Source organism: Humulus lupulus, chromosome 1 (genome assembly GCF_963169125.1).
Source record: "Humulus lupulus chromosome 1, drHumLupu1.1, whole genome shotgun sequence".
Taxonomy (NCBI): Eukaryota; Viridiplantae; Streptophyta; class Magnoliopsida; order Rosales; family Cannabaceae; genus Humulus; species Humulus lupulus.
In genome coordinates, this window is record NC_084793.1 from 96104225 (window position 1) to 96248403 (window position 144179).

The window sequence follows — 144179 nt, forward strand, 5'->3', positions numbered from 1 at the left end:
CCTAAACTTAGAAGTTGATTCAAATTGATTAATCGATGTTTTTCTTAAAAAGCACGAGATATCAATAAAGAATTAACGCGAACTAAGTTTTTCAAAATCAATATCCTGGAAATAACTAGGTCCTAAACTTAGAAGTTGATTTAAATTGATTAGTCGATGTCTTTCTTAAAAAGAACGAGATATTAATAAAAAAAATAATGCGAACTAAGTTTTTCAAAATCAATGTCCTGGATGAAACCAGGTCCGAAACTTAGAAGTTGATTCAAATTGATTAATTGATGTTTTTCTTAAAAAGCACGAGATATCAATAAAGAATTAACGCGAACTAAGTTTCTCAAAATCAATGTCCTGGATGCAACCAGGTCCTAAACTTAGAAGTTGATTCAAATTGATTAATCGATGTTTTTCTTAAAATGCACGAGATATCAATAAAGAATTAACGCGAACTAAGTTTCTCAAAATCAATGTCCTGGATGCAACCAGGTCCTATACTTAGAAGTCGATTCAAATTGATTAATCGATGTTTTTCTTAAAAAGCACGAGATATCAATAAAGAATTAACGCGAACTAAGTTTTTCAAAATCAATATACTGGGAATAACCAGGTCCTAAACTTAGAAGTTGATTCAAATTGATTAATCGATGTTTTTCTTAAAAAACACGAGATATCAATAAAGAATTAACGTGAACTAAGTTTTTCAAAATCAATATCTTGGAAATAACCAGGTCCTAAACTTAGATGTTGATTCAAATTAATTAATCGATGTTTTTCTTAAAAAGCACGAGATATCAATAAAGAATTAACGCGAACTAAGTTTTTCAAAATCAATGTCCTGGATGCAACCAAGTCTTAAACTTAGATGTTGATTCAAATTGATTAATTGATGTTTTTCTTAAAAAGCACGAGATATCAATAAAGAATTAACGTGAACTAAGCTTTTCAAAATCAATATCCTGGAAATTACCAGGTCCTAAACTTAGAAGTTGATTCAAATTAATTAATCGATGTTTTTCTTAAAAAGCACGAGATATCAATAAAGAATTAACGCGAACTAAGTTTCTCAAAATCAATGTCCTGGATGCAACCAGGTCCTAAACTTAGAAGTTGATTCAAATTGATTAATCGATGTTTTTCTTAAAAAGCACGAGATATCAATAAAGAATTAACGCGAACTAAGTTTCTCAAAATCAATGTCCTGGATGCAACCAGGTCCTATACTTAGAAGTTGATTCAAATTGATTAATCGATGTTTTTCTTAAAAAGCACGAGATATCAATAAAGAATTAACGCGAACTAAGTTTCTCAAAATCAGTGTCCTTGATGCATCCAGGTCCTAAACATAGAAGTTGATTCATATTGAGTAATCGATGTTTTTCTTAAAACGCACGAGATATCAATAAAGAATTAACGCGAACTAAGTTTCTCAAAATCAGTGTCCTGGATGCAACCAGGTCCTAAACTTAGAAGTTGATTCAAATTGATTAATCGATGTTTTTCTTAAAAAGCACGAGATATCAATAAAGAATTAACGCGAACTAAGTTTCTCAAAATCAATGTCCTGGATGCAACCAGGTCCTATACTTAGAAGTTGATTCAAATAGATTAATCGATGTTTTTCTTAAAAAGCACGAGATATCAATAAAGAATTAACGCGAACTAAGTTTCTCAAAATCAATGTCCTGGATGCAACCAGGTCCTAAACTTAGAAGTTGATTCTAATTGATTAATTGATGTTTTTCTTAAAAAGCACGAGATATCAATAAAGAATTAACGCGAACTAAGTTTCTCAAAATCAATGTCCTGGATGCAACCAGGTCCTAAACTTAGAAGTTGATTCAAATTGATTAATCGATGTTTTTCTTAAAAAGCACGAGATATCAATAAAGAATTAACGCGAACTAAGTTTCTCAAAATCAATGTCCTGGATGCAACCAGGTCCTATACTTAGAAGTTGATTCAAATTGATTAATCGATGTTTTTCTTAAAAAGCACGAGATATCAATAAAAAATTAACGCGAACTAAGTTTCTCAAAATCAGTGTCCTTGATGCATCCAGGTCCTAAACTTAGAAGTTGATTCAAATTGATTAATCGATGTTTTTCTTAAAACGCACGAGATATCAATAAAGAATTAACGCGAACTAAGTTTCTCAAAATCAGTGTCCTGGATGCAACCAGGTCCTAAAATTAGAAGTTGATTCAAATTGATTAATCGATGTTTTTCTTAAAAAGCACGAGATATCAATAAAGAATTAACGCGAACTAAGTTTTTCAAAATCAATATCCTGGAAATAACCAGGTCCTAAACTTAGAAGTTGATTCAAATTGATTAATCGATGTTTTTCTTAAAAAGCACGAGATATCAATAAAGAATTAACGCGAACTAAGTATTTCGAAATCAAAATCCTGGAAATAACCAGGTCCTAAACTTAGAAGTTGATTCAAATTGATTAATCGATGTTTTTCTTAAAAAGCACGAGATATCAATAAAGAATTAACGCGAACTAAGTTTTTCAAAATCAATATCCTGGAAATAACTAGGTCCTAAACTTAGAAGTTGATTTAAATTGATTAGTCGATGTCTTTCTTAAAAAGAACGAGATATTAATAAAAAAAATAATGCGAACTAAGTTTTTCAAAATCAATGTCCTGGATGAAACCAGGTCCGAAACTTAGAAGTTGATTCAAATTGATTAATTGATGTTTTTCTTAAAAAGCACGAGATATCAATAAAGAATTAACGCGAACTAAGTTTCTCAAAATCAATGTCCTGGATGCAACCAGGTCCTAAACTTAGAAGTTGATTCAAATTGATTAATCGATGTTTTTCTTAAAATGCACGAGATATCAATAAAGAATTAACGCGAACTAAGTTTCTCAAAATCAATGTCCTGGATGCAACCAGGTCCTATACTTAGAAGTCGATTCAAATTGATTAATCGATGTTTTTCTTAAAAAGCACGAGATATCAATAAAGAATTAACGCGAACTAAGTTTTTCAAAATCAATATACTGGGAATAACCAGGTCCTAAACTTAGAAGTTGATTCAAATTGATTAATCGATGTTTTTCTTAAAAAACACGAGATATCAATAAAGAATTAACGTGAACTAAGTTTTTCAAAATCAATATCTTGGAAATAACCAGGTCCTAAACTTAGATGTTGATTCAAATTAATTAATCGATGTTTTTCTTAAAAAGCACGAGATATCAATAAAGAATTAACGCGAACTAAGTTTTTCAAAATCAATGTCCTGGATGCAACCAAGTCTTAAACTTAGATGTTGATTCAAATTGATTAATTGATGTTTTTCTTAAAAAGCACGAGATATCAATAAAGAATTAACGTGAACTAAGCTTTTCAAAATCAATATCCTGGAAATTACCAGGTCCTAAACTTAGAAGTTGATTCAAATTAATTAATCGATGTTTTTCTTAAAAAGCACGAGATATCAATAAAGAATTAACGCGAACTAAGTTTCTCAAAATCAATGTCCTGGATGCAACCAGGTCCTATACTTAGAAGTTGATTCAAATTGATTAATCGATGTTTTTCTTAAAAAGCACGAGATATCAATAAAGAATTAACGCGAACTAAGTTTTTCAAAATCAATATCCTGGAAATAACCAGGTCCTAAACTTAGAAGTTGATTCAAATTGATTAATCGATGTTTTTCTTAAAAAGCACGAGATATCAATAAAGAATTAACGCGAACTAAGTTTTTCAAAATCAATGTCCTGGATGCAACCAGGTCTTAAACTTAGATGTTGATTTAAATTGATCAGTCGATGTCTTTCTTAAAAAACACGAGATATCAATAAAGAATTAACGTGAACTAAGTTTTTCAAAATCAATATCTTGGAAATAACCAGGTCCTAAACTTAGATGTTGATTCAAATTAATTAATCGATGTTTTTCTTAAAAAGCACGAGATATCAATAAAGAATTAACGCGAACTAAGTTTCTCAAAATCAATGTCCTGGATGCAACCAGGTCCTAAACTTAGAAGTTGATTCAAATTGATTAATCGATGTTTTTCTTAAAAAGCACGAGATATCAATAAAGAATTAACGCGAACTAAGTTTTTCAAAATCAATGTCCTGGATGCAACCAGGTCCTAAACTTAGAAGTTGATTCAAATAGATTAATCGATGTTTTTCTTAAAAAGCACGAGATATCAATAAAGAATTAACGCGAACTAAGTTTCTCAAAATCAATGTCCTGGATGCAACCAGGTCCTAAACTTAGAAGTTGATTCAAATTGATTAATTGATGTTTTTCTTAAAAAGCACGAGATATCAATAAAGAATTAACGCGAACTAAGTTTCTCAAAATCAATGTCCTGGATGCAACCAGGTCCTAAACTTAGAAGTTGATTCAAATTGATTAATCGATGTTTTTCTTAAAAAGCACGAGATATCAATAAAGAATTAACGCGAACTAAGTTTCTCAAAATCAATGTCCTGGATGCATCCAGGTCCTAAACTTAGAAGTTGATTCAAATTGATTAATCGATGTTTTTCTTAAAACGCACGAGATATCAATAAAGAATTAACGCGAACTAAGTTTCTCAAAATCAGTGTCCTGGATGCAACCAGGTCCTAAACTTAGAAGTTGATTCAAATTGATTAATCGATGTTTTTCTTAAAAAGCACGAGATATCAATAAAGAATTAACGCGAACTAAGTTTTTCAAAATCAATATCCTGGAAATAACCAGGTCCTAAACTTAGAAGTTGATTCAAATTGATTAATCGATGTTTTTCTTAAAAAGCACGAGATATCAATAAAGAATTAACGTGAACTAAGTTTTTCAAAATCAATATCCTGGAAATAACCAGGTCCTAAACTTAGAAGTTGATTCAAATTGATTAATCGATGTTTTTCTTAAAAAGCACGAGATATCAATAAAGAATTAACGCGAACTAAGTTTCTCAAAATCAATGTCCTGGATGCAACCAGGTCCTAAACTTAGAAGTTGATTCAAATTGATTAATTGATGTTTTTCTTAAAAAGCACGAGATATCAATAAAGAATTAACGCGAACTAAGTTTCTCAAAATCAATGTCCTGGATGCAACCAGGTCCTAAACTTAGAAGTTGATTCAAATTGATTAATCGATGTTTTTCTTAAAAAGCACGAGATATCAATAAAGAATTAACGCGAACTAAGTTTCTCAAAATCAATGTCCTGGATGCAACCAGGTCCTATACTTAGAAGTTGATTCAAATTGATTAATCGATGTTTTTCTTAAAAAGCACGAGATATCAATAAAGAATTAACGCGAACTAAGTTTCTCAAAATCAGTGTCCTTGATGCATCCAGGTCCTAAACATAGAAGTTGATTCAAATTGATTAATCGATGTTTTTCTTAAAACGCACGAGATATCAATAAAGAATTAACGCGAACTAAGTTTCTCAAAATCAGTGTCCTGGATGCAACCAGGTCCTAAACTTAGAAGTTGATTCAAATTGATTAATCGATGTTTTTCTTAAAAAGCACGAGATATCAATAAAGAATTAACGCGAACTAAGTATTTCGAAATCAAAATCCTGGAAATAACCAGGTCCTAAACTTAGAAGTTGATTCTAATTGATTAATCGATGTTTTTCTTAAAAAGCACGAGATATCAATAAAGAATTAACGCGAACTAAGTTTTTCAAAATCAATATCCTGGAAATAACTAGGTCCTAAACTTAGAAGTTGATTTAAATTGATTAGTCGATGTCTTTCTTAAAAAGAACGAGATATTAATAAAAAAAATAATGCGAACTAAGTTTTTCAAAATCAATGTCCTGGATGAAACCAGGTCCGAAACTTAGAAGTTGATTCAAATTGATTAATTGATGTTTTTCTTAAAAAGCACGAGATATCAATAAAGAATTAACGCGAACTAAGTTTCTCAAAATCAATGTCCTGGATGCAACCAGGTCCTAAACTTAGAAGTTGATTCAAATTGATTAATCGATGTTTTTCTTAAAATGCACGAGATATCAATAAAGAATTAACGCGAACTAAGTTTCTCAAAATCAATGTCCTGGATGCAACCAGGTCCTATACTTAGAAGTTGATTCAAATTGATTAATCGATGTTTTTCTTAAAAAGCACGAGATATCAATAAAGAATTAACGCGAACTAAGTTTTTCAAAATCAATATACTGGGAATAACCAGGTCCTAAACTTAGAAGTTGATTCAAATTGATTAATCGATGTTTTTCTTAAAAAACACGAGATATCAATAAAGAATTAACGTGAACTAAGTTTTTCAAAATCAATATCTTGGAAATAACCAGGTCCTAAACTTAGATGTTGATTCAAATTAATTAATCGATGTTTTTCTTAAAAAGCACGAGATATCAATAAAGAATTAACGCGAACTAAGTTTCTCAAAATCAATGTCCTGGATGCAACCAGGTCCTATACTTAGAAGTTGATTCAAATTGATTAATCGATGTTTTTCTTAAAAAGCACGAGATATCAATAAAGAATTAACGCGAACTAAGTTTCTCAAAATCAGTGTCCTTGATGCATCCAGGTCCTAAACATAGAAGTTGATTCATATTGATTAATCGATGTTTTTCTTAAAATGCACGAGATATCAATAAAGAATTAACGCGAACTAAGTTTCTCAAAATCAGTGTCCTGGATGCAACCAGGTCCTAAACTTAGAAGTTGATTCAAATTGATTAATCGATGTTTTTCTTAAAAAGCACGAGATATCAATAAAGAATTAACGCGAACTAAGTTTCTCAAAATCAATGTCCTGGATGCAACCAGGTCCTATACTTAGAAGTTGATTCAAATAGATTAATCGATGTTTTTCTTAAAAAGCACGAGATATCAATAAAGAATTAACGCGAACTAAGTTTCTCAAAATCAATGTCCTGGATGCAACCAGGTCCTAAACTTAGAAGTTGATTCTAATTGATTAATTGATGTTTTTCTTAAAAAGCACGAGATATCAATAAAGAATTAACGCGAACTAAGTTTCTCAAAATCAATGTCCTGGATGCAACCAGGTCCTAAACTTAGAAGTTGATTCAAATTGATTAATCGATGTTTTTCTTAAAAAGCACGAGATATCAATAAAGAATTAACGCGAACTAAGTTTCTCAAAATCAATGTCCTGGATGCAACCAGGTCCTATACTTAGAAGTTGATTCAAATTGATTAATCGATGTTTTTCTTAAAAAGCACGAGATATCAATAAAGAATTAACGCGAACTAAGTTTCTCAAAATCAGTGTCCTTGATGCATCCAGGTCCTAAACATAGAAGTTGATTCATATTGAGTAATCGATGTTTTTCTTAAAACGCACGAGATTTCAATAAAGAATTAACGCGAACTAAGTTTCTCAAAATCAGTGTCCTGGATGCAACCAGGTCCTAAACTTAGAAGTTGATTCAAATTGATTAATCGATGTTTTTCTTAAAAAGCACGAGATATCAATAAAGAATTAACGCGAACTAAGTTTTTCAAAATCAATATCCTGGAAATAACCAGGTCCTAAACTTAGAAGTTGATTCAAATTGATTAATCGATGTTTTTCTTAAAAAGCACGAGATATCAATAAAGAATTAACGTGAACTAAGTTTTTCAAAATCAATATCCTGGAAATAACCAGGTCCTAAACTTAGAAGTTGATTCAAATTGATTAATCGATGTTTTTCTTAAAAAGCACGAGATATCAATAAAGAATTAACGCGAACTAAGTTTCTCAAAATCAATGTCCTGGATGCAACCAGGTCCTAAACTTAGAAGTTGATTCAAATTGATTAATTGATGTTTTTCTTAAAAAGCACGAGATATCAATAAAGAATTAACGTGAACTAAGCTTTTCAAAATCAATATCCTGGAAATTACCAGGTCCTAAACTTAGAAGTTGATTCAAATTAATTAATCGATGTTTTTCTTAAAAAGCACGAGATATCAATAAAGAATTAACGCGAACTAAGTTTCTCAAAATCAATGTCCTGGATGCAACCAGGTCCTATACTTAGAAGTTGATTCAAATTGATTAATCGATGTTTTTCTTAAAAAGCACGAGATATCAATAAAGAATTAACGCGAACTAAGTTTTTCAAAATCAATATCCTGGAAATAACCAGGTCCTAAACTTAGAAGTTGATTCAAATTGATTAATCGATGTTTTTCTTAAAAAGCACGAGATATCAATAAAGAATTAATGCGAACTAAGTTTTTCAAAATCAATGTCCTGGATGCAACCAGGTCTTAAACTTAGATGTTGATTTAAATTGATCAGTCGATGTCTTTCTTAAAAAACACGAGATATCAATAAAGAATTAACGTGAACTAAGTTTTTCAAAATCAATATCTTGGAAATAACCAGGTCCTAAACTTAGATGTTGATTCAAATTAATTAATCGATGTTTTTCTTAAAAAGCACGAGATATCAATAAAGAATTAACGCGAACTAAGTTTCTCAAAATCAATGTCCTGGATGCAACCAGGTCCTAAACTTAGAAGTTGATTCAAATTGATTAATCGATGTTTTTCTTAAAAAGCACGAGATATCAATAAAGAATTAACGCGAACTAAGTTTTTCAAAATCAATGTCCTGGATGCAACCAGGTCCTAAACTTAGAAGTTGATTCAAATAGATTAATCGATGTTTTTCTTAAAAAGCACGAGATATCAATAAAGAATTAACGCGAACTAAGTTTCTCAAAATCAATGTCCTGGATGCAACCAGGTCCTAAACTTAGGAGTTGATTCAAATTGATTAATTGATGTTTTTCTTAAAAAGCACGAGATATCAATAAAGAATTAACGCGAACTAAGTTTCTCAAAATCAATGTCCTGGATGCAACCAGGTCCTAAACTTAGAAGTTGATTCAAATTGATTAATCGATGTTTTTCTTAAAAAGCACGAGATATCAATAAAGAATTAACGCGAACTAAGTTTCTCAAAATCAATGTCCTGGATGCATCCAGGTCCTAAACTTAGAAGTTGATTCAAATTGATTAATCGATGTTTTTCTTAAAACGCACGAGATATCAATAAAGAATTAACGCGAACTAAGTTTCTCAAAATCAGTGTCCTGGATGCAACCAGGTCCTAAACTTAGAAGTTGATTCAAATTGATTAATCGATGTTTTTCTTAAAAAGCACGAGATATCAATAAAGAATTAACGCGAAATAAGTTTTTCAAAATCAATATCCTGGAAATAACCAGGTCCTAAACTTAGAAGTTGATTCAAATTGATTAATCGATGTTTTTCTTAAAAAGCACGAGATATCAATAAAGAATTAACGTGAACTAAGTTTTTCAAAATCAATATCCTGGAAATAACCAGGTCCTAAACTTAGAAGTTGATTCAAATTGATTAATCGATGTTTTTCTTAAAAAGCACGAGATATCAATAAAGAATTAACGCGAACTAAGTTTCTCAAAATCAATGTCCTGGATGCAACCAGGTCCTAAACTTAGAAGTTGATTCAAATTGATTAATTGATGTTTTTCTTAAAAAGCACGAGATATCAATAAAGAATTAACGCGAACTAAGTTTCTCAAAATCAATGTCCTGGATGCAACCAGGTCCTAAACTTAGAAGTTGATTCAAATTGATTAATCGATGTTTTTCTTAAAAAGCACGAGATATCAATAAAGAATTAACGCGAACTAAGTTTCTCAAAATCAATGTCCTGGATGCAACCAGGTCCTATACTTAGAAGTTGATTCAAATTGATTAATCGATGTTTTTCTTAAAAAGCACGAGATATCAATAAAGAATTAACGCGAACTAAGTTTCTCAAAATCAGTGTCCTTGATGCATCCAGGTCCTAAACATAGAAGTTGATTCAAATTGATTAATCGATGTTTTTCTTAAAACGCACGAGATATCAATAAAGAATTAACGCGAACTACGTTTCTCAAAATCAGTGTCCTGGATGCAACCAGGTCCTAAACTTAGAAGTTGATTCAAATTGATTAATCGATGTTTTTCTTAAAAAGCACGAGATATCAATAAAGAATTAACGCGAACTAAGTTTCTCAAAATCAATGTCCTGGATGCAACCAGGTCCTATACTTAGAAGTTGATTCAAATAGATTAATCGATGTTTTTCTTAAAAAGCACGAGATATCAATAAAGAATTAACGCGAACTAAGTTTCTCAAAATCAATGTCCTGGATGCAACCAGGTCCTAAACTTAGAAGTTGATTCTAATTGATTAATTGATGTTTTTCTTAAAAAGCACGAGATATCAATAAAGAATTAACGCGAACTAAGTTTCTCAAAATCAATGTCCTGGATGCAACCAGGTCCTAAACTTAGAAGTTGATTCAAATTGATTAATCGATGTTTTTCTTAAAAAGCACGAGATATCAATAAAGAATTAACGCGAACTAAGTTTCTCAAAATCAATGTCCTGGATGCAACCAGGTCCTATACTTAGAAGTTGATTCAAATTGATTAATCGATGTTTTTCTTAAAAAGCACGAGATATCAATAAAGAATTAACGCGAACTAAGTTTCTCAAAATCAGTGTCCTTGATGCATCCAGGTCCTAAACTTAGAAGTTGATTCAAATTGATTAATCGATGTTTTTCTTAAAACGCACGAGATATCAATAAAGAATTAACGCGAACTAAGTTTCTCAAAATCAGTGTCCTGGATGCAACCAGGTCCTAAACTTAGAAGTTGATTCAAATTAATTAATCGATGTTTTTCTTAAAAAGCACGAGATATCAATAAAGAATTAACGCGAACTAAGTTTCTCAAAATCAATGTCCTGGATGCAACCAGGTCCTAAACTTAGAAGTTGATTCAAATTGATTAATTGATGTTTTTCTTAAAAAGCACGAGATATCAATAAAGAATTAACGCGAACTAAGTTTCTCAAAATCAATGTCCTGGATGCAACCAGGTCCTAAACTTAGAAGTTGATTCAAATTGATTAATCGATGTTTTTCTTAAAAAGCACGAGATATCAATAAAGAATTAACGCGAACTAAGTTTCTCAAAATCAATGTCCTGGATGCAACCAGGTCCTATACTTAGAAGTTGATTCAAATTGATTAATCGATGTTTTTCTTAAAAAGCACGAGATATCAATAAAGAATTAACGCGAACTAAGTTTCTCAAAATCAGTGTCCTTGATGCATCCAGGTCCTAAACATAGAAGTTGATTCAAATTGATTAATCGATGTTTTTCTTAAAACGCACGAGATATCAATAAAGAATTAACGCGAACTAAGTTTCTCAAAATCAGTGTCCTGGATGCAACCAGGTCCTAAACTTAGAAGTTGATTCAAATTGATTAATCGATGTTTTTCTTAAAAAGCACGAGATATCAATAAAGAATTAACGCGAACTAAGTTTTTCAAAATCAATATACTGGGAATAACCAGGTCCTAAACTTAGAAGTTGATTCAAATTGATTAATCGATGTTTTTCTTAAAAAACACGAGATATCAATAAAGAATTAACGTGAACTAAGTTTTTCAAAATCAATATCTTGGAAATAACCAGGTCCTAAACTTAGATGTTGATTCAAATTAATTAATCGATGTTTTTCTTAAAAAGCACGAGATATCAATAAAGAATTAACGCGAACTAAGTTTTTCAAAATCAATGTCCTGGATGCAACCAGGTCTTAAACTTAGATGTTGATTTAAATTGATCAGTCGATGTCTTTCTTAAAAAACACGAGATATCAATAAAGAATTAACGTGAACTAAGTTTTTCAAAATCAATATCTTGGAAATAACCAGGTCCTAAACTTAGATGTTGATTCAAATTAATTAATCGATGTTTTTCTTAAAAAGCACGAGATATCAATAAAGAATTAACGCGAACTAAGTTTCTCAAAATCAATGTCCTGGATGCAACCAGGTCCTAAACTTAGAAGTTGATTCAAATTGATTAATCGATGTTTTTCTTAAAAAGCACGAGATATCAATAAAGAATTAACGCGAACTAAGTTTTTCAAAATCAATGTCCTGGATGCAACCAGGTCCTAAACTTAGAAGTTGATTCAAATAGATTAATCGATGTTTTTCTTAAAAAGCACGAGATATCAATAAAGAATTAACGCGAACTAAGTTTCTCAAAATCAATGTCCTGGATGCAACCAGGTCCTAAACTTAGAAGTTGATTCAAATTGATTAATTGATGTTTTTCTTAAAAAGCACGAGATATCAATAAAGAATTAACGCGAACTAAGTTTCTCAAAATCAATGTCCTGGATGCAACCAGGTCCTAAACTTAGAAGTTGATTCAAATTGATTAATCGATGTTTTTCTTAAAAAGCACGAGATATCAATAAAGAATTAACGCGAACTAAGTTTCTCAAAATCAATGTCCTGGATGCATCCAGGTCCTAAACTTAGAAGTTGATTCAAATTGATTAATCGATGTTTTTCTTAAAACGCACGAGATATCAATAAAGAATTAACGCGAACTAAGTTTCTCAAAATCAGTGTCCTGGATGCAACAAGGTCCTAAACTTAGAAGTTGATTCAAATTGATTAATCGATGTTTTTCTTAAAAAGCACGAGATATCAATAAAGAATTAACGCGAACTAAGTTTTTCAAAATCAATATCCTGGAAATAACCAGGTCCTAAACTTAGAAGTTGATTCAAATTGATTAATCGATGTTTTTCTTAAAAAGCACGAGATATCAATAAAGAATTAACGTGAACTAAGTTTTTCAAAATCAATATCCTGGAAATAACCAGGTCCTAAACTTAGAAGTTGATTCAAATTGATTAATCGATGTTTTTCTTAAAAAGCACGAGATATCAATAAAGAATTAACGCGAACTAAGTTTTTCAAAATCAATGTCCTGGATGCAACCAGGTCTTATACTTAGATGTTGATTTAAATTGATCAGTCGATGTCTTTCTTAAAAAACACGAGATATCAATAAAGAATTAATGTGAACTAAGTTTTTCAAAATCAATATCTTGGAAATAACCAGGTCCTAAACTTAGATGTTGATTCAAATTAATTAATCGATGTTTTTCTTAAAAAGCACGAGATATCAATAAAGAATTAACGCGAACTAAGTTTCTCAAAATCAATGTCCTGGATGCAACCAGGTCCTAAACTTAGAAGTTGATTCAAATTGATTAATTGATGTTTTTCTTAAAAAGCACGAGATATCAATAAAGAATTAACGCGAACTAAGTTTCTCAAAATCAATGTCCTGGATGCAACCAGGTCCTAAACTTAGAAGTTGATTCAAATTGATTAATCGATGTTTTTCTTAAAAAGCACGAGATATCAATAAAGAATTAACGCGAACTAAGTTTCTCAAAATCAATGTCCTGGATGCAACCAGGTCCTGTACTTAGAAGTTGATTCAAATTGATTAATCGATGTTTTTCTTAAAAAGCACGAGATATCAATAAAGAATTAACGCGAACTAAGTTTCTCAAAATCAGTGTCCTTGATGCATCCAGGTCCTAAACATAGAAGTTGATTCAAATTGATTAATCGATGTTTTTCTTAAAACGCACGAGATATCAATAAAGAATTAACGCGAACTAAGTTTCTCAAAATCAGTGTCCTGGATGCAACCAGGTCCTAAACTTAGAAGTTGATTCAAATTGATTAATCGATGTTTTTCTTAAAAAGCACGAGATATCAATAAAGAATTAACGCGAACTAAGTTTCTCAAAATCAATGTCCTGGATGCAACCAGGTCCTATACTTAGAAGTTGATTCAAATAGATTAATCGATGTTTTTCTTAAAAAGCACGAGATATCAATAAAGAATTAACGCGAACTAAGTTTCTCAAAATCAATGTCCTGGATGCAACCAGGTCCTAAACTTAGAAGTTGATTCTAATTGATTAATTGATGTTTTTCTTAAAAAGCACGAGATATCAATAAAGAATTAACGCGAACTAAGTTTCTCAAAATCAATGTCCTGGATGCAACCAGGTCCTAAACTTAGAAGTTGATTCAAATTGATTAATCGATGTTTTTCTTAAAAAGCACGAGATATCAATAAAGAATTAACGCGAACTAAGTTTCTCAAAATCAATGTCCTGGATGCAACCAGGTCCTATACTTAGAAGTTGATTCAAATTGATTAATCGATGTTTTTCTTAAAAAGCACGAGATATCAATAAAGAATTAACGCGAACTAAGTTTCTCAAAATCAGTGTCCTTGATGCATCCAGGTCCTAAACTTAGAAGTTGATTCAAATTGATTAATCGATGTTTTTCTTAAAACGCACGAGATATCAATAAAGAATTAACGCGAACTAAGTTTCTCAAAATCAGTGTCCTGGATGCAACCAGGTCCTAAACTTAGAAGTTGATTCAAATTAATTAATCGATGTTTTTCTTAAAAAGCACGAGATATCAATAAAGAATTAACGCGAACTAAGTTTCTCAAAATCAATGTCCTGGATGCAACCAGGTCCTAAACTTAGAAGTTGATTCAAATTGATTAATTGATGTTTTTCTTAAAAAGCACGAGATATCAATAAAGAATTAACGCGAACTAAGTTTCTCAAAATCAATGTCCTGGATGCAACCAGGTCCTAAACTTAGAAGTTGATTCAAATTGATTAATCGATGTTTTTCTTAAAAAGCACGAGATATCAATAAAGAATTAACGCGAACTAAGTTTCTCAAAATCAATGTCCTGGATGCAACCAGGTCCTATACTTAGAAGTTGATTCAAATTGATTAATCGATGTTTTTCTTAAAAAGCACGAGATATCAATAAAGAATTAACGCGAACTAAGTTTCTCAAAATCAGTGTCCTTGATGCATCCAGGTCCTAAACATAGAAGTTGAATCAAATTGATTAATCGATGTTTTTCTTAAAACGCACGAGATATCAATAAAGAATTAACGCGAACTAAGTTTCTCAAAATCAGTGTCCTGGATGCAACCAGGTCCTAAACTTAGAAGTTGATTCAAATTGATTAATCGATGTTTTTCTTAAAAAGCACGAGATATCAATAAAGAATTAACGCGAACTAAGTTTCTCAAAATCAATGTCCTTGATGCAACCAGGTCCTATACTTAGAAGTTGATTCAAATAGATTAATCGATGTTTTTCTTAAAAAGCACGAGATATCAATAAAGAATTAACGCGAACTAAGTTTCTCAAAATCAATGTCCTGGATGCAACCAGGTCCTAAACTTAGAAGTTGATTCTAATTGATTAATTGATGTTTTTCTTAAAAAGCACGAGATATCAATAAAGAATTAACGCGAACTAAGTTTCTCAAAATCAATGTCCTGGATGCAACCAGGTCCTAAACTTAGAAGTTGATTCAAATTGATTAATCGATGTTTTTCTTAAAAAGCACGAGATATCAATAAAGAATTAACGCGAACTAAGTTTCTCAAAATCAATGTCCTGGATGCAACCAGGTCCTATACTTAGAAGTTGATTCAAATTGATTAATCGATGTTTTTCTTAAAAAGCACGAGATATCAATAAAGAATTAACGCGAACTAAGTTTCTCAAAATCAGTGTCCTTGATGCATCCAGGTCCTAAACTTAGAAGTTGATTCAAATTGATTAATCGATGTTTTTCTTAAAACGCACGAGATATCAATAAAGAATTAACGCGAACTAAGTTTCTCAAAATCAGTGTCCTGGATGCAACCAGGTCCTAAACTTAGAAGTTGATTCAAATTGATTAATCGATGTTTTTCTTAAAAAGCACGAGATATCAATAAAGAATTAACGCGAACTAAGTTTTTCAAAATCAATATCCTGGAAATAACCAGGTCCTAAACTTAGAAGTTGATTCAAATTGATTAATCGATGTTTTTCTTAAAAAGCACGAGATATCGATAAAGAATTAACGCGAACTAAGTATTTCGAAATCAAAATCCTGGAAATAACCAGGTCCTAAACTTAGAAGTTGATTCAAATTGATTAATCGATGTTTTTCTTAAAAAGTACGAGATATCAATAAAGAATTAACGCGAACTAAGTTTTTCAAAATCAATATCCTGGAAATAACTAGGTCCTAAACTTAGAAGTTGATTTAAATTGATTAGTCGATGTCTTTCTTAAAAAGAACGAGATATTAATAAAAAAAATAATGCGAACTAAGTTTTTCAAAATCAATGTCCTGGATGAAACCAGGTCCGAAACTTAGAAGTTGATTCAAATTGATTAATTGATGTTTTTCTTAAAAAGCACGAGATATCAATAAAGAATTAACGCGAACTAAGTTTCTCAAAATCAATGTCCTGGATGCAACCAGGTCCTAAACTTAGAAGTTGATTCAAATTGATTAATCGATGTTTTTCTTAAAAAGCACGAGATATCAATAAAGAATTAACGCGAACTAAGTTTCTCAAAATCAATGTCCTGGATGCAACCAGGTCCTATACTTAGAAGTTGATTCAAATTGATTAATCGATGTTTTTCTTAAAAAGCACGAGATATCAATAAAGAATTAACGCGAACTAAGTTTGTCAAAATCAATATACTGGGAATAACCAGGTCCTAAACTTAGAAGTTGATTCAAATTGATTAATCGATGTTTTTCTTAAAAAACACGAGATATCAATAAAGAATTAACGTGAACTAAGTTTTTCAAAATCAATATCTTGGAAATAACCAGGTCCTAAACTTAGATGTTGATTCAAATTAATTAATCGATGTTTTTCTTAAAAAGCACGAGATATCAATAAAGAATTAACGCGAACTAAGTTTTTCAAAATCAATGTCCTGGATGCAACCAAGTCTTAAACTTAGATGTTGATTCAAATTGATTAATTGATGTTTTTCTTAAAAAGCACGAGATATCAATAAAGAATTAACGTGAACTAAGCTTTTCAAAATCAATATCCTGGAAATTACCAGGTCCTAAACTTAGAAGTTGATTCAAATTAATTAATCGATGTTTTTCTTAAAAAGCACGAGATATCAATAAAGAATTAACGCGAACTAAGTTTCTCAAAATCAATGTCCTGGATGCAACCAGGTCCTATACTTAGAAGTTGATTCAAATTGATTAATCGATGTTTTTCTTAAAAAGCACGAGATATCAATAAAGAATTAACGCAAACTAAGTTTTTCAAAATCAATATCCTGGAAATAACCAGGTCCTAAACTTAGAAGTTGATTCAAATTGATTAATCGATGTTTTTCTTAAAAAGCACGAGATATCAATAAAGAATTAACGCGAACTAAGTTTTTCAAAATCAATGTCCTGGATGCAACCAGGTCTTAAACTTAGATGTTGATTTAAATTGATCAGTCGATGTCTTTCTTAAAAAACACGAGATATCAATAAAGAATTAACGTGAACTAAGTTTTTCAAAATCAATATCTTGGAAATAACCAGGTCCTAAACTTAGATGTTGATTCAAATTAATTAATCGATGTTTTTCTTAAAAAGCACGAGATATCAATAAAGAATTAACGCGAACTAAGTTTCTCAAAATCAATGTCCTGGATGCAACCAGGTCCTAAACTTAGAAGTTGATTCAAATTGATTAATCGATGTTTTTCTTAAAAAGCACGAGATATCAATAAAGAATTAACGCGAACTAAGTTTTTCAAAATCAATGTCCTGGATGCATCCAGGTCCTAAACTTAGAAGTTGATTCAAATTGATTAATCGATGTTTTTCTTAAAACGCACGAGATATCAATAAAGAATTAACGCGAACTAAGTTTCTCAAAATCAGTGTCCTGGATGCAACCAGGTCCTAAACTTAGAAGTTGATTCAAATTGATTAATCGATGTTTTTCTTAAAAAGCACGAGATATCAATAAAGAATTAACGCGAACTAAGTTTTTCAAAATCAATATCCTGGAAATAACCAGGTCCTAAACTTAGAAGTTGATTCAAATTGATTAATCGATGTTTTTCTTAAAAAGCACGAGATATCAATAAAGAATTAACGCGAACTAAGTTTTTCAAAATCAAAATCCTCGAAATAACCAGGTCCTAAACTTAGAAGTTGATTCAAATTGATTAATCGATGTTTTTCTTAAAAAGCACGAGATATCAATAAAGAATTAACGCGAACTAAGTTTTTCAAAATCAATATCCTGGAAATAACTAGGTCCTAAACTTAGAAGTTGATTTAAATTGATTAGTCGATGTCTTTCTTAAAAAGAACGAGATATTAATAAAAAAAATAATGCGAACTAAGTTTTTCAACATCAATGTCCTGGATGAAACCACGTCCGAAACTTAGAAGTTGATTCAAATTGATTAATTGATGTTTTTCTTAAAAAGCACGAGATATCAATAAAGAATTAACGCGAACTAAGTTTCTCAAAATCAATGTCCTGGATGCAACCAGGTCCTAAACTTAGAAGTTGATTCAAATTGATTAATCGATGTTTTTCTTAAAAAGCACGAGATATCAATAAAGAATTAACGCGAACTAAGTTTCTCAAAATCAATGTCCTGGATGCAACCAGGTCCTATACTTAGAAGTTGATTCAAATTGATTAATCGATGTTTTTCTTAAAAAGCACGAGATATCAATAAAGAATTAACGCGAACTAAGTTTCTCAAAATCAGTGTCCTTGATGCATCCAGGTCCTAAACTTAGAAGTTGATTCAAATTGATTAATCGATGTTTTTCTTAAAACGCACGAGATATCAATAAAGAATTAACGCGAACTAAGTTTTTCAAAATCAATATCCTGGGAATAACCAGGTCCTAAACTTAGAAGTTGATTCAAATTGATTAATCGATGTTTTTCTTAAAAAACACGAGATATCAATAAAGAATTAACGTGAACTAAGTATTTCAAAATCAATATCTTGGAAATAACCAGGTCCTAAACTTAGATGTTGATTCAAATTAATTAATCGATGTTTTTCTTAAAAAGCACGAGATATCAATAAAGAATTCACGCGAACTAAGTTTTTCAAAATCAATGTCCTGGATGCAACCAAGTCTTAAACTTAGATGTTGATTCAAATTGATTAATTGATGTTTTTCTTAAAAAGCACGAGATATCAATAAAGAATTAACGTGAACTAAGCTTTTCAAAATCAATATCCTGGAAATTACCAGGTCCTAAACTTAGAAGTTGATTCAAATTAATTAATCGATGTTTTTCTTAAAAAGCACGAGATATCAATAAAGAATTAACGCGAACTAAGTTTCTCAAAATCAATGTCCTGGATGCAACCAGGTCCTATACTTAGAAGTTGATTCAAATTGATTAATCGATGTTTTTCTTAAAAAGCACGAGATATCAATAAAGAATTAACGCGAACTAAGTTTTTCAAAATCAATATCCTGGAAATAACCAGGTCCTAAACTTAGAAGTTGATTCAAATTGATTAATCGATGTTTTTCTTAAAAAGCACGAGATATCAATAAAGAATTAACGCGAACTAAGTTTTTCAAAATCAATATCCTGGAAATAACCAGGTCCTAAACTTAGAAGTTGATTCAAATTGATTAATGGATGTTTTTCTTAAAAAGCACGAGATATCGATAAAGAATTAACGCGAACTAAGTATTTCGAAATCAAAATCCTGGAAATAACCAGGTCCTAAACTTAGAAGTTGATTCAAATTGATTAATCGATGTTTTTCTTAAAAAGTACGAGATATCAATAAAGAATTAACGCGAACTAAGTTTTTCAAAATCAATATCCTGGAAATAACTAGGTCCTAAACTTAGAAGTTGATTTAAATTGATTAGTCGATGTCTTTCTTAAAAAGAACGAGATATTAATAAAAAAAATAATGCGAACTAAGTTTTTCAAAATCAATGTCCTGGATGAAACCAGGTCCGAAACTTAGAAGTTGATTCAAATTGATTAATTGATGTTTTTCTTAAAAAGCACGAGATATCAATAAAGAATTAACGCGAACTAAGTTTCTCAAAATCAATGTCCTGGATGCAACCAGGTCCTAAACTTAGAAGTTGATTCAAATTGATTAATCGATGTTTTTCTTAAAAAGCACGAGATATCAATAAAGAATTAACGCGAACTAAGTTTCTCAAAATCAATGTCCTGGATGCAACCAGGTCCTATACTTAGAAGTTGATTGAAATTGATTAATCGATGTTTTTCTTAAAAAGCACGAGATATCAATAAAGAATTAACGCGAACTACGTTTGTCAAAATCAATATACTGGGAATAACCAGGTCCTAAACTTAGAAGTTGATTCAAATTGATTAATCGATGTTTTTCTTAAAAAACACGAGATATCAATAAAGAATTAACGTGAACTAAGTTTTTCAAAATCAATATCTTGGAAATAACCAGGTCCTAAACTTAGATGTTGATTCAAATTAATTAATCGATGTTTTTCTTAAAAAGCACGAGATATCAATAAAGAATTAACGCGAACTAAGTTTTTCAAAATCAATGTCCTGGATGCAACCAAGTCTTAAACTTAGATGTTGATTCAAATTGATTAATTGATGTTTTTCTTAAAAAGCACGAGATATCAATAAAGAATTAACGTGAACTAAGCTTTTCAAAATCAATATCCTGGAAATTACCAGGTCCTAAACTTAGAAGTTGATTCAAATTAATTAATCGATGTTTTTCTTAAAAAGCACGAGATATCAATAAAGAATTAACGCGAACTAAGTTTCTCAAAATCAATGTCCTGGATGCAACCAGGTCCTATACTTAGAAGTTGATTCAAATTGATTAATCGATGTTTTTCTTAAAAAGCACGAGATATCAATAAAGAATTAACGCGAACTAAGTTTTTCAAAATCAATATCCTGGAAATAACCAGGTCCTAAACTTAGAAGTTGATTCAAATTGATTAATCGATGTTTTTCTTAAAAAGCACGAGATATCAATAAAGAATTAACGCGAACTAAGTTTTTCAAAATCAATGTCCTGGATGCAACCAGGTCTTAAACTTAGATGTTGATTTAAATTGATCAGTCGATGTCTTTCTTAAAAAACACGAGATATCAATAAAGAATTAACGTGAACTAAGTTTTTCAAAATCAATATCTTGGAAATAACCAGGTCCTAAACTTAGATGTTGATTCAAATTAATTAATCGATGTTTTTCTTAAAAAGCACGAGATATCAATAAAGAATTAACGCGAACTAAGTTTCTCAAAATCAATGTCCTGGATGCAACCAGGTCCTAAACTTAGAAGTTGATTCAAATTGATTAATCGATGTTTTTCTTAAAAAGCACGAGATATCAATAAAGAATTAACGCGAACTAAGTTTTTCAAAATCAATGTCCTGGATGCATCCAGGTCCTAAACTTAGAAGTTGATTCAAATTGATTAATCGATGTTTTTCTTAAAACGCACGAGATATCAATAAAGAATTAACGCGAACTAAGTTTCTCAAAATCAGTGTCCTGGATGCAACCAGGTCCTAAACTTAGAAGTTGATTCAAATTGATTAATCGATGTTTTTCTTAAAAAGCACGAGATATCAATAAAGAATTAACGCGAACTAAGTTTTTCAAAATCAATATCCTGGAAATAACCAGGTCCTAAAGTTAGAAGTTGATTCAAATTGATTAATCGATGTTTTTCTTAAAAAGCACGAGATATCAATAAAGAATTAACGCGAACTAAGTTTTTCAAAATCAATATCCTGGAAATAACTAGGTCCTAAACTTAGAAGTTGATTTAAATTGATTAGTCGATGTCTTTCTTAAAAAGAACGAGATATTAATAAAAAAAATAATGCGAACTAAGTTTTTCAACATCAATGTCCTGGATGAAACCACGTCCGAAACTTAGAAGTTGATTCAAATTGATTAATTGATGTTTTTCTTAAAAAGCACGAGATATCAATAAAGAATTAACGCGAACTAAGTTTCTCAAAATCAATGTCCTGGATGCAACCAGGTCCTAAACTTAGAAGTTGATTCAAATTGATTAATCGATGTTTTTCTTAAAAAGCACGAGATATCAATAAAGAATTAACGCGAACTAAGTTTCTCAAAATCAATGTCCTGGATGCAACCAGGTCCTATACTTAGAAGTTGATTCAAATTGATTAATCGATGTTTTTCTTAAAAAGCACGAGATATCAATAAAGAATTAACGCGAACTAAGTTTTTCAAAATCAAAATCCTCGAAATAACCAGGTCCTAAACTTAGAAGTTGATTCAAATTGATTAATCGATGTTTTTCTTAAAAAGCACGAGATATCAATAAAGAATTAACGCGAACTAAGTTTCTCAAAATCAATGTCCTGGATGCAACCAGGTCCTATACTTAGAAGTTGATTGAAATTGATTAATCGATGTTTTTCTTAAAAAGCACGAGATATCAATAAAGAATTAACGCGAACTACGTTTGTCAAAATCAATATACTGGGAATAACCAGGTCCTAAACTTAGAAGTTGATTCAAATTGATTAATCGATGTTTTTCTTAAAAAACACGAGATATCAATAAAGAATTAACGTGAACTAAGTTTTTCAAAATCAATATCTTGGAAATAACCAGGTCCTAAACTTAGATGTTGATTCAAATTAATTAATCGATGTTTTTCTTAAAAAGCACGAGATATCAATAAAGAATTAACGCGAACTAAGTTTTTCAAAATCAATGTCCTGGATGCAACCAAGTCTTAAACTTAGATGTTGATTCAAATTGATTAATTGATGTTTTTCTTAAAAAGCACGAGATATCAATAAAGAATTAACGTGAACTAAGCTTTTCAAAATCAATATCCTGGAAATTACCAGGTCCTAAACTTAGAAGTTGATTCAAATTAATTAATCGATGTTTTTCTTAAAAAGCACGAGATATCAATAAAGAATTAACGCGAACTAAGTTTCTCAAAATCAATGTCCTGGATGCAACCAGGTCCTATACTTAGAAGTTGATTCAAATTGATTAATCGATGTTTTTCTTAAAAAGCACGAGATATCAATAAAGAATTAACGCGAACTAAGTTTTTCAAAATCAATATCCTGGAAATAACCAGGTCCTAAACTTAGAAGTTGATTCAAATTGATTAATCGATGTTTTTCTTAAAAAGCACGAGATATCAATAAAGAATTAACGCGAACTAAGTTTTTCAAAATCAATGTCCTGGATGCAACCAGGTCTTAAACTTAGATGTTGATTTAAATTGATCAGTCGATGTCTTTCTTAAAAAACACGAGATATCAATAAAGAATTAACGTGAACTAAGTTTTTCAAAATCAATATCTTGGAAATAACCAGGTCCTAAACTTAGATGTTGATTCAAATTAATTAATCGATGTTTTTCTTAAAAAGCACGAGATATCAATAAAGAATTAACGCGAACTAAGTTTCTCAAAATCAATGTCCTGGATGCAACCAGGTCCTAAACTTAGAAGTTGATTCAAATTGATTAATCGATGTTTTTCTTAAAAAGCACGAGATATCAATAAAGAATTAACGCGAACTAAGTTTTTCAAAATCAATGTCCTGGATGCATCCAGGTCCTAAACTTAGAAGTTGATTCAAATTGATTAATCGATGTTTTTCTTAAAACGCACGAGATATCAATAAAGAATTAACGCGAACTAAGTTTCTCAAAATCAGTGTCCTGGATGCAACCAGGTCCTAAACTTAGAAGTTGATTCAAATTGATTAATCGATGTTTTTCTTAAAAAGCACGAGATATCAATAAAGAATTAACGCGAACTAAGTTTTTCAAAATCAATATCCTGGAAATAACCAGGTCCTAAAGTTAGAAGTTGATTCAAATTGATTAATCGATGTTTTTCTTAAAAAGCACGAGATATCAATAAAGAATTAACGCGAACTAAGTTTTTCAAAATCAATATCCTGGAAATAACTAGGTCCTAAACTTAGAAGTTGATTTAAATTGATTAGTCGATGTCTTTCTTAAAAAGAACGAGATATTAATAAAAAAAATAATGCGAACTAAGTTTTTCAACATCAATGTCCTGGATGAAACCACGTCCGAAACTTAGAAGTTGATTCAAATTGATTAATTGATGTTTTTCTTAAAAAGCACGAGATATCAATAAAGAATTAACGCGAACTAAGTTTCTCAAAATCAATGTCCTGGATGCAACCAGGTCCTAAACTTAGAAGTTGATTCAAATTGATTAATCGATGTTTTTCTTAAAAAGCACGAGATATCAATAAAGAATTAACGCGAACTAAGTTTCTCAAAATCAATGTCCTGGATGCAACCAGGTCCTATACTTAGAAGTTGATTCAAATTGATTAATCGATGTTTTTCTTAAAAAGCACGAGATATCAATAAAGAATTAACGCGAACTAAGTTTTTCAAAATCAAAATCCTCGAAATAACCAGGTCCTAAACTTAGAAGTTGATTCAAATTGATTAATCGATGTTTTTCTTAAAACGCACGAGATATCAATAAAGAATTAACGCGAACTAAGTTTTTCAAAATCAATATCCTGGGAATAACCAGGTCCTAAACTTAGAAGTTGATTCAAATTGATTAATCGATGTTTTTCTTAAAAAACACGAGATATCAATAAAGAATTAACGTGAACTAAGTATTTCAAAATCAATATCTTGGAAATAACCAGGTCCTAAACTTAGATGTTGATTCAAATTAATTAATCGATGTTTTTCTTAAAAAGCACGAGATATCAATAAAGAATTCACGCGAACTAAGTTTTTCAAAATCAATGTCCTGGATGCAACCAAGTCTTAAACTTAGATGTTGATTCAAATTGATTAATTGATGTTTTTCTTAAAAAGCACGAGATATCAATAAAGAATTAACGTGAACTAAGCTTTTCAAAATCAATATCCTGGAAATTACCAGGTCCTAAACTTAGAAGTTGATTCAAATTAATTAATCGATGTTTTTCTTAAAAAGCACGAGATATCAATAAAGAATTAACGCGAACTAAGTTTCTCAAAATCAATGTCCTGGATGCAACCAGGTCCTATACTTAGAAGTTGATTCAAATTGATTAATCGATGTTTTTCTTAAAAAGCACGAGATATCAATAAAGAATTAACGCGAACTAAGTTTTTCAAAATCAATATCCTGGAAATAACCAGGTCCTAAACTTAGAAGTTGATTCAAATTGATTAATCGATGTTTTTCTTAAAAAGCACGAGATATCAATAAAGAATTAACGCGAACTAAGTTTTTCAAAATCAATATCCTGGAAATAACCAGGTCCTAAACTTAGAAGTTGATTCAAATTGATTAATCGATGTTTTTCTTAAAAAGCACGAGATATCGATAAAGAATTAACGCGAACTAAGTATTTCGAAATCAAAATCCTGGAAATAACCAGGTCCTAAACTTAGAAGTTGATTCAAATTGATTAATCGATGTTTTTCTTAAAAAGTACGAGATATCAATAAAGAATTAACGCGAACTAAGTTTTTCAAAATCAATATCCTGGAAATAACTAGGTCCTAAACTTAGAAGTTGATTTAAATTGATTAGTCGATGTCTTTCTTAAAAAGAACGAGATATTAATAAAAAAAATAATGCGAACTAAGTTTTTCAAAATCAATGTCCTGGATGAAACCAGGTCCGAAACTTAGAAGTTGATTCAAATTGATTAATTGATGTTTTTCTTAAAAAGCACGAGATATCAATAAAGAATTAACGCGAACTAAGTTTCTCAAAATCAATGTCCTGGATGCAACCAGGTCCTAAACTTAGAAGTTGATTCAAATTGATTAATCGATGTTTTTCTTAAAAAGCACGAGATATCAATAAAGAATTAACGCGAACTAAGTTTCTCAAAATCAATGTCCTGGATGCAACCAGGTCCTATACTTAGAAGTTGATTCAAATTGATTAATCGATGTTTTTCTTAAAAAGCACGAGATATCAATAAAGAATTAACGCGAACTAAGTTTGTCAAAATCAATATACTGGGAATAACCAGGTCCTAAACTTAGAAGTTGATTCAAATTGATTAATCGATGTTTTTCTTAAAAAACACGAGATATCAATAAAGAATTAACGTGAACTAAGTTTTTCAAAATCAATATCTTGGAAATAACCAGGTCCTAAACTTAGATGTTGATTCAAATTAATTAATCGATGTTTTTCTTAAAAAGCACGAGATATCAATAAAGAATTAACGCGAACTAAGTTTTTCAAAATCAATGTCCTGGATGCAACCAAGTCTTAAACTTAGATGTTGATTCAAATTGATTAATTGATGTTTTTCTTAAAAAGCACGAGATATCAATAAAGAATTAACGTGAACTAAGCTTTTCAAAATCAATATCCTGGAAATTACCAGGTCCTAAACTTAGAAGTTGATTCAAATTAATTAATCGATGTTTTTCTTAAAAAGCACGAGATATCAATAAAGAATTAACGCGAACTAAGTTTCTCAAAATCAATGTCCTGGATGCAACCAGGTCCTATACTTAGAAGTTGATTCAAATTGATTAATCGATGTTTTTCTTAAAAAGCACGAGATATCAATAAAGAATTAACGCGAACTAAGTTTTTCAAAATCAATATCCTGGAAATAACCAGGTCCTAAACTTAGAAGTTGATTCAAATTGATTAATCGATGTTTTTCTTAAAAAGCACGAGATATCAATAAAGAATTAACGCGAACTAAGTTTTTCAAAATCAATGTCCTGGATGCAACCAGGTCTTAAACTTAGATGTTGATTTAAATTGATCAGTCGATGTCTTTCTTAAAAAACACGAGATATCAATAAAGAATTAACGTGAACTAAGTTTTTCAAAATCAATATCTTGGAAATAACCAGGTCCTAAACTTAGATGTTGATTCAAATTAATTAATCGATGTTTTTCTTAAAAAGCACGAGATATCAATAAAGAATTAACGCGAACTAAGTTTCTCAAAATCAATGTCCTGGATGCAACCAGGTCCTAAACTTAGAAGTTGATTCAAATTGATTAATCGATGTTTTTCTTAAAAAGCACGAGATATCAATAAAGAATTAACGCGAACTAAGTTTTTCAAAATCAATGTCCTGGATGCATCCAGGTCCTAAACTTAGAAGTTGATTCAAATTGATTAATCGATGTTTTTCTTAAAACGCACGAGATATCAATAAAGAATTAACGCGAACTAAGTTTCTCAAAATCAGTGTCCTGGATGCAACCAGGTCCTAAACTTAGAAGTTGATTCAAATTGATTAATCGATGTTTTTCTTAAAAAGCACGAGATATCAATAAAGAATTAACGCGAACTAAGTTTTTCAAAATCAATATCCTGGAAATGACCAGGTCCTAAAGTTAGAAGTTGATTCAAATTGATTAATCGATGTTTTTCTTAAAAAGCACGAGATATCAATAAAGAATTAACGCGAACTAAGTTTTTCAAAATCAAAATCCTCGAAATAACCAGGTCCTAAACTTAGAAGTTGATTCAAATTGATTAATCGATGTTTTTCTTAAAAAGCACGAGATATCAATAAAGAATTAACGCGAACTAAGTTTTTCAAAATCAATATCCTGGAAATAACTAGGTCCTAAACTTAGAAGTTGATTTAAATTGATTAGTCGATGTCTTTCTTAAAAAGAACGAGATATTAATAAAAAAAATAATGCGAACTAAGTTTTTCAACATCAATGTCCTGGATGAAACCACGTCCGAAACTTAGAAGTTGATTCAAATTGATTAATTGATGTTTTTCTTAAAAAGCACGAGATATCAATAAAGAATTAACGCGAACTAAGTTTCTCAAAATCAATGTCCTGGATGCAACCAGGTCCTAAACTTAGAAGTTGATTCAAATTGATTAATCGATGTTTTTCTTAAAAAGCACGAGATATCAATAAAGAATTAACGCGAACTAAGTTTCTCAAAATCAATGTCCTGGATGCAACCAGGTCCTATACTTAGAAGTTGATTCAAATTGATTAATCGATGTTTTTCTTAAAAAGCACGAGATATCAATAAAGAATTAACGCGAACTAAGTTTCTCAAAATCAGTGTCCTTGATGCATCCAGGTCCTAAACTTAGAAGTTGATTCAAATTGATTAATCGATGTTTTTCTTAAAACGCACGAGATATCAATAAAGAATTAACGCGAACTAAGTTTTTCAAAATCAATATCCTGGGAATAACCAGGTCCTAAACTTAGAAGTTGATTCAAATTGATTAATCGATGTTTTTCTTAAAAAACACGAGATATCAATAAAGAATTAACGTGAACTAAGTATTTCAAAATCAATATCTTGGAAATAACCAGGTCCTAAACTTAGATGTTGATTCAAATTAATTAATCGATGTTTTTCTTAAAAAGCACGAGATATCAATAAAGAATTCACGCGAACTAAGTTTTTCAAAATCAATGTCCTGGATGCAACCAAGTCTTAAACTTAGATGTTGATTCAAATTGATTAATTGATGTTTTTCTTAAAAAGCACGAGATATCAATAAAGAATTAACGTGAACTAAGCTTTTCAAAATCAATATCCTGGAAATTACCAGGTCCTAAACTTAGAAGTTGATTCAAATTAATTAATCGATGTTTTTCTTAAAAAGCACGAGATATCAATAAAGAATTAACGCGAACTAAGTTTCTCAAAATCAATGTCCTGGATGCAACCAGGTCCTATACTTAGAAGTTGATTCAAATTGATTAATCGATGTTTTTCTTAAAAAGCACGAGATATCAATAAAGAATTAACGCGAACTAAGTTTTTCAAAATCAATATCCTGGAAATAACCAGGTCCTAAACTTAGAAGTTGATTCAAATTGATTAATCGATGTTTTTCTTAAAAAGCACGAGATATCAATAAAGAATTAACGCGAACTAAGTTTTTCAAAATCAATGTCCTGGATGCAACCAGGTCTTAAACTTAGATGTTGATTTAAATTGATCAGTCGATGTCTTTCTTAAAAAACACGAGATATCAATAAAGAATTAACGTGAACTAAGTTTTTCAAAATCAATATCTTGGAAATAACCAGGTCCTAAACTTAGATGTTGATTCAAATTAATTAATCGATGTTTTTCTTAAAAAGCACGAGATATCAATAAAGAATTAACGCGAACTAAGTTTCTCAAAATCAATGTCCTGGATGCAACCAGGTCCTAAACTTAGAAGTTGATTCAAATTGATTAATTGATGTTTTTCTTAAAAAGCACGAGATATCAATAAAGAATTAACGCGAACTAAGTTTCTCAAAATCAATGTCCTGGATGCAGCCAGGTCCTAAACTTAGAAGTTGATTCAAATTGATTAATCGATGTTTTTCTTAAAAAGCACGAGATATCAATAAAGAATTAACGCGAACTAAGTTTCTCAAAATCAATGTCCTGGATGCAACCAGGTCCTATACTTAGAAGTTGATTCTAATTGATTAATCGATGTTTTTCTTAAAAAGCACGAGATATCAATAAAGAATTAACGCGAACTAAGTTTCTCAAAATCAGTGTCCTTGATGCATCCAGGTCCTAAACATAGAAGTTGATTCAAATTGATTAATCGATGTTTTTCTTAAAACGCACGAGATATCAATAAAGAATTAACGCGAACTAAGTTTCTCAAAATCAGTGTCCTGGATGCAACCAGGTCCTAAACTTAGAAGTTGATTCAAATTGATTAATCGATGTTTTTCTTAAAAAGCACGAGATATCAATAAAGAATTAACGCGAACTAAGTTTCTCAAAATCAATGTCCTGGATGCAACCAGGTCCTATACTTAGAAGTTGATTCAAATTGATTAATCGATGTTTTTCTTAAAAAGCACGAGATATCAATAAAGAATTAACGCGAACTAAGTTTTTCAAAATCAATATCCTGGAAATAACCAGGTCCTAAACTTAGAAGTTGATTCAAATTGATTAATCGATGTTTTTCTTAAAAAGCACGAGATATCAATAAAGAATTAACGCGAACTAAGTTTTTCAAAATCAATATCCTGGAAATAACCAGGTCCTAAACTTAGAAGTTGATTCAAATTGATTAATCGATGTTTTTCTTAAAAAGCACGAGATATCAATAAAGAATTAACGCGAACTAAGTATTTCAAAATCAATATCCTGGAAATAACTAGGTCCTAAACTTAGAAGTTGATTTAAATTGATTAGTCGAAGTCTTTCTTAAAAAGAACGAGATATTAATAAAAAAAATAATGCGAACTAAGTTTTTCAAAATCAATGTCCTGGATGAAACCAGGTCCGAAACTTAGAAGTTGATTCAAATTGATTAATTGATGTTTTTCTTAAAAAGCACGAGATATCAATAAAGAATTAACGCGAACTAAGTTTCTCAAAATCAATGTCCTGGATGCAACCAGGTCCTAAACTTAGAAGTTGATTCAAATTGATTAATCGATGTTTTTCTTAAAAAGCACGAGATATCAATAAAGAATTAACGCGAACTAAGTTTCTCAAAATCAATGTCCTGGATGCAACCAGGTCCTATACTTAGAAGTTGATTCAAATTGATTAATCGATGTTTTTCTTAAAACGCACGAGATATCAATAAAGAATTAACGCGAACTAAGTTTCTCAAAATCAGTGTCCTGGATGCAACCAGGTCCTAAACTTAGAAGTTGATTCAAATTGATTAATCGATGTTTTTCTTAAAAAGCACGAGATATCAATAAAGAATTAACGCGAACTAAGTTTCTCAAAATCAATGTCCTGGATGCAACCAGGTCCTATACTTAGAAGTTGATTCAAATTGATTAATCGATGTTTTTCTTAAAAAGCACGAGATATTAATAAAGAATTAACGCGAACTAAGTTTTTCAAAATCAATATCCTGGAAATAACCAGGTCCTAAACTTAGAAGTTGATTCAAATTGATTAATCGATGTTTTTCTTAAAAAGCACGAGATATCAATAAAGAATTAACGCGAACTAAGTTTTTCAAAATCAATATCCTGGAAATAACCAGGTCCTAAACTTAGAAGTTGATTCAAATTGATTAATCGATGTTTTTCTTAAAAAGCACGAGATATCAATAAAGAATTAACGCGAACTAAGTTTTTCAAAATCAATATCCTAGAAATAACTAGGTCCTAAACTTAGAAGTTGATCTAAATTGATTAGTCGATGTCTTTCTTAAAAAGAACGAGATATTAATAAAAAAAATAATGCGAACTAAGTTTTTCAAAATCAATGTCCTGGATGAAACCAGGTCCGAAACTTAGAAGTTGATTCAAATTGATTAATTGATGTTTTTCTTAAAAAGCACAAGATATCAATAAAGAATTAACGCGAACTAAGTTTCTCAAAATCAATGTCCTGGATGCAACCAGGTCCTAAACTTAGAAGTTGATTCAAATTGATTAATCGATGTTTTTCTTAAAAGCACGAGATATCAATAAAGAATTAACGCGAACTAAGTTTTTCAAAATCAATATCCTGGAAATAACCAGGTCCTAAACTTAGAAGTTGATTCAAATTGATTAATCGATGTTTTTCTTAAAAAGCACGAGATATCAATAAAGAATTAACGCGAACTAAGTATCTCAAAATCAGTGTCCTTGATGCATCCAGGTCCTAAACTTAGAAGTTGATTCAAATTGATTAATCGATGTTTTTCTTAAAAAGCACGAGATATCAATAAAGAATTAACGCGAACTAAGTTTCTCAAAATCAATATCTTGGAAATAACCAGGTCCTAAATTTAGAAGTTGATTCAAATTGATTAATCGATGTTTTTCTTAAAAAGCACGAGATATCAATAAAGAATTAACGCGAACTAAGTTTCTCAAAATCAGTGTCCTGGATGCAACCAGGTCCTAAACTTAGAAGTTGATTCAAATTGATTAATCGATGTTTTTCTTAAAAAGCACGAGATATCAATAAAGAATTAACGCGAACTAAGTTTCTCAAAATCAATGTCCTGGATGCAACCAGGTCCTATACTTAGAAGTTGATTCAAATTGATTAATCGATGTTTTTCTTAAAAAGCACGAGATATCAATAAAGAATTAACGCGAACTAAGTTTTTCAAAATCAATATCCTTGAAATAACCAGGTCCTAAACTTAGAAGTTGATTCAAATTGATTAATCGATGTTTTTCTTAAAAAGCACGAGATATCAATAAAGAATTAACGCGAACAAAGTTTTTCAAAATCAATATCCTGGAAATAACCAGGTCCTAAACTTAGAAGTTGATTCAAATTGATTAATCGATGTTTTTCTTAAAAAGCACGAGATATCAATAAAGAATTAACGCGAACTAAGTTTTTTAAAATCAATTTCCTGGAAATAACTAGGTCCTAAACTTAGAAGTTGATTTAAATTGATTAGTCGATGTCTTTCTTAAAAAGAACGAGATATTAATAAAAAAATTAATGCGAACTAAGTTTTTCAAAATCAATGTCCTGGATGAAACCAGGTCCTAAACTTAGAAGTTGATTCAAATTGATTAATTGATGTTTTTCTTAAAAAGCACGAGATATCAATAAAGAATTAACGCGAACTAAGTTTCTCAAAATCAATGTCCTGGATGCAACCAGGTCCTAAACTTAGAAGTTGATTCAAATTGATTAATCGATGTTTTTCTTAAAAGCACGAGATATCAATAAAGAATTAACGCGAACTAAGTTTTTCAAAATCAATATCTTGGAAATAACCAGGTCCTAAACTTAGAAGTTGATTCAAATTGATTAATCGATGTTTTTCTTAAAAAGCACGAGATATCAATAAAGAATTAACGCCAACTAAGTTTATCAAAATCAATGTCCTGGATGCAACCAGATCCTAAACTTAGAAGTTGATTCAAATTGATTAATTGACGTTTTTCTTAAAAAACATGAGATATCAATAAAGAATTAACGTGAACTAAGCTTTTCAAAATCAGTATCCTGGAAATAACCAGGTCCTAAACGTAAAAGTTGATTCAAATTGATGAATTGATGTTTTTCTTAAAATACATGAGATATCAATAAAGAATTAACGTGAACTAAGCTTTTCAAAATCAATATCCTGGAAATTACCAGGTCCTAAACCTAGAAGTTGATTCAAATTGATTAATCGATGTTTTTCTTAAAAAGCACGAGATATCAATAAAGAATTAACGCGAACTAAGTTTTTCAAAATCTATATCCTGGAAATAACCAGGTCCTAAACTTAGAAGTTGATTCAAATTGATTAATCCTTGTTTTTCTTAAAAAGCACGAGATATTAATAAAGAATTAACGCCGACTAAGTTTTTCAAATTAAATATCCTGGAAATAACTAGGTCCTAAACTTAGAAGTTGATTTAAATTGATCAGTCGATGTCTTTCTTAAAAAGAACGAGATATTTATAAAAAAATTAATGCGAACTAAGTTTTTCAAAATCAATGTCCTGGATGAAACCTGGTCCTAAACTTAGAAGTTGATTCAAATTGATTAATCGATGTTTTTCTTAAACAGCACGAGATATCAATAATGAATTAACGCGAACTAAGTTTTTCAAAATCAATATCCTGGAAATAACCAGTTCCTAAACTTAGAAGTTGATTCAAATTGATTAATCGATGTTTTTCTTAAAAAGCACGAGATATCAATAAAGAATTAACGCGAACTAAGTTTCTCAAAATCAATGTCCTGGATGCAACCAGGTCCTATACTTAGAAGTTGATTCAAATTGATTAATCGATGTTTTTCTTAAAAAGCACGAGATATCAATAAAGAATTAACGCGAACTAAGTTTCTCAAAATCAGTGTCCTTGATGCATCCAGGTCCTAAACATAGAAGTTGATTCAAATTGATTAATCGATGTTTTTCTTAAAACGCACGAGATATCAATAAAGAATTAACGCGAACTAAGTTTCTCAAAATCAGTGTCCTGGATGCAACCAGGTCCTAAACTTAGAAGTTGATTCAAATTGATTAATCGATGTTTTTCTTAAAAAGCACGAGATATCAATAAAGAATTAACGCGAACTAAGTTTCTCAAAATCAATGTCCTGGATGCAACCAGGTCCTATACTTAGAAGTTGATTCAAATTGATTAATCGATGTTTTTCTTAAAAAGCACGAGATATCAATAAAGAATTAACGCGAACTAAGTTTTTCAAAATCAATATCCTGGAAATAACCAGGTCCTAAACTTAGAAGTTGATTCAAATTGATTAATCGATGTTTTTCTTAAAAAGCACGAGATATCAATAAAGAATTAACGCGAACTAAGTTTTTCAAAATCAATATCCTGGAAATAACCAGGTCCTAAACTTAGAAGTTGATTCAAATTGATTAATCGATGTTTTTCTTAAAAAGCACGAGATATCAATAAAGAATTAACGCGAACTAAGTTTTTCAAAATCAATATCCTGGAAATAACTAGGTCCTAAACTTAGAAGTTGATTTAAATTGATTAGTCGATGTCTTTCTTAAAAAGAACGAGATATTAATAAAAAAAATAATGCGAACTAAGTTTTTCAAAATCAATGTCCTGGATGAAACCAGGTCCTAAACTTAGAAGTTGATTCAAATTGATTAATTGATGTTTTTCTTAAAAAGCACGAGATATCAATAAAGAATTAACGCGAACTAAGTTTCTCAAAATCAATGTCCTGGATGCAACCAGGTCCTAAACTTAGAAGTTGATTCAAATTGATTAATCGATGTTTTTCTTAAAAGCACGAGATATCAATAAAGAATTAACGCGAACTAAGTTTTTCAAAATCAATATCTTGGAAATAACCAGGTCCTAAACTTAGAAGTTGATTCAAATTGATTAATCGATGTTTTTCTTAAAAAGCACGAGATATCAATAAAGAATTAACGCCAACTAAGTTTATCAAAATCAATGTCCTGGATGCAACCAGATCCTAAACTTAGAAGTTGATTCAAATTGATTAATTGACGTTTTTCTTAAAAAACATGAGATATCAATAAAGAATTAACGTGAACTAAGCTTTTCAAAATCAGTATCCTGGAAATAACCAGGTCCTAAACGTAGAAGTTGATTCAAATTGATGAATTGATGTTTTTCTTAAAATACATGAGATATCAATAAAGAATTAACGTGAACTAAGCTTTTCAAAATCAATATCCTGGAAATTACCAGGTCCTAAACCTAGAAGTTGATTCAAATTAATTAATCGATGTTTTTCTTAAAAAGCACGAGATATCAATAAAGAATTAACGCGAACTAAGTTTCTCAAAATCAATGTCCTGGTTGCAACCAGGTCCTAAACTTAGAAGTTGATTCAAATTGATTAATCGATGTTTTTCTTAAAAAGCACGAGATATCAATAAAGAATTAACGCGAACTAAGTTTTTCAAAATCAATATCCTGGGAATAACGAGGTCCTAAACTTAGAAGTTGATTCAAATTGATTAATCGATGTTTTTCTTAAAAAGCACGAGATATCAATAAAGAATTAACGCGAACTAAGTTTTTCAAAATCAATATCCTGGAAATAACTAGGTCCTAAACTTAGAAGTTGATTCAAATTGATTAATCGATGTCTTTCTAAAAAAACACGAGATATTAATAAAAAAATTAATGCGAACTAAGTTTTTCAAAATCAATGTCCTGGATGCAACCAGGTCCTAAACTTAGAAGTTGATTTAAATTGATTAATCGATGTTTTTCATAAAAAGCACGAGATATCAATAAAGAATTAACGCGAACTAAGTTTCTCAAAATCAATGTCCTGGATGCAACCAGGTCCTAAACTTAGAAGTTGATTCAAATTGATTAATCGATGTTTTTCTTAAAAAGCACGAGATATCAATAAAGAATTAACGCGAACTAAGTTTTTCAAAATCAATATCCTGGAAATAACCAGGTCCTAAACATAGAAGTTGATTCAAATTGATTAATTGATGTTTTTCTTAAAAAGCACCAGATATCGATAAAGAATTAACGCGAACTAAGTTTTTCAAAATCAATATCCTGGAAATAACCAGGTCCTAAACTTAGATGTTGATTCAAATTAATTAATCGATGTTTTTCTTAAAAAGCACGAGATATCAATAAAGAATTAACGCGAACTAAGTATCTCAAAATCAATGTCCTGGATGCCTCCAGGTCCTAAACTTAGAAGTTGATTCAAATTGATTAATCGATGTTTTTCTTAAAAAGCACCAGATATCAATAAAGAATTAACGCGAACTAAGTTTTTCAAAATCAATATCTTGGAAATAACCAGGTTCTAAAGTTAGAAGTTGATTCAAATTGATTAATCGATGTTTTTCTTAAAAAGCACGAGATATCAATAAAGAATTAACGCGAACTAAGTTTTTCAAAATCAATATCCCTGAAATAACTAGGTCCTAAACTTAGAAGTTGATTCAAATTGATCAGTCGATGTCTTTCTTAAAAAGCACGAGATATCAATAAAGAATTAGCGCGAAATAAGTTTTTCAAAATCAATATCCTGGAAATAACCAGGTCCTAAACTTAGATGTTGATTCAAATTAATTAATCGATATTTTTCTTAAAAAGCACGAGATATCAATAAAGAATTAACGCGAACTAAGTTTCTCAAAATCAATGTCCTGGATGCAACCAGGTCCTAAACTTAGAAGTTGATTCAAATTGATTAATCGATGTTTTTCTTAAAAAGCACGAGATATCAATAAAGAATTAACACGAACTAAGTTTCTCAAAATCAATGTGCAGGATGCAACCAGGTCCTAAACTTAGAAGTTGATTCAAATTGATTAATCGATGTTTTTCTTAAAAAGCACGAGATATCAATAAAGAATTAACGCGAACTAAGTTTTTCAAAATCTATATCCTGGATATAACCAGGTCCTAAACTTAGAAGTTGATTCAAATTGATTAATCCTTGTTTTTCTTAAAAAGCACGAGATATCAATAAAGAATTAACGCCGACTAAGTTTTTCAAAATCAATATCCTGGAAATAACTAGGTCCTAAACTTAGAAGTTGATTTAAATTGATCAGTCGATGTCTTTCTTAAAAAGAACGAGATATTAATAAAAAAATTATTGCGAACTAAGTTTTTCAAAATCAATGTCCTGGATGAAACCTGGTCCTAAACTTAGAAGTTGATTCAAATTGATTAATCGATGTTTTTCTTAAACAGCACGAGATATCAATAATGAATTAACGCGAACTAAGTTTTTCAAAATCAATATCCTGGAAATAACCAGTTCCTAAACTTAGAAGTTGATTCAAATTGATTAATCGATGTTTTTCTTAAAAAGCACGAGATATCAATAAAGAATTAACGCGAAATAAGTTTTTCAAAATCAATATCCTGGAAATAACTAGGTCCTAAACTTAGAAGTTGATTTAAATTGATCAGTCGATGTCTTTCTTAAAAAGCACGAGATATTAATAAAAAAATTAATGCGAACTAAGTTTTTCAAAATCAATGGCCTGGATGAAACCAGGTTCTAAACTTAGAAGTTGATTCAAATTGATTAATCGATGTTATTCTTAAAAAGAACGAGACATCAATAAATAATTAATGCGAACTAAGTTTTTCAAAATCAATGTCCTGGATGCAACCAGGTCCTAAACTTAGAAGTTGATTCAAATTGATTAATCGATGTTTTTTTTAAAAAGCACGAGATATCAATAAAGAATTAACGCGAATTAAGTTTCTCAAAATCAATGTCCTGGATGCAACCAGGTCCTAAACTTAGAAGTTGATTCAAATTGATTAATCGATGTTTTTCTTAAAAAGCACGAGATATCAATAAAGAATTAGCGCGAAATAAGTTTTTCAAAATCAATATCCTGGAAATAACTAGGTCCTATACTTAGAAGTTGATTTAAATTGATCAGTAGATGTCTTTCTTAAAAAGCACGAGATATTAATAAAAAAATTAATGCGAACTAAGTTTTTCAAAATCACTGTCTTGGATGAAACTAGGTCCTAAACTTAGAAGTTGATTCAAATTGATGAATCGATGTTTTTCTTAAAAAGCACGAGATATCAATAAAGAATTAACGCGAACTAAGTTTTTCAAAATCAATATCCTGGAAATAACTAGGTCCTAAACTTAGAAGTTGATTTAAATTGATCAGTCGTTGTCTTTCTTAAAAAACACGAGATATCAATAAAGAATTAACGTGAACTAAGTTTTTCAAAATCAATATCCTGGAAATAACCAGGTCCTAAACTTAGAAGTGGATTCAAATTGATTAATCGATGTTTTTCTTAAAAAGCACGAGATATCAATAAAGAATTAACTCGAAATAAGTTTTTCAAAATCAATATCCTGGAAATAACTAGGTCCTAAACTTAGAAGTTGATTTAAATTGATCAGTCGATGTCTTTCTTAAAAAGCACGAGATATTAAAAAAAAAATTAATGCGAACTAAGTTTTTCAAAATCAATGTCCTGGATGAAACCAGGTCCTAAACTTAGAAGTTGATTCAAATTGATTAATCGATGTTTTTCTTAAAAAGCACGAGATATCAATAAAGAATAAATGCGAACTAAGTTTTTCAAAATCAATGTCCTGGATGCAACCAGGTCCTAAACTTAGAAGTTGATTCAAATTGATTAATCGATGTTTTTCTTAAAAAGCACGAGATATCAATAAAGAATTAACGCGAACTAAGTTTCTCAAAATCAATGTCCTGGATGCAACCAGGTCCTAAACTTAGAAGTTGATTCAAATTGATTAATCGATGTTTTTCTTAAAAAGCACGAGATATCAATAAAGAATTAACGCGAACTAAGTTTTTCAAAATCAATATCCTGGAAATAACAAGGTCCTAAACTTAGAAGTTGATTCAAATTGATTAATCGATGTTTTTCTTAAAAGCACGAGATATCAATAAAGAATTAACGCAAACTAAGTTTTTCAAAATCAATATCCTGGAAATAACCAGGTACTAAACTTAGAAGTTGATTCAAATTGATTAATTGATGTTTTTCTTAAAAAACATGAGATATCAATAAAGAATTAACGTGAACTAAGCTTTTCAAAATCAGTATCCTGGAAATAACCAGGTCCTAAACTTAGAAGTTGATTCAAATTGATTAATTGATGTTTTTCTTAAAAAACATGAGATATCAATAAAGAATTAACGTGAACTAAGCTTTTCAAAATCAATATCCTTGAAATAACTAGGTCCTAAACTTAGAAGTTGATTCAAATTGATTAATCGATGTCTTTCTAAAAAAACACGAGATATTAATAAAAAAATTAATGCGAACTAAGTTTTTCAAAATCAATGTCCTGGATGCAACCAGGTCCTAAACTTAGAAGTTGATTTAAATTGATTAATCGATGTTTTTCATAAAAAGCACGAGATATCAATAAAGAATTAACGCGAACTAAGTTTCTCAAAATCAATGTCCTGGATGCAACCAGGTCCTAAACTTAGAAGTAGATTCAAATTGATTAATCGATGTTTTTCTTAAAAAGCACGAGATATCAATAAAGAATTAACGCGAACTAAGTTTTTCAAAATCAATATCCTGGAAATAACCAGGTCCTAAACATAGAAGTTGATTCAAATTGATTAATTGATGTTTTTCTTAAAAAGCACCAGATATCAATAAAGAATTAACGTGAACTAAGTTTTTCAAAATCAATATCCTGGAAATAACCAGGTCCTAAACTTAGATGTTGATTCAAATTCATTAATCGATGTTTTTCTTAAAAAGCACGAGATATCAATAAAGAATTAACGCGAACTAAGTATCTCAAAATCAGTGTCCTGGATGCCTCCAGGTCCTAAACTTAGAAGTTGATTCAAATTGATTAATCGATGTTTTTCTTAAAAAGCACCAGATATCAATAAAGAATTAACGCGAACTAAGTTTTTCAAAATCAATATCTTGGAAATAACCAGGTTCTAAAGTTAGAAGTTGATTCAAATTGATTAATCGATGTTTTTCTTAAAAAGCACGAGATATCAATAAAGAATTAACGCGAACTAAGTTTTTCAAAATCAATATCCCTGAAATAACTAGGTCCTAAACTTAGAAGTTGATTCAAATTGATCAGTCGATGTCTTTCTTAAAAAGCACGAGATATCAATAAAGAATTAGCGCGAAATAAGTTTTTCAAAATCAATATCCTGGAAATAACCAGGTCCTAAACTTAGATGTTGATTCAAATTAATTAATCGATATTTTTCTTAAAAAGCACGAGATATCAATAAAGAATTAACGCGAACTAAGTTTCTCAAAATCAATGTCCTGGATGCAACCAGGTCCTAAACTTAGAAGTTGATTCAAATTGATTAATCGATGTTTTTCATAAAAAGCACGAGATATCAATAAAGAATTAACACGAACTAAGTTTCTCAAAATCAATGTGCAGGATGCAACCAGGTCCTAAACTTAGAAGTTGATTCAAATTGATTAATCGATGTTTTTCTTAAAAAGCACGAGATATCAATAAAGAATTAACGCAAACTATGTTTTTCAAAATCTATATCCTGGAAATAACCAGGTCCTAAACTTAGAAGTTGATTCAAATTGATTAATCCTTGTTTTTCTTAAAAAGCACGAGATATCAATAAAGAATTAACGCCGACTAAGTTTTTCAAAATCAATATCCTGGAAATAACTAGGTCCTAAACTTAGAAGTTGATTTAAATTGATCAGTCGATGTCTTTCTTAAAAAGAACGAGATATTAATAAAAAAATTAATGCGAACTAAGTTTTTCAAAATCAATGTCCTGGATGAAACCTGGTCCTAAACTTAGAAGTTGATTCAAATTGATTAATCGATGTTTTTCTTAAACAGCACGAGATATCAATAATGAATTAACGCGAACTAAGTTTTTCAAAATCAATATCCTGGAAATAACCAGTTCCTAAATTTAGAAGTTGATTCAAATTGATTAATCGATGTTTTTCTTAAAAAGCACGAGATATCAATAAAGAATTAACGCGAAATAAGTTTTTCAAAATCAATATCCTGGAAATAACTAGGTCCTAAACTTAGAAGTTGATTTAAATAGATCAGTCGATGTCTTTCTTAAAAAGCACGAGATATTAATAAAAAAATTAATGCGAACTAAGTTTTTCAAAATCAATGGTCTGGATGAAACCAGGTTCTAAACTTAGAAGTTGATTCAAATTGATTAATCGATGTTATTCTTAAAAAGAACGAGACATCAATAAAGAATTAACGCGAACTAAGTTTTTCATAATCAATATCCTGGAAATAACTAGGTCCTAAACTTAGAAGTTGATTTAAATTGATCAGTCGATGTCTTTCTTAAAAAGCACGAGATATTAATAAAAAAATTAATGCGAACTAAGTTTTTCAAAATCAATGTCCTGGATGAAACCAGGTCCTAAACTTAGAAGTTGATTCAAATTGATTAATCGATGTTTTTCTTAAAAGCACGAGATATCAAAAAAGAATTAACGCGAACTAAGTTTTTCAAAATCAATATCCTGGAAATAACCAGGTACTAAACTTAGTAGTTGATTCAAATTGATTAATTGATGTTTTTCTTAAAAAACATGAGATATCAATAAAGAATTAACGTGAACTAAGCTTTTCAAAATCATTATCCTGGAAATAACCAGGTCCTAAACTTAGAAGTTGATTCAAATTGATTAATCGATGTTTTTCTTAAAAAGCATGAGATATCAATAAAGAATTAACGCGAACAAAGTTTTTCAAAATCAATATCCTGGAAATAACCAGGTCCTAAACTTAGAAGTTGATTCAAATTGATTAATCGATGTTTTTCTTAAAAAGCACGAGATATCAATAAAGAATTAACGCGAACTAAGTTTCTCAAAATCAATGTCCTGGATGCAACCAGGTCCTAAACTTAGAAGTTGATTCAAATTGATTAATCGATGTTTTTCTTAAAAAAGCACGAGATATCAATAAATAATTAACTCGAAATAAGTTTTTCAAAATCAATATCCTGGAAATAACTAGGTCCTATACTTATAAGTTTATTTAAATTGATCAGTCGATGTCTTTCTTAAAAAGCACGGGATATTAATAAAAAAATTAATGCGAACTGAGTTTTTCAAAATCAATGTCCTGGATGAAACCAGGTCCTAAACTTAGAAGTTGATTCAAATTGATTAATCGATGTTTTTCTTAAAAAGCACGAGATATCAGTAAAGAATTAATGCGAACTAAGTTTCTCAAAATCAATGTCCTGGATGCAACCAGGTCCTAAACTTAGAAGTGGATTCCATTTGATTAATCGATGTTTTTCTTAAAAAACATGAGATATCAATAAAGAATTAACGTGAACTAAGTTTTTCAAAATCAATATCCTGGAAATAACCAGGTCCTAAACTTAGAAGTTGATTCAAATTGATTAATCGATGTTTTTCTTAAAAAGCACGAGATATCAATAAAGAATTAACGCGAACTAAGTTTCTCAAAATCAATGTCCTGGATGCAACCAGGTCCTAAACTTAGAAGTTGATGCAAATTGATTAACCGATGTTTTTCTTAAAAGCACGAGATATCAATAAAGAATTAACGCGAACTAAGTTTCTCAAAATCAATGTCCTGGATGCAACCAGGTCCTAAACTTAGAAGATGATTCAAATTGATTAATCGATGTTTTTCTTAAAAGCACGAGATATCAATAAAGAATTAACGCGAACTAAGTTTTTCAAAATCAATATCCTGGAAATAACCAGGTCCTAAACTTAGAAGTTGATTCAAATTGATTAATCGATGTTTTTCTTAAAAGCACGAGATATCAATAAAGAATTAACGCGAACTACGTTTTTCAAAATCAATATCCTCAAAATAACCATGTACTAAACTTAGAAGTTGATTCAAATTGATTAATTGATGTTTTTCTTAAAAAACATGAGATATCAATAAAGAATTAACGTGAACTAAGCTTTTCAAAATCAGTATCCTGGAAATAACCAGGTCCTAAACTTAGAAGTTGATTCAAATTTATTAATTGATGTTTTTCTTAAAAAACATGAGATATCAATAAAGAATTAACGTGAACTAAGCTTTTCAAAATAAATATCCTTGAAATTACCAGGTCCTAAACTTAGAAGTTGATTCAATTTAATTAATCGATGTTTTTCTTAAAAAGCACGAGATATCAATAAAGAATTAACGCGAACTAAGTTTCTCAAAATCAATGTCCTGGATGCAACCAGGTCCTAAACTTAGAAGTTGATGCAAATTGATTAACCGATGTTTTTCTTAAAAGCACGAGATATCAGTAAAGAATTAATGCGAACTAAGTTTCTCAAAATCAATGTCCTGGATGCAACCAGGTCCTAAACTTAGAAGTGGATTCCATTTGATTAATCGATGTTTTTCTTAAAAAACATGAGATATCAATAAAGAATTAACGTGAACTAAGTTTTTCAAAATCAATATCCTGGAAATAACCAGGTCCTAAACTTAGAAGTTGATTCAAATTGATTAATCGATGTTTTTCTTAAAAAGCACGAGATATCAATAAAGAATTAACGCGAACTAAGTTTCTCAAAATCAATGTCCTGGATGCAACCAGGTCCTAAACTTAGAAGTTGATGCAAATTGATTAACCGATGTTTTTCTTAAAAGCACGAGATATCAATAAAGAATTAACGCGAACTAAGTTTCTCAAAATCAATGTCCTGGATGCAACCAGGTCCTAAACTTAGAAGATGATTCAAATTGATTAATCGATGTTTTTCTTAAAAGCACGAGATATCAATAAAGAATTAACGCGAACTAAGTTTTTCAAAATCAATATCCTGGAAATAACCAGGTCCTAAACTTAGAAGTTGATTCAAATTGATTAATCGATGTTTTTCTTAAAAGCACGAGATATCAATAAAGAATTAACGCGAACTACGTTTTTCAAAATCAATATCCTCAAAATAACCATGTACTAAACTTAGAAGTTGATTCAAATTGATTAATTGATGTTTTTCTTAAAAAACATGAGATATCAATAAAGAATTAACGTGAACTAAGCTTTTCAAAATCAGTATCCTGGAAATAACCAGGTACTAAACTTAGAAGTTGATTCAAATTTATTAATTGATGTTTTTCTTAAAAAACATGAGATATCAATAAAGAATTAACGTGAACTAAGCTTTTCAAAATAAATATCCTTGAAATTACCAGGTCCTAAACTTAGAAGTTGATTCAATTTAATTAATCGATGTTTTTCTTAAAAAGCACGAGATATCAATAAAGAATTAACGCGAACTAAGTTTCTCAAAATCAATGTCCTGGATGCAACCTGGTCCTAAACTTAGAAGTTGATTCAAATTGATTAATCGATGTTTTTCTTAAAAAGCACGAGATATCAGTAAAGAATTAATGCGAACTAAGTTTTTCAAAATCAATGTCCTGGATGCAACCAGGTCCTAAACTTAGAAGTTGATTCAAATTGATTAATCGATGTTTTTCTTAAAAAGCACGAGATATCAATAAAGAATAAATGCGAACTAAGTTTTTCAAAATCAATGTCCTGGATGCAACCAGGTCCTAAACTTAGAAGTTGATTCAAATTGATTAATCGATGTTTTTCTTAAAAAGCACGAGATATCAATAAAGAATTAACACGAACTAAGTTTTCAAAATCAATATCCTGGAAATAACTAGGTCCTAAACTTAGAAGTTGATTTAAATTGATTAGTCGATGTCTTTCTTAGAAAGCACGAGATATTAATAAAAAAATTAATGCGAACTAAGTTTTTCAAAATCAATGTCCTGAATGAAACCAGGTCCTAAACTTAGAAGTTGATTCAAATTGATTAATCGATGTTTTTCTTAAAAAGCACGAGATATCAATAAAGAATTAACGAGAATTAAGTTTCTCAAAATCAATATCCTGGAAATATCCAGGTCCTAAACATAGAAGTTGATTCAAATTGATTAATCGATGTTTTTCTTAAAAAGCACGAGATATCAGTAAAGAATTAATGCGAACTAAGTTTTTCAAAATCAATATCCTGGAAGCAACCAGGTCCTAAACTTAGAAGTTGATTAAAATTGATTAATCTATGTTTTTCTTAAAAGCACGAGATATCAATAAAGAATTAACGCGAACTAAGTTTTTCAAAATCAATATCCTGGAAATAACCAGGTACTAAACTTAGAAGTTGATTCAAATTGATTAATCGATGTTTTTCTTAAAATGCACGAGATATCAATAAAGAATTAACGCGAACTAAGTTTATCAAAATCAATATCCTGGAAATAACCAGGTACTAAACTTAGAAGTTGATTCAAATTGATTAATCGATGTTTTTCTTAAAATGCACGAGATATCAATAAAGAATTAACGCGAACTAAGTTTATCAAAATCAATGTCCTGGATGCAACCAGATCCTAAACTTAGAAGTTGATTCAAATTGATTAATCGATGTTTTTCTTAAAAGCACGAGATATCAATAAAGAATTAACGCGAACTAAGTTTTTCAAAATCAATGTCCTGGATGCAACCAGGTCCTAAACTTAGAAGTTGATTCAAATTGATTAATCGATGTTTTTCTTAAAAGCACGAGATATCAATAAAGAATTAACGCGAATTAAGTTTCTCAAAATCAATGTCCTGGATGCAACCAGGTCCTAAACTTAGAAGTTGATTCAAATTGATTAATCGATGTTTTTCTTAAAAGCACGAGATATCAATAAAGAATTAACGCGAACTAAGTTTTTCAAAATCAATGTCCTGGATGCAACCAGGTCCTAAACATAGAAGTTGATTCAAATTGATTAATCGATGTTTTTCTTAAAAGCACGAGATATCAATAAAGAATTAACGCGAACTAAGTTTTTCAAAATCAATATCCTGGAAATAACCAGGTACTAAACTTAGAAGTTGATTCAAATTGATTAATCGATGTTTTTCTTAAAATGCACGAGATATCAATAAAGAATTAACGCGAACTAAGTTTATCAAAATCAATGTCCTGGATGCAACCAGATCCTAAACTTAGAAGTTGATTCAAATTGATTAATCGATGTTTTTCTTAAAAGCACGAGATATCAATAAAGAATTAACGCGAACTAAGTTTTTCAAAATCAATATCCTGGAAATAACCAGGTACTAAACTTAGAAGTTGATTCAAATTGATTAATCGATGTTTTTCTTAAAATGCACGAGATATCAATAAAGAATTAACGCGAACTAAGTTTATCAAAATCAATGTCCTGGATGCAACCAGATCCTAAACTTAGAAGTTGATTCAAATTGATTAATCGATGTTTTTCTTAAAAAGCACGAGATATCAATAAAGAATTAACGCGAACTATGTTTCTCAAAATCAATGTCCTGGATATAACCAGGTCCATAACTTAGAAGTTGATTCAAATTGATTAATCGATGTTTTTCTTAAAAAGCACGAGATATCAATAAAGAATTAACGCGAACTAAGTTTCTCAAAATCAATCTCCTGGATGCTACCAGGTCCTAAACTTAGAAGTTGATTCAAATTGATTAATCGATGTTTTTCTTAAAAAGCACGAGATATCAATAAAGAATTAATGCGAACTAAGTTTCTCAAAATCAATGTCCTGGATATAACCAGGACCTAAACTTAGAAGTTGATTCAAATTAATTAATCGATGTTTTTCTTAAAAAGCACGAGATATCAATAAAGAATTAACGCGAACTAAGTTTCTCAAAATCAATGTCCTGGATGCAACCAGGTCCTAAACTTAGAAGTTGATTCAAATTGATTAATCGATGTTTTTCTTAAAAAGCACGAGATATCAATAAAGAATTAACGCGAACTAAGTTTTTCAAAATCAATATCCTGGAAATAACTAGGTCCTAAACTTAGAAGTTGATTTAAATTGATCAGTCGATGTCTTTCTTAGAAAGCACGAGATATTAATAAAAAAATTAATGCGAACTAAGTTTTTCAAAATCAATGTCCTGAATGAAACCAGGTCCTAAACTTAGAAGTTGATTCAAATTGATTAATCGATGTTTTTCTTAAAAAGCACGAGATATCAATAAAGAATTAACGCGAATTAAGTTTCTCAAAATCAATATCCTGGAAATATCCAGGTCCTAAACTTAGAAGTTGATTCAAATTGATTAATCGATGTTTTTCTTAAAAAGCACGAGATATCAGTAAAGAATTAATGCGAACTAAGTTTTTCAAAATCAATATCCTGGAAGCAACCAGGTCCTAAACTTAGAAGTTGATTCAAATTGATTAATCGATGTTTTTCTTAAAAAGCACGAGATATCAATAAAGAATTAACGCGAATTAAGTTTCTCAAAATCAATGTCCTGGATGCAACCAGGTCCTAAACTTAAAAGTTGATTCAAATTGATTAATCGATGTTTTTCTTAAAAGCACGAGATATCAATAAAGAATTAACGCGAACTAAGTTTTTCAAAATCAATATCATGGAAATAACCAGGTACTAAACTTAGAAGTTGATTCAAATTGATTAATCGATGTTTTTCTTAAAAAGCACGAGATATCAATAAAGAATTAACGCGAACTAAGTTTCTCAAAATCAATCTCCTGGATGCTACCAGGTCCTAAACTTAGAAGTTGATTCAAATTGATTAATCGATGTTTTTCTTAAAAAGCACGAGATATCAATAAAGAATTAACGTGAACTAAGTTTCTCAAAATCAATGTCCTGGATTTAACCAGGACCTAAACTTAGAAGTTGATTCAAATTAATTAATCGATGTTTTTCTTAAAAAGCACGAGATATCAATAAAGAATTAACGCGAACTAAGTTTCTCAAAATCAATGTCCTGTATGCAACCAGGTCCTAAACTTAGAAGTTGATTCAAATTGATTAATCGATGTTTTTCTTAAAAAGCACGAGATATCAATAAAGAATTAACGCGAACTAAGTTTTTCAAAATCAATATCCTGGAAATAACTAGGTCCTAAACTTAGAAGTTTATTTAAATTGATAAGTCGATGTCTTTCTTAGAAAGCAAGAGATATTAATAAAAAAATTAATGCGAACTAAGTTTTTCAAAATCAATGTCCTGGATGAAACGAGGTCCTAAACTTAGAAGTTGATTCAAATTGATTAATCGATGTTTTTCTTAAAAAGCACGAGATATCAATAAAGAATTAACGCGAATTAAGTTTCTCAAAATAAATATCCTGGAAATAACCAGGTCCTAAACTTAGAAGTTGATTCAAATTGATTAATCCATGTTTTTCTTAAAAAGCACGAGATATCAATAAAGAATTAATGCGAACTAAGTTTTTCAAAATCAATGTCCTGGATGCAACCAGGTCCTAAACTTAGAAGTTGATTCAAATTGATTAATCGATGTTATTCTTAAAAAGCACGAGATATCAATAAAGAATTAACGCGAACTAAGTTTTTCAAAATCAATGTCCTGGATGCAACCAGGTCTTAAACTTAGATGTTGATTCAAATTGATTAATTGATGTTTTTCTTAAAATGCACGAGATATCAATAAACAATTAACGTGTAATAAGTTTTTAAAAATCAATATCTTGGAAATAACCAGGTCCTAAACATAGAAGTTGATTCAAATTGATTAATCGATGTTTTTCTTAAAAAGCACGAGATATCAATAAAGAATTAACACGAACTAAGTTTATCAAAATCAATGTCCTGGATGCAACCAGATCCTAAACTTAGAAGTTGATTCAAATTGATTAATCGATGTTTTTCTTAAAAAGCACGAGATATCAATAAAGAATTAACGCGAACTAAGTTTCTCAAAATCAATGTCCTGGATATAACCAGGTCCTAAACTTAGAAGTTGATTCAAATTGATTAATCGATGTTTTTCTTAAAAAGCACGAGATATCAATAAAGAATTAATGCGAACTAAGTTTTTCAAAATCAATATCCTGGAAATAACCAGGTCCTAAACTTAGAAGTTGATTCAAATTGATTAATCGATGTTTTTCTTAAAAAGCACGAGATATCAATAAAGAATTAACGCGAACTAAGTTTTTCAAAATCAATATCCTGGAAATAACTAGGTCCTAAACTTAGAAGTTGATTTAAATTGATCAGTCGATGTCTTTCTTAGAAAGCACGAGATATTAATAAAAAAATTAATGCGAACTAAGTTTTTCAAAATCAATGTCCTGAATGAAACCAGGTCCTAAACTTAGAAGTTGATTCAAATTGATTAATCGATGTTTTTCTTAAAAAGCACGAGATATCAATAAAGAATTAACGCGAATTAAGTTTCTCAAAATCAATGTCCTGGATGCAACCAGGTCCTAAACTTAGAAGTTGATTCAAATTGATTAATCGATGTTTTTCTTAAAAGCACGAGATATCAATAAAGAATTAACGCGAACTAAGTTTTTCAAAATCAATATCCTGGAAATAACCAGGTACTAAACTTAGAAGTTGATTCAAATTGATTAATCGATGTTTTTCTTAAAAAGCACGAGATATCAATAAAGAATTAACGCGAACTAAGTTTCTCAAAATCAATCTCCTGGATGCTACCAGGTCCTAAACTTAGAAGTTGATTCAAATTGATTAATCGATGTTTTTCTTAAAAAGCACGAGATATCAATAAAGAATTAACGTGAACTAAGTTTCTCAAAATCAATGTCCTGGATTTAACCAGGACATAAACTTAGAAGTTGATTCAAATTAATTAATCGATGTTTTTCTTAAAAAGCACGAGATATCAATAAAGAATTAACGCGAACTAAGTTTCTCAAAATCAATGTCCTGTATGCAACCAGGTCCTAAACTTAGAAGTTGATTCAAATTGATTAATCGATGTTTTTCTTAAAAAGCACGAGATATCAATAAAGAATTAACGCGAACTAAGTTTTTCAAAATCAATATCCTGGAAATAACTAGGTCCTAAACTTAGAAGTTGATTTAAATTGATAAGTCGATGTCTTTCTTAGAAAGCAAGAGATATTAATAAAAAAATTAATGCGAACTAAGTTTTTCAAAATCAATGTCCTGGATGAAACGAGGTCCTAAACTTAGAAGTTGATTCAAATTGATTAATCGATGTTTTTCTTAAAAAGCACGAGATATCAATAAAGAATTAACGCGAATTAAGTTTCTCAAAATAAATATCCTGGAAATAACCAGGTCCTAAACTTAGAAGTTGATTCAAATTGATTAATCCATGTTTTTCTTAAAAAGCACGAGATATCAATAAAGAATTAATGCGAACTAAGTTTTTCAAAATCAATGTCCTGGATGCAACCAGGTCCTAAACTTAGAAGTTGATTCAAATTGATTAATCGATGTTATTCTTAAAAAGCACGAGATATCAATAAAGAATTAACGCGAACTAAGTTTTTCAAAATCAATGTCCTGGATGCAACCAGGTCTTAAACTTAGATGTTGATTCAAATTGATTAATTGATGTTTTTCTTAAAATGCACGAGATATCAATAAACAATTAACGTGTAATAAGTTTTTAAAAATCAATATCTTGGAAATAACCAGGTCCTAAACTTAGAAGTTGATTCAAATTGATTAATCGATGTTTTTCTTAAAAAGCACGAGATATCAATAAAGAATTAACACGAACTAAGTTTATCAAAATCAATGTCCTGGATGCAACCAGATCCTAAACTTAGAAGTAGATTCAAATTGATTAATCGATGTTTTTCTTAAAAAGCACGAGATATCAATAAAGAATTAACGCGAACTAAGTTTCTCAAAATCAATGTCCTGGATATAACCAGGTCCTAAACTTAGAAGTTGATTCAAATTGATTAATCGATGTTTTTCTTAAAAAGCACGAGATATCAATAAAGAATTAACGTGAACTAAGTTTTTCAAAATCAATATCCTGGAAATAACCAGGTCCTAAACTTAGAAGTTGATTCAAATTGATTAATCGATGTTTTTCTTAAAAAGCACGAGATATCAATAAAGAATTAACGCGAACTAAGTTTCTCAAAATCAATGTCCTGGATGCAACCAGGTCCTAAACTTAGAAGTTGATGCAAATTGATTAACCGATGTTTTTCTTAAAAGCACGAGATATCAATAAAGAATTAACGCGAACTAAGTTTCTCAAAATCAATGTCCTGGATGCAACCAGGTCCTAAACTTAGAAGATGATTCAAATTGATTAATCGATGTTTTTCTTAAAAGCACGAGATATCAATAAAGAATTAACGCGAACTAAGTTTTTCAAAATCAATATCCTGGAAATAACCAGGTCCTAAACTTAGAAGTTGATTCAAATTGATTAATCGATGTTTTTCTTAAAAGCACGAGATATCAATAAAGAATTAACGCGAACTACGTTTTTCAAAATCAATATCCTCAAAATAACCATGTACTAAACTTAGAAGTTGATTCAAATTGATTAATTGATGTTTTTCTTAAAAAACATGAGATATCAATAAAGAATTAACGCGAACTAAGCTTTTCAAAATCAGTATCCTGGAAATAACCAGGTCCTAAACTTAGAAGTTGATTCAAATTGATTAATTGATGTTTTTCTTAAAAAACATGAGATATCAATAAAGAATTAACGTGAACTAAGCTTTTCAAAATAAATATCCTTGAAATTACCAGGTCCTAAACTTAGAAGTTGATTCAATTTAATTAATCGATGTTTTTCTTATAAAGCACGAGATATCAATAAAGAATTAACGCGAACTAAGTTTCTCAAAATCAATGTCCTGGATGCAACCTGGTCCTAAACTTAGAAGTTGATTCAAATTGATTAATCGATGTTTTTCTTAAAAAGCACGAGATATCAGTAAAGAATTAATGCGAACTAAGTTTTTCAAAATCAATGTCCTGGATGCAACCAGGTCCTAAACTTAGAAGTTGATTCAAATTGATTAATCGATGTTTTTCTTAAAAAGCACGAGATATCAATAAAGAATAAATGCGAACTAAGTTTTTCAAAATCAATGTCCTGGATGCAACCAGGTCCTAAACTTAGAAGTTGATTCAAATTGATTAATCGATGTTTTTCTTAAAAAGCACGAGATATCAATAAAGAATTAACGCGAACTAAGTTTTTCAAAATCAATATCCTGGAAATAACTAGGTCCTAAACTTAGAAGTTGATTCAAATTGATTAATCGATGTTTTTCTTAGAAAGCACGAGATATTAATAAAAAAATTAACGCGAACTAAGTTTCTCAAAATCAATCTCCTGGATGCTACCAGGTCCTAAACTTAGAAGTTGATTCAAATTGATTAATCGATGTTTTTCTTAAAAAGCACGAGATATCAATAAAGAATTAACGTGAACTAAGTTTCTCAAAATCAATGTCCTGGATTTAACCAGGACATAAACTTAGAAGTTGATTCAAATTAATTAATCGATGTTTTTCTTAAAAAGCACGAGATATCAATAAAGAATTAACGCGAACTAAGTTTCTCAAAATCAATGTCCTGTATGCAACCAGGTCCTAAACTTAGAAGTTGATTCAAATTGATTAATCGATGTTTTTCTTAAAAAGCACGAGATATCAATAAAGAATTAACGCGAACTAAGTTTTTCAAAATCAATATCCTGGAAATAACTAGGTCCTAAACTTAGAAGTTGATTTAAATTGATAAGTCGATGTCTTTCTTAGAAAGCAAGAGATATTAATAAAAAAATTAATGCGAACTAAGTTTTTCAAAATCAATGTCCTGGATGAAACGAGGTCCTAAACTTAGAAGTTGATTCAAATTGATTAATCGATGTTTTTCTTAAAAAGCACGAGATATCAATAAAGAATTAACGCGAATTAAGTTTCTCAAAGTAATATCCTGGAAATAACCAGGTCCTAAACTTAGAAGTTGATTCAAATTGATTAATCCATGTTTTTCTTAAAAAGCACGAGATATCAATAAAGAATTAATGCGAACTAAGTTTTTCAAAATCAATGTCCTGGATGCAACCAGGTCCTAAACTTAGAAGTTGATTCAAATTGATTAATCGATGTTATTCTTAAAAAGCACGAGATATCAATAAAGAATTAACGCGAACTAAGTTTTTCAAAATCAATGTCCTGGATGCAACCAGGTCTTAAACTTAGATGTTGATTCAAATTGATTAATTGATGTTTTTCTTAAAATGCACGAGATATCAATAAACAATTAACGTGTAATAAGTTTTTAAAAATCAATATCTTGGAAATAACCAGGTCCTAAACTTAGAAGTTGATTCAAATTGATTAATCGATGTTTTTCTTAAAAAGCACGAGATATCAATAAAGAATTAACACGAACTAAGTTTATCAAAATCAATGTCCTGGATGCAACCAGATCCTAAACTTAGAAGTAGATTCAAATTGATTAATCGATGTTTTTCTTAAAAAGCACGAGATATCAATAAAGAATTAACGCGAACTAAGTTTCTCAAAATCAATGTCCTGGATATAACCAGGTCCTAAACTTAGAAGTTGATTCAAATTGATTAATCGATGTTTTTCTTAAAAAGCACGAGATATCAATAAAGAATTAACGTGAACTAAGTTTTTCAAAATCAATATCCTGGAAATAACCAGGTCCTAAACTTAGAAGTTGATTCAAATTGATTAATCGATGTTTTTCTTAAAAAGCACGAGATATCAATAAAGAATTAACGCGAACTAAGTTTCTCAAAATCAATGTCCTGGATGCAACCAGGTCCTAAACTTAGAAGTTGATGCAAATTGATTAACCGATGCTTTTCTTAAAAGCACGAGATATCAATAAAGAATTAACGCGAACTAAGTTTCTCAAAATCAATGTCCTGGATGCAACCAGGTCCTAAACTTAGAAGATGATTCAAATTGATTAATCGATGTTTTTCTTAAAAGCACGAGATATCAATAAAGAATTAACGCGAACTAAGTTTTTCAAAATCAATATCCTGGAAATAACCAGGTCCTAAACTTAGAAGTTGATTCAAATTGATTAATCGATGTTTTTCTTAAAAGCACGAGATATCAATAAAGAATTAACGCGAACTAAGTTTCTCAAAATCAATATCCTCCAATAACCATGTACTAAACTTAGAAGTTGATTCAAATTGATTAATTGATGTTTTTCTTAAAAAACATGAGATATCAATAAAGAATTAACGTGAACTAAGCTTTTCAAAATCAGTATCCTGGAAATAACCAGGTCCTAAACTTAGAAGTTGATTCAAATTGATTAATTGATGTTTTTCTTAAAAAACATGAGATATCAATAAAGAATTAACGTGAACTAAGCTTTTCAAAATAAATATCCTTGAAATTACCAGGTCCTAAACTTAGAAGTTGATTCAAATTGATTAATCGATGTTTTTCTTAAAAAGCACGAGATATCAATAAAGAATTAACGCGAACTAAGTTTTTCAAAATCAATATCCTTGAAATAACTAGGTCCTAAACTTAGAAGTTGATTTAAATTGATAAGTCGATGTCTTTCTTAGAAAGCAAGAGATATTAATAAAAAAATTAATGCGAACTAAGTTTTTCAAAATCAATGTCCTGGATGAAACGAGGTCCTAAACTTAGAAGTTGATTCAAATTGATTAATCGATGTTTTTCTTAAAAAGCACGAGATATCAATAAAGAATTAACGCGAATTAAGTTTCTCAAAATAAATATCCTGGAAATAACCAGGTCCTAAACTTAGAAGTTGATTCAAATTGATTAATCCATGTTTTTCTTAAAAAGCACGAGATATCAATAAAGAATTAATGCGAACTAAGTTTTTCAAAATCAATGTCCTGGATGCAACCAGGTCCTAAACTTAGAAGTTGATTCAAATTGATTAATCGATGTTATTCTTAAAAAGCACGAGATATCAATAAAGAATTAACGCGAACTAAGTTTTTCAAAATCAATGTCCTGGATGCAACCAGGTCTTAAACTTAGATGTTGATTCAAATTGATTAATTGATGTTTTTCTTAAAATGCACGAGATATCAATAAACAATTAACGTGTAATAAGTTTTTAAAAATCAATATCTTGGAAATAACCAGGTCCTAAACTTAGAAGTTGATTCAAATTGATTAATCGATGTTTTTCTTAAAAAGCACGAGATATCAATAAAGAATTAACACGAACTAAGTTTATCAAAATCAATGTCCTGGATGCAACCAGATCCTAAACTTAGAAGTAGATTCAAATTGATTAATCGATGTTTTTCTTAAAAAGCACGAGATATCAATAAAGAATTAACGCGAACTAAGTTTCTCAAAATCAATGTCCTGGATATAACCAGGTCCTAAACTTAGAAGTTGATTCAAATTGATTAATCGATGTTTTTCTTAAAAAGCACGAGATATCAATAAAGAATTAACGTGAACTAAGTTTTTCAAAATCAATATCCTGGAAATAACCAGGTCCTAAACTTAGAAGTTGATTCAAATTGATTAATCGATGTTTTTCTTAAAAAGCACGAGATATCAATAAAGAATTAACGCGAACTAAGTTTCTCAAAATCAATGTCCTGGATGCAACCAGGTCCTAAACTTAGAAGTTGATGCAAATTGATTAACCGATGCTTTTCTTAAAAGCACGAGATATCAATAAAGAATTAACGCGAACTAAGTTTCTCAAAATCAATGTCCTGGATGCAACCAGGTCCTAAACTTAGAAGATGATTCAAATTGATTAATCGATGTTTTTCTTAAAAGCACGAGATATCAATAAAGAATTAACGCGAACTAAGTTTTTCAAAATCAATATCCTGGAAATAACCAGGTCCTAAACTTAGAAGTTGATTCAAATTGATTAATCGATGTTTTTCTTAAAAGCACGAGATATCAATAAAGAATTAACGCGAACTAAGTTTCTCAAAATCAATATCCTCCAATAACCATGTACTAAACTTAGAAGTTGATTCAAATTGATTAATTGATGTTTTTCTTAAAAAACATGAGATATCAATAAAGAATTAACGTGAACTAAGCTTTTCAAAATCAGTATCCTGGAAATAACCAGGTCCTAAACTTAGAAGTTGATTCAAATTGATTAATTGATGTTTTTCTTAAAAAACATGAGATATCAATAAAGAATTAACGTGAACTAAGCTTTTCAAAATAAATATCCTTGAAATTACCAGGTCCTAAACTTAGAAGTTGATTCAATTTAATTAATCGATGTTTTTCTTATAAAGCACGAGATATCAATAAAGAATTAACGCGAACTAAGTTTCTCAAAATCAATGTCCTGGATGCAACCTGGTCCTAAACTTAGAAGTTGATTCAAATTGATTAATCGATGTTTTTCTTAAAAAGCACGAGATATCAGTAAAGAATTAATGCGAACTAAGTTTTTCAAAATCAATGTCCTGGATGCAACCAGGTCCTAAACTTAGAAGTTGATTCAAATTGATTAATCGATGTTTTTCTTAAAAAGCACGAGATATCAATAAAGAATAAATGCGAACTAAGTTTTTCAAAATCAATGTCCTGGATGCAACCAGGTCCTAAACTTAGAAGTTGATTCAAATTGATTAATCGATGTTTTTCTTAAAAAGCACGAGATATCAATAAAGAATTAACGCGAACTAAGTTTTTCAAAATCAATATCCTGGAAATAACTAGGTCCTAAACTTAGAAGTTGATTTAAATTGATCAGTCGATGTCTTTCTTAGAAAGCACGAGATATTAATAAAAAAATTAATGCGAACTAAGTTTTTCACAATCAATGTCCTGAATGAAACCAGGTCCTAAACTTAGAAGTTGATTCAAATTGATTAATCGATGTTTTTCTTAAAAAGCACGAGATATCAATAAAGAATTAACGCGAATTAAGTTTCTCAAAATCAATGTCCTGGATGCAACCAGGTCCTAAACTTAGAAGTTGATTCAAATTGATTAATCGATGTTTTTCTTAAAAGCACGAGATATCAATAAAGAATTAACGCGAACTAAGTTTTTCAAAATCAATGTCCTGGATGCAACCAGGTCCTAAACTTAGAAGTTGATTCAAATTGATTAATCGATGTTTTTCTTAAAAAGCACGAGATATCAATAAAGAATTAACGCGAATTAAGTTTCTCAAAATCAATGTCCTGGATGCAACCAGGTCCTAAACTTAGAAGTTGATTCAAATTGATTAATCGATGTTTTTCTTAAAAGCACGAGATATCAATAAAGAATTAACGCGAACTAAGTTTTTCAAAATCAATGTCCTGGATGCAACCAGGTCCTAAACTTAGAAGTTGATTCAAATTGATTAATCGATGTTTTTCTTAAAAGCACGAGATATCAATAAAGAATTAACGCGAACTAAGTTTTTCAAAATCAATATCCTGGAAATAACCAGGTACTAAACTTAGAAGTTGATTCAAATTGATTAATCGATGTTTTTCTTAAAATGCACGAGATATCAATAAAGAATTAACGCGAACTAAGTTTATCAAAATCAATGTCCTGGATGCAACCAGATCCTAAACTTAGAAGTTGATTCAAATTGATTAATCGATGTTTTTCTTAAAAGCACGAGATATCAATAAAGAATTAACGCGAACTAAGTTTTTCAAAATCAATATCCTGGAAATAACCAGGTACTAAACTTAGAAGTTGATTCAAATTGATTAATCGATGTTTTTCTTAAAATGCACGAGATATCAATAAAGAATTAACGCGAACTAAGTTTATCAAAATCAATGTCCTGGATGCAACCAGATCCTAAACTTAGAAGTTGATTCAAATTGATTAATCGATGTTTTTCTTAAAAAGCACGAGATATCAATAAAGAATTATCGCGAACTATGTTTCTCAAAATCAATGTCCTGGATATAACCAGGTCCTAAACTTAGAAGTTGATTCAAATTGATTAATCGATGTTTTTCTTAAAAAGCACGAGATATCAATAAAGAATTAACGCGAACTAAGTTTCTCAAAATCAATCTCCTGGATGCTACCAGGTCCTAAACTTAGAAGTTGATTCAAATTGATTAATCGATGTTTTTCTTAAAAAGCACGAGATATCAATAAAGAATTAATGCGAACTAAGTTTCTCAAAATCAATGTCCTGGATATAACCAGGACCTAAACTTAGAAGTTGATTCAAATTAATTAATCGATGTTTTTCTTAAAAAGCACGAGATATCAATAAAGAATTAACGCGAACTAAGTTTCTCAAAATCAATGTCCTGGATGCAACCAGGTCCTAAACTTAGAAGTTGATTCAAATTGATTAATCGATGTTTTTCTTAAAAAGCACGAGATATCAATAAAGAATTAACGCGAACTAAGTTTTTCAAAATCAATATCCTGGAAATAACTAGGTCCTAAACTTAGAAGTTGATTTAAATTGATCAGTCGATGTCTTACTTAGAAAGCACGAGATATTAATAAAAAAATTAATGCGAACTAAGTTTTTCAAAATCAATGTCCTGAATGAAACCAGGTCCTAAACTTAGAAGTTGATTCAAATTGATTAATCGATGTTTTTCTTAAAAAGCACGAGATATCAATAAAGAATTAACGCGAATTAAGTTTCTCAAAATCAATATCCTGGAAATATCCAGGTCCTAAACTTAGAAGTTGATTCAAATTGATTAATCGATGTTTTTCTTAAAAAGCACGAGATATCAGTAAAGAATTAATGCGAACTAAGTTTTTCAAAATCAATATCCTGGAAGCAACCAGGTCCTAAACTTAGAAGTTGATTCAAATTGATTAATCGATGTTTTTCTTAAAAAGCACGAGATATCAATAAAGAATTAACGCGAATTAAGTTTCTCAAAATCAATGTCCTGGAAGCAACCAGGTCCTAAACTTAGAAGTTGATTCAAATTGATTAATCGATGTTTTTCTTAAAAGCACGAGATATCAATAAAGAATTAACGCGAACTAAGTTTTTCAAAATCAATATCCTGGAAATAACCAGGTACTAAACTTAGAAGTTGATTCAAATTGATTAATCGATGTTTTTCTTAAAAAGCACGAGATATCAATAAAGAATTAACGCGAACTAAGTTTCTCAAAATCAATCTCCTGGATGCTACCAGGTCCTAAACTTAGAAGTTGATTCAAATTGATTAATCGATGTTTTTCTTAAAAAGCACGAGATATCAATAAAGAATTAACGTGAACTAAGTTTCTCAAAATCAATGTCCTGGATTTAACCAGGACCTAAACTTAGAAGTTGATTCAAATTAATTAATCGAAGTTTTTCTTAAAAAGCACGAGATATCAATAAAGAATTAACGCGAACTAAGTTTCTCAAAATCAATGTCCTGTATGCAACCAGGTCCTAAACTTAGAAGTTGATTCAAATTGATTAATCGATGTTTTTCTTAAAAAGCACGAGATATCAATAAAGAATTAACGCGAACTAAGTTTTTCAAAATCAATATCCTGGAAATAACTAGGTCCTAAACTTAGAAGTTTATTTAAATTGATAAGTCGATGTCTTTCTTAGAAAGCAAGAGATATTAATAAAAAAATTAATGCGAACTAAGTTTTTCAAAATCAATGTCCTGGATGAAACGAGGTCCTAAACTTAGAAGTTGATTCAAATTGATTAATCGATGTTTTTCTTAAAAAGCACGAGATATCAATAAAGAATTAACGCGAATTAAGTTTCTCAAAATAAATATCCTGGAAATAACCAGGTCCTAAACTTAGAAGTTGATTCAAATTGATTAATCCATGTTTTTCTTAAAAAGCACGAGATATCAATAAAGAATTAATGCGAACTAAGTTTTTCAAAATCAATGTCCTGGATGCAACCAGGTCCTAAACTTAGAAGTTGATTCAAATTGATTAATCGATGTTATTCTTAAAAAGCACGAGATATCAATAAAGAATTAACGGGAACTAAGTTTTTCAAAATCAATGTCCTGGATGCAACCAGGTCTTAAACTTAGATGTTGATTCAAATTGATTAATTGATGTTTTTCTTAAAATGCACGAGATATCAATAAACAATTAACGTGTAATAAGTTTTTAAAAATCAATATCTTGGAAATAACCAGGTCCTAAACTTAGAAGTTGATTCAAATTGATTAATCGATGTTTTTCTTAAAAAGCACGAGATATCAATAAAGAATTAACACGAACTAAGTTTATCAAAATCAATGTCCTGGATGCAACCAGATCCTAAACTTAGAAGTTGATTCAAATTGATTAATCGATGTTTTTCTTAAAAAGCACGAGATATCAATAAAGAATTAACGCGAACTAAGTTTCTCAAAATCAATGTCCTGGATATAACCAGGTCCTAAACTTAGAAGTTGATTCAAATTGATTAATCGATGTTTTTCTTAAAAAGCACGAGATATCAATAAAGAATTAATGCGAACTAAGTTTTTCAAAATCAATATCCTGGAAATAACCAGGTCCTAAACTTAGAAGTTGATTCAAATTGATTAATCGATGTTTTTCTTAAAAAGCACGAGATATCAATAAAGAATTAACGCGAACTAAGTTTTTCAAAATCAATATCCTGGAAATAACTAGGTCCTAAACTTAGAAGTTGATTTAAATTGATCAGTCGATGTCTTTCTTAGAAAGCACGAGATATTAATAAAAAAATTAATGCGAACTAAGTTTTTCAAAATCAATGTCCTGAATGAAACCAGGTCCTAAACTTAGAAGTTGATTCAAATTGATTAATCGATGTTTTTCTTAAAAAGCACGAGATATCAATAAAGAATTAACGCGAATTAAGTTTCTCAAAATCAATATCCTGGAAATATCCAGGTCCTAAACTTAGAAGTTGATTCAAATTGATTAATCGATGTTTTTCTTAAAAAGCACGAGATATCAGTAAAGAATTAATGCGAACTAAGTTTTTCAAAATCAATATCCTGGAAGCAACCAGGTCCTAAACTTAGAAGTTGATTCAAATTGATTAATCGATGTTTTTCTTAAAAAGCACGAGATATCAATAAAGAATTAACGCGAATTAAGTTTCTCAAAATCAATGTCCTGGATGCAACCAGGTCCTAAACTTAGAAGTTGATTCAAATTGATTAATCGATGTTTTTCTTAAAAGCACGAGATATCAATAAAGAATTAACGCGAACTAAGTTTTTCAAAATCAATATCCTGGAAATAACCAGGTACTAAACTTAGAAGTTGATTCAAATTGATTAATCGATGTTTTTCTTAAAAAGCACGAGATATCAATAAAGAATTAACGCGAACTAAGTTTCTCAAAATCAATCTCCTGGATGCTACCAGGTCCTAAACTTAGAAGTTGATTCAAATTGATTAATCGATGTTTTTCTTAAAAAGCACGAGATATCAATAAAGAATTAACGTGAACTAAGTTTCTCAAAATCAATGTCCTGGATTTAACCAGGACCTAAACTTAGAAGTTGATTCAAATTAATTAATCGATGTTTTTCTTAAAAAGCACGAGATATCAATAAAGAATTAACGCGAACTAAGTTTCTCAAAATCAATGTCCTGTATGCAACCAGGTCCTAAACTTAGAAGTTGATTCAAATTGATTAATCGATGTTTTTCTTAAAAAGCACGAGATATCAATTAAGAATTAACGCGAACTAAGTTTTTCAAAATCAATATCCTGGAAATAACTAGGTCCTAAACTTAGAAGTTGATTTAAATTGATAAGTCGATGTCTTTCTTAGAAAGCAAGAGATATTAATAAAAAAATTAATGCGAACTAAGTTTTTCAAAATCAATGTCCTGGATGAAACGAGGTCCTAAACTTAGAAGTTGATTCAAATTGATTAATCGATGTTTTTCTTAAAAAGCACGAGATATCAATAAAGAATTAACGCGAATTAAGTTTCTCAAAATAAATATCCTGGAAATAACCAGGTCCTAAACTTAGAAGTTGATTCAAATTGATTAATCCATGTTTTTCTTAAAAAGCACGAGATATCAATAAAGAATTAATGCGAACTAAGTTTTTCAAAATCAATGTCCTGGATGCAACCAGGTCCTAAACTTAGAAGTTGATTCAAATTGATTAATCGATGTTATTCTTAAAAAGCACGAGATATCAATAAAGAATTAACGCGAACTAAGTTTTTCAAAATCAATGTCCTGGATGCAACCAGGTCTTAAACTTAGATGTTGATTCAAATTGATTAATTGATGTTTTTCTTAAAATGCACGAGATATCAATAAACAATTAACGTGTAATAAGTTTTTAAAAATCAATATCTTGGAAATAACCAGGTCCTAAACTTAGAAGTTGATTCAAATTGATTAATCGATGTTTTTCTTAAAAAGCACGAGATATCAATAAAGAATTAACACGAACTAAGTTTATCAAAATCAATGTCCTGGATGCAACCAGATCCTAAACTTAGAAGTTGATTCAAATTGATTAATCGATGTTTTTCTTAAAAAGCACGAGATATCAATAAAGAATTAACGCGAACTAAGTTTCTCAAAATCAATGTCCTGGATATAACCAGGTCCTAAACTTAGAAGTTGATTCAAATTGATTAATCGATGTTTTTCTTAAAAAGCACGAGATATCAATAAAGAATTAATGCGAACTAAGTTTTTCAAAATCAATATCCTGGAAATAACCAGGTCCTAAACTTAGAAGTTGATTCAAATTGATTAATCGATGTTTTTCTTAAAAAGCACGAGATATCAATAAAGAATTAACGCGAACTAAGTTTTTCAAAATCAATATCCTGGAAATAACTAGGTGCTAAACTTAGAAGTTGATTTAAATTGATCAGTCGATGTCTTTCTTAAAAAACACGAGATATCAATACAGAATTAACGTGAACTAAGTTTTTCAAAATCAATATCCTGGAAATAACCAGGTCCTAAACTTAGAAGTTGATTCAAATTGATTAATCGATGTTTTTCTTAAAAAGCACGAGATATCAATAAAGAATTAACGCGAACTAAGTTTCTCAAAATCAATGTCCTGGATGCAACCAATTCCTAAACTTAGAAGTTGATTCAAATTGATTAATCGATGTTTTTCTTAAAAGCACGAGATATCAATAAAGAATTAACGCGAACTAAGTTTTTCAAAATCAATGTCCTGGATGCAACCAGGTCCTAAACTTAGAAGTGGATTCAAATTGATTAATGGATGTTTTTCTTAAAAAATACGAGATATCAATAAAGAATTAACGTAAACTAAGTTTTTCAAAATCAATATCCTGGAAATAACCAGGTCCTAAACTTAGAAGTTGATTCAAATTGATTAATCGATGTTTTTCTTAAAAAGCACGAGATATCAATAAAGAATTAACGCGAACTAAGTTTATCAAAATCAATGTCCTGGATGCAACCAGGTCCTAAACTTAGAAGTTGATTCAAATTGATTAACCGATGTTTTTCTTAAAAAGCACGAGATATCAATAAAGAATTAACGCGAACTAAGTTTCTCAAAATCAATGTCCTGGATATAACCAGGTCCTAAACATAGAAGTTCATTCAAATTGATTAATCGATGTTTTTCTTAAAAAGCACGAGATATCAATAAAGAATTAACGCGAACTAAGTTTTTCAAAATCAATATCCTGGAAATAACCAAGTCCTAAACTTAGAAGTTGATTCAAATTGATTAATCGATGTTTTTCTTAAAAAACACGAGATATCAATAAAGAATTAACGCGAACTAAGTTTTTCAAAATCAATATCCTGGAAATAACTAAGTCCTAAACTTAGAAGTTGATTCAAATTGATCAGTCGATGTCTTTCTTAAAAAGAACGAGATATTAATAAAAAAATTAATGCGAACTAAGTTTTTCAAAATCAATGTCCTGGATGAAACCAGGTCCTAAACTTAGAAGTTGATTCAAATTGATTAATCGATGTTATTCTTAAAAAGCACGAGATATCAATAAAGAATTAACGCGAACTAAGTTTTTCAAAATCAATGTCCTGGATGCAACCAGGTCTTAAACTTAGATGTTGATTCAAATTGATTAATTGATGTTTTTCTTAAAAAGCACGAGATATCAATAAAGAATTAACGTGTACTAAGTTTTTCAAAATCAATATCTTGGAAATAACCAGGTCCTAAACTTAGAAGTTGATTCAAATTGATTAATCGATGTTTTTCTTAAAAAGCAAGAGATATCAATAAAGAATTAACGCGAACTAAGTTTATCAAAATCATTGTCCTGGATGCAACCAGATCCTAAACATAGAAGTTGATTCAAATTGATTAGTCGATGTTTTTCTTAAAAAGCACGAGATATCAATAAAGAATTAACGCGAACTAAGTTTTTCAAAATCAATATCCTGGAAATAACTAAGTCCTAAACTTAGAAGTTGATTCAAATTGATCAGTCGATGTCTTTCTTAAAAAGAACGAGATATTAATAAAAAAATTAATGCGAACTAAGTTTTTCAAAATCAATGTCCTGGATGAAACCAGGTCCTAAACTTAGAAGTTGATTCAAATTGATTAATCGATGTTATTCTTAAAAAGCACGAGATATCAATAAAGAATTAACGCGAACTAAGTTTTTCAAAATCAATGTCCTGGATGCAACCAGGTCTTAAACTTAGATGTTGATTCAAATTGATTAATTGATGTTTTTCTTAAAAAGCACGAGATATCAATAAAGAATTAACGTGTACTAAGTTTTTCAAAATCAATATCTTGGAAATAACCAGGTCCTAAACTTAGAAGTTGATTCAAATTGATTAATCGATGTTTTTCTTAAAAAGAAAGAGATATCAATAAAGAATTAACGCGAACTAAGTTTATCAAAATCAATGTCCTGGATGCAACCAGATCCTAAACTTAGAAGTTGATTCAAATTGATTAATCGATGTTTTTCTTAAAACGCACGAGATATCAATAAAGAATTAACGCGAACTAAGTTTCTCAAAATCAATGTCCTGGATATAACCAGGTCCTAAACTTAGAAGTTGATTCAAATTGATTAATCGATGTTATTCTTAAAATGCACGAGATATCAATAAAGAATTAACGCGAACTAAGTTTTTCAAAATCAATGTCCTGGATGCAACCAGGTCTTAAACTTAGATGTTGATTCAAATTGATTAATTGATGTTTTTCTTAAAAAGCACGAGATATCAATAAAGAATTAAAGTGTACTAAGTTTTTCAAAATCAATATCTTGGAAATAACCAGGTCCTAAACTTAGAAGTTGATTCAAATTGATTAATCGATGTTTTTCTTAAAAAGCACGAGATATCAATAAAGAATTAACGCGAACTAAGTTTATCAAAATCAATGTCCTGGATGCAACCAGATCCTAAACTTAGAAGTTGATTCAAATTGATTAATCGATGTTTTTCTTAAAAAGCACGAGATATCAATAAAGAATAAACGTGTACTAAGTTTTTCAAAGTCAATATCTTGGAAATAACCAGGTCCTAAACTTAGAAGTTGATTCAAATTGATTAATCGATGTTTTTCTTAAAAAGCACGAGATATCAATAAAGAATTAACGCGAACTAAGTTTATCAAAATCCATGTCCTGGATGCAACCAGATCCTAAACTTAGAAGTTGATTCAAATTGATTGATCGATGTTTTTCTTAAAATGCACGAGATATCAATAAAGAATTAACGCGAACTAAGTTTCTCAAAATCAATGTCCTGGATATAACCAGGTCCTAAACTTAGAAGTTGATTCAAATTGATTAATCGATGTTTTTCTTAAAAAGCACGAGATATCAATAAAAAATTAATGCGAACTAAGTTTTTCAAAATCAATGTCCTTGATGAAACCAGGTCCTAAACTTAGAAGTTGATTCAAATTGATTAATCGATGTTTTTCTTAAAAAGCACGAGATATCAATAAAGAATTAACGCGAACTAAGTTTCTCAAAATCAATGTCCTGGATATAACCAGGTCCTAAACTTAGAAGTTGATTCAAATTGATTAATCGATGTTTTTCTTAAAAAGCACGAGATATCAATAAAAAATTAATGCGAACTAAGTTTTTCAAAATCAATGTCCTTGATGAAACCAGGTCCTAAACTTAGAAGTTGATTCAAATTGATTAATCGATGTTTTTCTTAAAAAGCACGAGATATCAATAAAGAATTAACGCGAATTAAGTTTCTCAAAATCAATATTCTGGAAATAACCAGGTCCTAAACTTAGAGTTTGATTCAAATTGATTAATCGATGTTTTTCTTAAAAAGCACGAGATATCAGTAAAGAATTAATGCGAACTAAGTTTTTCAAAATCAATATCCTGGAAGCAACCAGGTCCTAAACTTAGAAGTTGATTCAAATTGATTAATCGATGTTTTTCTTAAAAAGCACGAGATATCAATAAAGAATTAACGCGAATTAAATTTCTCAAAATCAATGTCCTGGATGCAACCAGGTCCTAAACTTAGAAGTTGATTCAAATTGATTAATCGATGTTTTTCTTAAAAGCACGAGATATCAATAAAGAATTAACGCAAACTAAGTTTTTCAAAATCAATATCCTGGAAATAACCAGGTACTAAACATAGAAGTTGATTCAAATTGATTAATCCATGTTTTTCTTAAAATGCACGAGATATCAATAAAGAATTAACGCGAACTAAGTTTCTCAAAATCAATCTCCTGGATGCTACCAGGTCCTAAACTTAGAAGTTGATTCAAATTGATTAATCGATGTTTTTCTTAAAAAGCACGAGATATCAATAAAGAATTAACGCGAACTAAGTTTCTCAAAATCAATGTCCTGGATTTTACCAGGACCTAAACTTAGAAGTTGATTCAAATTAATTAATCGATGTTTTTCTTAAAAAGCACGAGATATCAATAAAGAATTAACGCGAACTAAGTTTCTCAAAATCAATGTCCTGTATGCAACCAGGTCCTAAACTTAGAAGTTGATTCAAATTGATTAATCGATGTTTTTCTTAAAAAGCACGAGATATCAATAAAGAATTAACGCGAACTAAGTTTTTCAAAATCAATATCCTGGAAATAACTAGGTCCTAAACTTAGAAGTTGATTTAAATTGATCAGTCGATGTCTTTCTTAGAAAGCACGAGATATTAATAAAAAAATTAATGCGAACTAAGTTTTTCAAAATCAATGTCCTGGATGAAACCAGGTCCTAAACTTAGAAGTTGATTCAAATTGATTAATCGATGTTTTTCTTAAAAAGCACGAGATATCAATAAAGAATTAACGCGAATTAAGTTTCTCAAAATCAATATCCTGGAAATAACCAGGTCCTAAACTTAGAAGTTGATTCAAATTGATTAATCCATGTTTTTCTTAAAAAGCACGAGATATCAATAAAGAATTAATGCGAACTAAGTTTTTCAAAATCAATGTCCTGGATGCAACCAGGTCCTAAACTTAGAAGTTGATTCAAATTGATTAATCGATGTTATTCTTAAAAAGCACGAGATATCAATAAAGAATTAACGCGAACTAAGTTTTTCAAAATCAATGTCCTGGATGCAACCAGGTCTTAAACTTAGATGTTGATTCAAATTGATTAATTGATGTTTTTCTAAAAAAGCACGAGATATCAATAAAGAATTAACGTGTACAAAGTTTTTAAAAATCAATATCTTGGAAATAACCGTGTCCTAAACTTAGAAGTTGATTCAAATTGATTAATCGATGTTTTTCTTAAAAAGCACGAGATATCAATAAAGAATTAACACGAACTAAGTTTATCAAAATCAATGTCCTGGATGCAACCAGATCCTAAACTTAGAAGTTGATTCAAATTGATTAATCGATGTTTTTCTTAAAAAGCACGAGATATCAATAAAGAATTAACGCGAACTAAGTTTCTCAAAATCAATGTCCTGGATATAACCAGGTCCTAAACTTAGAAGTTGATTCAAATTGATTAATCGATGTTTTTCTTAAAAAGCACGAGATATCAATAAAGAATTAACGCGAACTAAGTATTTCAAAATCAATATCCTGGAAATAACCAGGTCCTAAACTTAGAAGTTGATTCAAATTGATTAATCGATGTTTTTCTTAAAAAGCACGAGATATCAATAAAGAATTAACGCGAACTAAGTTTTTCAAAATCAATATCCTGGAAATAACTAGGTCCTAAACTTAGAAGTTGATTTAAATTGATCAGTCGATGTCTTTCTTAAAAAACACGAGATATCAATACAGAATTAACGTGAACTAAGTTTTTCAAAATCAATATCTTGGAAATAACCAGGTCCTAAACTTAGAAGTTGATTCAAATTGATTAATCGATGTTTTTCTTAAAAAGCAAGAGATATCAATAAAGAATTAACGCGAACTAAGTTTATCAAAATCAATGTCCTGGATGCAACCAGATCACTAACATAGAAGTTGATTCAAATTGATTAATCGATGTTTTTCTTAAAAAGCACGAGATATCAATAAAGAATTAACGCGAACTAAGTTTTTCAAAATCAATATCCTGGAAATAACTAAGTCCTAAACTTAGAAGTTGATTCAAATTGATCAGTCGATGTCTTTCTTAAAAAGAACGAGATATTAATAAAAAAATTAATGCGAACTAAGTTTTTCAAAATCAATGTCCTGGATGAAACCAGGTCCTAAACTTAGAAGTTGATTCAAATTGATTAATCGATGTTATTCTTAAAAAGCACGAGATATCAATAAAGAATTAACGCGAACTATGTTTTTCAAAATCAATGTCCTGGATGCAACCAGGTCTTAAACTTAGATGTTGATTCAAATTGATTAATTGATGTTTTTCTTAAAAAGCACGAGATATCAATAAAGAATTAACGTGTACTAAGTTTTTCAAAATCAATATCTTGGAAATAACCAGGTCCTAAACTTAGAAGTTGATTCAAATTGATTAATCGATGTTTTTCTTAAAAAGAAAGAGATATCAATAAAGAATTAACGCGAACTAAGTTTATCAAAATCAATGTCCTGGATGCAACCAGATCCTAAACTTAGAAGTTGATTCAAATTGATTAATCGATGTTTTTCTTAAAAAGCACGAGATATCAATAAAGAATTAACGCGAACTAAGTTTCTCAAAATCAATGTCCTGGATATAACCAGGTCCTAAACTTAGAAGTTGATTCAAATTGATTAATCGATGTTATTCTTAAAATGCACGAGATATCAATAAAGAATTAACGCGAACTAAGTTTTTCAAAATCAATGTCCTGGATGCAACCAGGTCTTAAACTTAGATGTTGATTCAAATTGATTAATTGATGTTTTTCTTAAAAAGCACGAGATATCAATAAAGAATTAAAGTGTACTAAGTTTTTCAAAATCAATATCTTGGAAATAACCAGGTCCTAAACTTAGAAGTTGATTCAAATTGATTAATCGATGTTTTTCTTAAAAAGCACGAGATATCAATAAAGAATTAACGCGAACTAAGTTTATCAAAATCAATGTCCTGGATGCAACCAGATCCTAAACTTAGAAGTTGATTCAAATTGATTAATCGATGTTTTTCTTAAAAAGCACGAGATATCAATAAAGAATAAACGTGTACTAAGTTTTTCAAAGTCAATATCTTGGAAATAACCAGGTCCTAAACTTAGAAGTTGATTCAAATTGATTAATCGATGTTTTTCTTAAAAAGCACGAGATATCAATAAAGAATTAACGCGAACTAAGTTTATCAAAATCAATGTCCTGGATGCAACCAGATCCTAAACTTAGAAGTTGATTCAAATTGATTAATCGATGTTTTTCTTAAAAAGCACGAGATATCAATAAAGAATTAACGCGAACTAAGTTTCTCAAAATCAATGTCCTGGATATAACCAGGTCCTAAACTTAGAAGTTGATTCAAATTGATTAATCGATGTTTTTCTTAAAAAGCACGAGATATCAATAAAAAATTAATGCGAACTAAGTTTTTCAAAATCAATGTCCTGGATGAAACCAGGTCCTAAACTTAGAAGTTGATTCAAATTGATTAATCGATGTTTTTCTTATAAAGCACGAGATATCAATAAAGAATTAACGCGAATTAAGTTTCTCAAAATCAATATTCTGGAAATAACCAGGTCCTAAACTTAGAAGTTCATTCAAATTGATTAATCGATGTTTTTCTTAAAAAGCACGAGATATCAGTAAAGAATTAATGCGAACTAAGTTTTTCAAAATCAATATCCTGGAAGCAACCAGGTCCTAAACTTAGAAGTTGATTCAAATTGATTAATCGATGTTTTTCTTAAAAAGCACGAGATATCAATAAAGAATTAACGCGAATTAAATTTCTCAAAATCAATGTCCTGGATGCAACCAGGTCCTAAACTTAGAAGTTGATTCAAATTGATTAATCGATGTTTTTCTTAAAAGCACGAGATATCAATAAAGAATTAACGCAAACTAAGTTTTTCAAAATCAATATCCTGGAAATAACCAGGTACTAAACATAGAAGTTGATTCAAATTGATTAATCCATGTTTTTCTTAAAAAGCACGAGATATCAATAAAGAATTAACGCGAACTAAGTTTCTCAAAATCAATCTCCTGGATACTACCAGGTCCTAAACTTAGAAGTTGATTCAAATTGATTAATCGATGTTTTTCTTAAAAAGCACGAGATATCAATAAAGAATTAACGCGAACTAAGTTTCTCAAAATCAATGTCCTGGATTTTACCAGGACCTAAACTTAGAAGTTGATTCAAATTAATTAATCGATGTTTTTCTTAAAAAGCACGAGATATCAATAAAGAATTAACGCGAACTAAGTTTCTCAAAATCAATGTCCTGTATGCAACCAGGTCCTAAACTTAGAAGTTGATTCAAATTGATTAATCGATGTTTTTCTTAAAAAGCACGAGATATCAATAAAGAATTAACGCGAACTAAGTTTTTCAAAATCAATATCCTGGAAATAACTAGGTCCTAAACTTAGAAGTTGATTTAAATTGATCAGTCGATGTCTTTCTTAGAAAGCACGAGATATTAATAAAAAAATTAATGCGAACTAAGTTTTTCAAAATCAATGTCCTGGATGAAACCAGGTCCTAAACTTAGAAGTTGATTCAAATTGATTAATCGATGTTTTTCTTAAAAAGCACGAGATATCAATAAAGAATTAACGCGAATTAAGTTTCTCAAAATCAATATCCTGGAAATAACCAGGTCCTAAACTTAGAAGTTGATTCAAATTGATTAATCCATGTTTTTCTTAAAAAGCACGAGATATCAATAAAGAATTAATGCGAACTAAGTTTTTCAAAATCAATGTCCTGGATGCAACCAGGTCCTAAACTTAGAAGTTGATTCAAATTGATTAATCGATGTTATTCTTAAAAAGCATGAAATATCAATAAAGAATTAACGCGAACTAAGTTTTTCAAAATCAATGTCCTGGATGCAACCAGGTCTTAAACTTAGATGTTGATTCAAATTGATTAATTGATGTTTTTCTAAAAAAGCACGAGATATCAATAAAGAATTAACGTGTACAAAGTTTTTAAAAATCAATATCTTGGAAATAACCGTGTCCTAAACTTAGAAGTTGATTCAAATTGATTAATCGATGTTTTTCTTAAAAAGCACGAGATATCAATAAAGAATTAACACGAACTAAGTTTATCAAAATCAATGTCCTGGATGCAACCAGATCCTAAACTTAGAAGTTGATTCAAATTGATTAATCGATGTTTTTCTTAAAAAGCACGAGATATCAATAAAGAATTAACGCGAACTAAGTTTCTCAAAATCAATGTCCTGGATATAACCAGGTCCTAAACTTAGAAGTTGATTCAAATTGATTAATCGATGTTTTTCTTAAAAAGCACGAGATATCAATAAAGAATTAACGCGAACTAAGTTTTTCAAAATCAATATCCTGGAAATAACCAGGTCCTAAACTTAGAAGTTGATTCAAATTGATTAATCGATGTTTTTCTTAAAAAGCACGAGATATCAATAAAGAATTAACGCGAACTAAGTTTTTTAAAATCAATATCCTGGAAATAACTAGGTCCTAAACTTAGAAGTTGATTTAAATTGATCAGTCGATGTCTTTCTTAAAAAACAAGAGATATCAATACAGAATTAACGTGAACTAAGTTTTTCAAAATCAATATCCTGGAAATAACCAGGTCCTAAACTTAGATGTTGATTCAAATTGATTAATCGATGTTTTTCTTAAAAGCACGAGATATCAATAAAGAATTAACGCGAACTAAGTTTTTCAAAATCAATGTCCTGGATGCAACCAGGTCCTAAACTTAGAAGTGGATTCAAATTGATTAATGGATGTTTTTCTTAAAAAACACGAGATATCAATAAAGAATTAACGCGAACTAAGTTTCTCAAAATCAATGTCCTGGATGCAACCAGGTCCTAAACTTAGAAGTTGATTCAAATTGATTAATCGATGTTTTTCTTAAAAAGCACGAGATATCAATAAAGAATTAACGCGAATTAAATTTCTCAAAATCAATGTCCTGGATGCAACCAGGTCCTAAACTTAGAAGTTGATTCAAATTGATTAATCGATGTTTTTCTTAAAAGCACGAGATATCAATAAAGAATTAACGCAAACTAAGTTTTTCAAAATCAATATCCTGGAAATAACCAGGTACTAAACATAGAAGTTGATTCAAATTGATTAATCCATGTTTTTCTTAAAAAGCACGAGATATCAATAAAGAATTAACGCGAACTAAGTTTCTCAAAATCAATCTCCTGGATGCTACCAGGTCCTAAACTTAGAAGTTGATTCAAATTGATTAATCGATGTTTTTCTTAAAAAGCACGAGATATCAATAAAGAATTAACGCGAACTAAGTTTCTCAAAATCAATGTCCTGGATTTTACCAGGACCTAAACTTAGAAGTTGATTCAAATTAATTAATCGATGTTTTTCTTAAAAAGCACGAGATATCAATAAAGAATTAACGCGAACTAAGTTTCTCAAAATCAATGTCCTGTATGCAACCAGGTCCTAAACTTAGAAGTTGATTCAAATTGATTAATCGATGTTTTTCTTAAAAAGCACGAGATATCAATAAAGAATTAATGCGAACTAAGTTTTTCAAAATCAATATCCTGGAAATAACTAGGTCCTAAACTTAGAAGTTGATTTAAATTGATCAGTCGATGTCTTTCTTAGAAAGCACGAGATATTAATAAAAAAATTAATGCGAACTAAGTTTTTCAAAATCAATGTCCTGGATGAAACCAGGTCCTAAACTTAGAAGTTGATTCAAATTGATTAATCGATGTTTTTCTTAAAAAGCACGAGATATCAATAAAGAATTAACGCGAATTAAGTTTCTCAAAATCAATATCCTGGAAATAACCAGGTCCTAAACTTAGAAGTTGATTCAAATTGATTAATCCATGTTTTTCTTAAAAAGCACGAGATATCAATAAAGAATTAATGCGAACTAAGTTTTTCAAAATCAATGTCCTGGATGCAACCAGGTCCTAAACTTAGAAGTTGATTCAAATTGATTAATCGATGTTATTCTTAAAAAGCACGAAATATCAATAAAGAATTAACGCGAACTAAGTTTTTCAAAATCAATGTCCTGGATGCAACCAGGTCTTAAACTTAGATGTTGATTCAAATTGATTAATTGATGTTTTTCTAAAAAAGCACGAGATATCAATAAAGAATTAACGTGTACAAAGTTTTTAAAAATCAATATCTTGGAAATAACCGTGTCCTAAACTTAGAAGTTGATTCAAATTGATTAATCGATGTTTTTCTTAAAAAGCACGAGATATCAATAAAGAATTAACACGAACTAAGTTTATCAAAATCAATGTCCTGGATGCAACCAGATCCTAAACTTAGAAGTTGATTCAAATTGATTAATCGATGTTTTTCTTAAAAAGCACGAGATATCAATAAAGAATTAACGCGAACTAAGTTTCTCAAAATCAATGTCCTGGATATAACCAGGTCCTAAACTTAGAAGTTGATTCAAATTGATTAATCGATGTTTTTCTTAAAAAGCACGAGATATCAATAAAGAATTAACGCGAACTAAGTTTTTCAAAATCAATATCCTGGAAATAACCAGGTCCTAAACTTAGAAGTTGATTCAAATTGATTAATCGATGTTTTTCTTAAAAAGCACGAGATATCAATAAAGAATTAACGCGAACTAAGTTTTTTAAAATCAATATCCTGGAAATAACTAGGTCCTAAACTTAGAAGTTGATTTAAATTGATCAGTCGATGTCTTTCTTAAAAAACAAGAGATATCAATACAGAATTAACGTGAACTAAGTTTTTCAAAATCAATATCCTGGAAATAACCAGGTCCTAAACTTAGATGTTGATTCAAATTGATTAATCGATGTTTTTCTTAAAAGCACGAGATATCAATAAAGAATTAACGCGAACTAAGTTTTTCAAAATCAATGTCCTGGATGCAACCAGGTCCTAAACTTAGAAGTGGATTCAAATTGATTAATGGATGTTTTTCTTAAAAAACACGAGATATCAATAAAGAATTAACGCGAACTAAGTTTCTCAAAATCAATGTCCTGGATGCAACCACGTCCTAAACTTAGAAGTTGATTCAAATTGATTAATCGATGTTTTTCTTAAAAGCACGAGATATCAATAAAGAATTAACGCGAACTAAGTTTTTCAAAATCAATGTCCTGGATGCAACCAGGTCCTAAACTTAGAAGTGGATTCAAATTGATTAATTGATGTTTTTCTTAAAAAACACGAGATATCAATAAAGAATTAACGTGAACTAAGTTTTTCAAAATCAATATCCTGGAAATAACCAGGTCCTAAACTTAGAAGTTGATTCAAATTGATTAATCGATGTTTTTCTTAAAAAGCACGAGATATCAATAAAGAATTAACGCGAACAAAGTTTATCAAAATCAATGTCCTGGATGCAACCAGGTCCTAAACTTAGAAGTTGATTCAAATTGATTAATCGATGTTTTTCTTAAAAAGCACGAGATATCAATAAAGAATTAACGCGAACTAAGTTTCTCAAAATCAATGTCCTGGATATAACCAGGTCCTAAACTTAGAAGTTGATTCAAATTGATTAATCGATGTTTTTCTTAAAAAGCACGAGATATCAAAAAAGAATTAACGCGAACTAAGTTTTTCAAAATCAATATCCTGGAAATAACCAAGTCCTAAACATAGAAGTTGATTCAAATTGATTAATCGATGTTTTTCTTAAAAAACAGAGATATCAATAAAGAATTAACGCGAACTAAGTTTTTCAAAATCAATATCCTGGAAATAACTAAGTCCTAAACTTAGAAGTTGATTCAAATTGATCAGTCGATGTCTTTCTTAAAAAGAACGAGATATTAATAAAAAAATTAATGCGAACTAAGTTTTTCAAAATCAATGTCCTGGATGAAACCAGGTCCTAAACTTAGAAGTTGATTCAAATTGATTAATCGATGTTTTTCTTAAAAAGCACGAGATATCAATAAAGAATTAACGCGAATTAAATTTCTCAAAATCAATGTCCTGGATGCAACCAGGTCCTAAACTTAGAAGTTGATTCAAATTGATTAATCGATGTTTTTCTTAAAAGCACGAGATATCAATAAAGAATTAACGCAAACTAAGTTTTTCAAAATCAATATCCTGGAAATAACCAGGTACTATACATAGAAGTTGATTCAAATTGATTAATCCATGTTTTTCTTAAAAAGCACGAGATATCAATAAAGAATTAACGCGAACTAAGTTTCTCAAAATCAATCTCCTGGATGCTACCAGGTCCTAAACTTAGAAGTTGATTCAAATTGATTAATCGATGTTTTTCTTAAAAAGCACGAGATATCAATAAAGAATTAACGCGAACTAAGTTTCTCAAAATCAATGTCCTGGATTTTACCAGGACCTAAACTTAGAAGTTGATTCAAATTAATTAATCGATGTTTTTCTTAAAAAGCACGAGATATCAATAAAGAATTAACGCGAACTAAGTTTCTCAAAATCAATGTCCTGTATGCAACCAGGTCCTAAACTTAGAAGTTGATTCAAATTGATTAATCGATGTTTTTCTTAAAAAGCACGAGATATCAATAAAGAATTAACGCGAACTAAGTTTTTCAAAATCAATATCCTGGAAATAACTAGGTCCTAAACTTAGAAGTTGATTTAAATTGATCAGTCGATGTCTTTCTTAGAAAGCACGAGATATTAATAAAAAAATTAATGCGAACTAAGTTTTTCAAAATCAATGTCCTGGATGAAACCAGGTCCTAAACTTAGAAGTTGATTCAAATTGATTAATCGATGTTTTTCTTAAAAAGCACGAGATATCAATAAAGAATTAACGCGAATTAAGTTTCTCAAAATCAATATCCTGGAAATAACCAGGTCCTAAACTTAGAAGTTGATTCAAATTGATTAATCCATGTTTTTCTTAAAAAGCACGAGATATCAATAAAGAATTAATGCGAACTAAGTTTTTCAAAATCAATGTCCTGGATGCAACCAGGTCCTAAACTTAGAAGTTGATTCAAATTGATTAATCGATGTTATTCTTAAAAAGCACGAAATATCAATAAAGAATTAACGCGAACTAAGTTTTTCAAAATCAATGTCCTGGATGCAACCAGGTCTTAAACTTAGATGTTGATTCAAATTGATTAATTGATGTTTTTCTAAAAAAGCACGAGATATCAATAAAGAATTAACGTGTACAAAGTTTTTAAAAATCAATATCTTGGAAATAACCGTGTCCTAAACTTAGAAGTTGATTCAAATTGATTAATCGATGTTTTTCTTAAAAAGCACGAGATATCAATAAAGAATTAACACGAACTAAGTTTATCAAAATCAATGTCCTGGATGCAACCAGATCCTAAACTTAGAAGTTGATTCAAATTGATTAATCGATGTTTTTCTTAAAAAGCACGAGATATCAATAAAGAATTAACGCGAACTAAGTTTCTCAAAATCAATGTCCTGGATATAACCAGGTCCTAAACTTAGAAGTTGATTCAAATTGATTAATCGATGTTTTTCTTAAAAAGCACGAGATATCAATAAAGAATTAACGCGAACTAAGTTTTTCAAAATCAATATCCTGGAAATAACCAGGTCCTAAACTTAGAAGTTGATTCAAATTGATTAATCGATGTTTTTCTTAAAAAGCACGAGATATCAATAAAGAATTAACGCGAACTAAGTTTTTTAAAATCAATATCCTGGAAATAACTAGGTCCTAAACTTAGAAGTTGATTTAAATTGATCAGTCGATGTCTTTCTTAAAAAACAAGAGATATCAATACAGAATTAACGTGAACTAAGTTTTTCAAAATCAATATCCTGGAAATAACCAGGTCCTAAACTTAGATGTTGATTCAAATTGATTAATCGATGTTTTTCTTAAAAGCACGAGATATCAATAAAGAATTAACGCGAACTAAGTTTTTCAAAATCAATGTCCTGGATGCAACCAGGTCCTAAACTTAGAAGTGGATTCAAATTGATTAATGGATGTTTTTCTTAAAAAACACGAGATATCAATAAAGAATTAACGCGAACTAAGTTTCTCAAAATCAATGTCCTGGATGCAACCAGGTCCTAAACTTAGAAGTTGATTCAAATTGATTAATCGATGTTTTTCTTAAAAAGCACGAGATATCAATAAAGAATTAACGCGAATTAAATTTCTCAAAATCAATGTCCTGGATGCAACCAGGTCCTAAACTTAGAAGTTGATTCAAATTGATTAATCGATGTTTTTCTTAAAAGCACGAGATATCAATAAAGAATTAACGCAAACTAAGTTTTTCAAAATCAATATCCTGGAAATAACCAGGTACTAAACATAGAAGTTGATTCAAATTGATTAATCCATGTTTTTCTTAAAAAGCACGAGATATCAATAAAGAATTAACGCGAACTAAGTTTCTCAAAATCAATCTCCTGGATGCTACCAGGTCCTAAACTTAGAAGTTGATTCAAATTGATTAATCGATGTTTTTCTTAAAAAGCACGAGATATCAATAAAGAATTAACGCGAACTAAGTTTCTCAAAATCAATGTCCTGGATTTTACCAGGACCTAAACTTAGAAGTTGATTCAAATTAATTAATCGATGTTTTTCTTAAAAAGCACGAGATATCAATAAAGAATTAACGCGAACTAAGTTTCTCAAAATCAATGTCCTGTATGCAACCAGGTCCTAAACTTAGAAGTTGATTCAAATTGATTAATCGATGTTTTTCTTAAAAAGCACGAGATATCAATAAAGAATTAACGCGAACTATGTTTTTCAAAATCAATATCCTGGAAATAACTAGGTCCTAAACTTAGAAGTTGATTTAAATTGATCAGTCGATGTCTTTCTTAGAAAGCACGAGATATTAATAAAAAAATTAATGCGAACTAAGTTTTTCAAAATCAATGTCCTGGATGAAACCAGGTCCTAAACTTAGAAGTTGATTCAAATTGATTAATCGATGTTTTTCTTAAAAAGCACGAGATATCAATAAAGAATTAACGCGAATTAAGTTTCTCAAAATCAATATCCTGGAAATAACCAGGTCCTAAACTTAGAAGTTGATTCAAATTGATTAATCCATGTTTTTCTTAAAAAGCACGAGATATCAATAAAGAATTAATGCGAACTAAGTTTTTCAAAATCAATGTCCTGGATGCAACCAGGTCCTAAACTTAGAAGTTGATTCAAATTGATTAATCGATGTTATTCTTAAAAAGCACGAAATATCAATAAAGAATTAACGCGAACTAAGTTTTTCAAAATCAATGTCCTGGATGCAACCAGGTCTTAAACTTAGATGTTGATTCAAATTGATTAATTGATGTTTTTCTAAAAAAGCACGAGATATCAATAAAGAATTAACGTGTACAAAGTTTTTAAAAATCAATATCTTGGAAATAACCGTGTCCTAAACTTAGAAGTTGATTCAAATTGATTAATCGATGTTTTTCTTAAAAAGCACGAGATATCAATAAAGAATTAACACGAACTAAGTTTATCAAAATCAATGTCCTGGATGCAACCAGATCCTAAACTTAGAAGTTGATTCAAATTGATTAATCGATGTTTTTCTTAAAAAGCACGAGATATCAATAAAGAATTAACGCGAACTAAGTTTCTCAAAATCAATGTCCTGGATATAACCAGGTCCTAAACTTAGAAGTTGATTCAAATTGATTAATCGATGTTTTTCTTAAAAAGCACGAGATATCAATAAAGAATTAACGCGAACTAAGTTTTTCAAAATCAATATCCTGGAAATAACCAGGTCCTAAACTTAGAAGTTGATTCAAATTGATTAATCGATGTTTTTCTTAAAAAGCACGAGATATCAATAAAGAATTAACGCGAACTAAGTTTTTTAAAATCAATATCCTGGAAATAACTAGGTCCTAAACTTAGAAGTTGATTTAAATTGATCAGTCGATGTCTTTCTTAAAAAACAAGAGATATCAATACAGAATTAACGTGAACTAAGTTTTTCAAAATCAATATCCTGGAAATAACCAGGTCCTAAACTTAGATGTTGATTCAAATTGATTAATCGATGTTTTTCTTAAAAGCACGAGATATCAATAAAGAATTAACGCGAACTAAGTTTTTCAAAATCAATGTCCTGGATGCAACCAGGTCCTAAACTTAGAAGTGGATTCAAATTGATTAATGGATGTTTTTCTTAAAAAACACGAGATATCAATAAAGAATTAACGCGAACTAAGTTTCTCAAAATCAATGTCCTGGATGCAACCACGTCCTAAACTTAGAAGTTGATTCAAATTGATTAATCGATGTTTTTCTTAAAAGCACGAGATATCAATAAAGAATTAACGCGAACTAAGTTTTTCAAAATCAATGTCCTGGATGCAACCAGGTCCTAAACTTAGAAGTGGATTCAAATTGATTAATTGATGTTTTTCTTAAAAAACACGAGATATCAATAAAGAATTAACGTGAACTAAGTTTTTCAAAATCAATATCCTGGAAATAACCAGGTCCTAAACTTAGAAGTTGATTCAAATTGATTAATCGATGTTTTTCTTAAAAAGCACGAGATATCAATAAAGAATTAACGCGAACAAAGTTTATCAAAATCAATGTCCTGGATGCAACCAGGTCCTAAACTTAGAAGTTGATTCAAATTGATTAATCGATGTTTTTCTTAAAAAGCACGAGATATCAATAAAGAATTAACGCGAACTAAGTTTCTCAAAATCAATGTCCTGGATATAACCAGGTCCTAAACTTAGAAGTTGATTCAAATTGATTAATCGATGTTTTTCTTAAAAAGCACGAGATATCAAAAAAGAATTAACGCGAACTAAGTTTTTCAAAATCAATATCCTGGAAATAACCAAGTCCTAAACATAGAAGTTGATTCAAATTGATTAATCGATGTTTTTCTTAAAAAACAGAGATATCAATAAAGAATTAACGCGAACTAAGTTTTTCAAAATCAATATCCTGGAAATAACTAAGTCCTAAACTTAGAAGTTGATTCAAATTGATCAGTCGATGTCTTTCTTAAAAAGAACGAGATATTAATAAAAAAATTAATGCGAACTAAGTATTTCAAAATCAATGTCCTGGATGAAACCAGGTCCTAAACTTAGAAGTTGATTCAAATTGATTAATCGATGTTTTTCTTAAAAAGCACGAGATATCAATAAAGAATTAACGCGAATTAAATTTCTCAAAATCAATGTCCTGGATGCAACCAGGTCCTAAACTTAGAAGTTGATTCAAATTGATTAATCGATGTTTTTCTTAAAAGCACGAGATACCAATAAAGAATTAACGCAAACTAAGTTTTTCAAAATCAATATCCTGGAAATAACCAGGTACTAAACATAGAAGTTGATTCAAATTGATTAATCCATGTTTTTCTTAAAAAGCACGAGATATCAATAAAGAATTAACGCGAACTAAGTTTCTCAAAATCAATCTCCTGGATGCTACCAGGTCCTAAACTTAGAAGTTGATTCAAATTGATTAATCGATGTTTTTCTTAAAAAGCACGAGATATCAATAAAGAATTAACGCGAACTAAGTTTCTCAAAATCAATGTCCTGGATTTTACCAGGACCTAAACTTAGAAGTTGATTCAAATTAATTAATCGATGTTTTTCTTAAAAAGCACGAGATATCAATAAAGAATTAACGCGAACTAAGTTTCTCAAAATCAATGTCCTGTATGCAACCAGGTCCTAAACTTAGAAGTTGATTCAAATTGATTAATCGATGTTTTTCTTAAAAAGCACGAGATATCAATAAAGAATTAACGCGAACTAAGTTTTTCAAAATCAATATCCTGGAAATAACTAGGTCCTAAACTTAGAAGTTGATTTAAATTGATCAGTCGATGTCTTTCTTAGAAAGCACGAGATATTAATAAAAAAATTAATGCGAACTAAGTTTTTCAAAATCAATGTCCTGGATGAAACCAGGTCCTAGACTTAGAAGTTGATTCAAATTGATTAATCGATGTTTTTCTTAAAAAGCACGAGATATCAATAAAGAATTAACGCGAATTAAGTTTCTCAAAATCAATATCCTGGAAATAACCAGGTCCTAAACTTAGAAGTTGATTCAAATTGATTAATCCATGTTTTTCTTAAAAAGCACGAGATATCAATAAAGAATTAATGCGAACTAAGTTTTTCAAAATCAATGTCCTGGATGCAACCTGGTCCTAAACTTAGAAGTTGATTCAAATTGATTAATCGATGTTATTCTTAAAAAGCACGAAATATCAATAAAGAATTAACGCGAACTAAGTTTTTCAAAATCAATGTCCTGGATGCAACCAGGTCTTAAACTTAGATGTTGATTCAAATTGATTAATTGATGTTTTTCTAAAAAAGCACGAGATATCAATAAAGAATTAACGTGTACAAAGTTTTTAAAAATCAATATCTTGGAAATAACCGTGTCCTAAACTTAGAAGTTGATTCAAATTGATTAATCGATGTTTTTCTTAAAAAGCACGAGATATCAATAAAGAATTAACACGAACTAAGTTTATCAAAATCAATGTCCTGGATGCAACCAGATCCTAAACTTAGAAGTTGATTCAAATTGATTAATCGATGTTTTTCTTAAAAAGCACGAGATATCAATAAAGAATTAACGCGAACTAAGTTTCTCAAAATCAATGTCCTGGATATAACCAGGTCCTAAACTTAGAAGTTGATTCAAATTGATTAATCGATGTTTTTCTTAAAAAGCACGAGATATCAATAAAGAATTAACGCGAACTAAGTTTTTCAAAATCAATATCCTGGAAATAACCAGGTCCTAAACTTAGAAGTTGATTCAAATTGATTAATCGATGTTTTTCTTAAAAAGCACGAGATATCAATAAAGAATTAACGCGAACTAAGTTTTACAAAATCAATATCCTGGAAATAACTAGGTCCTAAACTTAGAAGTTGATTTAAATTGATCAGTCGATGTCTTTCTTAAAAAACAAGAGATATCAATACAGAATTAACGTGAACTAAGTTTTTCAAAATCAATATCCTGGAAATAACCAGGTCCTAAACTTAGATGTTGATTCAAATTGATTAATCGATGTTTTTCTTAAAAGCACGAGATATCAATAAAGAATTAACGCGAACTAAGTTTTTCAAAATCAATGTCCTGGATGCAACCAGGTCCTAAACTTAGAAGTGGATTCAAATTGATTAATGGATGTTTTTCTTAAAAAACACGAGATATCAATAAAGAATTAACGCGAACTAAGTTTCTCAAAATCAATGTCCTGGATGCAACCACGTCCTAAACTTAGAAGTTGATTCAAATTGATTAATCGATGTTTTTCTTAAAAGCACGAGATATCAATAAAGAATTAACGCGAACTAAGTTTTTCAAAATCAATGTCCTGGATGCAACCAGGTCCTAAACTTAGAAGTGGATTCAAATTGATTAATTGATGTTTTTCTTAAAAAACACGAGATATCAATAAAGAATTAACGTGAACTAAGTTTTTCAAAATCAATATCCTGGAAATAACCAGGTCCTAAACTTAGAAGTTGATTCAAATTGATTAATCGATGTTTTTCTTAAAAAGCACGAGATATCAATAAAGAATTAACGCGAACTAAGTTTATCAAAATCAATGTCCTGGATGCAACCAGGTCCTAAACTTAGAAGTTGATTCAAATTGATTAATCGATGTTTTTCTTAAAAAGCACGAGATATCAATAAAGAATTAACGCGAACTAAGTTTCTCAAAATCAATGTCCTGGATATAACCAGGTCCTAAACTTAGAAGTTGATTCAAATTGATTAATCGATGTTTTTCTTAAAAAGCACGAGATATCAAAAAAGAATTAACGCGAACTAAGTTTTTCAAAATCAATATCCTGGAAATAACCAAGTCCTAAACATAGAAGTTGATTCAAATTGATTAATCGATGTTTTTCTTAAAAAACAGAGATATCAATAAAGAATTAACGCGAACTAAGTTTTTCAAAATCAATATCCTGGAAATAACTAAGTCCTAAACTTAGAAGTTGATTCAAATTGATCAGTCGATGTCTTTCTTAAAAAGAACGAGATATTAATAAAAAAATTAATGCGAACTAAGTTTTTCAAAATCAATGTCCTGGATGAAACCAGGTCCTAAACTTAGAAGTTGATTCAAATTGATTAATCGATGTTTTTCTTAAAAAGCACGAGATATCAATAAAGAATTAACGCGAACTATGTTTCTCAAAATCAATGTCCTGGATGCAACCAAGTCCTAAACTTAGAAGTTGATTCAAATAGATTAATCGATGTTTTTCTTAAAAGCACGAGATATCAATAAAGAATTAACGCGAACTAAGTTTTTCAAAATCAATGTCCTGGATGCAACCAGGTCCTAAACTTAGAAGTGGATTCAAATTGATTAATTGATGTTTTTCTTAAAAAACACGAGATATCAATAAAGAATTAACGTGAACTAAGTTTTTCAAAATCAATATCCTGGAAATAACCAGGTCCTAAACTTAGAAGTTGATTCAAATTGATTAATCGATGTTTTTCTTAAAAAGCACGAGATATCAATAAAGAATTAACGCGAACTAAGTTTATCAAAATCAATGTCCTGGATGCAACCAGGTCCTAAACTTAGAAGTTGATTCAAATTGATTAATCGATGTTTTTCTTAAAAAGCACGAGATATCAATAAAGAATTAACGCGAACTAAGTTTCTGAAAATCAATGTCCTGGATATAACCAGGTCCTAAACTTAGAAGTTGATTCAAATTGATTAATCGATGTTTTTCTTAAAAAGCACGAGATATCAAAAAAGAATTAACGCGAACTAAGTTTTTCAAAATCAATATCCTGGAAATAACCAAGTCCTAAACATAGAAGTTGATTCAAATTGATTAATCGATGTTTTTCTTAAAAAACAGAGATATCAATAAAGAATTAACGCGAACTAAGTTTTTCAAAATCAATATCCTGGAAATAACTAAGTCCTAAACTTAGAAGTTGATTCAAATTGATCAGTCGATGTCTTTCTTAAAAAGAACGAGATATTAATAAAAAAATTAATGCGAACTAAGTTTTTCAAAATCAATGTCCTGGATGAAACCAGGTCCTAAACTTAGAAGTTGATTCAAATTGATTAATCGATGTTTTTCTTAAAAAGCACGAGATATCAATAAAGAATTAACGCGAACTATGTTTCTCAAAATCAATGTCCTGGATGCAACCAAGTCCTAAACTTAGAAGTTGATTCAAATTGATTAATCGATGTTTTTCTTAAAAGCACGAGATATCAATAAAGAATTAACGCGAACTAAGTTTTTCAAAATCAATGTCCTGGATGCAACCAGGTCCTAAACTTAGAAGTGGATTCAAATTGATTAATTGATGTTTTTCTTAAAAAACACGAGATATCAATAAAGAATTAACGTGAACTAAGTTTTTCAAAATCAATATCCTGGAAATAACCAGGTCCTAAACTTAGAAGTTGATTCAAATTGATTAATCGATGTTTTTCTTAAAAAGCACGAGATATCAATAAAGAATTAACGCGAACTAAGTTTTTCAAAATCAATGTCAAGGATGCAACCAGGTCTTAAACTTAGATGTTGATTCAAATTGATTAATTGATGTTTTTCTTAAAAAGCACGAGATATCAATAAAGAATTAACGTGTACTAAGTTTTTAAAAATCAATATCTTGGAAATAACCAGGTCCTAAACTTAGAAGTTGATTCAAATTGATTAATCGATGTTTTTCTTAAAAAGCACGAGATATCAATAAAGAATTAACGCGAACTAAGTTTATCAAAATCAATGTCCTGGATGCAACCAGATCCTAAACTTAGAAGTTGATTCAAATTGATTAATCGATGTTTTTCTTAAAAAGCACGAGATATCAATATAGAATTAACTTGAACTAAGTTTCTCAAAATCAATGTCCTGGATATAACCAGGTCCTAAACTTAGAAGTTGATTCAAATTGATTAATCGATGTTTTTCTTAAAAAGCACGAGATATCAATAAAGAATTAACGTGAACTAAGTTTTTCAAAATCAATATCCTGGAAATAACCAGGTCCTAAACTTAGAAGTTGATTCAAATTGATTAATCGATGTTTTTCTTAAAAAGCACGAGATATCAATAAAGAATTAACGTGAACTAAGTTTATCAAAATCAATGTCCTGGATGCAACCAGGTCCTAAACTTAGAAGTTGATTCAAATTGATTAATCGATGTTTTTCTTAAAAAGCACGAGATATCAATAAAGAATTAACGCGAACTAAGTTTCTCAAAATCAATGTCCTGGATATAACCAGGTCCTAAACTTAGAAGTTGATTCAAATTGATTAATCGATGTTTTTCTTAAAAAGCACGAGATATCAATAAAGAATTAACGCGAACTAAGTTTTTCAAAATCAATATCCTGGAAATAACCAGGTCCTAAACTTAGAAGTTGATTCAAATTGATTAATCGATGTTTTTCTTAAAAAGCACGAGATATCAATAAAGAATTCACGCGAACTAAGTTTTTCAAAATCAATATCCTGGAAATAACTAGGTCCTAAACTTAGAAGTTGATTTAAATTGATCAGTCGATGTCTTTCTTAAAAAACAAGAGATATCAATACAGAATTAACGTGAACTAAGTTTTTCAAAATCAATATCCTGGAAATAACCAGGTCCTAAACTTAGATGTTGATTCAAATTGATTAATCGATGTTTTTCTTAAAAGCACGAGATATCAATAAAGAATTAACGCGAACTAAGTTTTTCAAAATCAATGTCCTGGATGCAACCAGGTCCTAAACTTAGAAGTGGATTCAAATTGATTAATGGATGTTTTTCTTAAAAAACACGAGATATCAATAAAGAATTAACGCGAACTAAGTTTCTCAAAATCAATGTCCTGGATGCAACCACGTCCTAAACTTAGAAGTTGATTCAAATTGATTAATCGATGTTTTTCTTAAAAGCACGAGATATCAATAAAGAATTAACGCGAACTAAGTTTTTCAAAATCAATGTCCTGGATGCAACCAGGTCCTAAACTTAGAAGTGGATTCAAATTGATTAATTGATGTTTTTCTTAAAAAACACGAGATATCAATAAAGAATTAACGTGAACTAAGTTTTTCAAAATCAATATCCTGGAAATAACCAGGTCCTAAACTTAGAAGTTGATTCAAATTGATTAATCGATGTTTTTCTTAAAAAGCACGAGATATCAATAAAGAATTAACGCGAACTAAGTTTATCAAAATCAATGTCCTGGATGCAACCAGGTCCTAAACTTAGAAGTTGATTCAAATTGATTAATCGATGTTTTTCTTAAAAAGCACGAGATATCAATAAAGAATTAACGCGAACTAAGTTTCTCAAAATCAATGTCCTGGATATAACCAGGTCCTAAACTTAGAAGTTGATTCAAATTGATTAATCGATGTTTTTCTTAAAAAGCACGAGATATCAAAAAAGAATTAACGCGAACTAAGTTTTTCAAAATCAATATCCTGGAAATAACCAAGTCCTAAACATAGAAGTTGATTCAAATTGATTAATCGATGTTTTTCTTAAAAAACAGAGATATCAATAAAGAATTAACGCGAACTAAGTTTTTCAAAATCAATATCCTGGAAATAACTAAGTCCTAAACTTAGAAGTTGATTCAAATTGATCAGTCGATGTCTTTCTTAAAAAGAACGAGATATTAATAAAAAAATTAATGCGAACTAAGTTTTTCAAAATCAATGTCCTGGATGAAACCAGGTCCTAAACTTAGAAGTTGATTCAAATTGATTAATCGATGTTTTTCTTAAAAAGCACGAGATATCAATAAAGAATTAACGCGAACTATGTTTCTCAAAATCAATGTCCTGGATGCAACCAAGTCCTAAACTTAGAAGTTGATTCAAATTGATTAATCGATGTTTTTCTTAAAAGCACGAGATATCAATAAAGAATTAACGCGAACTAAGTTTTTCAAAATCAATGTCCTGGATGCAACCAGGTCCTAAACTTAGAAGTGGATTCAAATTGATTAATTGATGTTTTTCTTAAAAAACACGAGATATCAATAAAGAATTAACGTGAACTAAGTTTTTCAAAATCAATATCCTGGAAATAACCAGGTCCTAAACTTAGAAGTTGATTCAAATTGATTAATCGATGTTTTTCTTAAAAAGCACGAGATATCAATAAAGAATTAACGCGAACTAAGTTTATCAAAATCAATGTCCTGGATGCAACCAGGTCCTAAACTTAGAAGTTGATTCAAATTGATTAATCGATGTTTTTCTTAAAAAGCACGAGATATCAATAAAGAATTAACGCGAACTAAGTTTCTCAAAATCAATGTCCTGGATATAACCAGGTCCTAAACTTAGAAGTTGATTCAAATTGATTAATCGATGTTTTTCTTAAAAAGCACGAGATATCAAAAAAGAATTAACGCGAACTAAGTTTTTCAAAATCAATATCCTGGAAATAACCAAGTCCTAAACATAGAAGTTGATTCAAATTGATTAATCGATGTTTTTCTTAAAAAACAGAGATATCAATAAAGAATTAACGCGAACTAAGTTTTTCAAAATCAATATCCTGGAAATAACTAAGTCCTAAACTTAGAAGTTGATTCAAATTGATCAGTCGATGTCTTTCTTAAAAAGAACGAGATATTAATAAAAAAATTAATGCGAACTAAGTTTTTCAAAATCAATGTCCTGGATGAAACCAGGTCCTAAACTTAGAAGTTGATTCAAATTGATTAATCGATGTTATTCTTAAAAAGCACGAGATATCAACAAAGAATTAACGCGAACTAAGTTTTTCAAAATCAATGTCAAGGATGCAACCAGGTCTTAAACTTAGATGTTGATTCAAATTGATTAATTGATGTTTTTCTTAAAAAGCACGAGATATCAATAAAGAATTAACGTGTACTAAGTTTTTAAAAATCAATATCTTGGAAATAACCAGGTCCTAAACTTAGAAGTTGATTCAAATTGATTAATCGATGTTTTTCTTAAAAAGCACGAGATATCAATAAAGAATTAACGCGAACTAAGTTTATCAAAATCAATGTCCTGGATGCAACCAGATCCTAAACTTAGAAGTTGATTCAAATTGATTAATCGATGTTTTTCTTAAAAAGCACGAGATATCAATATAGAATTAACTTGAACTAAGTTTCTCAAAATCAATGTCCTGGATATAACCAGGTCCTAAACTTAGAAGTTGATTCAAATTGATTAATCGATGTTTTTCTTAAAAAGCACGAGATATCAATAAAGAATTAACGTGAACTAAGTTTTTCAAAATCAATATCCTGGAAATAACCAGGTCCTAAACTTAGAAGTTGATTCAAATTGATTAATCGATGTTTTTCTTAAAAAGCACGAGATATCAATAAAGAATTAACGTGAACTAAGTTTATCAAAATCAATGTCCTGGATGCAACCAGGTCCTAAACTTAGAAGTTGATTCAAATTGATTAATCGATGTTTTTCTTAAAAAGCACGAGATATCAATAAAGAATTAACGCGAACTAAGTTTCTCAAAATCAATGTCCTGGATATAACCAGGTCCTAAACTTAGAAGTTGATTCAAATTGATTAATCGATGTTTTTCTTAAAAAGAACGAGATATCAATAAAGAATTAACGTGAACTAAGCTTTTCAAAATCAATATCCTGGAAATAACCAGGTCCTAAACTTAGAAGTTGATTCAAATTGATGAATCGATGTTTTTCTTAAAAAGCACGAGATAACGATAAAGAATTAACGCGAAATAAGTTTTTCAAAATCAATATCCTGGAAATAACTAGGACCTAAACTTAGAAGTTGATTTAAATTGATCAGTCGATGTCTTTCTTAAAAAGCACGAGATATTAATAAAAAAATTAATGCGAAGTAAGTTTTTCAAAATCAATGTCCTGGATGAAACCAGGTCCTAAACTAAGAAGTTGATTCAAATTGATTAATCAATGTATTTCTTAAAAAGCACGAGATATCAATAAAGAATAAATGCGAACTAAGTTTTTCAAAGTCAATGTCCTGGTTGCAACCAGGTCCTAAACTTAGAAGTTGATTCAAATTGATTAATCGATGTTTTTCTTAAAAAGCACGAGATATCAATAAAGAATTAACGCGAACTAAGTTTCTCAAAATCAATATCTTGGAAATAACCAGGTCCTAAACTTAGAAGTTGATTCAAATTGATTAATCGATGTTTTTCTTAAAAAGCACGAGATATCAATAAAGAATTAACGCGAACTAAGTTTATCAAAATCAATGTCCTGGATGCAACCAGATCCTAAACTTAGAAGTTGATTCAAATTGATTAATCGATGTTTTTCTTAAAAGCACGAGATATCAATAAAGAATTAACGCGAACTAAGTTTCTCAAAATCAATGTCCTGGATATAACCAGGTCCTAAACTTAGAAGTTGATTCAAATTGATTAATCGATGTTTTTCTTAAAAAGCACGAGATATCAAAAAAGAATTAACGCGAACTAAGTTTTTCAAAATCAATATCCTGGAAATAACCAAGTCCTAAACATAGAAGTTGATTCAAATTGATTAATCGATGTTTTTCTTAAAAAACAGAGATATCAATAAAGAATTAACGCGAACTAAGTTTTTCAAAATCAATATCCTGGAAATAACTAAGTCCTAAACTTAGAAGTTGATTCAAATTGATCAGTCGATGTCTTTCTTAAAAAGAACGAGATATTAATAAAAAAATTAATGCGAACTAAGTTTTTCAAAATCAATGTCCTGGATGAAACCAGGTCCTAAACTTAGAAGTTGATTCAAATTGATTAATCGATGTTTTTCTTAAAAAGCACGAGATATCAATAAAGAATTAACGCGAACTATGTTTCTCAAAATCAATGTCCTGGATGCAACCAAGTCCTAAACTTAGAAGTTGATTCAAATTGATTAATCGATGTTTTTCTTAAAAGCACGAGATATCAATAAAGAATTAACGCGAACTAAGTTTTTCAAAATCAATGTCCTGGATGCAACCAGGTCCTAAACTTAGAAGTGGATTCAAATTGATTAGTTGATGTTTTTCTTAAAAAACACGAGATATCAATAAAGAATTAACGTGAACTAAGTTTTTCAAAATCAATATCCTGGAAATAACCAGGTCCTAAACTTAGAAGTTGATTCAAATTGATTAATCGATGTTTTTCTTAAAAAGCACGAGATATCAATAAAGAATTAACGCGAACTAAGTTTATCAAAATCAATGTCCTGGATGCAACCAGGTCCTAAACTTAGAAGTTGATTCAAATTGATTAATCGATGTTTTTCTTAAAAAGCACGAGATATCAATAAAGAATTAACGCGAACTAAGTTTCTCAAAATCAATGTCCTGGATATAACCAGGTCCTAAACTTAGAAGTTGATTCAAATTGATTAATCGATGTTTTTCTTAAAAAGCACGAGATATCAAAAAAGAATTAACGCGAACTAAGTTTTTCAAAATCAATATCCTGGAAATAACCAAGTCCTAAACATAGAAGTTGATTCAAATTGATTAATCGATGTTTTTCTTAAAAAACAGAGATATCAATAAAGAATTAACGCGAACTAAGTTTTTCAAAATCAATATCCTGGAAATAACTAAGTCCTAAACTTAGAAGTTGATTCAAATTGATCAGTCGATGTCTTTCTTAAAAAGAACGAGATATTAATAAAAAAATTAATGCGAACTAAGTTTTTCAAAATCAATGTCCTGGATGAAACCAGGTCCTAAACTTAGAAGTTGATTCAAATTGATTAATCGATGTTATTCTTAAAAAGCACGAGATATCAATAAAGAATTAACGCGAACTAAGTTTTTCAAAATCAATGTCAAGGATGCAACCAGGTCTTAAACTTAGATGTTGATTCAAATTGATTAATTGATGTTTTTCTTAAAAAGCACGAGATATCAATAAAGAATTAACGTGTACTAAGTTTTTAAAAATCAATATCTTGGAAATAACCAGGTCCTAAACTTAGAAGTTGATTCAAATTGATTAATCGATGTTTTTCTTAAAAAGCACGAGATATCAATAAAGAATTAACGCGAACTAAGTTTATCAAAATCAATGTCCTGGATGCAACCAGATCCTAAACTTAGAAGTTGATTCAAATTGATTAATCGATGTTTTTCTTAAAAAGCACGAGATATCAATATAGAATTAACTTGAACTAAGTTTCTCAAAATCAATGTCCTGGATATAACCAGGTCCTAAACTTAGAAGTTGATTCAAATTGATTAATCGATGTTTTTCTTAAAAAGCACGAGATATCAATAAAGAATTAACGTGAACTAAGTTTTTCAAAATCAATATCCTGGAAATAACCAGGTCCTAAACTTAGAAGTTGATTCAAATTGATTAATCGATGTTTTTCTTAAAAAGCACGAGATATCAATAAAGAATTAACGTGAACTAAGTTTATCAAAATCAATGTCCTGGATGCAACCAGGTCCTAAACTTAGAAGTTGATTCAAATTGATTAATCGATGTTTTTCTTAAAAAGCACGAGATATCAATAAAGAATTAACGCGAACTAAGTTTCTCAAAATCAATGTCCTGGATATAACCAGGTCCTAAACTTAGAAGTTGATTCAAATTGATTAATCGATGTTTTTCTTAAAAAGAACGAGATATCAATAAAGAATTAACGTGAACTAAGCTTTTCAAAATCAATATCCTGGAAATAACCAGGTCCTAAACTTAAAAGTTGATTCAAATTGATGAATCGATGTTTTTCTTAAAAAGCACGAGATAACGATAAAGAATTAACGCGAAATAAGTTTTTCAAAATCAATATCCTGGAAATAACTAGGACCTAAACTTAGAAGTTGATTTAAATTGATCAGTCGATGTCTTTCTTAAAAAGCACGAGATATTAATAAAAAAATTAATGCGAAGTAAGTTTTTCAAAATCAATGTCCTGGATGAAACCAGGTCCTAAACTAAGAAGTTGATTCAAATTGATTAATCAATGTTTTTCTTAAAAAGCACGAGATATCAATAAAGAATAAATGCGAACTAAGTTTTTCAAAGTCAATGTCCTGGTTGCAACCAGGTCCTAAACTTAGAAGTTGATTCAAATTGATTAATCGATGTTTTTCTTAAAAAGCACGAGATATCAATAAAGAATTAACGCGAACTAAGTTTCTCAAAATCAATATCTTGGAAATAACCAGGTCCTAAACTTAGAAGTTGATTCAAATTGATTAATCGATGTTTTTCTTAAAAAGCACGAGATATCAATAAAGAATTAACGCGAACTAAGTTTATCAAAATCAATGTCCTGGATGCAACCAGATCCTAAACTTAGAAGTTGATTCAAATTGATTAATCGATGTTTTTCTTAAGAAGCACGAGATATCAATAAAGAATTTACGCGAACTAAGTTTCTCAAAATCAATGTCCTGGATATAACCAGGTCCTAAACTTAGAAGTTGATTCAAATTGATTAATCGATGTTTTTCTTAAAAAGCACGAGATATCAATAAAGAATTAACGCGAACTAAGTTTTTCAAAATCAATATCCTGGAAATGACCAGGTCCTAAACTTAGAAGTTGATTCAAATTGATTAATCGATGTTTTTCTTAAAAAGCACGAGATATCAATAAAGAATTAACGCGAACTAAGTTTTTCAAAATCAATATCCTGGAAATAACTAGGTCCTAAACTTAGAAGTTGATTTAAATTGATCAGTCGATGTCTTTCTTAAAAAACACGAGATATCAATAAAGAATTAACGTGAACTAAGTTTTTCAAAATCAATATCCTGGAAATAACCAGGTCCTAAACTTAGAAGTTGATTCAAATTGATTAATCGATGTTTTTCTTAAAATGCACGAGATATCAATAAAGAATTAACGCGAACTAAGTTTCTCAAAATCAATGTCCTGGATGCAACCAAGTCCTAAACTTAGAAGTTGATTCAAATTGATTAATTGATGTTTTTCTTAAAAAACACGAGATATCAATAAAGAATTAACGTGAACTAAGTATTTCAAAATCAATATCCTGGAAATAACCAGGTCCTAAACTTAGAAGTTGATTCAAATTGATTAATCGATGTTTTTCTTAAAAAGCACGAGATATCAATAAAGAATTAACGCGAACTAAGTTTATCAAAATCAATGTCCTGGATGCAACCAGGTCCTAAACTTAGAAGTTGATTCAAATTGATTAATCGATGTTTTTCTTAAAAAGCACGAGATATCAATAAAGAATTAACGCGAACTAAGTTTCTCAAAATCAATGTCCTGTATATAACCAGGTCCTAAACTTAGAAGTTGATTCAAATTGATTAATCAATGTTTTTCTTAAAAAGCACGAGATATCAATAAAGAATTAACGCGAACTAAGTTTTTCAAAATCAATATCCTGGAAATAACCAAGTCCTAAACTTAGAAGTTGATTCAAATTGATTAATCGATGTATTTCTTAAAAAACACGAGATATCAATAAAGAATTAACGCGAACTAAGTTTATCAAAATCAATGTCCTGGATGCAACCAGATCCTAAACTTAGAAGTTGATTCAAATTGATTAATCGATGTCTTTCTTAAAAAGCACGAGATATCAATAAAGAATTAACGCGAACTAAGTTTATCAAAATCAATGTCCTGGATGCAACCAGATCCTAAACTTAGAAGTTGATTCAAATTGATTAATCGATGTTTTTCTTAAAAAGCACGAGATATCAATAAAGAATTAACGCGAACTAAGTTTCTCAAAATCAATGTCCTGGATATAACCAGGTCCTAAACTTAGAAGTTGATTCAGATTGATTAATCGATGTTTTTCTTAAAAAGCACGAGATATCAATAAAGAATTAACGCGAACTAAGTTTTTCAAAATCAATATCCTGGAAATAACCAGGTCCTAAACTTAGAAGTTGATTCAAATTGATTAATCGATGTTTTTCTTAAAAAGCACGAGATATCAGTAAAGAATTAATGCGAACTAAGTTTTTCAAAATCAATGTCCTGGATGCAACCAGGTCCTAAAATTAGAAGTTGATTCAAATTGATTAATCGATGTTTTTCTTAAAAAGCACGAGATATCAATAAAGAATTAACGCGAATTAAGTTTCTCAAAATCAATGTCCTGGATGCAACCAGGTCCTAAACTTAGAAGTTGATTCAAATTGATTAATCGATGTTTTTCTTAAAACCACGAGATATCAATAAAGAATTAACGCGAACTAAGTTTTTCAAAATCAATATCCTGGAAATAACCAGGTACTAAACTTAGAAGTTGATTCAAATTGATTAATCGATGTTTTTCTGAAAAAGCACGAGATATCAATAAAGAATTAACGCGAACTAAGTTTCTCAAAATCACTCTCCTGGATGCTACCAGGTCCTAAACTTAGAAGTTGATTCAAATTGATTAATCGATGTTTTTCTTAAAAAGCACGAGATATCAATAAAGAATTAACGCGAACTAAGTTTCTCAAAATCAATATCCTGGATATAACCAGGTCCTAAACTTAGAAGTTGATTCAAATTAATTAATCGATGTTTTTCTTAAAAAGCACGAGATATCAATAAAGAATTAACGCGAACTAAGTTTCTCAAAATCAATGTCCTGGATGCAACCAGGTCCTAAACTTAGAAGTTGATTCAAATTGATTAATCGATGTTTTTCTTAAAAAGCACGAGATATCAATAAAGAATTAACGCGAACTAAGTTTTTCAAAATCAATATCCTGGAAATAACTAGGTCCTAAACTTAGAAGTTGATTTAAATTGATCAGTCGATGTCTTTCTTAGAAAGCACGAGATATTAATAAAAAAATTAATGCGAACTAAGTTTTTCAAAATCAATGTCCGGGATGAAACCAGGTCCTAAACTTAGAAGTTGATTCAAATTGATTAATTGATGTTTTTCTTAAAAAGCACGAGATATCAATAAAGAATTAACGCGAATTAAGTTTCTCAAAATCAATATCCTGGAAATAACCAGGTCCTAAACTTAGAAGTTGATTCAAATTGATTAATCCATGTTTTTCTTAAAAAGCACGAGATATCAATAAAGATTTAATGCGAACTAAGTTTTTCAAAATCAATGTCCTCGATGCAACCAGGTCCTAAACTTAGAAGTTGATTCAAATTGATTAATCGATGTTATTCTTAAAAAGCACGAGATATCAATAAAGAATTAACGCGAACTAAGTTTTTCAAAATCAATGTCCTGGATGCAACCAGGTCTTAAACTTAGATGTTGATTCAAATTGATTAATTGATGTTTTTCTTAAAAAGCACGAGATATCAATAAAGAATTAACGTGTACTAAGTTTTTAAAAATCAATATCTTGGAAATAACCAGGTCCTAAACTTAGAAGTTGATTCAAATTGATTAATCGATGTTTTTCTTAAAAAGCACGAGATATCAATAAAGAATTAACGCGAACTAAGTTTATCAAAATCAATGTCCTGGATGCAACCAGATCCTAAACTTAGAAGTTGATTCAAATTGATTAATCGATGTTTTTCTTAAAAAGCACGAGATATCAATAAAGAATTAACGCGAACTAAGTTTATCAAAATCAATGTCCTGGATGCAACCAGATCCTAAACTTAGAAGTTGATTCAAATTGATTAATCGATGTTTTTCTTAAAAAGCACGAGATATCAATAAAGAATTAACGCGAACTAAGTTTCTCAAAATCAATGTCCTGGATATAACCAGGTCCTAAACTTAGAAGTTGATTCAGATTGATTAATCGATGTTTTTCTTAAAAAGCACGAGATATCAATAAAAAATTAACGCGAACTAAGTTTTTCAAAATCAATATCCTGGAAATAACCAGGTCCTAAACTTAGAAGTTGATTCAAATTGATTAATCGATGTTTTTCTTAAAAAGCACGAGATATCAATAAAGAATTAACGCGAACTAAGTTTTTCAAAATCAATATCCTGGAAATAACTAAGTCCTAAACTTAGAAGTAGATTCAAATTGATCAGTCGATGTCTTTCTTAAAAAGAACGAGATATTAATAAAAAAATTAATGCGAACTAAGTTTTTCAAAATCAATGTCCTGGATGAAACCAGGTCCTAAACTTAGAAGTTGATTCAAATTGATTAATCGATGTTATTCTTAAAAAGCACGAGATATCAATAAAGAATTAACGCGAACTAAGTTTTTCAAAATCAATGTCCTGGATGCAACCAGGTCTTAAACTTAGATGTTGATTCAAATTGATTAATTGATGTTTTTCTTAAAAAGCACGAGATATCAATAAAGAATTAACGCGAACTAAGTTTTTCAAAATCAATATCCTGGAAATAACTAGGTCCTAAACTTAGAAGTTGATTTAAATTGATCAGTCGATGTCTTTCTTAGAAAGCACGAGATATTAATAAAAAAATTAATGCGAACTAAGTTTTTTAAAATCAATGTCCGGGATGAAACCAGGTCCTAAACTTAGAAGTTGATTCAAATTGATTAATTGATGTTTTTCTTAAAAAGCACGAGATATCAATAAAGAATTAACGCGAATTAAGTTTCTCAAAATCAATATCCTGGAAATAACCAGGTCCTAAACTTAGAAGTTGATTCAAATTGATTAATCCATGTTTTTCTTAAAAAGCACGAGATATCAATAAAGAATTAATGCGAACTAAGTTTTTCAAAATCAATGTCCTGGATGCAACCAGGTCCTAAACTTAGAAGTGGATTCAAATTGATTAATCGATGTTTTTCTTAAAAAACACGAGATATCAATAAAGAATTAACGTGAACTAAGTTTTTCAAAATCAATATCCTGGAAATAACCAGGTCCTAAACTTAGAGGTTGATTCATATTGATTAATCGATGTTTTTCTTAAAAAGCACGTGATATCAGTAAAGAATTAACGCGAACTAAGTTTATCAAAATCAATGTCCTGGATATAACCAGGTCCTAAACTTAGAAGTTGATTCAAATTGATTAATCGATGTTTTTCTTAAAAAGCACGAGATATCAATAAAGAATTAACGCGAACTAAGTTTTTCAAAATCAATATCCTGGAAATAACCAGGTCCTAAACTTAGAAGTTGATTCAAATTGATTAATCGATGTTTTTCTTAAAAAGCACGAGATATCAATAAAGAATTAACGCGAATTAAGTTTTTCAAAATCAATATCCTGGAAATAACTAGGTCCTAAACTTAGAAGTTGATTCAAATTGATTAATCGATGTTTTTCTTAAAAAGCACGAGATATCAATAAAGAATTAACGCGAATTAAGTTTCTCAAAATCAATGTCCTGGATGCAACCAGGTCCTAAACTTAGATGTTGATTCAAATTGATTAATCGATGTTTTTCTTAAAACCACGAGATATCAATAAAGAATTAACGCGAACTAAGTTTTTCAAAATCAATATCCTGGAAATAACCAGGTACTAAACTTAGAAGTTGATTCAAATTGATTAATCGATGTTTTTCTTAAAAAGCACGAGATATCAATAAAGAATTAACGCGAACTAAGTTTATCAAAATCAATGTCCTGGATATAACCAGGTCCTAAACTTAGAAGTTGATTCAAATTGATTAATCGATGTTTTTCTTAAAAAGCACGAGATATCAATAAAGAATTAACGCGAACTAAGTTTTTCAAAATCAATGTCCTGGATGCAACCAGGTCCTAAACTTAGAAGTTGATTCAAATTGATTAATCGATGTTTTTCTTAAAAAGCACGAGATATCAATAAAGAATTAACGCGAACTAAGTTTTTCAAAATCAATATCCTGGAAATAACTAGGTCCTAAACTTAGAAGTTGATTTAAATTGATCAGTCGATGTCTTTCTTAGAAAGCACGAGATATTAATAAAAAAATTAATGCGAACTAAGTTTTTCAAAATCAATGTCCTGGATGAAACCAGGTCCTAAACTTAGAAGTTGATTCAAATAGATTAATTGATGTTTTTCTTAAAAAGCACGAGATATCAATAAAGAATTAACGCGAATTAAGTTTCTCAAAATCAATATCCTGGAAATAACCAGGTCCTAAACTTAGAAGTTGATTCAAATTGATTAATCCATGTTTTTCTTAAAAAGCACGAGATATCAATAAAGAATTAATGCGAACTAAGTTTTTCAAAATCAATGTCCTGGATGCAACCAGGTCCTAAACTTAGAAGTTGATTCAAATTGATTAATTGATGTTATTCTTAAAAAGCACGAGATATCAATAAAGAATTAACGCGAACTAAGTTTTTCAAAATCAATGTCCTGGATGCAACCAGGTCTTAAACTTAGATGTTGATTCAAATTGATTAATTGATGTTTTTCTTAAAAAGCACGAGATATCAATAAAGAATTAACGCGTACTAAGTTTTTAAAAATCAATATCTTGGAAATAACCAGGTCCTAAACTTAGAAGTTGATTCAAATTGATTAATCGATGTTTTTCTTAAAAAGCACGAGATATCAATAAAGAATTAACGCGAACTAAGTTTATCAAAATCAATGTCCTGGATATAACCAGGTCCTAAACTTAGAAGTTGATTCAAATTGATTAATCGATGTTTTTCTTAAAAAGCACGAGATATCAATAAAGAATTAACGCGAACTAAGTTTTTCAAAATCAATATCCTGGAAATAACCAGGTCCTAAACTTAGAAGTTGATTCAAATTGATTAATCGATGTTTTTCTTAAAAAGCACGAGATATCAATAAAGAATTAACGCGAATTAAGTTTTTCAAAATCAATATCCTGGAAATAACTAGGTCCTAAACTTAGAAGTTGATTCAAATTGATTAATCGATGTTTTTCTTAAAAAGCACGAGATATCAATAAAGAATTAACGCGAATTAAGTTTCTCAAAATCAATGTCCTGGATGCAACCAGGTCCTAAACTTAGAAGTTGATTCAAATTGATTAATCGATGTTTTTCTTAAAACCACGAGATATCAATAAAGAATTAACGCGAACTAAGTTTTTCAAAATCAATATCCTGGAAATAACCAGGTACTAAACTTAGAAGTTGATTCAAATTGATTAATCGATGTTTTTCTTAAAAAGCACGAGATATCAATAAAGAATTAACGCGAACTAAGTTTATCAAAATCAATGTCCTGGATATAACCAGGTCCTAAACTTAGAAGTTGATTCAAATTGATTAATCGATGTTTTTCTTAAAAAGCACGAGATATCAATAAAGAATTAACGCGAACTAAGTTTTTCAAAATCAATATCCTGGAAATAACTAGGTCCTAAACTTAGAAGTTGATTTAAATGGATCAGTCGATGTCTTTCTTAAAAAACACGAGATATCAATAAAGAATTAACGTGAACTAAGTTTTTCAAAATCAATATCCTGGAAATAACCAGGTCCTAAACTTAGAAGTTGATTCAAATTGATTAATCCATGTTTTTCTTAAAAAGCACGAGATATCAATAAAGAATTAATGCGAACTAAGTTTTTCAAAATCAATGTCCTGGATGCAACCAGGTCCTAAACTTAGAAGTGGATTCAAATTGATTAATCGATGTTTTTCTTAAAAAACACGAGATATCAATAAAGAATTAACGTGAACTAAGTTTTTCAAAATCAATATCCTGGAAATAACCAGGTCCTAAACTTAGAGGTTGATTCATATTGATTAATCGATGTTTTTCTTAAAAAGCAAGAGATATCAGTAAAGAATTAACGCGAACTAAGTTTATCAAAATCAATGTCCTGGATATAACCAGGTCCTAAACTTAGAAGTTGATTCAAATTGATTAATCGATGTTTTTCTTAAAAAGCACGAGATATCAATAAAGAATTAACGCGAACTAAGTTTTTCAAAATCAATATCCTGGAAATAACCAGGTCCTAAACTTAGAAGTTGATTCAAATTGATTAATCGATGTTTTTCTTAAAAAGCACGAGATATCAATAAAGAATTAACGCGAATTAAGTTTTTCAAAATCAATATCCTGGAAATAACTAGGTCCTAAACTTAGAAGTTGATTCAAATTGATTAATCGATGTTTTTCTTAAAAAGCACGAGATATCAATAAAGAATTAACGCGAATTAAGTTTCTCAAAATCAATGTCCTGGATGCAACCAGGTCCTAAACTTAGAAGTTGATTCAAATTGATTAATCGATGTTTTTCTTAAAACCACGAGATATCAATAAAGAATTAACGCGAACTAAGTTTTTCAAAATCAATATCCTGGAAATAACCAGGTACTAAACTTAGAAGTTGATTCAAATTGATTAATCGATGTTTTTCTTAAAAAGCACGAGATATCAATAAAGAATTAACGCGAACTAAGTTTATCAAAATCAATGTCCTGGATATAACCAGGTCCTAAACTTAGAAGTTGATTCAAATTGATTAATCGATGTTTTTCTTAAAAAGCACGAGATATCAATAAAGAATTAACGCGAACTAAGTTTTTCAAAATCAATGTCCTGGATGCAACCAGGTCCTAAACTTAGAAGTTGATTCAAATTGATTAATCGATGTTTTTCTTAAAAAGCACGAGATATCAATAAAGAATTAACGCGAACTAAGTTTTTCAAAATCAATATCCTGGAAATAACTAGGTCCTAAACTTAGAAGTTGATTTAAATTGATCAGTCGATGTCTTTCTTAGAAAGCACGAGATATTAATAAAAAAATTAATGCGAACTAAGTTTTTCAAAATCAATGTCCTGGATGAAACCAGGTCCTAAACTTAGAAGTTGATTCAAATAGATTAATTGATGTTTTTCTTAAAAAGCACGAGATATCAATAAAGAATTAACGCGAATTAAGTTTCTCAAAATCAATATCCTGGAAATAACCAGGTCCTAAACTTAGAAGTTGATTCAAATTGATTAATCCATGTTTTTCTTAAAAAGCACGAGATATCAATAAAGAATTAATGCGAACTAAGTTTTTCAAAATCAATGTCCTGGATGCAACCAGGTCCTAAACTTAGAAGTTGATTCAAATTGATTAATTGATGTTATTCTTAAAAAGCACGAGATATCAATAAAGAATTAACGCGAACTAAGTTTTTCAAAATCAATGTCCTGGATGCAACCAGGTCTTAAACTTAGATGTTGATTCAAATTGATTAATTGATGTTTTTCTTAAAAAGCACGAGATATCAATAAAGAATTAACGCGTACTAAGTTTTTAAAAATCAATATCTTGGAAATAACCAGGTCCTAAACTTAGAAGTTGATTCAAATTGATTAATCGATGTTTTTCTTAAAAAGCACGAGATATCAATAAAGAATTAACGCGAACTAAGTTTATCAAAATCAATGTCCTGGATATAACCAGGTCCTAAACTTAGAAGTTGATTCAAATTGATTAATCGATGTTTTTCTTAAAAAGCACGAGATATCAATAAAGAATTAACGCGAACTAAGTTTTTCAAAATCAATATCCTGGAAATAACCAGGTCCTAAACTTAGAAGTTGATTCAAATTGATTAATCGATGTTTTTCTTAAAAAGCACGAGATATCAATAAAGAATTAACGCGAATTAAGTTTTTCAAAATCAATATCCTGGAAATAACTAGGTCCTAAACTTAGAAGTTGATTCAAATTGATTAATCGATGTTTTTCTTAAAAAGCACGAGATATCAATAAAGAATTAACGCGAATTAAGTTTCTCAAAATCAATGTCCTGGATGCAACCAGGTCCTAAACTTAGAAGTTGATTCAAATTGATTAATCGATGTTTCTCTTAAAACCACGAGATATCAATAAAGAATTAACGCGAACTAAGTTTTTCAAAATCAATATCCTGGAAATAACCAGGTACTAAACTTAGAAGTTGATTCAAATTGATTAATCGATGTTTTTCTTAAAAAGCACGAGATATCAATAAAGAATTAACGCGAACTAAGTTTATCAAAATCAATGTCCTGGATATAACCAGGTCCTAAACTTAGAAGTTGATTCAAATTGATTAATCGATGTTTTTCTTAAAAAGCACGAGATATCAATAAAGAATTAACGCGAACTAAGTTTTTCAAAATCAATATCCTGGAAATAACTAGGTCCTAAACTTAGAAGTTGATTTAAATGGATCAGTCGATGTCTTTCTTAAAAAACACGAGATATCAATAAAGAATTAACGTGAACTAAGTTTTTCAAAATCAATATCCTGGAAATAACCAGGTCCTAAACTTAGAAGTTGATTCAAATTGATTAATCCATGTTTTTCTTAAAAAGCACGAGATATCAATAAAGAATTAATGCGAACTAAGTTTTTCAAAATCAATGTCCTGGATGCAACCAGGTCCTAAACTTAGAAGTGGATTCAAATTGATTAATCGATGTTTTTCTTAAAAAACACGAGATATCAATAAAGAATTAACGTGAACTAAGTTTTTCAAAATCAATATCCTGGAAATAACCAGGTCCTAAACTTAGAAGTTGATTCAAATTGATTAATCGATGTTTTTCTTAAAAAGCACGAGATATCAGTAAAGAATTAATGCGAACTAAGTTTTTCAAAATCAATGTCCTGGATGCAACCAGGTCCTAAACTTAGAAGTTGATTCAAATTGATTAATCGATGTTTTTCTTAAAAAGCACGAGATATCAATAAAGAATTAACGCGAATTAAGTTTCTCAAAATCAATGTCCTGGATGCAACCAGGTCCTAAACTTAGAAGTTGATTCAAATTGATTAATCGATGTTTTTCTTAAAACCACGAGATATCAATAAAGAATTAACGCGAACTAAGTTTTTCAAAATCAATATCCTGGAAATAACCAGGTACTAAACTTAGAAGTAGATTCAAATTGATTAATCGATGTTTTTCTTAAAAAGCACGAGATATCAATAAAGAATTAACGCGAACTAAGTTTCTCAAAATCAATCTCCTGGATGCTACCAGGTCCTAAACTTAGAAGTTGATTCATATTGATTAATCGATGTTTTTCTTAAAAAGCACGAGATATCAATAAAGAATTAACGCGAACTAAGTTTCTCAAAATCAATGTCCTGGATATAACCAGGTCCTAAACTTAGAAGTTGATTCAAATTAATTAATCGATGTTTTTCTTAAAAAGCACGAGATATCAATAAAGAATTAACGCGAACTAAGTTTCTCAAAATCAATGTCCTGGATGCAACCAGGTCCTAAAATTAGAAGTTGATTCAAATTGATTAATCGATGTTTTTCTTAAAAAGCACGAGATATCAATAAAGAATTAACGCGAACTAAGTTTTTCAAAATCAATATCCTGGAAATAACTAGGTCCTAAACTTAGAAGTTGATTTAAATTGATCAGTCGATGTCTTTCTTAGAAAGCACGAGATATTAATAAAAAAATTAATGCGAGCTAAGTTTTTCAAAATCAATGTCCTGGATGAAACCAGGTCCTAAACTTAGAAGTTGATTCAAATTGATTAATTGATGTTTTTCTTAAAAAGCACGAGATATCAATAAAGAATTAACGCGAATTAAGTTTTTCAAAATAAATATCCTGGAAATAACTAGGTCCTAAACTTAGAAGTTGATTTAAATTGATCAGTCGATGTCTTTCTTAGAAAGCACGAGATATCAATAAAGAATTAATGCGAACTAAGTTTTTCAAAATCAATGTCCTGGATGCAACCAGGTCCTAAATTTAGAAGTTGATTCAAATTGATTAATCGATGTTATTCTTAAAAAGCACGAGATATCAATAAAGAATTAACGCGAACTAAGTTTTTCAAAATCAATATCCTGGAAATAACTAGGTCCTAAACTTAGAAGTTGATTTAAATTGATCAGTCGATGTCTTTCTTAGAAAGCACGAGATATTAATAAAAAAATTAATGCGAACTAAGTTTTTCAAAATCAATGTCCTGGATGAAACCAGGTCCTAAACTTAGAAGTTGATTCAAATAGATTAATTGATGTTTTTCTTAAAAAGCACGAGATATCAATAAAGAATTAACGCGAATTAAGTTTCTCAAAATCAATATCCTGGAAATAACCAGGTCCTAAACTTAGAAGTTGATTCAAATTGATTAATCCATGTTTTTCTTAAAAAGCACGAGATATCAATAAAGAATTAATGCGAACTAAGTTTTTCAAAATCAATGTCCTGGATGCAACCAGGTCCTAAACTTAGAAGTTGATTCAAATTGATTAATTGATGTTATTCTTAAAAAGCACGAGATATCAATAAAGAATTAACGCGAACTAAGTTTTTCAAAATCAATGTCCTGGATGCAACCAGGTCTTAAACTTAGATGTTGATTCAAATTGATTAATTGATGTTTTTCTTAAAAAGCACGAGATATCAATAAAGAATTAACGCGTACTAAGTTTTTAAAAATCAATATCTTGGAAATAACCAGGTCCTAAACTTAGAAGTTGATTCAAATTGATTAATCGATGTTTTTCTTAAAAAGCACGAGATATCAATAAAGAATTAACGCGAACTAAGTTTATCAAAATCAATGTCCTGGATATAACCAGGTCCTAAACTTAGAAGTTGATTCAAATTGATTAATCGATGTTTTTCTTAAAAAGCACGAGATATCAATAAAGAATTAACGCGAACTAAGTTTTTCAAAATCAATATCCTGGAAATAACCAGGTCCTAAACTTAGAAGTTGATTCAAATTGATTAATCGATGTTTTTCTTAAAAAGCACGAGATATCAATAAAGAATTAACGCGAATTAAGTTTTTCAAAATCAATATCCTGGAAATAACTAGGTCCTAAACTTAGAAGTTGATTCAAATTGATTAATCGATGTTTTTCTTAAAAAGCACGAGATATCAATAAAGAATTAACGCGAATTAAGTTTCTCAAAATCAATGTCCTGGATGCAACCAGGTCCTAAACTTAGAAGTTGATTCAAATTGATTAATCGATGTTTTTCTTAAAACCACGAGATATCAATAAAGAATTAACGCGAACTAAGTTTTTCAAAATCAATATCCTGGAAATAACCAGGTACTAAACTTAGAAGTTGATTCAAATTGATTAATCGATGTTTTTCTTAAAAAGCACGAGATATCAATAAAGAATTAACGCGAACTAAGTTTATCAAAATCAATGTCCTGGATATAACCAGGTCCTAAACTTAGAAGTTGATTCAAATTGATTAATCGATGTTTTTCTTAAAAAGAACGAGATATCAATAAAGAATTAACGCGAACTAAGTTTTTCAAAATCAATATCCTGGAAATAACTAGGTCCTAAACTTAGAAGTTGATTTAAATGGATCAGTCGATGTCTTTCTTAAAAAACACGAGATATCAATAAAGAATTAACGTGAACTAAGTTTTTCAAAATCAATATCCTGGAAATAACCAGGTCCTATACTTAGAAGTTGATTCAAATTGATTAATCCATGTTTTTCTTAAAAAGCACGAGATATCAATAAAGAATTAATGCGAACTAAGTTTTTCAAAATCAATGTCCTGGATGCAACCAGGTCCTAAACTTAGAAGTGGATTCAAATTGATTAATCGATGTTTTTCTTAAAAAACACGAGATATCAATAAAGAATTAACGTGAACTAAGTTTTTCAAAATCAATATCCTGGAAATAACCAGGTCCTAAACTTAGAAGTTGATTCAAATTGATTAATCGATGTTTTTCTTAAAAAGCACGAGATATCAGTAAAGAATTAATGCGAACTAAGTTTTTCAAAATCAATGTCCTGGATGCAACCAGGTCCTAAACTTAGAAGTTGATTCAAATTGATTAATCGATGTTTTTCTTAAAAAGCACGAGATATCAATAAAGAATTAACGCGAATTAAGTTTCTCAAAATCAATGTCCTGGATGCAACCAGGTCCTAAACTTAGAAGTTGATTCAAATTGATTAATCGATGTTTTTCTTAAAACCACGAGATATCAATAAAGAATTAACGCGAACTAAGTTTTTCAAAATCAATATCCTGGAAATAACCAGGTACTAAACTTAGAAGTAGATTCAAATTGATTAATCGATGTTTTTCTTAAAAAGCACGAGATATCAATAAAGAATTAACGCGAACTAAGTTTCTCAAAATCAATCTCCTGGATGCTACCAGGTCCTAAACTTAGAAGTTGATTCATATTGATTAATCGATGTTTTTCTTAAAAAGCACGAGATATCAATAAAGAATTAACGCGAACTAAGTTTCTCAAAATCAATGTCCTGGATATAACCAGGTCCTAAACTTAGAAGTTGATTCAAATTAATTAATCGATGTTTTTCTTAAAAAGCACGAGATATCAATAAAGAATTAACGCGAACTAAGTTTCTCAAAATCAATGTCCTGGATGCAACCAGGTCCTAAAATTAGAAGTTGATTCAAATTGATTAATCGATGTTTTTCTTAAAAAGCACGAGATATCAATAAAGAATTAACGCGAACTAAGTTTTTCAAAATCAATATCCTGGAAATAACTAGGTCCTAAACTTAGAAGTTGATTTAAATTGATCAGTCGATGTCTTTCTTAGAAAGCACGAGATATTAATAAAAAAATTAATGCGAGCTAAGTTTTTCAAAATCAATGTCCTGGATGAAACCAGGTCCTAAACTTAGAAGTTGATTCAAATTGATTAATTGATGTTTTTCTTAAAAAGCACGAGATATCAATAAAGAATTAACGCGAATTAAGTTTTTCAAAATAAATATCCTGGAAATAACTAGGTCCTAAACTTAGAAGTTGATTTAAATTGATCAGTCGATGTCTTTCTTAGAAAGCACGAGATATCAATAAAGAATTAATGCGAACTAAGTTTTTCAAAATCAATGTCCTGGATGCAACCAGGTCCTAAATTTAGAAGTTGATTCAAATTGATTAATCGATGTTATTCTTAAAAAGCACGAGATATCAATAAAGAATTAACGCGAACTAAGTTTTTCAAAATCAATGTCCTGGATGCAACCAGGTCTTAAACTTAGATGTTGATTCAAATTGATTAATTGAAGTTTTTCTTAAAATGCACGAGATATCAATAAAGAATTAACGTGTACTAAGTTTTTAAAAATCAATATCTTGGAAATAACCAATTCCTAAACTTAGAAGTTGATTCAAATTGATTAATCGATGTTTTTCTTAAAAAGCACGAGATATCAATAAAAATTAACGCGAACTAAGTTTATCAAAATCAATGTCCTGGATGCAACCAGATCCTAAACTTAGAAGTTGATTCAAATTGATTAATCGATGTTTTTCTTAAAAAGCACGAGATATCAATAAAGAATAAATGCGAACTAAGTTTTTCAAAGTCAATGTCCTGGTTGCAACCAGGTCCTAAACTTAGAAGTTGATTCAAATTGATTAATCGATGTTTTTCTTAAAAAGCACGAGATATCAATAAAGAATTAACGCGAACTAAGTTTCTCAAAATCAATATCTTGGAAATAACCAGGTCCTAAACTTAGAAGTTGATTCAAATTGATTAATCGATGTTTTTCTTAAAAAGCACGAGATATCAATAAAGAATTAACGCGAACTAAGTTTCTCAAAATCAATATCTTGGAAATAACCAGGTCCTAAACTTAGAAGTTGATTCAAATTGATTAATCGATGTTTTTCTTAAAAAGCACGAGATATCAATAAAGAATTAACGCGAACTAAGTTTATCAAAATCAATGTCCTGGATGCAACCAGATCCTAAACTTAGAAGTTGATTCAAATTGATTAATCGACGTTTTTCTTAAAAAGAACGAGATATCAATAAAGAATTAACGCGAACTAAGTTTCTCAAAATCAATGTCCTGGATATAACCAGGTCCTAAACTTAGAAGTTGATTCAGATTGATTAATCGATGTTTTTCTTAAAAAGCACGAGATATCAATAAAGAATTAACGCGAACTAAATTTTTCAAAATCAATATCTTGGAAATAAACAGGTCCTAAACTTAGAAGTTGATTCAAATTGATTAATCGATGTTTTTCTTAAAAAGCACGAGATATCAATAAAGAATTAACGCGAACTAAGTTTCTCAAAATCAATATCTTGGAAATAACCAGGTCCTAAACTTAGAAGTTGATTCAAATTGATTAATCGATGTTTTTCTTAAAAAGCACGAGATATCAATAAAGAATTAACGCGAACTAAGTTTATCAAAATCAATGTCCTGGATGCAACCAGATCCTAAACTTAGAAGTTGATTCAAATTGATTAATCGACGTTTTTCTTAAAAAGAACGAGATATCAATAAAGAATTAACGCGAACTAAGTTTCTCAAAATCAATGTCCTGGATATAACCAGGTCCTAAACTTAGAAGTTGATTCAGATTGATTAATCGATGTTTTTCTTAAAAAGCACGAGATATCAATAAAGAATTAACGCGAACTAAATTTTTCAAAATCAATATCCTGGAAATAAACAGATCCTAAACTTAGAAGTTGATTCAGATTGATTAATCGATGTTTTTCTTAAAAAGCACGAGATATCAATAAAGAATTAACGCGAACTAAATTTTTCAAAATCAATATCCTGGAAATAAACAGGTCCTAAACGTAGAAGTTGATTCAAATTGATTAATCGATGTTTTTCTTAAAAAGCACGAGATATCAATAAAGAATTAACGCGAACTAAGTTTTTCAAAATCAATATCCTTGAAATAACTAAGTCCTAAACTTAGAAGTTGATTCAAATAGATCAGTCGATGTCTTTCTTAAAAAGAACGAGATATTAATAAAAAAATTAATGCGAACTAAGTTTTTCAAAATCAATGTCCTGGATGAAACCAGGTCCTAAACTTAGAAGTTGATTCAAATTGATTAATCGATGTTATTCTTAAAAAGCACGAGATATCAATAAAAATTAACGCGAACTAAGTTTATCAAAATCAATGTCCTGGATGCAACCAGATCCTAAACTTAGAAGTTGATTCAAATTGATTAATCGATGTTTTTCTTAAAAAGCACGAGATATCAATAAAGAATTAACGCGAACTAAGTTTATCAAAATCAATGTCCTGGATGCAACCAGATCCTAAACTTAGAAGTTGATTCAAATTGATTAATCGATGTTTTTCTTAAAAAGCACGAGATATCAATAAAAATTAACGCGAACTAAGTTTATCAAAATCAATGTCCTGGATGCAACCAGATCCTAAACTTAGAAGTTGATTCAAATTGATTAATCGATGTTTTTCTTAAAAAGCACGAGATATCAATAAAGAATTAACGCGAACTAAGTTTATCAAAATCAATGTCCTGGATGCAACCAGGTCCTAAACTTAGAAGTTGATTCAAATTGATTAATCGATGTTTTTCTTAAAACCACGAGATATCAATAAAGAATTAACGCGAACTAAGGTTTTCAAAATCAATATCCCGGAAATAACCAGGTACTAAACTTAGAAGATGATTCAAATTGATTAATCGATGTTTTTCTTAAAAAGCACGAGATATCAATAAAGAATTAACGCGAACTAAGTTTCTCAAAATCAATCTCCTGGATGCTACCAGGTCCTAAACTTAGAAGTTGATTCATATTGATTAATCGATGTTTTTCTTAAAAAGCACGAGATATCAATAAAGAATTAACGCGAACTAAGTTTCTCAAAATCAATGTCCTGGATATAACCAGGTCCTAAACTTAGAAGTTGATTCAAATTAATTAATCGATGTTTTTCTTAAAAAGCACGAGATATCAATAAAGAATTAACGCGAACTAAGTTTCTCAAAATCAATGTCCTGGATGCAACCAGGTCCTAAAATTAGAAGTTGATTCAAATTGATTAATCGATGTTTTTCTTAAAAAGCACGAGATATCAATAAAGAATTAACGCGAACTAAGTTTTTCAAAATCAATATCCTGGAAATAACTAGGTCCTAAACTTAGAAGTTGATTTAAATTGATCAGTCGATGTCTTTCTTAGAAAGCACGAGATATTAATAAAAAAATTAATGCGAGCTAAGTTTTTCAAAATCAATGTCCTGGATGAAACCAGGTCCTAAACTTAGAAGTTGATTCAAATTGATTAATTGATGTTTTTCTTAAAAAGCACGAGATATCAATAAAGAATTAACGCGAATTAAGTTTTTCAAAATAAATATCCTGGAAATAACTAGGTCCTAAACTTAGAAGTTGATTTAAATTGATCAGTCGATGTCTTTCTTAGAAAGCACGAGATATCAATAAAGAATTAATGCGAACTAAGTTTTTCAAAATCAATGTCCTGGATGCAACCAGGTCCTAAATTTAGAAGTTGATTCAAATTGATTAATCGATGTTATTCTTAAAAAGCACGAGATATCAATAAAGAATTAACGCGAACTAAGTTTTTCAAAATCAATGTCCTGGATGCAACCAGGTCTTAAACTTAGATGTTGATTCAAATTGATTAATTGAAGTTTTTCTTAAAATGCACGAGATATCAATAAAGAATTAACGTGTACTAAGTTTTTAAAAATCAATATCTTGGAAATAACCAATTCCTAAACTTAGAAGTTGATTCAAATTGATTAATCGATGTTTTTCTTAAAAAGCACGAGATATCAATAAAAATTAACGCGAACTAAGTTTATCAAAATCAATGTCCTGGATGCAACCAGATCCTAAACTTAGAAGTTGATTCAAATTGATTAATCGATGTTTTTCTTAAAAAGCACGAGATATCAATAAAGAATTAACGCGAACTAAGTTTATCAAAATCAATGTCCTGGATGCAACCAGATCCTAAACTTAGAAGTTGATTCAAATTGATTAATCGACGTTTTTCTTAAAAAGAACGAGATATCAATAAAGAATTAACGCGAACTAAGTTTCTCAAAATCAATGTCCTGGATATAACCAGGTCCTAAACTTAGAAGTTGATTCAGATTGATTAATCGATGTTTTTCTTAAAAAGCACGAGATATCAATAAAGAATTAACGCGAACTAAATTTTTCAAAATCAATATCCTGGAAATAACCAGGTCCTAAACGTAGAAGTTGATTCAAATTGATTAATCGATGTTTTTCTTAAAAAGCACGAGATATCAATAAAGAATTAACGCGAACTAAGTTTTTCAAAATCAATATCCTTGAAATAACTAAGTCCTAAACTTAGAAGTTGATTCAAATAGATCAGTCGATGTCTTTCTTAAAAAGAACGAGATATTAATAAAAAAATTAATGCGAACTAAGTTTTTCAAAATCAATGTCCTGGATGAAACCAGGTCCTAAACTTAGAAGTTGATTCAAATTGATTAATCGATGTTATTCTTAAAAAGCACGAGATATCAATAAAAATTAACGCGAACTAAGTTTATCAAAATCAATGTCCTGGATGCAACCAGATCCTAAACTTAGAAGTTGATTCAAATTGATTAATCGATGTTTTTCTTAAAAAGCACGAGATATCAATAAAGAATTAACGCGAACTAAGTTTATCAAAATCAATGTCCTGGATGCAACCAGATCCTAAACTTAGAAGTTGATTCAAATTGATTAATCGATGTTTTTCTTAAAAAGCACGAGATATCAATAAAAATTAACGCGAACTAAGTTTATCAAAATCAATGTCCTGGATGCAACCAGATCCTAAACTTAGAAGTTGATTCAAATTGATTAATCGATGTTTTTCTTAAAAAGCACGAGATATCAATAAAGAATTAACGCGAACTAAGTTTATCAAAATCAATGTCCTGGATGCAACCAGGTCCTAAACTTAGAAGTTGATTCAAATTGATTAATCGATGTTTTTCTTAAAACCACGAGATATCAATAAAGAATTAACGCGAACTAAGGTTTTCAAAATCAATATCCTGGAAATAACCAGGTACTAAACTTAGAAGATGATTCAAATTGATTAATCGATGTTTTTCTTAAAAAGCACGAGATATCAATAAAGAATTAACGCGAACTAAGTTTCTCAAAATCAATCTCCTGGTTGCTACCAGGTCCTAAACTTAGAAGTTGATTCATATTGATTAATCGATGTTTTTCTTAAAAAGCACGAGATATCAATAAAGAATTAACGCGAACTAAGTTTCTCAAAATCAATGTCCTGGATATAACCAGGTCCTAAACTTAGAAGTTGATTCAAATTAATTAATCGATGTTTTTCTTAAAAAGCACGAGATATCAATTAAGAATTAACGCGAACTAAGTTTCTCAAAATCAATGTCCTGGATGCAACCAGGTCCTAAAATTAGAAGTTGATTCAAATTGATTAATCGATGTTTTTCTTAAAAAGCACGAGATATCAATAAAGAATTAACGCGAACTAAGTTTTTCAAAATCAATGTCCTGGATGCAACCAGGTCTTAAACTTAGATGTTGATTCAAATTGATTAATTGATGTTTTTCTTAAAAAGCACGAGATATCAATAAAGAATTAACGTGTACTAAGTTTTTAAAAATCAATATCTTGGAAATAACCAGGTCCTAAACTTAGAAGTTGATTCAAATTGATTAATCGATGTTTTTCTTAAAAAGCACGAGATATCAATAAAGAATTAACGCGAACTAAGTTTTTCAAAATCAATGTCCTGGATGCAACCAGGTCTTAAACTTAGATGTTGATTCAAATTGATTAATTGATGTTTTTCTTAAAAAGCACGAGATATCAATAAAGAATTAACGTGTACTAAGTTTTTAAAAATCAATATCTTGGAAATAACCAGGTCCTAAACTTAGAAGTTGATTCAAATTGATTAATCGATGTTTTTCTTAAAAAGCACGAGATATCAATAAAGAATTAACGCGAACTAAGTTTATCAAAATCAATGTCCTGGATGCAACCAGATCCTAAACTTAGAAGTTGATTCAAATTGATTAATCGATGTTTTTCTTAAAAAGCACGAGATATCAATAAAGAATTAACGCGAACTAAGTTTATCAAAATCAATGTCCTGGATGCAACCAGATCCTAAACTTAGAAGTTGATTCAAATTGATTAATCGATGTTTTTCTTAAAAATCACGAGATATCAATAAAGAATTAACGCGAACTAAGTTTTTCAAAATCAATATCCTGGAAAAAACCAGGTACTAAACTTAGAAGTTGATTCAAATTGATTAATCGATGTTTTTCTTAAAAAGCACGAGATATCAATAAAGAATTAACGCGAACTAAGTTTTTCAAAATCAATGTCCTGGATGAAACCAGGTCCTAAACTTAGAAGTTGATTCAAATTGATTAATCGATGTTATTCTTAAAAAGCACGAGATATCAATAAAGAATTAACGCGAACTAAGTTTTTCAAAATCAATGTCCTGGATGCAACCAGGTCTTAAACTTAGATGTTGATTCAAATTGATTAATTGATGTTTTTCTTAAAAAGCACGAGATATCAATAAAGAATTAACGTGTACTAAGTTTTTAAAAATCAATATCTTGGAAATAACCAGGTCCTAAACTTAGAAGTTGATTCAAATTGATTAATCGATGTTTTTCTTAAAAAGCACGAGATATCAATAAAGAATTAACGCGAACTAAGTTTTTCAAAATCAATGTCCTGGATGCAACCAGGTCTTAAACTTAGATGTTGATTCAAATTGATTAATTGATGTTTTTCTTAAAAAGCACGAGATATCAATAAAGAATTAACGTGTACTAAGTTTTTAAAAATCAATATCTTGGAAATAACCAGGTCCTAAACTTAGAAGTTGATTCAAATTGATTAATCGATGTTTTTCTTAAAAAGCACGAGATATCAATAAAGAATTAACGCGAACTAAGTTTATCAAAATCAATGTCCTGGATGCAACCAGATCCTAAACTTAGAAGTTGATTCAAATTGATTAATCGACGTTTTTCTTAAAAAGAACGAGATATCAATAAAGAATTAACGCGAACTAAGTTTCTCAAAATCAATGTCCTGGATATAACCAGGTCCTAAACTTAGAAGTTGATTCAGATTGATTAATCGATGTTTTTCTTAAAAAGCACGAGATATCAATAAAGAATTAACGCGAACTAAATTTTTCAAAATCAATATCCTGGAAATAACCAGGTCCTAAACGTAGAAGTTGATTCAAATTGATTAATCGATGTTTTTCTTAAAAAGCACGAGATATCAATAAAGAATTAACGCGAACTAAGTTTTTCAAAATCAATATCCTTGAAATAACTAAGTCCTAAACTTAGAAGTTGATTCAAATAGATCAGTCGATGTCTTTCTTAAAAAGAACGAGATATTAATAAAAAAATTAATGCGAACTAAGTTTTTCAAAATCAATGTCCTGGATGAAACCAGGTCCTAAACTTAGAAGTTGATTCAAATTGATTAATCGATGTTATTCTTAAAAAGCACGAGATATCAATAAAAATTAACGCGAACTAAGTTTATCAAAATCAATGTCCTGGATGCAACCAGATCCTAAACTTAGAAGTTGATTCAAATTGATTAATCGATGTTTTTCTTAAAAAGCACGAGATATCAATAAAGAATTAACGCGAACTAAGTTTATCAAAATCAATGTCCTGGATGCAACCAGATCCTAAACTTAGAAGTTGATTCAAATTGATTAATCGATGTTTTTCTTAAAAAGCACGAGATATCAATAAAAATTAACGCGAACTAAGTTTATCAAAATCAATGTCCTGGATGCAACCAGATCCTAAACTTAGAAGTTGATTCAAATTGATTAATCGATGTTTTTCTTAAAAAGCACGAGATATCAATAAAGAATTAACGCGAACTAAGTTTATCAAAATCAATGTCCTGGATGCAACCAGGTCCTAAACTTAGAAGTTGATTCAAATTGATTAATCGATGTTTTTCTTAAAAAGCACGAGATATCAATAAAGAATTAACGCGAACTAAGTTTATCAAAATCAATGTCCTGGATGCAACCAGATCCTAAACTTAGAAGTTGATTCAAATTGATTAATCGATGTTTTTCTTAAAAATCACGAGATATCAATAAAGAATTAACGCGAACTAAGTTTTTCAAAATCAATATCCTGGAAAAAACCAGGTACTAAACTTAGAAGTTGATTCAAATTGATTAATCGATGTTTTTCTTAAAAAGCACGAGATATCAATAAAGAATTAACGCGAACTAAGTTTTTCAAAATCAATGTCCTGGATGAAACCAGGTCCTAAACTTAGAAGTTGATTCAAATTGATTAATCGATGTTATTCTTAAAAAGCACGAGATATCAATAAAGAATTAACGCGAACTAAGTTTTTCAAAATCAATGTCCTGGATGCAACCAGGTCTTAAACTTAGATGTTGATTCAAATTGATTAATTGATGTTTTTCTTAAAAAGCACGAGATATCAATAAAGAATTAACGTGTACTAAGTTTTTAAAAATCAATATCTTGGAAATAACCAGGTCCTAAACTTAGAAGTTGATTCAAATTGATTAATCGATGTTTTTCTTAAAAAGCACGAGATATCAATAAAGAATTAACGCGAACTAAGTTTTTCAAAATCAATGTCCTGGATGCAACCAGGTCTTAAACTTAGATGTTGATTCAAATTGATTAATTGATGTTTTTCTTAAAAAGCACGAGATATCAATAAAGAATTAACGTGTACTAAGTTTTTAAAAATCAATATCTTGGAAATAACCAGGTCCTAAACTTAGAAGTTGATTCAAATTGATTAATCGATGTTTTTCTTAAAAAGCACGAGATATCAATAAAGAATTAACGCGAACTAAGTTTATCAAAATCAATGTCCTGGATGCAACCAGATCCTAAACTTAGAAGTTGATTCAAATTGATTAATCGACGTTTTTCTTAAAAAGAACGAGATATCAATAAAGAATTAACGCGAACTAAGTTTCTCAAAATCAATGTCCTGGATATAACCAGGTCCTAAACTTAGAAGTTGATTCAGATTGATTAATCGATGTTTTTCTTAAAAAGCACGAGATATCAATAAAGAATTAACGCGAACTAAATTTTTCAAAATCAATATCCTGGAAATAACCAGGTCCTAAACGTAGAAGTTGATTCAAATTGATTAATCGATGTTTTTCTTAAAAAGCACGAGATATCAATAAAGAATTAACGCGAACTAAGTTTTTCAAAATCAATATCCTTGAAATAACTAAGTCCTAAACTTAGAAGTTGATTCAAATAGATCAGTCGATGTCTTTCTTAAAAAGAACGAGATATTAATAAAAAAATTAATGCGAACTAAGTTTTTCAAAATCAATGTCCTGGATGAAACCAGGTCCTAAACTTAGAAGTTGATTCAAATTGATTAATCGATGTTATTCTTAAAAAGCACGAGATATCAATAAAAATTAACGCGAACTAAGTTTATCAAAATCAATGTCCTGGATGCAACCAGATCCTAAACTTAGAAGTTGATTCAAATTGATTAATCGATGTTTTTCTTAAAAAGCACGAGATATCAATAAAGAATTAACGCGAACTAAGTTTATCAAAATCAATGTCCTGGATGCAACCAGATCCTAAACTTAGAAGTTGATTCAAATTGATTAATCGATGTTTTTCTTAAAAAGCACGAGATATCAATAAAAATTAACGCGAACTAAGTTTATCAAAATCAATGTCCTGGATGCAACCAGATCCTAAACTTAGAAGTTGATTCAAATTGATTAATCGATGTTTTTCTTAAAAAGCACGAGATATCAATAAAGAATTAACGCGAACTAAGTTTATCAAAATCAATGTCCTGGATGCAACCAGGTCCTAAACTTAGAAGTTGATTCAAATTGATTAATCGATGTTTTTCTTAAAACCACGAGATATCAATAAAGAATTAACGCGAACTAAGGTTTTCAAAATCAATATCCTGGAAATAACCAGGTACTAAACTTAGAAGATGATTCAAATTGATTAATCGATGTTTTTCTTAAAAAGCACGAGATATCAATAAAGAATTAACGCGAACTAAGTTTCTCAAAATCAATCTCCTGGTTGCTACCAGGTCCTAAACTTAGAAGTTGATTCATATTGATTAATCGATGTTTTTCTTAAAAAGCACGAGATATCAATAAAGAATTAACGCGAACTAAGTTTCTCAAAATCAATGTCCTGGATATAACCAGGTCCTAAACTTAGAAGTTGATTCAAATTAATTAATCGATGTTTTTCTTAAAAAGCACGAGATATCAATTAAGAATTAACGCGAACTAAGTTTCTCAAAATCAATGTCCTGGATGCAACCAGGTCCTAAAATTAGAAGTTGATTCAAATTGATTAATCGATGTTTTTCTTAAAAAGCACGAGATATCAATAAAGAATTAACGCGAACTAAGTTTTTCAAAATCAATGTCCTGGATGCAACCAGGTCTTAAACTTAGATGTTGATTCAAATTGATTAATTGATGTTTTTCTTAAAAAGCACGAGATATCAATAAAGAATTAACGTGTACTAAGTTTTTAAAAATCAATATCTTGGAAATAACCAGGTCCTAAACTTAGAAGTTGATTCAAATTGATTAATCGATGTTTTTCTTAAAAAGCACGAGATATCAATAAAGAATTAACGCGAACTAAGTTTTTCAAAATCAATGTCCTGGATGCAACCAGGTCTTAAACTTAGATGTTGATTCAAATTGATTAATTGATGTTTTTCTTAAAAAGCACGAGATATCAATAAAGAATTAACGTGTACTAAGTTTTTAAAAATCAATATCTTGGAAATAACCAGGTCCTAAACTTAGAAGTTGATTCAAATTGATTAATCGATGTTTTTCTTAAAAAGCACGAGATATCAATAAAGAATTAACGCGAACTAAGTTTATCAAAATCAATGTCCTGGATGCAACCAGATCCTAAACTTAGAAGTTGATTCAAATTGATTAATCGATGTTTTTCTTAAAAAGCACGAGATATCAATAAAGAATTAACGCGAACTAAGTTTATCAAAATCAATGTCCTGGATGCAACCAGATCCTAAACTTAGAAGTTGATTCAAATTGATTAATCGATGTTTTTCTTAAAAATCACGAGATATCAATAAAGAATTAACGCGAACTAAGTTTTTCAAAATCAATATCCTGGAAAAAACCAGGTACTAAACTTAGAAGTTGATTCAAATTGATTAATCGATGTTTTTCTTAAAAAGCACGAGATATCAATAAAGAATTAACGCGAACTAAGTTTTTCAAAATCAATGTCCTGGATGAAACCAGGTCCTAAACTTAGAAGTTGATTCAAATTGATTAATCGATGTTATTCTTAAAAAGCACGAGATATCAATAAAGAATTAACGCGAACTAAGTTTTTCAAAATCAATGTCCTGGATGCAACCAGGTCTTAAACTTAGATGTTGATTCAAATTGATTAATTGATGTTTTTCTTAAAAAGCACGAGATATCAATAAAGAATTAACGTGTACTAAGTTTTTAAAAATCAATATCTTGGAAATAACCAGGTCCTAAACTTAGAAGTTGATTCAAATTGATTAATCGATGTTTTTCTTAAAAAGCACGAGATATCAATAAAGAATTAACGCGAACTAAGTTTTTCAAAATCAATGTCCTGGATGCAACCAGGTCTTAAACTTAGATGTTGATTCAAATTGATTAATTGATGTTTTTCTTAAAAAGCACGAGATATCAATAAAGAATTAACGTGTACTAAGTTTTTAAAAATCAATATCTTGGAAATAACCAGGTCCTAAACTTAGAAGTTGATTCAAATTGATTAATCGATGTTTTTCTTAAAAAGCACGAGATATCAATAAAGAATTAACGCGAACTAAGTTTATCAAAATCAATGTCCTGGATGCAACCAGATCCTAAACTTAGAAGTTGATTCAAATTGATTAATCGATGTTTTTCTTAAAAAGCACGAGATATCAATAAAGAATTAACGCGAACTAAGTTTATCAAAATCAATGTCCTGGATGCAACCAGATCCTAAACTTAGAAGTTGATTCAAATTGATTAATCGATGTTTTTCTTAAAAATCACGAGATATCAATAAAGAATTAACGCGAACTAAGTTTTTCAAAATCAATTTCCTGGAAAAAACCAGGTACTAAACTTAGAAGTTGATTCAAATTGATTAATCGATGTTTTTCTTAAAAAGCACGAGATATCAATAAAGAATTAACGCGAACTAAGTTTTTCAAAATCAATGTCCTGGATGAAACCAGGTCCTAAACTTAGAAGTTGATTCAAATTGATTAATCGATGTTATTCTTAAAAAGCACGAGATATCAATAAAGAATTAACGCGAACTAAGTTTTTCAAAATCAATGTCCTGGATGCAACCAGGTCTTAAACTTAGATGTTGATTCAAATTGATTAATTGATGTTTTTCTTAAAAAGCACGAGATATCAATAAAGAATTAACGTGTACTAAGTTTTTAAAAATCAATATCTTGGAAATAACCAGGTCCTAAACTTAGAAGTTGATTCAAATTGATTAATCGATGTTTTTCTTAAAAAGCATGAGATATCAATAAAGAATTAACGCGAACTAAGTTTATCAAAATCAATGTCCTGGATGCAACCAGATCCTAAACTTAGAAGTTGATTCAAATTGATTAATCGATGTTTTTCTTAAAAAGCACGAGATATCAATAAAGAATTAACGCGAACTAAGTTTATCAAAATCAATGTCCTGGATGCAACCAGATCCTAAACTTAGAAGTTGATTCAAATTGATTAATCGATGTTTTTCTTAAAAATCACGAGATATCAATAAAGAATTAACGCGAACTAAGTTTTTCAAAATCAATATCCTGGAAAAAACCAGGTACTAAACTTAGAAGTTGATTCAAATTGATTAATCGATGTTTTTCTTAAAAAGCACGAGATATCAATAAAGAATTAACGCGAACTAAGTTTCTCAAAATCAATGTCCTGGATGCAACCAGGTCCTAAACTTAGAAGTTGATTCAAATTGATTAATCGATGTTTTTCTTAAAAAGCACGAGATATCAATAAAGAATTAACGCGAACTAAGTTTTTCAAAATAAATATCCTGGAAATAACTAGGTCCTAAACTTAGAAGTTGATTTAAATTGATCAGTCGATGTCTTTCTTAGAAAGCACGAGATATTAATAAAAAAATTAATGCGAACTAAGTTTTTCAAAATCAATGTCCTGGATGAAACCAGGTCCTAAACTTAGAAGTTGATTCAAATTGATTAATTGATGTTTTTCTTAAAAAGCACGAGATATCAATAAAGAATTAACGTGAATTAAGTTTCTCAAAATCAATATCCTGGAAATAACCAGGTCCTAAACTTAGAAGTTGATTCCAATTGATTAATCCATGTTTTTCTTAAAAAGCACGAGATATCAATAAAGAATTAATGCGAACTAAGTTTTTCAAAATCAATGTCCTGGATGCAACCAGGTCCTAAACTTAGAAGTTGATTCAAATTGATTAATCGATGTTATTCTTAAAAAGCACGAGATATCAATAAAGAATTAACGCGAACTAAGTTTTTCAAAATCAATGTCCTGGATGCAACCAGGTCTTAAACTTAGATGTTGATTCAAATTGATTAATTGATGTTTTTCTTAAAAAGCACAAGATATCAATAAAGAATTAACGTGTACTAAGTTTTTAAAAATCAATATCTTGGAAATAACCAGGTCCTAAACTTAGAAGTTGATTCAAATTGATTAATCGATGTTTTTCTTAAAAAGCACGAGATATCAATAAAGAATTAACGCGAACTAAGTTTATCAAAATCAATGTCCTGGATGCAACCAGATCCTAAACTTAGAAGTTGATTCAAATTGATTAATCGATGTTTTTCTTAAAAAGCACGAGATATCAATAAAGAATTAACGCGAACTAAGTTTATCAAAATCAATGTCCTGGATGCAACCAGATCCTAAACTTAGAAGTTGATTCAAATTGATTAATCGATGTTTTTCTTAAAAATCACGAGATATCAATAAAGAATTAACGCGAACTAAGTTTTTCAAAATCAATATCCTGGAAAAAACCAGGTACTAAACTTAGAAGTTGATTCAAATTGATTAATCGATGTTTTTCTTAAAAAGCACGAGATATCAATAAAGAATTAACGCGAACTAAGTTTTTCAAAATCAATGTCCTGGATGAAACCAGGTCCTAAACTTAGAAGTTGATTCAAATTGATTAATCGATGTTATTCTTAAAAAGCACGAGATATCAATAAAGAATTAACGCGAACTAAGTTTTTCAAAATCAATGTCCTGGATGCAACCAGGTCTTAAACTTAGATGTTGATTCAAATTGATTAATTGATGTTTTTCTTAAAAAGCACGAGATATCAATAAAGAATTAACGTGTACTAAGTTTTTAAAAATCAATATCTTGGAAATAACCAGGTCCTAAACTTAGAAGTTGATTCAAATTGATTAATCGATGTTTTTCTTAAAAAGCATGAGATATCAATAAAGAATTAACGCGAACTAAGTTTATCAAAATCAATGTCCTGGATGCAACCAGATCCTAAACTTAGAAGTTGATTCAAATTGATTAATCGATGTTTTTCTTAAAAAGCACGAGATATCAATAAAGAATTAACGCGAACTAAGTTTATCAAAATCAATGTCCTGGATGCAACCAGATCCTAAACTTAGAAGTTGATTCAAATTGATTAATCGATGTTTTTCTTAAAAATCACGAGATATCAATAAAGAATTAACGCGAACTAAGTTTTTCAAAATCAATATCCTGGAAAAAACCAGGTACTAAACTTAGAAGTTGATTCAAATTGATTAATCGATGTTTTTCTTAAAAAGCACGAGATATCAATAAAGAATTAACGCGAACTAAGTTTCTCAAAATCAATGTCCTGGATGCAACCAGGTCCTAAACTTAGAAGTTGATTCAAATTGATTAATCGATGTTTTTCTTAAAAAGCACGAGATATCAATAAAGAATTAACGCGAATTAAGTTTCTCAAAATCAATGTCCTGGAAATAACTAGGTCCTAAACTTAGAAGTTGATTTAAATTGATCAGTCGATGTCTTTCTTAGAAAGCACGAGATATTAATAAAAAAATTAATGCGAACTAAGGTTTTCAAAATCAATGTCCTGGATGAAACCAGGTCCTAAACTTAGAAGTTGATTCAAATTGATTAATTGATGTTTTTCTTAAAAAGCACGAGATATCAATAAAGAATTAACGCGAATTAAGTTTCTCAAAATCAATATCCTGGAAATAACCAGGTCCTAAACTTAGAAGTTGATTCAAATTGATTAATCCATGTTTTTCTTAAAAAGCACGAGATATCAATAAAGAATTAATGCGAACTAAGTTTTTCAAAATCAATGTCCTGGATGCAACCAGGTCCTAAACTTAGAAGTTGATTCAAATTGATTAATCGATGTTATTCTTAAAAAGCACGAGATATCAATAAAGAATTAACGCGAACTAAGTTTTTCAAAATCAATGTCCTGGATGCAACCAGGTCTTAAACTTAGATGTTGATTCAAATTGATTAATTGATGTTTTTCTTAAAAAGCACGAGATATCAATAAAGAATTAACGTGTACTAAGTTTTTAAAAATCAATATCTTGGAAATAACCAGGTCCTAAACTTAGAAGTTGATTCAAATTGATTAATCGATGTTTTTCTTAAAAAGCACGAGATATCAATAAAGAATTAACGCGAACTAAGTTTATCAAAATCAATGTCCTGGATGCAACCAGATCCTAAACTTAGAAGTTGATTCAAATTGATTAATCGATGTTTTTCTTAAAAAGCACGAGATATCAATAAAGAATTAACTTGAACTAAGTTTCTCTAAATCAATGTCCTGGATATAACCAGGTCCTAAACTTAGAAGTTTATTCAAATTGATTAATCGATGTTTTTCTTAAAAAGCACGAGATATCAATAAAGAATTAACGCGAACTAAGTTTTTCAAAATCAATATCCTGGAAATAACCAGGTCCTAAACTTAGAAGTTGATTCAGATTGATTAATCGATGTTTTTCTTAAAAAGCACGAGATATCAATAAAGAATTAACGCGAACTAAGTTTTTCAAAATCAATATCCTGGAAATAACCAGGTCCTAAACTTAGAAGTTGATTCAAATTGATTAATCGATGTTTTTCTTAAAAAGCACGAGATATCAATAAAGAATCAACGCGAACTAAGTTTTTCAAAATCAATATCCTGGAAATAACTAAGTCCTAAACTTAGAAGTTGATTCAAATTGATCAGTCGATGTCTTTCTTAAAAAGAACGAGATATTAATAAAAAAATTAATGCGAACTAAGTTTTTCAAAATCAATGTCCTGGATGAAACCAGGTCCTAAACTTAGAAGTTGATTCAAATTGATTAATCGATGTTATTCTTAAAAAGCACGAGATATCAATAAAGAATTAACGCGAACTAAGTTTTTCAAAATCAATATCCTGGAAATAACTAAGTCCTAAACTTAGAAGTTGATTCAAATTGATCAGTCGACGTCTTTCTTAAAATGGACGAGATATTAATAAAAAAATTAATGCGAACTAAGTTTTTCTAAATCAATGTCCTGGATGAAACCAGGTCCTAAACTTAGAAGTTGATTCAAATTGATTAATCGATGTTATTCTTAAAAAGCACTAGATATCAATAAAGAATTAACGCGAACTAAGTTTTTCAATATCAATGTCCTGGATGCAACCAGGTCTTAAACTTAGATGTTGATTCAAATTGATTAATTGATGTTTTTCTTAAAAAGCAAGAGATATAAATAAAGAATTAACGTGTACTAAGTTTTTAAAAATCAATATCTTGGAAATAACCAGGTCCTAAACTTAGAAGTTGATTCAAATTGATTAATCGATGTTTTTCTTAAAAAGCACGAGATATCAATAAAGAATTAACGCGAACTAAGTTTATCAAAATCAATGTCCTGGATGCAACCAGATCCTAAACTTAGAAGTTGATTCAAATTGATTAATCGATGTTTTTCTTAAAAAGCACGAGATATCAATAAAGAATTAGCGCGAACTAAGTTTCTCAAAATCAATGTCCTGGATATAACCAGGTCCTAAACTTAGAAGTTGATTCAGATTGATTAATCGATGTTTTTCTTAAAAAGCACGAGATATCAATAAAGAATTAACGCGAACTAAGTTTTTCAAAATCAATATCCTGGAAATAACCAGGTCCTAAACTTAGAAGTTGATTCAAATTGATTAATCGATGTTTTTCTTAAAAAGCACGAGATATCAATAAAGAATTAACGCGAACTAAGTTTTTCAAAATCAATATCCTGGAAATAACTAAGTCCTAAACTTAGAAGTTGATTCAAATTGATCAGTCGATGTCTTTCTTAAAAAGAACGAGATATTAATAAAAAAATTAATGCGAACTAAGTTTTTCAAAATCAATGTCCTGGATGAAACCAGGTCCTAAACTTAGAAGTTGATTCAAATTGATTAATCGATGTTTTTCTTAAAAAGCACGAGATATCAGTAAAGAATTAATGCGAACTAAGTTTTTCAAAATCAATGTCCTGGATGCAACCAGGTCCTAAACTTAGAAGTTGATTCAAATTGATTAATCGATGTTTTTCTTAAAAAGCACGAGATATCAATAAAGAATTAACGCGAATTAAGTTTCTCAAAATCAATGTCCTGGATGCAACCAGGTCCTAAACTTAGAAGTTGATTCAAATTGATTAATCGATGTTTTTCTTAAAACCACGAGATATCAATAAAGAATTAACGCGAACTAAGTTTTTCAAAATCAATATCCTGGAAATAACCAGGTACTAAACTTAGAAGTTGATTCAAATTGATTAATCGATGTTTTTCTTAAAAAGCACGAGATATCAATAAAGAATTAACGCGAACTAAGTTTCTCAAAATCAATCTCCTGGATGCTACCAGGTCCTAAACTTAGAAGTTGATTCAAATTGATTAATCCATGTTTTTCTTAAAAAGCACGAGATATCAATAAAGAATTAATGCGAACTAAGTTTTTCAAAATCAATGTCCTGGATGCAACCAGGTCCTAAACTTAGAAGTTGATTCAAATGGATTAATCGATGTTATTCTTAAAAAGCACGAGATATCAATAAAGAATTAACGCGAACTAAGTTTTTCAAAATCAATGTCCTGGATGCAACCAGGTCTTAAACTTAGATGTTGATTCAAATTGATTAATTGATGTTTTTCTTAAAAAGCACGAGATATCAATAAAGAATTAACGTGTACTAAGTTTTTTAAAATCAATATCTTGGAAATAACCAGGTCCTAAACTTAGAAGTTGATTCAAATTGATTAATCGATGTTTTTCTTAAAAAGCACGAGATATCAATAAAGAATTAACGCGAACTAAGTTTATCAAAATCAATGTCCTGGATGCAACCAGATCCTAAACTTAGAAGTTGATTCAAATTGATTAATCGATGTTTTTCTTAAAAAGCACGAGATATCAATAAAGAATTAACTTGAACTAAGTTTCTCTAAATCAATGTCCTGGATATAACCAGGTCCTAAACTTAGAAGTTTATTCAAATTGATTAATCGATGTTTTTCTTAAAAAGCACGAGATATCAATAAAGAATTAACGCGAACTAAGTTTTTCAAAATCAATATCCTGGAAATAACCAGGTCCTAAACTTAGAAGTTGATTCAGATTGATTAATCGATGTTTTTCTTAAAAAGCACGAGATATCAATAAAGAATTAACGCGAACTAAGTTTTTCAAAATCAATATCCTGGAAATAACCAGGTCCTAAACTTAGAAGTTGATTCAAATTGATTAATCGATGTTTTTCTTAAAAAGCACGAGATATCAATAAAGAATCAACGCGAACTAAGTTTTTCAAAATCAATATCCTGGAAATAACTAAGTCCTAAACTTAGAAGTTGATTCAAATTGATCAGTCGATGTCTTTCTTAAAAAGAACGAGATATTAATAAAAAAATTAATGCGAACTAAGTTTTTCAAAATCAATGTCCTGGATGAAACCAGGTCCTAAACTTAGAAGTTGATTCAAATTGATTAATCGATGTTATTCTTAAAAAGCACGAGATATCAATAAAGAATTAACGCGAACTAAGTTTTTCAAAATCAATATCCTGGAAATAACTAAGTCCTAAACTTAGAAGTTGATTCAAATTGATCAGTCGATGTCTTTCTTAAAATGGACGAGATATTAATAAAAAAATTAATGCGAACTAAGTTTTTCTAAATCAATGTCCTGGATGAAACCAGGTCCTAAACTTAGAAGTTGATTCAAATTGATTAATCGATGTTATTCTTAAAAAGCACTAGATATCAATAAAGAATTAACGCGAACTAAGTTTTTCAAAATCAATGTCCTGGATGCAACCAGGTCTTAAACTTAGATGTTGATTCAAATTGATTAATTGATGTTTTTCTTAAAAAGCAAGAGATATAAATAAAGAATTAACGTGTACTAAGTTTTTAAAAATCAATATCTTGGAAATAACCAGGTCCTAAACTTAGAAGTTGATTCAAATTGATTAATCGATGTTTTTCTTAAAAAGCACGAGATATCAATAAAGAATTAACGCGAACTAAGTTTATCAAAATCAATGTCCTGGATGCAACCAGATCCTAAACTTAGAAGTTGATTCAAATTGATTAATCGATGTTTTTCTTAAAAAGCACGAGATATCAATAAAGAATTAACGCGAACTAAGTTTCTCAAAATCAATGTCCTGGATATAACCAGGTCCTAAACTTAGAAGTTGATTCAGATTGATTAATCGATGTTTTTCTTAAAAAGCACGAGATATCAATAAAGAATTAACGCGAACTAAGTTTTTCAAAATCAATATCCTGGAAATAACCAGGTCCTAAACTTAGAAGTTGATTCAAATTGATTAATCGATGTTTTTCTTAAAAAGCACGAGATATCAATAAAGAATTAACGCGAACTAAGTTTTTCAAAATCAATATCCTGGAAATAACTAAGTCCTAAACTTAGAAGTTGATTCAAATTGATCAGTCGATGTCTTTCTTAAAAAGAACGAGATATTAATAAAAAAATTAATGCGAACTAAGTTTTTCAAAATCAATGTCCTGGATGAAACCAGGTCCTAAACTTAGAAGTTGATTCAAATTGATTAATCGATGTTTTTCTTAAAAAGCACGAGATATCAGTAAAGAATTAATGCGAACTAAGTTTTTCAAAATCAATGTCCTGGATGCAACCAGGTCCTAAACTTAGAAGTTGATTCAAATTGATTAATCGATGTTTTTCTTAAAAAGCACGAGATATCAATAAAGAATTAACGCGAATTAAGTTTCTCAAAATCAATGTCCTGGATGCAACCAGGTCCTAAACTTAGAAGTTGATTCAAATTGATTAATCGATGTTTTTCTTAAAACCACGAGATATCAATAAAGAATTAACGCGAACTAAGTTTTTCAAAATCAATATCCTGGAAATAACCAGGTACTAAACTTAGAAGTTGATTCAAATTGATTAATCGATGTTTTTCTTAAAAAGCACGAGATATCAATAAAGAATTAACGCGAACTAAGTTTCTCAAAATCAATCTCCTGGATGCTACCAGGTCCTAAACTTAGAAGTTGATTCATATTGATTAATCGATGTTTTTCTTAAAAAGCACGAGATATCAATAAAGAATTAACGCGAACTAAGTTTCTCAAAATCAATGTCCTGGATATAACCAGGTCCTAAACTTAGAAGTTGATTCAAATTACTTAATCGATGTTTTTCTTAAAAAGCACGAGATATCAATAAAGAATTAACGCGAACTAAGGTTTTCAAAATCAATATCCTGGAAATAACCAGGTACTAAACTTAGAAGATGATTCAAATTGATTAATCGATGTTTTTCTTAAAAAGCACGAGATATCAATAAAGAATTAACGCGAACTAAGTTTCTCAAAATCAATCTCCTGGATGCTACCAGGTCCTAAACTTAGAAGTTGATTCATATTGATTAATCGATGTTTTTCTTAAAAAGCACGAGATATCAATAAAGAATTAACGCGAACTAAGTTTCTCAAAATCAATGTCCTGGATATAACCAGGTCCTAAACTTAGAAGTTGATTCAAATTAATTAATCGATGTTTTTCTTAAAAAGCACGAGATATCAATAAAGAATTAACGCGAACTAAGTTTCTCAAAATCAATGTCCTGGATGCAACCAGGTCCTAAAATTAGAAGTTGATTCAAATTGATTAATCGATGTTTTTCTTAAAAAGCACGAGATATCAATAAAGAATTAACGCGAACTAAGTTTTTCAAAATCAATATCCTGGAAATAACTAGGTCCTAAACATAGAAGTTGATTTAAATTGATCAGTCGATGTCTTTCTTAGAAAGCACGAGATATTAATAAAAAAATTAATGCGAGCTAAGTTTTTCAAAATCAATGTCCTGGATGAAACCAGGTCCTAAACTTAGAAGTTGATTCAAATTGATTAATTGATGTTTTTCTTAAAAAGCACGAGATATCAATAAAGAATTAACGCGAATTAAGTTTCTCAAAATCAATATCCTGGAAATAACCAGGTCCTAAACTTAGAAGTTGATTCAAATTGATTAATCCATGTTTTTCTTAAAAAGCAGGAGATATCAATAAAGAATTAATGCGAACTAAGTTTTTCAAAATCAATGTCCTGGATGCAACCAGGTCCTAAATTTAGAAGTTGATTCAAATTGATTAATCGATGTTATTCTTAAAAAGCACGAGATATCAATAAAGAATTAACGCGAACTAAGTTTTTCAAAATCAATGTCCTGGATGCAACCAGGTCTTAAACTTAGATGTTGATTCAAATTGATTAATTGATGTTTTTCTTAAAATGCACGAGATATCAATAAAGAATTAACGTGTACTAAGTTTTTAAAAATCAATATCTTGGAAATAACCAGGTCCTAAACTTAGAAGTTGATTCAAATTGATTAATCGATGTTTTTCTTAAAAAGCACGAGATATCAATAAAAATTAACGCGAACTAAGTTTATCAAAATCAATGTCCTGGATGCAACCAGATCCTAAACTTAGAAGTTGATTCAAATTGATTAATCGATGTTTTTCTTAAAAAGCACGAGATATCAATAAAGAATTAACGCGAACTAAGTTTATCAAAATCAATGTCCTGGATGCAACCAGATCCTAAACTTAGAAGTTGATTCAAATTGATTAATCGATGTTTTTCTTAAAACCACGAGATATCAATAAAGAATTAACGCGAACTAAGTTTTTCAAAATCAATATCCTGGAAATAACCAGGTACTAAACTTAGAAGATGATTCAAATTGATTAATCGATGTTTTTCTTAAAAAGCACGAGATATCAATAAAGAATTAACGCGAACTAAGTTTCTCAAAATCAATCTCCTGGTTGCTACCAGGTCATAAACTTAGAAGTTGATTCATATTGATTAATCGATGTTTTTCTTAAAAAGCACGAGATATCAATAAAGAATTAACGCGAACTAAGTTTCTCAAAATCAATGTCCTGGATATAACCAGGTCCAAAACTTAGAAGTTGATTCAAATTAATTAATCGATGTTTTTCTTAAAAAGCACGAGATATCAATAAAGAATTAACGCGAACTAAGTTTCTCAAAATCAATGTCCTGGATGCAACCAGGTCCTAAAATTAGAAGTTGATTCAAATTGATTAATCGATGTTTTTCTTAAAAAGCACGAGATATCAATAAAGAATTAACGCGAACTAAGTTTTTCAAAATCAATATCCTGGAAATAACTAGGTCCTAAACTTAGAAGTTGATTTAAATTGATCAGTCGATGTCTTTCTTAGAAAGCACGAGATATTAATAAAAAAATTAATGGGAGCTAAGTTTTTCAAAATCAATGTCCTGGATGAAACCAGGTCCTAAACTTAGAAGTTGATTCAAATTGATTAATTGATGTTTTTCTTAAAAAGCACGAGATATCAATAAAGAATTAACGCGAATTAAGTTTCTCAAAATCAATATCCTGGAAATAACCAGGTCCTAAACTTAGAAGTTGATTCAAATTGATTAATCCATGTTTTTCTTAAAAAGCACGAGATATCAATAAAGAATTAATGCGAACTAAGTTTTTCAAAATCAATGTCCTGGATGCAACCAGGTCCTAAATTTAGAAGTTGATTCAAATTAATTAATCGATGTTATTCTTAAAAAGCACGAGATATCAATAAAGAATTAACGCGAACTAAGTTTTTCAAAATCAATGTCCTGGATGCAACCAGGTCTTAAACTTAGATGTTGATTCAAATTGATTAATTGATGTTTTTCTTAAAATGCACGAGATATCAATAAAGAATTAACGTGTACTAAGTTTTTAAAAATCAATATCTTGGAAATAACCAGGTCCTAAACTTAGAAGTTGATTCAAATTGATTAATCGATGTTTTTCTTAAAAAGCACGAGATATCAATAAAAATTAACGCGAACTAAGTTTATCAAAATCAATGTCCTGGATGCAACCAGATCCTAAACTTAGAAGTTGATTCAAATTGATTAATCGATCTTTTTCTTAAAAAGCACGAGATATCAATAAAGAATTAACGCGAACTAAGTTTATCAAAATCAATGTCCTGGATGCAACCAGATCCTAAACTTAGAAGTTGATTCAAATTGATTAATCGACGTTTTTCTTAAAAAGCACGAGATATCAATAAAGAATTAACGCGAACTAAGTTTCTCAAAATCAATGTCCTGGATATAACCAGGTCCTAAACTTAGAAGTTGATTCAGATTGATTAATTGATGTTTTTCTTAAAAAGCACGAGATATCAATAAAGAATTAACGCGAACTAAGTTTTTCAAAATCAATATCCTGGAAATAACCAGGTCCTAAACGTAGAAGTTGATTCAAATTGATTAATCGATGTTTTTCTTAAAAAGCACGAGATATCAATAAAGAATTAACGCGAACTAAGTTTTTCAAAATCAATATCCTGGAAATAACTAAGTCCTAAACTTAGAAGTTGATTCAAATTGATCAGTCGATGTCTTTCTTAAAAAGAACGAGATATTAATAAAAAAATTAATGCGAACTAAGTTTTTCAAAATCAATGTCCTGGATGAAACCAGGTCCTAAACTTAGAAGTTGATTCAAATTGATTAATCGATGTTATTCTTAAAAAGCACGAGATATCAATAAAGAATTAACGCGAACTAAGTTTTTCAAAATCAATGTCCTGGATGCAACCAGGTCTTAAACTTAGATGTTGATTCAAATTGATTAATTGATGTTTTTCTTAAAAAGCACGAGATATCAATAAAGAATTAACGTGTACTAAGTTTTTAAAAATCAATATCTTGGAAATAACCAGGTCCTAAACTTAGAAGTTGATTCAAATTGATTAATCGATGTTTTTCTTAAAAAGCACGAGATATCAATAAAGAATTAACGCGAACTAAGTTTATCAAAATCAATGTCCTGGATGCAACCAGATCCTAAACTTAGAAGTTGATTCAAATTGATTAATCGATGTTTTTCTTAAAAAGCACGAGATATCAATAAAGAATTAACGCGAACTAAGTTTATCAAAATCAATGTCCTGGATGCAACCAGATCCTAAACTTAGAAGTTGATTCAAATTGATTAATCGATGTTTTTCTTAAAAATCACGAGATATCAATAAAGAATTAACGCGAACTAAGTTTTTCAAAATCAATATCCTGGAAAAAACCAGGTACTAAACTTAGAAGTTGATTCAAATTGATTAATCGATGTTTTTCTTAAAAAGCACGAGATATCAATAAAGAATTAACGCGAACTAAGTTTCTCAAAATCAATCTCCTGGATGCTACCAGGTCCTAAACTTAGAAGTTGATTCAAATTGATTAATCGATGTTTTTCTTAAAAAGCACGAGATATCAATAAAGAATTAACGCGAACTAAGTTTCTCAAAATCAATGTCCTGGATGCAACCAGGTCCTAAACTTAGAAGTTGATTCAAATTGATTAATCGATGTTTTTCTTAAAAAGCACGAGATATCAATAAAGAATTAACGCGAACTAAGTTTTTCAAAATAAATATCCTGGAAATAACTAGGTCCTAAACTTAGAAGTTGATTCAAATTGATCAGTCGATGTCTTTCTTAAAAAGAACGAGATATTAATAAAAAAATTAATGCGAACTAAGTTTTTCAAAATCAATGTCCTGGATGAAACCAGGTCCTAAACTTAGAAGTTGATTCAAATTGATTAATCGATGTTATTCTTAAAAAGCACGAGATATCAATAAAGAATTAACGCGAACTAAGTTTTTCAAAATCAATGTCCTGGATGCAACCAGGTCTTAAACTTAGATGTTGATTCAAATTGATTAATTGATGTTTTTCTTAAAAAGCACGAGACATCAATAAAGAATTAACGTGTACTAAGTTTTTAAAAATCAATATCTTGGAAATAACCAGGTCCTAAACTTAGAAGTTGATTCAAATTGATTAATCGATGTTTTTCTTAAAAAGCACGAGATATCAATAAAGAATTAACGCGAACTAAGTTTATCAAAATCAATGTCCTGGATGCAACCAGATCCTAAACTTAGAAGTTGATTCAAATTGATTAATCGATATTTTTCTTAAAAAGCACGAGATATCAATAAAGAATTAACGCGAACTAAGTTTATCAAAATCAATGTCCTGGATGCAACCAGATCCTAAACTTAGAAGTTGATTCAAATTGATTAATCGATGTTTTTCTTAAAAATCACGAGATATCAATAAAGAATTAACGCGAACTAAGTTTTTCAAAATCAATATCCTGGAAAAAACCAGGTACTAAACTTAGAAGTTGACTCAAATTGATTAATCGATGTTTTTCTTAAAAAGCACGAGATATCAATAAAGAATTAACGCGAACTAAGTTTCTAAAAATCAATCTCCTGGATGCTACCAGGTCCTAAACTTAGAAGTTGATTCAAATTGATTAATCGATGTTTTTCTTAAAAAGCACGAGATATCAATAAAGAATTAACGCGAACTAAGTTTCTCAAAATCAATGTCCTGGATATAACCAGGTCCTAAACTTAGAAGTTGATTCAAATTAATTAATCGATGTTTTTCTTAAAAAGCACGAGATATCAATAAAGAATTAACGCGAACTAAGTTTCTCAAAATCAATGTCCTGGATGCAACCAGGTCCTAAACTTAGAAGTTGATTCAAATTGATTAATCGATGTTTTTCTTAAAAAGCACGAGATATCAATAAAGAATTAACGCGAACTAAGTTTTTCAAAATAAATATCCTGGAAATAACTAGGTCCTAAACTTAGAAGTTGATTCAAATTGATCAGTCGATGTCTTTCTTAAAAAGAACGAGATATTAATAAAAAAATTAATGCGAACTAAGTTTTTCAAAATCAATGTCCTGGATGAAACCAGGTCCTAAACTTAGAAGTTGATTCAAATTGATTAATCGATGTTATTCTTAAAAAGCACGAGATATCAATAAAGAATTAACGCGAACTAAGTTTTTCAAAATCAATGTCCTGGATGCAACCAGGTCTTAAACTTAGATGTTGATTCAAATTGATTAATTGATGTTTTTCTTAAAAAGCACGAGACATCAATAAAGAATTAACGTGTACTAAGTTTTTAAAAATCAATATCTTGGAAATAACCAGGTCCTAAACTTAGAAGTTGATTCAAATTGATTAATCGATGTTTTTCTTAAAAAGCACGAGATATCAATAAAGAATTAACGCGAACTAAGTTTATCAAAATCAATGTCCTGGATGCAACCAGATCCTAAACTTAGAAGTTGATTCAAATTGATTAATCGATGTTTTTCTTAAAAAGCACGAGATATCAATAAAGAATTAACGCGAACTAAGTTTATCAAAATCAATGTCCTGGATGCAACCAGATCCTAAACTTAGAAGTTGATTCAAATTGATTAATCGATGTTTTTCTTAAAAATCACGAGATATCAATAAAGAATTAACGCGAACTAAGTTTTTCAAAATCAATATCCTGGAAAAAACCAGGTACTAAACTTAGAAGTTGATTCAAATTGATTAATCGATGTTTTTCTTAAAAAGCACGAGATATCAATAAAGAATTAACGCGAACTAAGTTTCTCAAAATCAATCTCCTGGATGCTACCAGGTCCTAAACTTAGAATTTGATTCAAATTGATTAATCGATGTTTTTCTTAAAAAGCACGAGATATCAATAAAGAATTAACGCGAACTAAGTTTCTCAAAATCAATGTCCTGGATATAACCAGGTCCTAAACTTAGAAGTTGATTCAAATTAATTAATCGATGTTTTTCTTAAAAAGCACGAGATATCGATAAAGAATTAACGCGAACTAAGTTTCTCAAAATCAATGTCCTGGATGCAACCAGGTCCTAAACTTAGAAGTTGATTCAAATTGATTAATCGATGTTTTTCTTAAAAAGCACGAGATATCAATAAAGAATTAACGCGAACTAAGTTTTTCAAAATAAATATCCTGGAAATAACTAGGTCCTAAACTTAGAAGTTGATTTAAATTGATCAGTCGATGTCTTTCTTAGAAAGCACGAGATATTAATAAAAAAATTAATGCGAACTAAGTTTTTCAAAATCAATGTCCTGGATGAAACCAGGTCCTAAACTTAGAAGTTGATTCAAATTGATTAATTGATGTTTTTCTTAAAAAGCACGAGATATCAATAAAGAATTAACGCGAATTAAGTTTCTCAAAATCAATATCCTGGAAATAACCAGGTCCTAAACTTAGAAGTTGATTCAAATTGATTAATCGATGTTTTTCTTAAAAAGCACGAGATATCAATAAAGAATTAACGCGAACTAAGTTTTTCAAAATCAATATCCTGGAAATAACCAGGTCCTAAACTTAGAAGTTGATTCAAATTGATTAATCGATGTTATTCTTAAAAAGCACGAGATATCAATAAAGAATTAACATGTACTAAGTTTTTAAAAATCAATATCTTGGAAATAACCAGGTCCTAAACTTAGAAGTTGATTCAAATTGATTAATCGATGTTTTTCTTAAAAAGCACGAGATATCAATAAAGAATTAACGCGAACTAAGTTTTTCAAAATCAATGTCCTGGATGCAACCAGATCCTAAACTTAGAAGTTGATTCAAATTGATTAATCGATGTTTTTCTTAAAAAGCACGAGATATCAATAAAGAATTAACGCGAACTAAGTTTATCAAAATCAATGTCCTGGATGCAACCAGATCCTAAACTTAGAAGTTGATTCAAATTGATTAATCGATGTTTTTCTTAAAAAGCATGAGATATCAATAAAGAATTAACGCGAACTAAGTTTCTCAAAATCAATGTCCTGGATATAACCAGGTCCTAAACTTAGAAGTTGATTCAGATTGATTAATCGATGTTTTTCTTAAAAAGCACGAGATATCAAGAAAGAATTAACGCGAACTAAGTTTTTCAAAATCAATATCCTGGAAATAACTAAGTCCTAAACTTAGAAGTTGATTCAAATTGATCAGTCGATGTCTTTCTTAAAAAGAACGAGATAATGCGAACTAAGTTTTTCAAAATCAATGTCCTGGATGAAACCAGGTCCTAAACTTAGAAGTTGATTCAAATTGATTAATCGATGTTATTCTTTAAAAGCACGAGATATCAATAAAGAATTAACGCGAACTAAGTTTTTCAAAATCAATATCCTGGAAATAACTAAGTCCTAAACTTAGAAGTTGATTCAAATTGATCAGTCGATGTCTTTCTTAAAAAGAACGAGATATTAATAAAAAAATTAATGCGAACTAAGTTTTTGGAAATCAATGTCCTGGATGAAACCAGGTCCTAAACTTAGAAGTTGATTCAAATTGATTAATCGATGTTATTCTTAAAAAGCACGAGATATCAATAAAGAATTAACGCGAACTAAGTTTTTCAAAATCAATGTCCTGGATGCAACCAGGTCTTAAACTTAGATGTTGATTCAAATTGATTAATTGATGTTTTTCTTAAAAAGCAAGAGTTATAAATAAAGAATTAACGTGTACTAAGTTTTTAAAAATCAATATCTTGGAAATAACCAGGTCCTAAACTTAGAAGTTGATTCAATTTGATTAATCGATGTTTTTCTTAAAAAGCACGAGATATCAATAAAGAATTAACGCGAACTAAGTTTATCAAAATCAATGTCCTGGATGCTACCAGATCCTAAACTTAGAAGTTGATTCAAATTGATTAATCGATGTTTTTCTTAAAAAGCACGAGATATCAATAAAGAATTAAAGCGAACTAAGTTTCTCAAAATCAATGTCCTGGATATAACCAGGTCCTAAACTTAGAAGTTGATTCAGATTGATTAATCGATGTTTTTCTTAAAAAGCACGAGATATCAATAAAGAATTAACGCGAACTAAGTTTTTCAAAATCAATATCCTGGAAATAACCAGGTCCTAAACTTAGAAGTTGATTCAAATTGATTAATCGATGTTTTTCTTAAAAAGGACGAGATATCAATAAAGAATTAACGTGAACTAAGCTTTTAAAAATCAATATCTTGGAAAGAACCAGGTCCTAAACTTAGAAGTTGATTCAAATTGATTAATCGATGTTTTTCTTAAAAAGCACGAGATATCAATAAAGAATTAACGCGAACTAAGTATCTCAAAATCAATGTCCTGGATGCAACCAGGTCCTAAACTTAGAAGTTGATTCAAATTGATTAATCGATGTTATTCTTAAAAAGCACGAGATATCAATAAAGAATTAACATGTACTAAGTTTTTAAAAATCAATATCTTGGAAATAACCAGGTCCTAAACTTAGAAGTTGATTCAAATTGATTAATCGATGTTTTTCTTAAAAAGCACGAGATATCAATAAAGAATTAACGCGAACTAAGTTTATCAAAATCAATGTCCTGGATGCAACCAGATCCTAAACGTAGAAGTTGATTCAACTTGATTAATCGATGTTTTTCTTAAAAAGCACGAGATATCAATAAAGAATTAACTTGAACTAAGTTTCTCTAAATCAATGTCCTGGATATAACCAGGTCCTAAACTTAGAAGTTTATTCAAATTCATTAATCGATGTTTTTCTTAAAAAGCACGAGATATCAATAAAGAATTAACGCGAACTAAGTTTTTCAAAATCAATATCCTGGAAATAACCAGGTCCTAAACTTAGAAGTTTATTCAAATTGATTAATCGATGTTATTCTTAAAAAGCACGAGATATCAATAAAGAATTAACGCGAACTAAGTTTTTCAAAATCAATATCCTGGAAATAACTAAGTCCTAAACTTAGAAGTTGATTCAAATTGATCAGTCGATGTCTTTCTTAAAAAGAACGAGATATTAATAAAAAAATTAATGCGAACTAAGTTTTTCGAAATCAATGTCCTGGATGAAACCAGGTCCTAAACTTAGAAGTTGATTCAAATTGATTAATCGATGTTATTCTTAAAAAGCACGAGATATCAATAAAGAATTAACGCGAACTAAGTTTTTCAAAATCAATGTCCTGGATGCAACCAGGTCTTAAACTTAGATGTTGATTCAAATTGATTAATTGATGTTTTTCTTAAAAAGCAAGAGTTATAAATAAAGAATTAACGTGTACTAAGTTTTTAAAAATCAATATCTTGGAAATAACCAGGTCCTAAACTTAGAAGTTGATTCAATTTGATTAATCGATGTTTTTCTTAAAAAGCACGAGATATCAATAAAGAATTAACGCGAACTAAGTTTATCAAAATCAATGTCCTGGATGCTACCAGATCCTAAACTTAGAAGTTGATTCAAATTGATTAATCGATGTTTTTCTTAAAAAGCACGAGATATCAATAAAGAATTAAAGCGAACTAAGTTTCTCAAAATCAATGTCCTGGATATAACCAGGTCCTAAACTTAGAAGTTGATTCAGATTGATTAATCGATGTTTTTCTTAAAAAGCACGAGATATCAATAAAGAATTAACGCGAACTAAGTTTTTCAAAATCAATATCCTGGAAATAACCAGGTCCTAAACTTAGAAGTTGATTCAAATTGATTAATCGATGTTTTTCTTAAAAAGGACGAGATATCAATAAAGAATTAACGTGAACTAAGCTTTTAAAAATCAATATCTTGGAAAGAACCAGGTCCTAAACTTAGAAGTTGATTCAAATTGATTAATCGATGTTTTTCTTAAAAAGCACGAGATATCAATAAAGAATTAACGCGAACTAAGTATCTCAAAATCAATGTCCTGGATGCAACCAGGTCCTAAACTTAGAAGTTGATTCAAATTGATTAATCGATGTTATTCTTAAAAAGCACGAGATATCAATAAAGAATTAACGCGAACTAAGTTTTTCAAAATCAATGTCCTGGATGCAACCAGGTCTTAAACTTAGATGTTGATTCAAATTGATTAATTGATGTTTTTCTTAAAAAGCACGAGATATCAATAAAGAATTAACATGTACTAAGTTTTTAAAAATCAATATCTTGGAAATAACCAGGTCCTAAACTTAGAAGTTGATTCAAATTGATTAATCGATGTTTTTCTTAAAAAGCACGAGATATCAATAAAGAATTAACGCGAACTAAGTTTATCAAAATCAATGTCCTGGATGCAACCAGATCCTAAACGTAGAAGTTGATTCAACTTGATTAATCGATGTTTTTCTTAAAAAGCACGAGATATCAATAAAGAATTAACTTGAACTAAGTTTCTCTAAATCAATGTCCTGGATATAACCAGGTCCTAAACTTAGAAGTTTATTCAAATTCATTAATCGATGTTTTTCTTAAAAAGCACGAGATATCAATAAAGAATTAACGCGAACTAAGTTTTTCAAAATCAATATCCTGGAAATAACCAGGTCCTAAACTTAGAAGTTTATTCAAATTGATTAATCGATGTTATTCTTAAAAAGCACGAGATATCAATAAAGAATTAACGCGAACTAAGTTTTTCAAAATCAATATCCTGGAAATAACTAAGTCCTAAACTTAGAAGTTGATTCAAATTGATCAGTCGATGTCTTTCTTAAAAAGAACGAGATATTAATAAAAAAATTAATGCGAACTAAGTTTTTCGAAATCAATGTCCTGGATGAAACCAGGTCCTAAACTTAGAAGTTGATTCAAATTGATTAATCGATGTTATTCTTAAAAAGCACGAGATATCAATAAAGAATTAACGCGAACTAAGTTTTTCAAAATCAATGTCCTGGATGCAACCAGGTCTTAAACTTAGATGTTGATTCAAATTGATTAATTGATGTTTTTCTTAAAAAGCAAGAGTTATAAATAAAGAATTAACGTGTACTAAGTTTTTAAAAATCAATATCTTGGAAATAACCAGGTCCTAAACTTAGAAGTTGATTCAATTTGATTAATCGATGTTTTTCTTAAAAAGCACGAGATATCAATAAAGAATTAACGCGAACTAAGTTTATCAAAATCAATGTCCTGGATGCTACCAGATCCTAAACTTAGAAGTTGATTCAAATTGATTAATCGATGTTTTTCTTAAAAAGCACGAGATATCAATAAAGAATTAAAGCGAACTAAGTTTCTCAAAATCAATGTCCTGGATATAACCAGGTCCTAAACTTAGAAGTTGATTCAGATTGATTAATCGATGTTTTTCTTAAAAAGCACGAGATATCAATAAAGAATTAACGCGAACTAAGTTTTTCAAAATCAATATCCTGGAAATAACCAGGTCCTAAACTTAGAAGTTGATTCAAATTGATTAATCGATGTTTTTCTTAAAAAGGACGAGATATCAATAAAGAATTAACGTGAACTAAGCTTTTAAAAATCAATATCTTGGAAAGAACCAGGTCCTAAACTTAGAAGTTGATTCAAATTGATTAATCGATGTTTTTCTTAAAAAGCACGAGATATCAATAAAGAATTAACGCGAACTAAGTATCTCAAAATCAATGTCCTGGATGCAACCAGGTCCTAAACTTAGAAGTTGATTCAAATTGATTAATCGATGTTATTCTTAAAAAGCACGAGATATCAATAAAGAATTAACGCGAACTAAGTTTTTCAAAATCAATGTCCTGGATGCAACCAGGTCTTAAACTTAGATGTTGATTCAAATTGATTAATTGATGTTTTTCTTAAAAAGCACGAGATATCAATAAAGAATTAACATGTACTAAGTTTTTAAAAATCAATATCTTGGAAATAACCAGGTCCTAAACTTAGAAGTTGATTCAAATTGATTAATCGATGTTTTTCTTAAAAAGCACGAGATATCAATAAAGAATTAACGCGAACTAAGTTTATCAAAATCAATGTCCTGGATGCAACCAGATCCTAAACGTAGAAGTTGATTCAACTTGATTAATCGATGTTTTTCTTAAAAAGCACGAGATATCAATAAAGAATTAACTTGAACTAAGTTTCTCTAAATCAATGTCCTGGATATAACCAGGTCCTAAACTTAGAAGTTTATTCAAATTCATTAATCGATGTTTTTCTTAAAAAGCACGAGATATCAATAAAGAATTAACGCGAACTAAGTTTTTCAAAATCAATATCCTGGAAATAACCAGGTCCTAAACTTAGAAGTTGATTCAAATTGATTAATCGATGTTTTTCTTAAAAAGCACGAGATATCAATAAAGAATTAACGCGAACCAAGTTTTTCAAAATCAATATCCTGGAAATAACTAGGTCCTAAACTTAGAAGTTGATTTAAATTGATCAGTCGATGTCTTTCTTAAAAAACACGAGATATCAATAAAGAATTAACGTGAACTAAGTTTTTCAAAATCAATATCCTGGAAATAACCAGGTCCTAAACTTAGAAGTTGATTCAAATTGATTAATCCATGTTTTTCTTAAAAAGCACGAGATATCAATAAAGAATTAATGCGAACTAAGTTTTTCAAAATCAATGTCTTGGATGCAACCAGGTCCTAAACTTAGAAGTGGATTCAAATTGATTAATCGATGTTTTTTCTTAAAAAACACGAGATATTAATAAAGAATTAACGTGAACTAAGTTTTTCAAAATCAATATCCTGGAAATAACCAGGTCCTAAACTTAGAAGTTGATTCAAATTGATTAATCGATGTTTTTCTTAAAAAGCACGAGATATCAGTAAAGAATTAATGCGAACTAAGTTTTTCAAAATCAATGTCCTGGATGCAACCATGTCCTAAACTTAGAAGTTGATTCAAATTGATTAATCGATGTTTTTCTTAAAAAGCACGAGATATCAATAAAGAATTAACGCGAATTAAGTTTCTCAAAATCAATGTCCTGGATGCAACCAGGTCCTAAACTTAGAAGTTGATTCAAATTGATTAATCAATGTTTTTCTTAAAACCACGAGATATCAATAAAGAATTAACGCGAACTAAGTTTTTCAAAATCAATATCCTGGAAATAACCAGGTACTAAACTTAGAAGTTGATTCAAATTGATTAATCGATGTTTTTCTTAAAAAGCACGAGATATCAATAAAGAATTAACGCGAACTAAGTTTTTCAAAATCAATATCCTGGAAATAACCAGGTCCTAAACTAAGAAGTTGATTCAAATTGATTAATCGATGTTTTTCTTAAAAAGCACGAGATATCAATAAAGAATTAACGCGATCTAAGTTTCTCAAAATCAATGTCCTGGATATAACCAGGTCCTAAACTTAGAAGTTGATTCAAATTAATTAATCGATGTTTTTCTTAAAAAGCACGAGATATCAATAAAGAATTAACGCGAACTAAGTTTCTCAAAATCAATGTCCTGGATGCAACCAGGTCCTAAACTTAGAAGTTGATTCAAATTGATTAATCGATGTTTTTCTTAAAAAGCACGAGATATCAAAAAAGAATTAACGCGAACTAAGTTTTTCAAAATCAATATCCTTGAAATAACTAGGTCCTAAACTTAGAAGTTGATTTAAATTGATCAGTCGATGTCTTTCTTAGAAAGCACGAGATATTAATAAAAAAATTAATGCGAACTAAGTTTTTCAAAATCAATGTCCTGGATGAAACCAGGTCCTAAACTTAGAAGTTGATTCAAATTGATTAACTGATGTTTTTCTTAAAAAGCACGAGATATCAATAAAGAATTAACGCGAACTAAGTTTTTCAAAATCAATATCCTGGAAATAACCAGGTCCTAAACTTAGAAGTTGATTCAAATTGATTAATCGATGTTTTTCTTAAAAAGAACGAGTTATCAATAAAGAATTAACGCGAACTAAGTTTTTCAAAATCAATATCCTGGAAATAACTAAGTCCTAAACTTAGAAGTAGATTCAAATTGATCAGTCGATGTCTTTCTTACAAGAACGAGATATTAATAAAAAAATTAATGCGAACTAAGTTTTTCAAAATCAATGTCCTGGATGAAACCAGGTCCTAAACTTAGAAGTTGATTCAAATTGATTAATCGATGTTATTCTTAAAAAGCACGAGATATCAATAAAGAATTAACGCGAACTAAGTTTTTCAAAATCAATGTCCTGGATGCAACCAGGTCTTAAACTTAGATGTTGATTCAAATTGATTAATTGATGTTTTTCTTAAAAAGCACGAGATATCAATAAAGAATTAACGTGTACTAAGTTTTTAAAAATCAATATCTTGGAAATAACCAGGTCCTAAACTTAGAAGTTGATTCAAATTTATTAATCGATGTTTTTCTTAAAAAGCACGAGATATCAATAAAGAATTAACGCGAACTAAGTTTATCAAAATCAATGTCCTGGATGCAACCAGATCCTAAACGTAGAAGTTGATTCAACTTGATTAATCGATGTTTTTCTTAAAAAGCACGAGATATCAATAAAGAATTAACTTGAACTAAGTTTCTCTAAATCAATGTCCTGGATATAACCAGGTCCTAAACTTAGAAGTTTATTCAAATTGATTAATCGATGTTTTTCTTAAAAAGCACGAGATATCAATAAAGAATTAACGCGAACTAAGTTTTTCAAAATCAATATCCTGGAAATACCCAGGTCCTAAACTTAGAAGTTGATTCAAATTGATTAATCGATGTTTTTCTTAAAAAGCACGAGATATCAATAAAGAATTAACGCGAACTAAGTTTTTCAAAATCAATATCCTGGAAATAACTAGGTCCTAAACTTAGAAGTTGATTTAAATTGATCAGTCGATGTCTTTCTTAAAAAACACGAGATATCAATAAAGAATTAACGGGAACTAAGTTTTTCAAAATCAATATCCTGGAAATAACCAGGTCCTAAACTTAGAAGTTGATTCAAATTGATTAATCCATGTTTTTCTTAAAAAGCACGAGATATCAATAAAGAATTAATGCGAACTAAGTTTTTCAAAATCAATGTCCTGGATGCAACCAGGTCCTAAACTTAGAAGTGGATTCAAATTGATTAATCGATGTTTTTTCTTAAAAACCACGAGATATCAATAAAGAATTAACGCGAACTAAGTTTTTCAAAATCAATATCCTGGAAATAACCAGGTCCTAAACTTAGAAGTTGATTCAAATTGATTAATCGATGTTTTTCTTAAAAAGCACGAGATATCAGTAAAGAATTAATGCGAACTAAGTTTTTCAAAATCAATGTCCTGGATGCAACCATGTCCTAAACTTAGAAGTTGATTCAAATTGATTAATCGATGTTTTTCTTAAAAAGCACGAGATATCAATAAAGAATTAACGCGAATTAAGTTTCTCAAAATCAATGTCCTGGATGCAACCAGGTCCTAAACTTAGAAGTTGATTCAAATTGATTAATCAATGTTTTTCTTAAAACCACGAGATATCAATAAAGAATTAACGCGAACTAAGTTTTTCAAAATCAATATCCTGGAAATAACCAGGTACTAAACTTAGAAGTTGATTCAAATTGATTAATCGATGTTTTTCTTAAAAAGAACGAGATATCAATAAAGAATTAACGCGAACTAAGTTTTTCAAAATCAATATCCTGGAAATAACCAGGTCCTAAACTAAGAAGTTGATTCAAATTGATTAATCGATGTTTTTCTTAAAAAGCACGAGATATCAATAAAGAATTAACGCGAACTAAGTTTCTCAAAATCAATGTCCTGGATGCAACCTGGTCCTAAACTTAGAAGTTGATTCAAATTGATTAATCGATGTTTTTCTTAAAAAGCACGAGATATCAAAAAAGAATTAACGCGAACTAAGTTTTTCAAAATCAATATCCTTGAAATAACTAGGTCCTAAACTTAGAAGTTGATTTAAATTGATCAGTCGATGTCTTTCTTAGAAAGCACGAGATATTAATAAAAAAATTAATGCGAACTAAGTTTTTCAAAATCAATGTCCTGGATGAAACCAGGTCCTAAACTTAGAAGTTGATTCAAATTGATTAACTGATGTTTTTCTTAAAAAGCACGAGATATCAATAAAGAATTAACGCGAATTAAGTTTCTCAAAATCAATATCCTGGAAATAACCAGGTCCTAAACTTAGAAGTAGATTCAAATTGATTAATCCATGTTTTTCTTAAAAAGCACGAGATATCAATAAAGAATTAATGCGAACTAAATTTTTCAAAATCAATGTCCTGGATGCAACCAGGTCCTAAACTTAGAAGTTGATTCAAATTGATTAATCGATGTTATTCTTAAAAAGCACGAGATATCAATAAAGAATTAACGCGAACTAAG